A 144,179-nucleotide genomic window follows, 5' to 3' on the forward strand; every position below is an offset into this window, starting at 1 on the left:
GACGGGATTATGGCAACAAGTCGATTGCATCCGTGGTGATATGTGACACAGATATTTAATAAAGGTCATAGACTATTGGAAACTTGTGGTGTAACTTTGGTGTTTTGATGCAATTGTGGCTGATATGACCACACTGAGTGAAATCAAATGGAACTTATTCATAAACATTTTGCGTTAAAAATTTTCAAATTGTCATGCGTTGTCCTCTGTTTTGTTTTTGATTTCTACATACAGTTAATATCTGTCATTTTAGGGCGAGATGACTCGTTTGATAGATACAAGGAAACCCAAGAAAATGATACTGTGAATAAAGGTCCTACTTTGAATGACAGTATATGTTCCCTGCCAACAATATCTTTCCTATTTTTAGTGTCAGTTTTCATGTTGAATTTTCTGTACTACATTGAAACAATTAATAGCAGATTACAGAATGCAGTTTCTTACCAAGGTAAGATATTTTTTCTCTTAAAAGTATGGAATCAAATAAGGAAAGACGTTAGAAACAGTAAAGGCTGACACGCACTTGTCTACAAACGAAATAAATATAGTTGTTTTAACCTTAAATCTCATTAAAGAATATTTTGAATATGTTATAAATCAAATTGTTAAATGACTGAAGGCTAAAATCAAAGTGATCGAAATCACTGGTGGAAATTTTGTGTGCATAATTTCAAACTATATTTTATATATATGCATACCGGTGCCAAATGTGGAACAGGGTTTGCCTACCCTTCTGGTGCACTTGAAATCACCCCCCGGTTTTGGCGGGGTTCGACTTGCTCAGGCTTTAGTTTTCTACGTTGTGTTTTGTATACTGTTGTTTGTCTTTTTGTTGGTTTTTTTTCGCTTTTTTGCAATGACGTTGTCACTTCATTTCAACTTATGAGTTTGAATGTCCATTTGGTTCTTTTGCCTCTTTTTTAGAATTTCATAGAGGTATTGGGGGAACAAAACAAATCATATAGCTGTATTGCAAACAGTTTTATTTCTCATTTATCGTTTGTTAAAATAAGGTGAATGTGAGTCATTTCAGCAGGTCAATTAATTCTCACAACAATTTCTTTTAAATTGTTTGTTATTTGTTTACGATGTATTTATATAGTTCATTTGTGCATGTTTAAATAGACTGAGAAGTATTAAGAACTAAATTTGAGTGTACATAAATTTGATGACGAATCTGTCTACATCCTAGTTTATTTGAGGAGATAGCATATGAAAGAATTGGAACAAGTTCTAATCTTTAAAAACATAATTGAAAGAAATTAGTAAATACGGTTATTTTTTTGATTAAAATCATAGAATTCGATCATGTTATTAGTCAATAAAAACTGCAGATTAAGATACCATTATGGGATTCTATTAACATATATAAACGAATAGTCAAATGAATATCTACAAAAGAGGCAAAGTTTATGTTTGTTACAGATGTCATTTCCGAAAATAGAGTCAGTAAGAATGTTGGTGAACTTGTGATTTTCTTTTCAGAACCTCAATATAAAATTTACGTCAAAAAATAATGATATTATTGGCAGCCTTATCAGCCGGGACAAAAATAAATTCCTTGGAGTGTTCTTTTAGCTTATGTTTGATACGAGAAAAAGGGCTACATGTATATCATAATACGGTCGCCATTTTGCATATTTAAAAAATCAATAAAATATGTGACGATCAAATCAACATTTTTTTAAAGTGTTGCTCTTGAACTTTTTTTCTTTATTTCAGTAAATTATTTCACCAATGTTTTATCCTATATTATGTTCAGTGGTTTAGTGACAGCATTCCTGTCAGGAAGTATGGCAGAATGGCAATGGAAGTTATTCAAAATTATATGTCGTATATGCGTATCAAAAATACTAGTAATGTAATACAGATACACATCATATCCCTGCTATTGCATATTTTACCAACCACTGAATCAAAGATCTTAATATTTCATTGGTTAACTGGTAGATATGATGTATTCTACTCTGAAGCAATTAGAAAGTAAAGCTGAATATATTTGTCTTTTCTTTGTATATTGCTATATTTGTGAATAAATTATTCCTTGATTTAATGTAGATTTATTGAGTAATTAAGTAAGCTTCCATTAGTCTGCAGTTATTAGTAAATTTATAAATATGTTAGTAACTTCATCTCTTGCTCTTCATTAACTAATTACGCAATTGTGTTTCTGTACTAATGTATTGACGAAATAAATACATTGAGATAATTATATTTATATTTTAGATAGAAAAGTTATAAAACAACGAAATCTGTTTCCAAACATTCTGCCATTAACTAAAGTCAGTATATTGGGAACTGTGCTTCAGATTTTATCATTCTTCCCATCTAAATCGACGCTGTTCATGGAATTTGTTGTATTTACAGTATTTCGTTCATTTCTGTTCAGCACTGCCATGTTATATGTTGTTTCGGCGTATGTATATATGTTATACTCTTATATATACAAAACTACGGCGATGAGGTATGATTCCCGATGCAACAACCATCAACCTTAGACCAAATGACGTGGATGTAAGCAAGTGGAATTATGTTCGGCTTTTAATCACTAATCACTCTAACCCAAATCCTTTTCAATGTCTGTGTTATTTTTGTTCGGTTTTCGAATATCAATATTCTCTCTCTACTGTCCTAAGAGTTTTAAAACTTTATTATTATGTCATAGTGGCTTTTGTACTATAATAACAGTTATATTTTTCTATCGTTTCGCTTGATAATTATGCTTCCAAAACCTCGATCACTTTGATAGAATGATGATGGATAGCTGGATGGATGAAGTGTTGTTTCACGTCCAGTGGCAAATTTTATGTGCATATCAGGACAATTTCATAAGATGATACGAATCCTGCTTTTTACTAATTCGGCATGTTGAGCCGGGTTTTAACGTGCTAATGTATAAGGTAACATCCCGCTGGAAAACATGTCAAGCTACCTTGGCACATTTTACTGACTCCGAGTCCAACAAGTCTTTGTTGTTATTCATAAATTCCTAAGTCAAAGTGCTTAACAGAGAAGCAGTAATATTCAAACTAATTAAAAGCGTGCTGTTCGGTGTGAGCCAAGGCTCCGTTTTGAAGGCCGTACTTCGACCTATAATTGTTAGCTTTTTATACATTGTGACTTGGATGGAGAGTTGTCTCATTATCACTCATACCACATCTTCTTATTTATATGGGTTATTAGTATTACTTTGAAAATATATTCATCTACAGTGGATACATAGCATACATAATGGGTAAAGTGGAAGGAACTGCATGCATGGTTTTCAAATGATATAAAGGAACATTCCGAGTATAACATGTATAATATAATATACAATACAATTGAATGTTACAAACAGGTTTGCCAAGCTAAATGAATTCAACTTGTGATATATTATGGAAAACTTGTCAATCTGTTTATAACTATTTGAATACTCGAGGAATTAAAAAAAAAGAAACTTTTTTTAATTTTCAATGATATATTTGAGAAATATACTACATTAAATTAAAGGCTTAATGGATCAAAGAATCTGTTACTTTGCCAAGGAAGATTATTTTTGCACATATTTTTAATTCAGGGAAGATACTTAAAGTTAATATAACTTAATATCAACAAAGTTATACACTATTCTGTTTCATTTCTAGAAGCAGTTGATCCCAACAATGCCCCCTCTCCCGCCCAATAAAAAAGCTATCCATTTTTAGATATCGATGCATTGTTCTTTCTTTTGTCCACATTTAATTATGTTTCAAAATAATTTAAGGAAACACTTCTACAGTTTATCCAATATTCAAAGATACGTTTTTCATTTTAGATATCCGCTAAAACATACCAATGTTATATTTCCATTGGGTTTGTGTATTGGTGGAATTTTGTCCTTGTCACAGTACGCAAATATTCTGTGGTACAACCAATCTACTAATGCACAATATCAGGTAAGCTGACAATTATAAAATTAGCAATAAAGGAATTTTTTTGACCATATTCAGGTAAAAAAGACAAAATAGAACATACTTATGTGAGCAGAGGTAAGTTACAAGGATCCATAAATTGACTAAATAATCTTCAACCACACAAAGGGACGTGTGATCCTGACTCGATGGTGACAGTTTAAACGTGAACCAGAGAGTAAGTCATGATTCAAGGCTAGTGAAGTGTACTGCTACATATATTTGTTTTTGATATAAATGTTTTCGTTGAATTTTAAATTTAGCCGAGAAATGAGAGTAAACGCACAAACCTTTTTACGAGCAGGTTTGATATGGTTAATACTTATAAAAATGACATATTTCAAAATATATCTATATTATTATTATTATTATACCAATGCAATTAACTTTTTATTGCAGGTTAAAATATTTATGATATTGTTATTACTTGCCTCACTTGTAAATCCGCTTATATTGTTCATGACTGCAAAAGGTGCATGTTGGAAAAAAGATACCAAAAGCAGAGCATTCGTTACACCCAGAGAGAAGACCACGAACTTATAACAAGATTGAAGTACTCCAAATCAGAAAAAAATAAAAAACAGTCTATAAAAATGAATAGTAAACCTTCTTGTTATTCTTTATGTAAGTGACTCTTTTACTCCTTGTATTTTCAAACTATAAAATACAATAAACAGAAACAGCGGAACTGGTATTGGCCATTCAAAAGGTGTTAATGTTCAACTTAAAATGTTCAAACTAGCAGCTCCCATGAGCGTAAATCGCTCACTTTGATGAGATTGCCTTCAATGACTATACATATAAATGCAATAACAATCATAACAAGCCAAGTGTTTTGGCTGTCTGGAAGAAGCATGTTAAACAATTCAAACTCTCAATCGCCCTTGTGGTTTTTCTGGTATTAATATGTCCTTTATGTCTGCTAATTTACGAACAAAGCTGATGTTACTAAATAAAATACCTCTAATAAAAAGGAAGATAAAAAATCAGAAGTCCAATAAAGACAGGGTTCAGCACCATTGCCAAAGAGAAAATCATCGAACAGACACATAAGAATAACAAAACTCCATACGGAAGACTAACGATTGAGGAGCACTAAGCCCATCAAAAAAAGGGACGAACTCCTGTGCTATGGTAAGGTAGAAGTTCCTGCTCTACTAGGTGCAACCGTCGTGTTAGCCATTGCAAGTACAAATACGAAGATGAATCACCTACGTAATTTTGCTATCAAACAAAAATTAAAACAACTTTCTAAATTTCATTCGTCCGAAGCGCTTTTCTGGGTATACTTTCAAGAACGCATAAAGACGAATATTTCAAAGCCTAGAATGTATAATAACCGAAAGATTTAGAGAGCTACAACCTAAGATATTAAATTTTCTATAATATTGCTACCTACCATATACTTCAGTTCAAACAGGCTTATGAAAGATTAGAAACTATTGTGATCTCGAAATGGTCTGATGAGGATAGCTTCAGCTGCTTGCTTTTGAAACCAATTCCAGTATACCTCTGCAATCAGGTAATAATTCGGTAAACGGGAAAAAAGTCACAGAAAAAATAGTCATAACTTTGGTAAGAAAAAAGGTCAAAGGATAAAAGTCACAAGAAAAAAAATAAATGGCAAATAAATCTGATTGGAAATTTTTGTACAAATGTTTAATAGTTCTAGTATTTCATTGCTTTTCTCTTCTTTTAATATTATAATGAAATTTTAATGGTAAATAAATGACATATTAATAAAAAAAAAATAGAGCCTCTAAAGAGTGTCGTTCAACTGCATCTTCAACAATGGCCACTGTTTAGTAAAAAATCATCATTAAAAGGAATAAACTCTATGCCAAAAAATGTTAAAAATTATCATCAAATGGCAATAACTCCAATACCGAGTCGACTGAAGATTCTGGCCATTAAGGTTTATTTGTGGATCTTGTCTTGGTAATCATAAGTGCTTTATAAAGTTTCTATCTATTACAGTTGCCAGGATGATAGGAAAAAATGGGAAAAATCGTCATCAAAGGGCAATAACTTCAATAAGGAGTTGACTAACAATTTCGGTCATGTTTGACTTATTTGAAGATCTTGTCTTGCTGATCATTTTTGCCATTTAAGGTTTCTATCTGTCTAATTTAGTTTTTAAGATATGAGGCAAAAACGCAAAAAAATGGTAAAAATCGTCATTAAACGGTAATAACTCTAATAAGGAGTCGACTGATGATTTTGACCATGGTAACCTATTGGTAGATCTTGTCTTGTTTGACATTTTTTGTATATAAAGATTCTCCCTATCTATTATAGTTTTTCAGATATTAGGCAAACATGAAACAAAATCGGTAAAATTTGTCAATTAAGGCAATAATTCATATAAAAAATCGTCTGACAGTTTTGAAGTGAAAAGACAATATGTAGATCTCATCATTTTGAACATTTGTGTCATGTCAGATTTTCTCTGTTCATAGCGGTTTACAAGATGATAGACAGAACTTGCATTACACATATGTTCTATTTTTAGCTATGTCGGTCATGTTGGTTGGCAGGCGGGGTCATCGGACAATTTTTTTTAAATTAGATACCCTAATGATGAGTGTGGTTAAGCTTGGTTGAATTTGGCCCAGTAGTTTCAGAGGAGAAGATTTTTGTAAAAGTTAACGCCGACGAACGATGGACGACAACGGACGACGGACGCCAAACTCTGAGCTAAAAATGAGAATATTATAAAGCGTATGTTTATTTTATAACACATGATTTTCTGAAGATTGTATATACCTGCAAATTGATATCTTTTAATGGTTGAATGTAATGGTAAACAAAGTTATCTTAATGCATCAGTTAACACATGTCGGAAATAAAAAACATGTCGGAAATTTAAAGTATATCACAACAAATAACTGATATACATATGTTTTCTAAACAATCCGCAAGTACAAAATGGTAAAATGTAACTGCCTATTACTGCTTTTTATATGTGTCGCAATACTTGAATCATTGCTGTTTGCAGTTCTATATGCTGGATGGAGTTCGTATGTTTATATTTTAATTGATTATGGATTTTACATCGATTTGTGCGAAACAACCAAACTTTCGTCAAACTTAGCAGGAAATAATTCCGTTACTTTGATGTTGAGTAGATTGCCAAAAGTTCCGCATAATAATACTGAAAGTTTATATACTGCGATAAGTGAACAAAACTTATCAACAGATTCTTTAGAAAATACAACGATACACAGAAATGCATGCAAAGAACAACAAGAACAGTTGCACCTTCTGTATTCCATATCCATGGTACCCATCTTTTTATTGTCTGTATGGTGGGGTCCTTTGATATACAAATTTGGAGTAACAGGTCCAAAAATCCTATCGATGTAAGTATGCAAATATTCAAGTTTCATTTTGAAAAAAGGGAAACGTAAGTACTATATACAAAGTTATATTTATGAATTGCATTAAAGTGAGAAAGACGATTAGACACTATAATGATTTTAATAAACATGTCGTGTTCATTTTCCTGTGTCAAAGGTCCTGGTTGCTTATTTGTGTAACAACGTGGAATCTATATGTACCTATTCTTAGTGTAGTTTACACAACCAAAAATACAGGTACACATCATGTAAAAATGTATATAACTAGGAAGGATATTGATTTTTGATTATATATAGGTGTAGAACACAAAGTACATACATAAATGTGTACATGTGTGAAACAGTTAAAGGCTAACGAAAGCACAAAGTATAATCTGATTGTAATGTTTGGTCATTACATTAACATCAACGGATGAAAATGAAAAGTTTCAGTCTACCTGATATGTCGGAATTCACCTTGATTTTTAACCAAATGTTACGTCTTAAAGTTTCCTAGCCGGTTTCCGAATACTATCATATCCGACAATTGGACAATTTACACTAATATTCTACATTACAAACTGAAAAACAAATTTAAGGAATTGGTCTTTGCTTCGTTTCATAAAAAAGAATGGCCAACGTACAAACAAGTATATTGTCTTAAGGAGAGATAAATCTTACTTTGTAAAAATCGCTCTGATTCAAACCAAAAATTCTCTAAAACTGACATAATCAAGATGCTTGATTTTTGTATTGACAACATATTTTTTTACGTTTGGAGGACGTGTCAAACTGTGCTTCTCTTCTTGTCGACTTATTCCTTTGTTCGTATGAGGCTGACATCAAACAGGTGATTCTTAGGAAGAATTAAAAGAAGCTAGCATTATCCTTTAACTTCACTTTCCGCTAAAAAAAGGATGTCCTCTAACTAAAACATTCAAAGTTTGGTGACTATGTTGAACACATCTATCCCATCGAACTTGAAATAAAGGATGCAACAGATATAGTTAAGTCTGTCTCATATCTTGACTTTCATCTAGAAATTGACAATGCGGGTGGGTTGATAACAAAACATTACGACAAAAGAGATGATTTCGGCTTTCCAATTGTGCACTTTCGATTTCTGTGTGGCAACATTCCAGCAGCGCCTGCACATGGAGCATAGATCTCCCAGTTGATACGATATTCTAGAGCTTACATTTCCTTATAGAGGGTTCTTGTTTACAAGGAAGGTATTAAACCAAGAGTTCCAAGTGGTGAAGTTAAATTCATCCACTTCAAAATTTTACGAACGTTATCACGAGTTGGTTGACCGTTATGGAAAATCTGATTCACAGATGACGACGGTTATGTTCCAATTGTTGTTACCACATTCCAGCCCTTTTTTCCGAGAATGTGACCTACCAAATTAGACTTATCACCGATTTTGTACTAACATGAGCAACAAGACAGATGCCACATGTAGATCAGGATCTTCTTATCTTTCGGGAGCACCTAAGATAACTTCCGGTTTTCATAGGGGTTTGTTTTGCTGAGTTTTTAATTTTCTATGTTGTGTTTTGTTGCCTATTTCTTTTCGTCTCTCAGTTTTTCGTTTTTTTTTTTTTTGTTTCGCTTTCCAGTTTGGCTTCGACTTATGAGTTTGAATTTGCCATCTCTGTCTTCAGCCTCTCTTGTACAAACTATATTTCCGTGTATTTGTGTCTTATTACTAATGATAGCATGTATTACTGTTTGCATGTTCCGAATAGAATATCACTCTTTTTATCAATGCTGGATACAATTTTTTTCAGAGTTTTAATATGCTGTGGTTGCTTATTTCTTGGTTTTGTAAATCAAGGTGAGTAGATATACTACTGGTACTTGACTGTAAGTTGTTCCCTCTACCCATTGCAGATCCAAACAAAATATTACAAAGAGTAATCAGTTTAATAAAACCAAACTGTTCAACTGGTCAGATGTTTTCACCAAACTGTTCGAGGAAAGCCAAAATAGAGACATCAATTGAATCATAATTAAGACATATATTTAGCTTATGGTATCTCTTTACCGAATCATTATGATTAAAGCTTGGACAGATTTTTTTTTGGTAAAAGGAATAAAAATAACAATGACCTGAAATTAATTTGATACACGATATGGACATTCGGGAAATTTATTTCATGTCAGTTGGGTTTGCATCAGAACCTCAGACTGGAACTCTGAGAGTATTATACATTGGAAAGCAAAAAAACATTAAAAGGTCCCACCCCCTAAATCAAAAAGTGAAATGAAATTTAATTAAAAATCCATCACAAGTTAGGAACACCTGTGCAGTGGGAGGATAATAAAACACATTAAATATAGTCGAAGATACATCAGTGGCACTCCAAACAAAACAGTTGGAAAGACAAATTACCTACGACGTTGAAAACTCAACTTTCCAAAAGTTTTCGCAAATTTGGCTAAAGACTTTATAATCTAGTAATTTTACTTTGTTTTTTTAAACTGAAAAATATTCAGTAATATTGATATATTCGAATACAAAACCATTGACGCTCGGAAAAATGACTTTCAGTCCAACTGTTGTTGGATGAAGTCAGTGGTATTGCATGCAATTGTTATTTCAAATTACCGAAATTGATATCATCCACATATTCTTACTTCAAAAATACATTCTCTTCCATGATGCTTGAAACCAAACATGGGATGTTGAAATGCACCAAAAGTTGAAAAGCTATACTCAGAGCTATATGTAGCGATTATCCATGAACATCAATGCACCGCTTAAATCGGCGCTAAGTTCGATAGAAGATATATATTTTTTCATCGTTGAAGACATTATGTAAGGATGAAGAACAACAACCCAAAAGCTGTGTTTCTAAAAACTCAATCTTGGTTTCGGTCTTTAGTCTCGGTATTAGTAAATAAGAATCGATCTCTCTGTCATGGTCTCACAACTAAAATAGTTCAGATATAATTAAATCTAGAAACAAAAATATGATCAGCATTTGAATGTCTATGAAGAATAATGCAAAGTAAGTATTTTAATCATGCATAAAATGAAGGAAAGACAATAGATTTTTTTATAAAACAACAATCACCATATTATATATTAAAAAATGAAAACAACACGTTATAAATTTCCTAAGCGCTTTTCCGGATTTACCTTAATCAGGAACGCTAAAAGCCGATTTTTTGAAAGCCAAGGATGTATGTATACCGAAACAGTTGAAGAGCTATTATGACCAAAAAGGACACAAACATAGGTCTGTGTAAATGACAGTTAAGATAGTAATGTTGATATAAAGTAGTACTGTGTGCTTTAATGAATAAACTGGTAATTACAGACATCCCACTTCTGATTATACCGGGCATGGTATGTGTTGGAGTTGGTGGAATATGCTTGTTGGTAATAAATCTACAGGTAGGAATTTTTTTTATAATACTTTTATCAAACTTGTATACAAAAGTTTTGTTAAAAAACATTAATTTCAATAGAAAAGTCTTACATTGTTCCTATTTTTAAATCAATAATTTCACATATATGTATTATCATGAGACCTTTAGCTATTGCATGATATATTAAGCCTAGTATCTATGATGAGTTTATTTACAACCACTGTGTATCACCAGCCCAGTAGTCAGCACTTCGAATTCTGTGTTGACACGAATGATCATTGATATGGTTATATTTATGAATTAGCTGTTTTCAAAACTTTGAATAGTTCGAAAACTAAGGATTTCTCCCCCAGAAATAGATTACCGAAGCTGTATTTAGCAAAACCATTAGGAAATTTGGGTACTCAATGTTCTTCGTAATTTGTCTGACCTTTTCACTTTCTTTATTCGAGCACCATTGTGGTTCTTCTTTACACGAAACGTTTGCTTGCCTGGCGTACAAAATTATAAGCCTGGTATCTTTGAAGAGTTTATTAACAACCACTGGGTCGATGTCACTGTTGGTTGAGGTTTCCTCTCCGATGGTATCATCAGCCTAGTAGGCAGCACTTCTGTGTTGATATGAATTATCATCGGTATGGTCGTATTATATGTTAATTGTGTACAAAACTTTGAATTTTTCAAAATACTAAGGACTTTCAACCCCAGGTTTAAATTAACTCACCCGTAGTTGGCAAAACCTATTATGAATTTTGAGTCCTTAATGCTCTTCAACTTCATAATTTATTTTGACTTTTTCACTTTTTTCATTCGAACGTAAATGATGAGTTTTCTCTAGACGAAACTAGCGTCTGTCATACAAAATTATAAGCCTGTGCTGAGTTTATTAAGGCTTGGTCTGTATAAATAATAATTATTCTTTTTATGTTTTTATTTTACCTTCAACGGGATTTTTCCTTGAACCATGTTTTCGAACTCACGCAACCAATCATTTTCCCTTAACCGTATGCCGCCTTGTTTAGCTTGTAACTAACGTAAGATGTGAGTTTTCGCTTCTAGTCTGTTTTACCTAATATACATGAATCTTATGTACATTCATTCCATATATTTAATTTTTTATTTTTAAAACAATTTGTGAAATCAAACATAATAAGAGTTTAAAGAATATATGATTTTCTTAAGGATTTATCTCTAATTTTATTGACTTTCTGTAAATCAGAGGCCAAGGTTAAGCTCCGGCAAAACTAAAAACAAAGAGATTGTGATAAAAATTTGTTGTTTACTTCAAAATCTTATCTCTTTTATACTGATACACTGTTGAAGTTAAGTTATTTCATATTTGAAAATCTGCAAGTGACAGTTAAAATTATGAAATGAATTAAAACCTTACGTTAGAACGATAGCAGGTAAACAGCGACGATGATAAGGTTTAGGAATTAAGATAATTCAAAGTACCTTTTATAACAATGATAATCAAGGTCGTTTATTGAGGTCAGTTTCAGCTTGGTTTATTCTTAAAATGAATAATATTTTTAAAGCATTTCAGATTATCTAGTATTGGGCGTTTATAATCTATAAATCTAACTTATTGGATTTGTCTTTACAGATAAGTTCCCTTTTAACCATTGGGTCTGGATTATATGTTGCTGTTCTTAGTGGTGCTTGTGATTCCTCGGTTATTACATTTCGGATAGTAAAAGTAAGTGGTTATCATTAGAAACAATGGTTTATATCATGGTGTTTAGATGATACATGACGCGTTTTTTGTTCATTACTGGAGAGACCGTCGGTTTATTTACATCAAAATGTCAATCACTAGGGAAACAATTTTGGTCTTGAATTGTCAATTTATCTGAATATCATCTGAAATTCAAAAATGATCATATAAAGTCTTGTCTAAGCTATTGTTCATTACCAAATTATTAAAAACTAAGGTTCTAATTTTTTTTAATGCTCATTTTGGCCATTTAGCTTGTTAAAAATAATAAATCCTTTCAAATTTTTTTTTATATGGGTGTTCCTAATGGAGATAAATCAAGGAAATCTCGACTGGCGCTCGAAATTTATAAAGTGTTAGTGTAAACTTTCAGTCATTATCCTTATGTTTTCGGTAGTTTTTAGATACATGTATTTCGCTTGCAGTCAGTTCCGTACTGTTCGGTCATTTCAGATAATTCGCGATTTTTTGTTCTGTGCAAACCAACAAACAACAGTTCCTTCAAACACTAAGATAATACAATGAACAGATCTTAATTGTGAATAAATATACATACTAGGCATTGGAATTATTAATAAGTTATAGGAAATTATGGTAGTTCTTTAATCAGGCAGTAACCTAACGACAAATTAACCAAAGACAACCCGAAGTCAATATAGTTACGGTCTTCAACAATAGACAGGTGTCTAAACAATATGCATGGCAAGCTTTAATTAATAAGACCAAAATGTCAGGTTCAGCTTAAAATCTACTAGTGATCGGAAGTCAAATGAATATAGGCAATATAAATAGATAATAAAGTCATCAAATATCTGTCATCAAAATACCTCCACCAATACCTGTTATAATCACAATTGCAAGTGCATTTTTTTTTTTTTTTTTTTTTTTATTTCTTTTATTTAATTTTCAAACATATAAAGGTTTTAATAAAAGGTTTTTTGAATTTACAAAGTCCAAAACTAGTATTCTTAGGGATGACAACTATTATTTTGTGCACATACTGTTATTATAAATACGGTGTATTGATCTAGACACTTTTCAAATGACTATACGTATAAGCAAAGCAAGAGTATGGATATTCTTATTGTCTTGTTTTGACTTAAGGAAAAAAGTAAAAAAGAAACAATTTACAATGCATGGGCTCTCTGTAATGTATTAGCACTTAGTACGTTTTTTAGACCAGACGCCATCTAGATATCCATCGAGATGACATAACCCGATAAATACAAGAATATAAATATATAGCGAGCATATGTAATCAAAGTTTTCCTGTTCTGTTTGATTTCATGTTATATGTTTAAAATATATGTAAAGTATCGTTTTACCTGTACAAGAATGAATTTTTGAGCCGGACCAGTAAAAAATGGTTATTCTTTGATGCTCCCTTGTTTCACTTTCCAATTTTGTCATTTTGTCTTTACATGTGCACAATCTCAACTAAAGGTCACATGAAAGGTTGCATGAATATGGATTCAAATGAGTTTAATTATTGACTTGCAAGGATTAATACATCAGCGATGTTTTTTATCTTATTTTAACGAAATTGATCCAAATTGACTACTAATAGCAAAACATTATATCCATATTTCACTTTTATGAATGTTTCAACAAACAAAAATCATATTCTATTTTTTGTCAAATTCGTAGCTCGTGCCCCTTTAATATTTGTATGATTTATTTATATAACCATGTAGTTACATTTAAAAATTCTTTCGATGAAGTCTGAGTTTACCTTAGTTTATGTCAGGAAATACATATGAAGTGTCAAACAAATCACATTGTTATTTGACCTTATCTTTTATGGAAATTATTTTTATAAGAAAATGATAATATAGAGTAGATGAATACGAAATAACAATTCAATGAAATACTAGAAATTACTTAAATGTTAAAGGGAGTGACAGGATATGTTCAGCTCATATCTAACAACCAAGATCAAAATAGCCTCCTTGAAATTAAACGATTCTCTTCGTCGACAATTGATACAAAAACATGTCTTTGAAGGAAAATACACGGTATTATTCAATAAGTTGTACATGAGATTGGAGAAGTCTTCTTTAAGTAATTATCTAAAAGCCTTCTGAAAACTACTGTTCTAATATGCGTGTCTATTTTAAATATTTCATTTATTTGTATCCTTATCTATCTTGACACTGCTATCTCTAGAGAGGAGGACGTTAATTTATCAGATCTAGTCTGTACCTGTAACTTGCAACTACTGTGTTTGTTCAAAGTCTCTTCATAATCATCGATGGCTATCTCTGTGCATATAGACAACGATTGTGAATAAAAGGAGATGCTGATTTACCTATTAAAATGGGGTTTTTATCATCAGTTGATATTTCTTCAGGTTTTCCATGACTATGGTGTTCCATATAGATATCCGTTTATTGGGTTTGTCATATTACATATTATTGTCGCTGGTAGTAGTCTTATGTTGCATAGAAAATTTGACACAAAACCACTAGATGATCAGAAACCAGAAATAGCTGAAGAAATAAATTCCAATAATGCAGACACTTTGTTGGAAAAAGAAAAAGGTAAGACAACAGATTATTTCATAAAAAAACAACCATTTTATTATAGTCTTGAAAAATTAAAAACAACACTATAATTTTCATGCGTCCGAAGCGCTTTACTGGATTTATCCTCATCGGGACAGCTAAAAGCCGAATATTTGAAAGCCAAGGATGTATAACAAACTAAACAGTCGAAGAGCTAAATGACAAAAAATATACCTAAAAATAATAGTCAAATACATCTATGATCAACTTTGCCAGAGGGAGTTTAAATCTTAAGGTGCACAAATATGATAGCGTAAGGATTGATGATACCTCCAAATTAGCTTTACTATTGCAAAATTCTTCCTACAAATCGCTCAACCATATGAAGCTTTTATGATATAAAGATTGCATGTGTGGTACCTACAAATTACTTTACCGATGGCTTTGATAAGACTGCCTATATGGGTAAAATTGTGCAACTTTGTTTGTGTCTATGGAGAACAATCTTCAAAATAATCATTAAAATGGTTTGAGAAATTACAAATCGGAAAATCAAAAAAAACCTGAAGCTGAATAGAAAACACGCAACACAATGACCGAAAAAAAATTTGAAAAGACAAACACTACACAGAAAACTAAAGATAGAGAAACAGAAATTCACTTACCCTAAAATTTGACAAAAATGTGAAATGAAAAAATAACACCTTATAAATTTGGTGCTCCAAAGCACTTTTCTGTATTTATTTTCAGAAGGAACGGTCAAAACCAATACTTTGAAAGGTGTATGAATACTTGAAAATTTGAGGAGCTTTATAACCAAATGAGCTCTTAAAATAGCCAAATCAACCACAGCTAGACTTTGCCCAAGGGAGTTGCAACCTAAGTTTCGTAATAATTTCTTAATTTATCGAAAGAGAGTTTAAGAACAGCATGTTGTGAATCGTGTTAGTATAAAGCACTGACTACTGAGCTGACGATACACTCTATTTGAAATAACACTTTATACGTTTGGTGTATTCTTTCAAAGAATAGACAAGACACAGAAATTGAAAAATAGAATAGCAAAAAAAACAACACTGAAAACTGAAGCAAAAGCTTCCCCTTTACTTCTAGGGGTGAACTCTGGTGCTACGGAAGAGTAAGTAGTACCTGCACTCCACTAGTGACATGCGTCGTGTTGCTCACGGCAAGTAAATCAATCCGGTGATAAGTTTCATTAATTGATGTCGCAACCGAGGAAAAGAGGACGGGATTGTGGCTACGACAAGTGGATCGCATCCGTGGTGACACAGATATTCAATAACGGTTTTAGACTATTGGAAACTAAATATAGCAGAATGTTTTGTTATGTGGTGTTACTTTGGTGTTTTGATGAAATTATGGGTGATATGATCACACGTGGCTGACCTAGGTCTTGATAAAAAAAAGAGCTGTGTGAAATCTATGAAACTTATTTATAATATTATCGCGTTTGAATTTCTCAAATTATCATGCATTGTCCTCTTGTTTTTATTTCATACAGTTAATATCTGTCATTTTAGGGCTAGATGACTCGTTTGAAAGATACAATGCAAACCAAGAAAATGATACTGTGAACAAAGGTCCTACTTTGAAAGACAGTATATGTTCCCTGCCAACAATTTCTTTCCTATTCTTAATGTCAGTTTTCATGTTGAATTTCCTGTACTACATTGGAACAATTAATAGCAGATTACAGAATGCAGTTCCTGATCAAGGTATTTTTTTTTCTTTCTCAAAAGCATGGTAACATAATAAGGAAAGCCGCTAGATACAACAAAGGCTAAACATGTACTTGTCTACAACATGTATACAAACGAAACTAATATAGTTGTATTTAACCTTAAAACTCATTTCATATCATTTTGAATATATATATTCACGGGTGTCAAATGTGGAACAGGGTCTGGAGCACCTGAAATCACCTCAAGTTTTTAGTGCGGTTGCTCAGTCTTAAGTTTTCTAAGTCGTGTTTTGTATTCTGATGTCTTTTGTCTTTTTTTCGTTTTTTGCCAGTTTATTTTCGACTTATGAGTTTGTATGTCCCTTTGGTATCTTTCGCCTCTCTTTTAAAATTCCATTGATGTATTGGGGAACAAAATAAATCATATAGCCGTTTTGCAAACAGTTTCTGCCATTTTTCGGTTGCTAAAAAAAGGTGAATTAAGCAGGTCAGTTAATTCTCATTTAAATCGAAATTTGGTATTTGTTTACAGCGTCTTTAAAGTTCATTTGTGAATGTTTACATAGACTGGGAAGTATTAAAAGAACTTAATTTGAGTGTATATGAATTAAGTGGTGAATCTGGCTACATCTTTTTTTATTTAAGGTGATTTCATATGAAAGAATTAGAACATGTACTAATCTTTAAAAATATAATTGAAACAATTTAGTAAATACGTTTTTTTTTTATCACAATCGTAGAATTCAATGATATTTTTAGTCTACATTTGTCGCAGCCAACGCACGCTTCTATTTATTCCAATAAAGATCTACAAAAGAGGCAAATTAAGTTTTGCAATTATTGGAGCGCGCTCTGGCACTCAATTGCAGGTCCGGATATATCCTTTTGATAACGAATTAAAGCGACTTGGTGTACTAGTATGCGTCATGGAATATACAACAAGAAAATAGACTATAGAGGGCTTCGATTGTATGCATTGATACTACAACCTTAATATTTTAATGTGCACAAAAGTAACAGAGAAAATACTTTTAAGTTTATCAATGATAACAGTAAAATGATAAATGATACGTTACTTAACATGTTATCAGATAGTTCAAAGAAAAACACCCCAAAATTTTCAGCTATTTCCGTTCAGATATAGACCGACGCGCTAATGAGCACAGGCAAACTTAAAAATTGACTCTAAAAAAATAAACTGAGAATAATTTTATCCAATTGCATTGTTTGTAAAATTTTTATGTTTTTCCGCATAATTCGAACACCAATGTATCAGTAGTATATCAAGACTTTACCACATAACAAATATTTTGACTTGTTTAACTTAAATGTATACCATTTTACGGACGCCATATTGCATATTTATAAAATGATTAAAAAATGTGACAATCAATTAAATCAACTCTTTTTTGTAGGATGTGGCTCTTAAACTTTTATTTCTTTATTGCAGTAAGTTATTTCACCAACGTTTTATCCTACATTATGTTTAGTGGTTTAGTGACAGCATTCCTGCCGGGAAGTATGGCAGAATGGCAGAGGAAGCTATTTAAAGGTATGTGTGATATATCCGTTTACTAATGAAATTTGTAATCAACAATACTAGTAATGTAACACATATACATATTATTTATCGAAACTGTTATTGCATGTTTTAACAACCTCTGAATTAAATTCTTTCCTGTTTCATGGGTCAACTTGTAAGCGATGTTGTTTCTATTCAGAAGCAATTTAAAAAAAAATTCGTAAGGGTTCCGCGGAACCCAGTGTCTCGCCTACTTTTGGTGTTAATCGCAGGCTCAACAAAAATGAGGAAAAAATTAATAAAAATATTCCCCTCTATACTATCTTTTGATTGAAAGTAGCTTCTGTCCAAGTTTGGTAAAAATCCAGGATAATTTATGAATCTAATAAATGTTTTAAAAACTTAAACTGCAGATTGTATGTAATGTTGACTGGAAGAAAAACTAAGTCCATCTATAAGTAAAATATGGAAAAAATGGAACAAAATCTCATCAAAATTTACTTCTAGATACTAGCTTTTGATCATAAACACGCTTCTGTCCAAGTGTGGTACAAATCCAGGATAGTTTAAGAAAGTTGTTAAAATTTTAAAAACTTTAACCACAGAGTGAATGTAATGTTAACTGGCAGAAAAACTAAGTCCATTTATAAGTAAAATACGGAAAAATGGAATTTTTTTTTACAAAATTTACTTTTGAATATAATTTTATGATCATAAACAAGCTTCTGTCCAAGTTTGGTAGAAATCCAGGATAGTTTAAGAAAGTTATTAAAATTTCAAAAACTTTAACCACAGAGTGAATATTTGTGGACGCCGCCGGCGACGACGACGACGACGACGACGCCGACGGAATGTAGGATCGCTATGTCTCGCTTTTTCGACAAAAGTCGAAGGCTCGACAAAAAGCAAAATAGATTTGTCTTTATCTGTATCTGTAAATAGTGTGTTTCTTGATTCAGTGTAGATTTATTGACTAGTCATGTAAGCATCAATTATTCAACAGATTTTGTAGTTAACAGGACATTATGCTAGAAACTTTTTGCATTTTATTAACAAATTAATCAATTCTGTGTCAGTCCTATTGTATTAAATTAATAAATGCATCAAGCAAATGATTTCTATATTCCAGATAGAAAAGTCATGATACAACGAAATCTCCTGCCAAACATTTTGCCATTAACTACAGTCAGTATATTGGGAATTGTGCTTCAGATTTTGTCATTCTTCCCCTCTGAATCGACGCTGTACATCGAATTTGTTGTATTTACAGTATTTCGTTCATTTCTGTTCAGTTCAGCCATGTTATATGTAGTTTCAGCGTATGTATATATGTTAAACTTTTATCTATATGAAATTAATGCGATGTGGTATGATTGCCAATGCGACAACTATCCACCCTAGACCAAATGAATAAGATGTAGTTATAAGCAAGTGGGTTTATGTTCGGCTTTTAAAATAATCACTTACCTTCTCCAACTTCAATCCGTTTCAATGTCTGTGTTATTTTTTTCTGTCTTCGAATATCATTATTCTCCTTCCATTGCCCTTAGAGTTTTAAACTTAATAATAATGTCAGAGTGACTTTTGTACTATAACAGTTAGATGGTTTTTGATCGTTTCGCTTAATTAATTTGCATCCAAAAGCTCCATCACTTTGATAGCATGATGATGGATAGTTGGTTGGATGGATGAATTGATGTTTAACGTCCAGTGGCAAATGGTATGTGCATATCAGGACAAGTTCAGAATGATACGAACCCTGCTTTTAACTGATCCGGGTTCTTAACGTGCTAATGTATCGGGTAACATTCCGCTGGAAGACATGCCACGCTACCCTGGCATATAGTACTGACTCCGAGCCGATCAGTCCTCGTGCCTAACAGAGAAGCAGAAATATATTCAAACTAATTAAAATTAGGAGATTATCAGTATTTCCTTGAAAATATATCTATCTACAGTGGATACATAGCATAAATAATGGGTAAAGTGGAAGAAACTGCATGCATGGTTTTAAAATGATTTAACGGCAAATTCCGAGTGTAATGTATTATATACAATACAATTGAATGTTATAAACAGGTTTGCCAAGCTAAATGAATTCAACTTGTGATTTGTTGTAGAAAACTTGTCAATCCATTTATAACTATTTCAAATACACCAGAAATTAAAAAAAAATACTTTTTAATTTTCAAGGATATATTTGAAAAATTCCCTAACGACATTAAAGGCTTAATTGATCAAAGAATCTGTAATTTTACCAAGGAAGATTATTTTTACACATATCTTAAATTCAGGGGAGATACTTAGGATGATCTCAACAATGCTCCCTCTCCCGCCCAATAAAACATTATCCATTTCTAGATATCGATACATTTTTCTTTCTTTGAAAAGAATGATGTTTTATTATGAACTCCATTGTTCATGAAAATAAATACGGTGACTTAAATTATGTAAAGTGACTTTTGAATATGTCCACATTTAATTCTGTTTCACAACAATTTTAGAAAACACTTCTTTACAGTTTATCCAATATTTAAAGATACTTTTTTTCATTTTAGATATCCGCTAAGACATACCAATGTTATATTTCCATTGGGTTTGTGTACTGGTGGAACTTTTTCCTTGTCACAGTACGCAATTTTTCTGTGGTACAACCAATCTACTAATGCACAATATCAGGTAAGCTGGCAATTATAAAATTTGCAATAAAGGAATTATTTTTTAACCATATTCAGGTAAAACAGACAAAAGAAAGAAATAATAGAAACATACTTATTACGAAATGGTGTAATCAAATTGAAACTATTGATATTTACTGTGAGCAGAGGTAAGTTACAAGGATCCAGAAATTGACTTTTGATGTGAGCAACACCTAAACTATCTGATGCACATGTACATGCATCTAACATTTTCTAATTATCCAATCAACCATATACACATCACAAGACCTTATATATTATATTAAATAATCCAAGGCTTCATTAGCTGCACAAAATACAAAATGTAGTGTCATTTTCTGTAAATCAAAATTGAGCATTTAAAAAAAAATGAAATATGTTCATTAAACCACACAAGGGGACCTGGGTTCCTGACTCGAATCACTCGATTGTGACAGTTTCAAACGTGATCCCGAGATTAAGCCATGATCCAAGGCTATTGAAGTGTACTGCTACATATTTTAGTTTTTGCTATAAATGTTTTTGTTGAATTTTTAATTTAGCTGAGAAATGAAAGTAAAACGTGCAAACCTTTTCACGAGCAGGTTTAATACTTATAAAAGTTAATACTTATAAAAATGAAATATCTCAAAATGTCTCTTTATTATTATTATTATTATTATTATTATTATTATTATTATTATACAATTAACTTTTTTTATTTTAGGTTAAAATATTTATAATATTGTTATTAGTGACCTCACTTGTACATCCGCTTATATTGTTCATGACTGCAAAAGGTGCATGCACGAAAAAAGATACCAAAAGGAAAACATTCGTTGGATCCAGAGAGAAGACCACGAACATATAACAAGATTGAAGTACTCCAAATCAGAAAAAAAACAACTTAAAAATAGTCAATAAAGATGAATTGTAAACCTTCTTGTTACGCTTTATTTAAGTGCCTCGTTTACTCCTTGCAATTTTCAAACTATGAAATCAAACAATAAAACAAGGACATCGGAACCGATAGTGGCTATTCAAAAGGTGTAAATGTTCAACACAAATTGTTCAAAATAGAAGCTCCCATGCGCGTGGGTCGCTCACTTTGATTAAATTGACTATGACTTGTAGATGTCTTAACAATCATAACCAAAGTTTTGTGGATATCCTGGACAGCATCACTTCAACTGAGGTCTTAAAGAGGGTCAAACATTCAGTACAACTTCTATACAGTTTTTATCCTCACATGTTTTTGCTTGAAATTTGTATTTGCTGCTTCTCTCACGTTCAACAGACAATCGGCTTTCCTGTAGGAATCAGCTGTGACCATCATTTTGCTTAACGACTTTTTCTTTTATTTTTACGAGGCACAGACTTCATATAGACGCGTCTAAAGATAAAGGGAAAAAGCTGGCATTTATCGTTTACCTCGCGTTCCACTATATAAATGATGTCCAATCACTAAATTATTCAAAGGTTGGCCAGTGACCGTGTTGACAAATCTATCCTAAGTTTGGCAATGGTGTTGTACCCTGTTTTCAGGATTGGACTTCTGATTTTTGAATGACCAATAGGTATCTTCTTTCTTTATGTTAGAGGTATTGTTTTTAGTAACAGCAGATTTGTTCGTAAATAAGCAGGCATAACGAACAAATTTATACCATAAAAACCACAAGAGTGATTGTCACTTTGAATTGTTTAAGGTAGATCATCAGTATATATTTCCTCAGATAGAATTTTCTTATACTTTTCCAAAATTGAAGATTTTACTTTGCTTTTTTCAAAAATATAAAAAAAGTATGGGTCACCGTGCTATTTTTCAAGCTACAAGTCGTGCAAAATTGCCCAAATTTACAAAGATTGTTCATAAAAAAAACTATTTTTGTGAATTAAAAGAAATCTATGAGATAGAATTTTGAAATAGAATATGAGAAGATAGGTGTTATAACATGCTTTAAAAAAACAACAACAAAAAATGTTGCCACCGAACTTGTTTTTTTGCTACAAGTAAAAAAAGAAAATTTCACTATCATTCCAGTATAAAATTTTTGCTATAAGAGTTATCTCCCCTTAAATGTATAAGTTGAAAAACTAATTCTAAAAAAACACAAATATATTGGAATATTTAAACATTTGGATAATGCAATAAATCACTTGTTTTTCTTTATACAATGAATAGTCTTACACATAAATGGCAAATCTGTCTCAAAATTTGCAGATATAGGCAGAACTAGAGCCAATGTGTACTGCTATTGTACAATCCAAGATGGTGGTATACAGACAATCAACCTTAACATGCTTCTGAATAAAGTCGTAATTTTGTTTTCAATCAATAAATGAAAACAACTTTCTAAATTTTATTTGTCCGAAGCACTTTTCTGAATATACTTTCAAGAACGCCTAAAGCCGAATATTTGAAAGCCTAGGATGTATAAGAACCGAAAGAGTTGGAGAGCTACAACTGAATCGAATTTTCTATAATATTGCTACCTACCATGTACTGCAGTTCAAATAGGCTTATTTAACTGTGTTAAAAGTAATTACAAATGGCTGATATTTTTGTTCAAGCATATTGTTTTTCTTAAATTGTTTAACTTTTCACAGCGGTATAACATGTTACTTTAATTACTCTTCCCTTAGTTTATTTTTTTTTTTGTATTGACATTGTATCATAGATCAAATTTGTTCAGAATATGTTCACTGGTGTTAATATGTCTTTTGATTGAGTTAAGCCATTTCAATTGATATTCTATAGTGTGTCTTTCTATGTTGTGATGTTACACTTAGTCTATTGTTTCAGATAAGGGTGAAGGTTTAGTACCATTAAAACGTTTAAACCCGCTGCAAATGTTTGCACCTGTCCTAAGTCAGGAATCTGATGTTCAGTAGTTGTCGTTTGTTGATGTGGTTCAAAAGTGTTTCTCATTTCTCGTTTTTTATATAGATTAGACCGTTGGTTTTCCGTTTGAATGGTTTTGCACTAGTAATTTGTGGGGCCCTTTATACCTTGCTGTTCGGTGTGAGCCAAGGCTCCGTGTTGAAGACCGTAGTTTGACCTATAATGGTTTACTTTTATAAATTTTGACTTGGATGGAGAGTTGTCTCATTGGCACTCATACCACATCTTCTTATATCTATTATGAAAGAAGATAGAAATTATAGATCTCGAAATGGTCTGATGAGGATAGCTTCCGCCTGTTTTCGAAACCAAATTCAGTACACCTCTGAAGTCAGGTAATAATACGGTAAACAGGAAAAAAGTCACAGGAAAAAAAGTCACAACTTTAGTAGGAAAAATGGTCAAAGGATAAAAGTCACAAGAAAAAAAGTCACAAATCTGATAGGAAATAATGTCCATTTTTGTACAAATGTTTAACAGTACTAGTATTTTATTGCTTTTTTCTTCTCTTAATCTTATAAGGAAATTTCGATAGTGAATAAATGACATATTAATAAAAAAAAAAAAACTAGACAAAATGATGCCCCCGCACTAAACTCTGAAGTAACTGTATTACAACAAAGTCAATGTAGGACTTTCTTTGAGATATTATTGTGTCTGGGAGACACAAATGATGCCCCTGTAGATGCAAAGTGCTATTTTAAAATACACAAAGTTGAGCATGGGAGCACATAGGTCTATGATTCACTGTAGGAGTAGTTATCCGGAAATGCTATGCACCTCTTATGCAAATATATACTCCAAAAATGACAAAATTCAACTATCTCCCAAATGAGCAAATATTAATAAAAATCAAAACCCTGATCACATGCACACCTTCAATATGTGTACAAACAGCAGGCAAAGTGAACACTTCCTAGCATTGAAAACTGTAGGAGAAGTAATCCGGAAACGCTATGCACCTCTTATGCAAGTAAATACTCCAAAAATGACAAATTTCAACTATCTCCCAAAAGAGCAAATATTAATAAATATCTAAACCCTGACCACCTACAATAAATGTACAAACAGCCAGCAAAGTGAAAACTTCCTAGCATTCAAACTGTTGGAGGAGTTATCCGGAAATGCTATGCACCTCTTATGCAAGTATATACTCCAAAAATGACAAAGTTTAACTATCTCCCAAAAGAGAAAAAATCAATAAAAATCAAAACCCTGAACACATGCACACCTTCAATATATGTAAAAACAGCCAGCAAAGTGAAAACTTCCTAGCATTCAAACTGTAGGAGTTATCTGGAATAACTATATACCCATAATGGGAGAGACGGACTGAAGGACAGATGAAAGAACGGACAGACAGACCGACGGATAGACGGATAGACGGACGGACGGAGAGGGGTAATACAATATGCCCCCCAACATTCAGTTGCGGGGGCATAAAAAGTATGATTTTTAACTTGAAACCTAAGGATAAAAGATCAACAAATACGTATGGTTATATATTACAACAGAGTTGTGTTTCCAAAGAAGCTAACAATAACGTGACATCATTATAATAAACAAGTAGAACTATGATCTATTGTTCACAAATGATACCCCCGCTTTAAAGTATAATTTGGTAAACAGGAAGTTGATGAGCGATGAATCTCAAAATGCATCTTACTGTATAGCATGTTCATATGAAGCCTTATAACAAATTTCAGTCAGGTCTTATTTGAAGTTCCCTTAAAAAATGCAACGAAAATTTCACACATGACCATTATGTGTTAGAAAAAATTAGTATTTCCGTAAACTAGAAGTTGGTATGGGATTGATCTGAATAAGCATTACAAGTTATATTACACTCACATAAAGCCTAATAAAACTAGATGTGTAGGGACGACACTTTTTTAGAAGTGAAAATTTGAGAATGAAAATCTGTATAATTGTTATTTTCAAGAAATTCTCAAAGTCCAAAGCCCTTAATTTTGGCAAAAATCAGCGGAGCAGAACTAAACATAAACTCAGTCTGTAACTCATCATAGTAGACTCACATATCAAAAATCAACTCAATATGTGAAGGTGTTTAGAAAAAAACCCTGTAATATTGGCAATAAAATGCCCTGCTGGGTGCAGCTTGATACGACCGCAGAGGTCGATCCCTGAACAGTTGGGGTAAGTATGGACATAACATTCAAGCTTGATACAGCACTGAATTTGGATTGTGATTAAATATTTGACACAGCATAGGTTTCTGACACAGAATGAATGTGGTCCAAGAACTTAAAAAAATTTAATTTACCTATTCAAACCATATCATTATTATTTGCTTTTATATATAAATCAGAAATAACCAATTTAAAATGGAAAATTTAAAAAAAAAAAAATCGCTCCCCCAAATTTTTTGAACCCCTTTATGATTCATCACCCCCAAACTCAATCCCAGCCTTCCCTTTGTGGTACGGTACCTTGCAGTACAATTTCAGAGAGATCCATACACTTGAACACAAGTTATTGTCTGGCAACTAGAAAAATGCTTGTTTTTAGGTCCCTTTTTGGCCCCAAATTCCTAAACATTTGGGGCAATTACCCCCAAACTCAAACCCAGCTTTCCCTTTGTGATATGAAACCTTGTAGTACAATTTCATAAAGATCCATACACTTACACACAAGTTATTGTCCTGAAACTAGAAAAATGCTTGTTTTTTGCCCCTTTTTGGCCCCTAATTCCTAAAAGTTTGAGGCAATTACTCCCAAAATCAATCCCAGCCTTCCTTTTGTGGTATGATACCTTGCAGTACAATTTCAGAGAGATCCATACACTTGAACACAAGTTATTGTCTGGAAACTAGAAAAATGCTTATTTTTGGCCCCTTATTCCTAAACGTTTTGGGCAATTACCCCCAAACTCAATTCCAGCTTTCCCTTTGTGATATGGAACCTTGTAGTACAATTTCAGAAAGATCCATACACTTACACACACGTTGTTATCATGAAACTAGAAAAATGCTTGTTTTTTGCCCCTTTTTTGGCCCCTACTTCCTAAAATTTTGAGACAATTACCCCTAAAATCAATCCAAGCATTCCCTTTGTGATTTGGAACCTTGTGGTACAATGTCAGAGAGATCCATACACTAACACACAAGTTATGTCTGGAAGTTACAAAAATGCTTATCTTTGGCCCCTTTATGGACCCTAATTCCTTATATATATTGGTACCATAACCCCCAAAATCAATTCCAACCTTCCTTTTGTGGTATTGAACCTTATGGTAAAATTTCATAGAGATCCATTCACTCAAAACTAAAGTTAGAGTGCGAAAACCAATGTGTCTTCGGACGTCAACAACGACGACGACCACGACGCCAACGTCATACCAATATACGACCGCAAAACTTTTTTGCAGTCGTATAAAAATGAGCAGAGCGGAGTGGAACCAAACATAAACTCTATCTGTAACTCATCATACTAGACTCACATTCTCAGAATGATGGAATGAAAGAATGACGGATAAGGGTAAAACTAAATGGGCCGGACAACTTTGTTGTGGGGCCATCAAATCTAGGAAGCTTTGATATGAAGTTACCGAGAAAAATGCAAGACATTTTATTGGACGGATAGACAGACAGGGGTAAAACAGTATGCCCCACTCCTTCATAGCAGGAGTATAATCAAATATAAATCATTGCACCTGAAATAACTGGTAATTACATGATACAATTTACTCACCTGTTTTATGATTTTTTTTTTACCACCTTGCTGAGCATTGCATAAAAGCACAAACCAATCAGAGGAAGATGTATATATTTATATATATATAGTGAAGGGAACCTCCAAATAAAAGATGTGATTGAATAGTTTAATGTTAATATTTTAATATGCTGAATGAACTTCAACATTTTTCATCCCACTTTTTTCCACTACTATCAAACAGAATGATCGGAGGCTGTCGTATTTCGTCAGCAGCTTTGCAGTGATGAGTTGTTAAGTATGAGCCCTTTTCTGATAAAGTCCATACTTCCTTTTTTCTGATACTTATGTTTAGCATGAAAACTCTTGCATTCACAAAAATACTTTTTTTAAGGAATGATATTACTATAAATAATCACAAATTATTCATACAGACTATTTAAAATTTGTGTCACTTGAATTAAATATAAATAAAGGTGTAGACTGTACTAAGAACTTCTGTACTTTTTCAGAATTCATAGGCATATAAAGTAAAGAATTTAGTATAGTTTCCTTTAGCCCTACATTTGAATAAACACGACTCAGTCCTGCTTCTTTTGAGATATTCTCCATCATTTTTGCAAGTTGTCTTTCCCCTTAGGGACGTGATGTGTACCAATTGTCATCAGTCATAGATTTTTGACACCTAGGTTGTTGGAAGAAGTCTTCTGAAGCTTTGTTACGCTTTGTTAAATATTTCATCAATGAGGCAACTGGACAATATATGTTTCTTGTTGCAACCATTTTTGGACTGACTTCACCAGGTTGTCTATTAGGATCCTTTATTTCTACATATTCCATACCCTCATCATCAGTCTTAAAAACAAACATATGAGTTCTGTAATCACGTTGTTTTAGACAATTTTTGTACGTAAAATTAAGAGTCAAATCAAGCCACACTTTGTTTTGCAATCCTTTTGGAGTATTAATAGTTAAAACTGGTGATCTTGTTAACTTTTTCATGTCTTCTCCTGAAATTGGTGGTGGTTGTTCTTTCTTCACAACTTCCATTTTTATTTTCCGCATCATAGCCTTGAAAACCTTGTTTGATTTATGAAAGGCTGGATCAGTGAATAGGGATAACGACTTATTATAAGGGTCAGTAGTCAGATGTCGATTAATGGAAGCTCTAATGCCTCTGAATGAGTTTGTTGCATATAATTTTCCATCAGCTGTTCTTAATTCAGCATAAAATTTTTCAAGTCTCTCATCAAGAACTTTTATGGATAAATTTTCAAAGTTTGGATCAAACTCCCTTTGTTTCAACCATTCTGGAAGGAAAAAAAGCAAGATTATCAATGTGTCAAATAAAATGAAAACAGTAACAGTCCTTAAAATTGATTATATAAAGCTGTTTTCTATGTATACCAACTTGATAATTTACCCATATACATTTCAAAATCATATCAAATTTCTATATATAAATTATGCTAAGGCCAAAACAAGGTATAGTTCAGTTTCCTACCTCTCTACTTACCCGACAGGAAACAAGTATTTATATACTTTGTCTGGTAAAATGTAAATTAAACAACAGATGTATGTGGTAATCTCTTAAGTTAAGCTAAAAAGAAATACTTATCTGTTGTAGACCTGATATTCTAACACAAATGGACCTCTTACTATTATAAATAGAAACTAAATGTAAATCTTGATGTATTGATATGATAAAAGAGAAAATAAGTCTCTTAAAATATAATTTACTACTTATTCTAGAAGCATCTTATTATACCATGCAGGTTTCTGATTGAAATGTAAAATTTGCTATGCACAACTCAGCTTGGGATTTTTTATTGTAACAGGAAGTTGAAAAAATTAAATGTTTTGAAGTTCTATAGATAACTGACATGCAACTTTCTGGTAGAAGAAAGCTAATAAGTTCTTTACAAAAGCAATATATCTAAAAATATATGTTTGGGCAATGTAAATTATGAAAATAAATTACTGGTAGGAGATTATTATCAAACAAGAAAACACAATAAAAACAGGAATATAAATCTTCTTCTTGGTGAATTTTTTTTTCAAATATGTACTTCAATAAGTACCTCTCTTCCCTCAGTCAAAAGGCACTAAAAAAAATTAAAAATATACAGTATATCCATTATACAAAATAAAAAATATTGTGCTCAAGGCGTTTTTCTTGGGAATGCTCAGAAATAAATGTTTAGAAAACCAAAGATGTATAAATACATGGGATACTACATAACCAAATAAGACAAAAAGGACAAAACCATCTGATTTTTGCGTTGCCTCCAGGTTGCAACCTTTATATTCATTCCAAAATTTATCAGCATATCTATATAAAACAGGCAGTCAGTGACCTACTATGGTATAAACATGGTCACTAAATTCTATATGGGGCAAGAGCGTATACGTAGCTGTGTATTAAATATTTTGGTCAAGATGTGACGTCTATAGAAGGTACAATATAGTAAACTACAATGAACTATGTCCTTTTTCTGAAAAACTGACAACTGCTTTATCCTGTAATGACTAAAAGTCCACAAGAAGTGTGTTGACGCAATGGTAACATGATGGTAATAAAAAAAATTTTAACATACCAAATTTTCTTTTTATGACAAATATATAATTTACTATCTTATTATTAATTGTTTGTAGGTTGGCTTTTGGTTTAAAAATTTAGAGTCTTAATCTGGAAAAGAACAACTTTAAGCATACATCAATTGAAAAGCCCTAAATAGAAAAAAATGGGATTTTCAATGTTTGTTGTAAAATGAGTCTATATAGGGTTAGAAGAAAATTTCCTCATAAAAACAACCTAAACAAATTGCTGTTGAAAGCTTGGACTCTTGATAATTAGAGAGATGGTATTCTCCTAGCACATTACATCAGATATATATCCTCAGTCATATGTTAGATGTTGAGTAACTACATGAACAATAGTTTACTATACAAAAAACTACATAGTAATCTTTTATCACAATAATAAAATACAAGTTGACATAATACAAACTAACCCTTAAATGTACTAACTCCCCATCTTGTTTGTCTCTTTGTTCCTCTTGTTGTTTCAATATCAATCAAAGCATCTATTTCCCCATCATTCATTACAGGAAATCTAATACCAGAGGATTCCTGTCCACTTCTACTCGTCTCTGAATCCTCTTCTTCAGAATCAGAGTAGTTGTCCTCTAACATACTTGTAGAAACTTTAAATAAAAGTAGCAAAATGAATAGTTACACTTACTTACTTTCACAAGACTTATCAGTACATATACAAAAAGTAAGCATAACTCTGGTGAACCCACATGTAATCAATTTCTTCAAAACTTTTAAGAGGTTTAAATCATAGCAGGTTTTGTGGTAATTCTAAGGTACATCATACATTTTGCAATGTTATTTTGAATTGCTGAATGCTGTTGGCATGTAGAAAAAATTATATACTCCAGAGTCAAAAGTCAGTAATATGAAATTAGTCTATTACTGGACTGAACATGACTGTATATTGACCACTTAATCTTTTTTTTTCGGTAGTTTGCTGTCTCATTGAAGTATACTACACATGTCATGTCTTTTTATTCCTATCAACTTATTTCATTAAATCCATTTGTACTCATGTATGTACTCAATTGTTCTCAAAACAACATTTGTAATGTGATTTATTTTATACGGCAGTACCTGGTTTGTACAATAGTTTATTCAATGAATTAAATCATGCAATATCTAAGATAATTACAGTATGAACAAATCGGACCAAAAACTGACAACATTGCTTATTTTAATCTGTCTCTAAGTATTGTAGTACTTAAAATTAGAAGTTGAATTGTTTTATTTATTGTTAAAATTACTATATTTTAGATTTTTTTTTTGTTACTGTTGACGAACAAATTCTGGATTGTCATGCTTGATCAGCACTTGATGATTAATCACTTGTTTTTACTATGGACATAGAATTGTGACAAGAATTACATATAACAAGAGGCTCATGAGAGCCTGATATTGCTCACCTGCAATTTTAGTTTCGGGCATTTGTAGATCTTACTTTGCTGAACAATTTTGTCATTTACACTTTCTCTCTTTCTATAATAATATTAAAGATAATACATATCCCAAAACTGTAAAAGTTCATAAAAAATAACTATTTCTGGACAGTGACCCAACAATAAGTTGTCCTATTGGTCTGAAGATTACTTGACAGGTAGATCTAAACCTGTTTAACACTTTCACCTGTGTCAGTTTTGCTCTTACTGCTTTAGTTTTTGAGATGAAAGCCAAAAACTTCATTTGACCCCTATGTTCTTTTTTTAGAAACTGCCACCTTGTTTTTTAATGGATCAAATCTCCGAATACAATCTATAAACTAGATATCCTAAGGTACATTCAATTAAAGTTTTTAATTATTTAGCCAAGTAGTTTCAGAGAAGATTTTTGATAAAGTAATTAGACTTTCACAAAAAATGTAAAAAAAAAAAATTTTAAGGGCAATAACTCCTTAAGGTTGCACTTTGTAAATACAGCTGTTTCTCAAACCACGCCTCTTTTGGGGAGATATATAATATTCATAGATATGTTAATTTGTTAAGGTACTGGTTCCCATTTATGATCTCTGTGTTTCATCTCATAGAGACATCACTTGGGAATGTAACCAGTATAGAAAAACATGGTAGCGCCTAAATTTTAATTCTTAGGAGGTTCAAAAATGGAGGTAAGGGTAGTATAGAATTTGAGTATAAGTTTAAACTCTTAGAAGTTCAGGGCATATAAATGTTGAAAATATGCCGCACAGCCCTATATTTTGACCTTTGAATAAAATAGTAGTGCATATAAACTTTCCGTTTTAGGATATTATTTTTCACGAAACTTCATAGTAAAAGTGTCACAGTTTTAGCCGCAAAGGGGATTCCTATGGGAAATTGCATTGTCTATATTTACAGAATTGCAACCTATATAGGGTTAAAAATTAGAACATACAGAATTTCACAAAATCTTGTTTATCTCAGAGATTTTGAAGAATTTAACTCAAATATGAAGTTTTATAAATATTTCATGAAGATTGAGAAAATCCTGGGCCTTAACTATGATGAGTCAGCATAAATTCACAGTTTACAGTATGCATTGTTTACTTAAAGCCCTGAATTAAAAATAAATTCATAATATATGCCTATTTGTAATTTAAATTGTTTAGAAGTGCTTATATTTACTCTTCGCAGTAATCATGGTAATTGCAACTCAAATATTTTTGGTGGGGTGTTTTTGTCCTGTCGATAACCCAAAAGTAAGCCGTAACACCTAAATGTGCTTTTTTGTGACCGCGGCATAAAAAGTACAAGCTAGAATTACAAAAAGACCTCAATAAAACTTACAATAGTGTGTTCTATCCTAAATATGTACCAAAGAATCCTCATTGCTAGAAACAGGGAAAAAATTTAGGAAATGTGAGGCCCCAGGGGCAAAAAAACAGAGAAAAATGCCTCCCCTGGGTCATAAAACAGATAATTTAACTTCTAAATGCTATGATTTTATTATTTTAAAGGTCTTTTGTAAAGAAAACAATAACTGTGCTAGGAAGTTATGCAAAAATCAGATGTAAGCAGTCATTTCTATCAAACTTTTAGTGAATTTATGCACCAGACTGATATCTTCATAAATACAACTTTTGCAAATATGGCTTTGTTTAAACACTTCTAGTTCATATATTAACTAACTTATGTTAGATATACGGTTAGGGATGATACTGTTGTAACATGAATTCTAAACTGATCATTTGAGGCAGAAATTGTGAACTTTCATTGGCAAATAGGCATACAGTAAGATGTGGACTGGAGACACAGGCAGGATTAAATACTTTGATAATCTTGAATGTTGGAATGATTAACTACTAAACATTACATTTATAGTATTTTAAAATGCTTTCAATTTATTATCAGAATAGTTTAAAACAGGTTTTAGACAGTTCATGTCAGAAAACATGCACATAGGGTAAGCTGGCAATAATTAAAGTCTTGTTTTCAAATTCTTTAAAAAATTGAAACAGGGGTAGGGGTATAAAATGTACTGTAAAAGGAAACTTAGAGTATATGCAGTGATTTCTTTAACGCTATAATTTTGATAAATAAGTATTGTTGTGAGAAAAAGTGTTTTTAGAGAGTTTTCTATTTGAATAAATGTTTGTATAGGTTGCACTTTGTAAATACAGCTGTTTCTCAAACCACGCCTCTTTTGGGGAGATATATAATATTCATAGATATGTTAATTTGTTAACGTACTGGTTCCCATTTATAATCTCTGTGTTTCATCTCATAGAGACATCACTTGGGAATGTAACCAGTATAGAAAAACATTTTAGCGCCTAAATTTTAATTCTTAGGAGGTCCAAAAATGGAGGTAAGAGTAGTATAGAATTTGAGTATAAGTTTAAACTCTTAGAAGTTCAGGGCATATAAATGTTGAAAATATGCCGCACAGCCCTATATTTTGACCTTTGAATAAAATAGTAGTGCATATAAACTTTCCGTTTTAGGATATTATTTTTCACGAAACTACATAGTAAAAGTGTCACAGTTTTAGCCGCAAAGGGAGTTCCTATGGGAAATTGCATTGTCTATATTTACAGAATTGCAACCTTAAGGGGTCAATTGTCTATTTTGATCATGTTGACTTATTTGTAGATCTTACTTAGCTGAACATTTATTGCCATTTATACTTTCTCTCTATCTATCATAATATTAAAGAAAATAACCAAAAACAGTAAAATTTAATAAAAATAAACTATTTCGGACAGTAACCCTTCAATGGGTGGTCCAATTGGTCTGAAAATTTCATAGCAGATAGATTTTGACTTATTCATCACTTTAAAATGTTAAACTACTGTTTCGTAACAGTCACTTTTGCTCTAACTGCTATATTTTTTGAGAAAAAATCCAAAAACGGCATTTGACCCCTCTGTTCTATTTTTAGCCATGACAGTCATGTTTGTTAATGGATAAAAACTACAGATACAATTTATAAACCAGTTACCCTAAAGAACATTCAGTTGAAGTTTAGAAGTATTAGGCCCAGTAGTTTCAGAGAAGAAGATTTTTAAATGTTAGCAAACATAATGAACAAATTGTGTAAAATTGTCTTTAAAGGGCAATAACTCCTTAAAGGATCAATAAACAATTTTAGTTATATTAACTTTTTTGTAGATCTTACTTTGCTGAACATTTTTGCTGTTACAGTTCATCTTTATCTTCCATTATATTCAAGATAATAACCAAAAACTGCAAAATTTCCTTAAAATTACCAATTTAGTGGCAGCAACCCAACAATGGGTTGTTCAGTTCGTCTGAAAATTACAGGGCTGATAAATCTTGACCTATTGAAAATTTTAAACCCCATGTCAGATTTGCTCTAAGTGCTTTAGTTTTTGAGATATAAGCTTAAAACTCCATTTGACCCCTATATTCTTTTTTAAGCCATGGTGGCCATGTTTGTTGATGTATCAAATTTTCGGATACAATTTATAAACTAAATACCCTGAGGAACATTCAGTTAAAGTTTGAAGGTATTTGGCCCAGTAGTTTCAGAGGAGATGAAATAGTTTACGAAGACAACGGACAACGACGATGGACGACAGACAACGACGGGCGCCAAATGATTGCATAAGCTCACAATGAAAAGAAGAATATTTTTAAAAGGTTAAATGGTAATGTATAAGTTTGTATCATCATGTTATGCTTTGATGTTCAAAATCGTCTTTGAGTTAGCTAGCATTTATCTGAAACATTAAAACAAAATCTTCTGTTTTGAACAAACACAGTAACAAACTTTAACATAGCTTAAATGGTAAAAAAAAATGTAACAAAAACATACATTTTATTATTTTTATTTTCTCTTTGTGCATTCCCATGTAACATTTTTTTTTATAATTTGTTCTATGAAACCTATGCTTCTCATATGAAATGGATATGAAGAGTTGCCTCCCATACACCCCAAATTGTATTATTTTAGCATGTTCAATACATAATATTCACTTATAAAATATTTGAGTTTTCTCCCCTTTAAGATAGTTCAAGTTGTGATCCAAAATATTTGTAAGCTAATTTTTCATGGGATAACAATTAAAAAAAGGACAACCAAGTAAAATCAATCCATATTACGGACATATAAAACCTTTTACGACTGAAATAAGAATAGATAATAAGGCTGAACTCCTGGTCCAATAGTATATTAAAAGTTTGTTCTCTAAATCGAAGTACTATGAATGTTAATAATAAAATATGCTACTGTGTTTAACCAGACTTTTGACAGAATCATAGAAGTACCCTGTCCCACAGTGATTTTACCTTTTTCTATTGAGTAGGAACTGTTGTCTGTAACCAGATCTGTTTGTAAAGGAACCTGAAATCATATCTCAATACATGTATATAAATTATACTTTTAATATTAACATTACACCTTACAGGATATGATATGCAATATGTAAAGAGAAGGTACAATTTTGATTGTGTGACCCTGTTCAGTAAATAAAACAGCTTACATACAAAGGCATTTTGTAATAAGACAATTTTCATGAAAATTGTTTGCAGTAACATATTGCCAAACTATTTATCAAACCAAACTGCTTAACGATATAAAAACAAATGTGTAAAAAAAAATTTCCAGTACATGTATTATACATAATTTAAAGTATGTTAATTAACAAATAACTCATGATCTGCAATATTTTTGTCCAGTTTGATTACAATTCGTCTTCAACTACCAGACACCACTGACATGAGGGCAAATGAATCAGGCTGTCAGTTTATTCTTTTGAATTGTTTCATATTTTATCATCCTTGGGGCTTTTAAAGATACTTTACGGTTTGCTCATTGTTGAAGGCTGTATGATGACTGTAGTTATTTACATCATTGTCATTTAGTCTGCTGTTGTCTGCTCTTTGGTCGGGTTGTTGTCTCTTTGACATATTCCCCATTTCCATTCTCAATTTTATCGATTGGTAGTTGTCTCATTGGCATTGAATCAAAATACATCTTTTTAATTTCATATTTAAATAAATACAACGATAAGAAAATTTAAAAGAAATTCTGTGTACTTTAAAAAGAAATGTACATGTAAGTATCACAACTAAACATGCCAAATGCACCTTTTCTTTGCCGATCATAATAAAATAAAAGTTACTAGTTCATCATATATAAAATAATGATCATATCTATGCCCAATGGATATGTAATTTAAAATATAATCTATTTACCAAATCAAAATTTTTTGGTTTAGTTCAGAAGTTTTTCGCAGTTTAGATTTTTATAAAAATGTAATTATATAGTACAGGACAACATGTAGAGATAATCTGAGTTCAGGCAATCTAGGTTTCTGGCATGCATTCTCTCACTCCTTTGTTGCACATCTATTCAAAATAAAAGACAAGGTCAAAAGATAAAACGTTGCACTGTTTTCTTACTGGAACTCATATTTTACACCGGTAACATAAGAGGTACAGATTTTGATATTTTTTTAGATTGAGTTGTTTCCCTTTGTACAGTTATTGGAATTAAGTTTGGAAATTTTTACTCTTTATAAAAATTACTATTTGGTGAATTTAGATATTCATAATATATCTAAAAAGAAAGCAAAGACATAAAGAAATAGTTTTTTATCTCATTGTAAAAAGAGATTTTTGAAGCTCTTACAGGTTAGAGATAACTGTGAGTGTGCAGATAAAAGTGTGGACAGTTTGAAGTGAAGGTTGGCAGTCATTTTTGCTACTAACAATTTTTTTGGTGAAATGTCATTTTGAAAACTTGTTTGTGAGGATTCAAATATTGTAGCCTAAGGTTAATGTAATCAGCTATAAATGTCAGACAGATTTATAAAGATTGGTATATAATTGCAATGAGATGTCTAGAATCTCACCTTAATTAAGACTTTGCCTAAAATTTCTATGAGATTGAAGAGGAAGAAAATATTTTTTAATCTTTAATGTGAAATTTTTATAAAAGAATTTAGAAGAAAATTTAAGTGATACAGAAATACAACTGTGATAATATGTATTGATGATTTAGTCACAATAAATTATGGTGATATATACATATTGATTTATAAAGCCTGTGCCGTTAGTATACACACCTGTCACAAACTTTATATGGCTGATCATGAATAATTAAAATTCTGGTCCTTTTCTGACCTCTGAAAAAACTAGTCGGTTTTTCAGTGTTCAAGTTTTGGTACAACAATGTCCAAACTTTCAAGGAAGAATTCATTGTCTGTAATTCAGTGGTTGTCGTTTGTTGCTGTATATAATATTTATTTTTTATTTATTGTTTTGTACATAAATCAGGTTGTTAGTTTTCTCTTTTGAATTTTGTTTTACATTTGTCATTTCAGGGCCTTTTATAGCTTACTATGCAGTATAGGTTTTGTTCATTGTTGAAGGTTGTATGGTGAAGTATATTGGTTAACTTCTATAGCTATGTCCTTTGGTCTTTGGTGGAGAGTTGTCTCATTGGCAATCATACCACATCTTCTTATTTTTATATTCAAACAGATTTACTATCTTATCATTATATACTGTATACATGCAATATCTTACACTAACAGGGTTCAATGAAATACATTTCTTGTTTGACCGAAGGTCATCTTCTGTTGACTTTCTTTTCTGGCCAACTTTAGATTCTTTGCTGCTTGATGTATGTTTGATTTCAAGGCCGCCAAACTGTTTCAAATTGGGAAATCTTACAATCAGCGCAGAATTCACATTTTGTATATCTTTACCAGATGCACTTGTCTGACCTGTATCATAAACTGTATCAACTGGTTCTTCTTTCACTTTAATTGTACCTTCACTTTCAAAAATTTGACATGTATTTGAGTGGTAACTGTTATTTTCCTCCACCAGCTGGTTCTCTGTTTTAACTGGTACCTGTATAACTTTCAGTGACTCTTCTTCGTTACACATTATCATTACTGGTATTGGTTGAATAGTGGTATCAATTGTGTCAGTTTGGTTTTTGTGTCCTATTGTTGGTGGGTAATTCTGTGTCATATCTGAAAAGAGTGACACCAGTTATTAAGGATTTTCAAGCGCTCATAAATATGTTTAACCCCGCAACATTCTTTATGTGCCTGTCCAAAGTCAGGAGCCTGTAGTTCAGTGGTTGTCGTTGGTTCATGTCTGTCATACTTGTTTTTAGTAATTTGTTTTGTTATAAATTAGGCTGTTAGTTTTCTCAATTGAATTGTTTCATATTTTTCATGTCGGGTCTTTTATAGCTGACTATACAGTATGTGTTTTTCTCGTTTTTGAAGGCTGTACAGTTGCCTATAATTGCTTTCATCCAATTCATTTGAAATTTGGTGGATCATTGGCAATCATATTACATCTCCTTATTTTTATATTTCTAGTTCTGATTGACTATAAGATTCTGATGAAGCCAATAGGGAACTTGAACTTGGAAATTGTTCTTTATATACAAAAAGATAAAAGTAAGTACTAACAAAGTCAAATGAGTGATACTCAAGTACTCCCTTATGGAAAAAAGTCAATGTATAGAAATTTTAAAGGGCCACTAGCTGTCGAATTCATGTTCACCGATTTGACTCAAATTCTCATATTTGATTTATAACAATGTAAAACATTTATCCAAACTATTAAAAGTCTAAAATTAACAATTTACAGGACATGGGCTCGATAATATGTAGCTTCGTTTCGTGTGTATTTTAGTCTAGACGCCATCTTATTAACTATCGAGTTTACCTCCGAAGTCGTCCGATGACCATATAAGCAATGTAAACATAAATATAGATATAAATAGATTAAGAGAACTCGTGCAATGAGATTTTTCTATGTCTTTTTAATTTTGTATTATAGATTAAAAATATATGTTTATTATCGTTTTTACCTGTATAAGAATGATTTTTGTGGATCGAATCAGTCAATCAAATGATTTACTTTTGTTTCACTTTCAATGTTGACATTCTTTTCCTTTAAATAACATAACACGAACAATTCATGCGTTATCCATCTCTAGCTAAGGGGTTAAATTGAAGTTCACATGTACAATGTATACAGATTCAATGAGGTCGTATTATATATTCACTTGCAAATGTGTCTTAGCTTATTTTGACAAAATTGAAACATACTGGTTGCTAAAAGCGAAGAATTATTTCACTATTTCACTTTCATTAATGATTGAACAAAAAAAAATCCTATTTTAGATTTTTTATATATCTCGTAGCTAGTGCCCCTGTAATAGTTTGAAAAAAATGATTGCAGTAAAAAAATTATAATTTCTACACTAACTAATAGTGTTAACTTAATCATAGTAAAGAAAAACAATATATATTTAGTTTTTTTTATTTCTGTGAGTTAAAATAAATTCACTATAAATTATCAGTTGTTCTGAAAACGCCCAGAACATTCAAGTTAAGCAGATATTGAAACTATTTAGCCCTCAACGAATTCTTTGTGAAAATAATAACCAGCAAATTAATACATTTGTACCTTGTCAATTAAACATAACAAAGTCATGTAGCTACAAAATTCAGTATGAAACTGAACTGGAAGGCTTTAAAAATCTGACTACTTACTGTACAAACATGTGTAGTGTAAATTCATGATCCTAAAAACAAATATGTCTACGCTATATAGTGTTTATCAGCAATTTGTATATTTTCCCCTTGATGTTACTGCCTAATATTTTTCTTGCTATGGACAGGACCTGTTACAATATTAGGCAATGATGCCATGTAAAAGTGCAGGAGCAAAGTCACATGTTCATGTCCATCTGCGTCAATTCAACAATGAAATGCATGTGATTTCATTCAACCAACCAAACAACTAGCACAACGTTTTCTAAGCGTAAAAATAGATTTACCTACTATTTCATTTTATTTCATATTCTCAAACAAAAAACATTTCGTAAAGACAAAATTGCCAATAAAAGGAATAACGGGATTTTATTTTTTGATACTGACTTCATCATCGTCATCAGCTCGAATATCAAAAATGACAAGTTAGTTCTAAATTCGATAATCATCCAATTTTACTTCCAATGATGCAATTTTTTTTTATGAATTGATATAGCTGTGACTACCCCTGGTATATATAATATTTACCTGTACTTTCTTTCACTATTGTTTCTTTAAAACAAGGAGGATTCTCTTTCACCGTACTACTAGAATTTTCAATAGAAAAGTAACTACTTGATACTGTGTCTTTCTGAGGAGATTTTGACTTAGTGCTCGATGCAGCTTTAGTTTTCTCTTTATTTATATTTTTAACACTATCTGAATAGGGTTTTTCTTGAGGTAAATTTTCTTTTCTTCGCCATTTTGGTATTTTGGTGCGTTTGAATTTAATAGTTTTATTTTGCTGTGGACAACTAACCAACCATTCTCCACTTGAAGATCGACCAATCAAAAGCTTCCCAGGAGGTAGGGTATAACAATTTAATCCACTAAAGTCATTTCCTTCCTTCATTAAATTGTCAACAGCATCTTGATTCTGAAATATTATATCCTGTTTAATACTGTCAGGGGCAAATAGTAGCAAGCACTCTTTCTCCGCCATTTCATGTAAATTTTCAACTTTTTCCTTAATGATAAGATCATTCTGATTACAATGTTGTCTTATTTTAAGCTGAAAGTCCTCACTAGGAAGGCTATGTTTCAACTCCTCTAGTAAAATTTCATTTGCTGGACTAATTATAACATCTATTTCGGACAATGGTTCTTTATATCTTAATTGCTGACCTTCTAAAAGGCCATGTTCATCTATAACAGTATGAGTAGTACTCCTTGTTGAGTTGGTGAAAGTGTGTAGTAAAGGCAGTCTTATTTCCATGAATTCAAATGCAGGATGAGTCATAACTAATGAAATTGGTAAGGGAGGTAATTCAGATGTGGTCAGATTACAAATTCCTGATACAGCTTTTGATTGCTTTTTTATTTTATTGTATAAAAGTTTTGATAAACTAGAAAACTGATTTTTAGTTTTATAACTGTTTTTAAAATGATTCACTTCTGGACTGTTTAACATTTTTGTAGATAAAAAATCTGCAGACCTAGTTTGTTGTATACGAGAATTAAACACACAACCAGTGTCAGAGTTATCTAAACTTTCTGGTGTCTCAGCATTACATGATGTAATATACATATCAAATCTATCATCATCGTCTGTTTCACTGTTGTCCTGATTCACTGAATTAATGCCAATGTTCTCGCATGACGAATCTAGTCCATTGGTTTCCATATTCTCATTAAAGGTATCCTTCAGCTTCTTTCTGTATACTGTATAGTGTAACTTTATCTCACTGAAAGAAAATGTATAAAAGTAAGTTACATATGCCTTAAAATCACCAATTATTGTAATTTCATGTCATGATTTTTTATAGCTTAAGTATTTTTAGACTGCTGAAACTTGATGAATAATAAATCAGTCTTAGTAATAAAATACTAAGATATGTTTAGATTAAATTGTTGTTTTTTTTAGAATTGAGAATTGAAAAGGGGAACATGTCAAAGAGACTACAACCCGACCGAACAGCAGAAAACAGCCCAAGGCCAACAATGGGTCTTCAACGCAGCAAGAAAATCACACACCTTAAGGCAGGCTTCAGCTAGCCCCTAAACAATAATGTATATTAGTTCAGCAAAATGGATGCCACACTTAACTCAGAAACATATTTATAAATGAACCAAAATTTTAAATAAACACAAGACTAACAAAGGCTAGAGGTTTCTGACTTGGGACTTTGGCTATCTTGCAGTACTAACTCCTATATCATTCAACAAGTTCTATGAGACTTTCTCCAAATACAAATATAATATCAAACTAGAGGCTCCAAGGAGCCTGTGTCGCTCACCTGATATTTTTTGTTTACAATTGATGCATGAAATAATGCAACCATTATACTTCTACTTTAGTTTCAGAGATATAGGCTAAAAACTGCATTTTACCCCTATGTTCTATTTTTAGCCATGTCGGCCATGTTGGTTGGTAGGCCAGATCATCAGACACATTTTTTAAACTAGATACCCTAATGATGATTGTGGCCAAGTTTGGTTAAACTTGTCTCAGTAGTTTCAGGAGAAGATTTTTGTAAAAGATTGAGTGCAGCCTGATATGATAGCAGTGGTAAAACCCTGAACAGTTGGGTCAAATTTGGACACAATATTCAAGCTTGATACTATCTGCATTTAGATTGTGATCAAAATTTTGACATAATATAGGTTTCTGACACAAAATAAATGTGGTCAAAGATCTTACAAATTTAATGCGCAATACTGTTTTGAAATTTGGAAAATATGGAAAAAAAAATTGGAAACCCCCCCCCCCCCTTTCCCCCTCAACTTTTTGAATCCCCCTTTTAGCATTAACCATAAAACTCAATTGCAATCTTTCCTTTGTAGTATGGAACCTTGTAGTACAATTTTAGAGAGATCCATACACTTAATCACAAGTTACTGTCTGGAAACTAGAAAAATGCTTTTTTCTAACCATAAAAGCCCATTTAAATACATCATAAAAGTATTAAAATAGAAAATGACATCATAGTCATGGCTAAAACCAAAAAACCTTCATCAGCAACTTTTAATAGTAATATCTAAAAATAAAATTCCTTCATCAGCATTTAAAAGTAACTTCTAAAAATAAATTGACAGCTAGGACTTTGCAACCATAAAAACTCATTTAAATACATCATAAAAGTATATAAATAGAAAAATGACATCATAATCATGCCTAAAATTAAAACACTTTCATCACCAACATTAAATAGTAATATCTAAAAATAAAATTCCTTCACATACATAATCATGGCTAAATTTAAATAATTTGTAAAATAGAAAATGACATCATAATCATGCCTAAAATTAAAAAGCCTCCATCAGCAACATAAAATAGTAATATCTAAAAATAAAATTCCTTCACATACATAATCATGGCTATAATTAAATTACCTTTATTAAACATTTTTAAAATAGTAACTTCTAATAAAATGCTCCGCAGGGTGCAGCTTGATATGACCGCAGAGGTTGAACCCTGAACAGTTGGGGCAAGTATGGACACAACATTCAAGCTTGATACAGCTCTGAATTTGGATTGTGATTAAATATTTGACACAGCATAGGTTTCTGACACAGAATGAATGTGGTCTAAGAACTTAAAAATTTTAAATTGGACATTCACCTATTATGGTCCAATATCCAAAATCTAAATACATGGTTAGATTCAGCATATCAAAGAACCCCAAGAATTCAATTTTTGATGAAATCAAACAAAGTTTAATTTTGGACCCTTTTGACCTCAATGTGGACAAAGTTGATAACGGGGCCCAAAAATCAAAAATCTAAATACATGGTTAGATTCAGCATATCAAAGAACCCCATATATTCAATTTTTGTTGAAATCAAACAAAGTTTAATTTTGGACCCCGATTTGGACCAACTTGAAAACTGGGCCCATAATCAAAAATCTAAATACATGTTTAGATTCAGCATATCAAAGAACCCTAAAAATTCAATTTTTGTTAAAATCAAACTAAGTTTAATTTTGGACCCTTTGGACCTTAATGTAGACCAATTTGAAAACGGAACCAAAAATTAAGAATCTAAATACATGGTTAGATTCGGCATATCAAAGAACCCCAATAATTAAATTTTTGATGAAATCAAACAAAGTTTAATTTTGGACCCTTTGGACCTCAATGTGGACCAATATAAAAACAGGGCCCAAAATCCAAAAACTTAATACACGGTTAGATTCAGCATATTAAAGAACCCCAAGAATTCAAGAATAAAACCCCATTGAAATTGATCAAGAAATAAGCAATTTATACGAAGTATCTTCTTTTGCACAATACTGTGCAATTGAATATTTCTTGCTATTATGCAATACTGTACAATTGACAATTTCTTGCTATTGCGCAATATTGTGCTATTGGATATTTCTTGCTATTGCGCAATACTGTGCAATTGAAGATTTCTTGCTATTGCGCAATACTGTGCAATTGAAGATTTCTTGCTATTGTGCAATACTGTGCAATTGAAAATTTCTTGCTATTGCACAATACTTATTATATAATAATTTACACATCCTGTTTGGTGTGTATCTCCTACCATATCATTATTATTTGCTTTTAAATATTAATCAGAAATAACCAACTTAAAATGGAAAATTTTAAAAGAGAAAAAAAAGGAAAAAAAGAAAAAAAAAGAAAAAAAAAAAATTCCCCCCCCCCAAATTTGTTTAACCCCCTTATGATTCATCACCCCCAAACTCAATCCCAGCCTTCCCTTTGTGGTATGGTACCTTGCAGTACAATTTCAGAGAGATCCATACACTTGAACACAAGTTATTGTCTGGAAACTAGAAAAATGCTTATTTTTGGCCCCTTTTTGGCCCCCAATTCCTAAATGTTTCGGGCAATTACCCCCAAACTCAATTCCAGCTTTCCCTTTGTGATATGGAACCTTGTAGTACAATTTCAGAAATATCCAAACACTTACACACAAGTTATTGTCATGAAACTAGAAAAATGCTTGTTTTTTGCCCCTTTTTTGGCCCCTAATTCCTAAAATTTTGAGGCAATTACCCCCAAAATCAATTACAGCCTTCCCTTTGTGATATGGAACCTTGTGGTACAATGTCAGAGAGATCCATATACTTACACACAAGTTATTGTCTGGAAGTTACAAAAATGCTTATTTTTGGCCCCTTTTTGGCCCCTAATTCCTTAACTGTTGGTACCATAACCCCCAAAATCAATCCCAACCTTCCTTTCGTGGTATTGAACCTTATGGTAAAATTTCATGGAGATCCATTCACTTAAACTAAAGTTAGAGTGCGAAAACCATTGTGTATTCGGACGACGACGCCGGACAACGACGACGACGACGCCAACGTCATACCAATATACGACCTCAAAATTTTTTTGCGGTCGTATAATTACACTAGTTCTAATATTTCAGGTGAATATATGGTGACAGTGTAATGTAATAGCTCATTTTTATTTATGTCAGCTTGTACTTAATTTAGAACTTTAAGTCAGAAAAGTAAAATATCATTTATTCTCCCTATAATAAATATTGACTTTTCAATTTATATCATATAAAGAAGATGTAAGGATAATCCCTCAGAGATTATCATAGGTTTATACATTTTCATTCTCCTTTAAAATGTGTGGTAGAAAGATATTTAAATACTTTTATAATGTACTTTATTTTAAATATTGACTTTAAGATAAAGTAGATTGCAATTTATGAGGTTCAAGATTAAAGATAGTTATCCTGATAATGATTTATACATAAATATATATATACAGCCTTCACATTTCAATGAAGCAAATGTCAACAACTTATAATATATTTATCAAATATTATTTTTTTTAAATCTTTTTAATTACAATTTAGACCAAAGCAAAACAGGTTTCAACACTCTTATTTATCAATTAATTTGAACTTCAGAAATAGCATTGATTTGAATCAGTTTAATTTTAACTCCTTTGATTTAAATTGAGCATGTTAAAGATATCTTAATTTATTTAATATGGTAATAAACTTAAATTATTGAGTGATAAACTGCTTCCCTAAGCGCAGCTGGATACGCCTGCCGAGGTCCAACCCTGACCAGTTGGGGCAAAAATGGACACAATATTCAAGCTTGATACAGGTCTGAATTTGGATTGTAATTAAATATTTGACATATTAAAAGTTTCTGGATAAACTTAGTCAAAGAACTTGAAATTGGTTATATGAATTGAATTTATATTCAATTAAAGATTTCTTGCTGTTGTGCAATACACTGTGCTGTTGCCCAATACTAAGTTAATCTGTTGTCAGACTATAAACAAATAAAGTTCAATTTCTTCTCAATGTCATATTTGAAATTTATGAAAATCAATAGGGAGATTACATCAATAGCTATAAATAATTTACCAAAGTTTCATGAGAACTGATGAAAGCATTTTTGAGTTATTGTCGAAAAACTGGAAAATCCCCCCCTTTTTTAATGAATAAAACCCTATAACTCAGAAATGTAAAATCTAAAATTTAAAAAATTCTAAAGGGAGCTTACATCAACAGATATAAACAATTCACCAAAGTTTCATGAGAACTGCTGAAAGCATTTTTTAGTTATTGTCAGAAAACTGGAAAATCCCCCTTTTTTATGAATAAAACCCTTTAACTCGGAAACGGTAAATCTGAAATTTATAAAAAACGAAAGGGAGCTCACGTCAATAGATATAAACAATTCAATAAAGTTTCATGCATATTGGTTAAAGCGTTTTTGAGTTAATGTACGACATGTTGACGATGGACGGACGGACAGACGGAAGGTCAAAGGTATACCATAATACGTCCCGTAAACGGGTGTATAAAAAAAACCTGAAATATAATGATAGATTGATTGATAAGTGTTAAACGTCACTTTTATGCACTATTGGCTTTTACGTGGCAGTCAAGTTTTTTTTTATGGAGGATAAGCCGGAGTCATGGGTGAGAATCACGAACATTTGGCAGAATAACTGATAATCCTAGTCAATTAAGATTGGAGTCACACACACCTGGTTCAAACTCATAACTTCGGTGTTGACAGGCTAGTGTCACAGTATTTGAACTACTTAAACCACTTTGCAACCGAGGCCCCTAAAACATATGCCTGAAAATTGAAAAAGAATGAGCACTTTGTATTATGTTATGCCATGTTTATAAGAGAGATTCCAATTTTCTTCAAGTTCAATCTAACTTTTCAGTGTATTAACAAATGCTGTTCTTCGAATACCACAATTTTATAGTAACAAGTTACTTTCTTTAATACAATTGAATGCTTGTTTGTCAATTTTTTTAAGTCAGTCAAGCAGCCCCAAAGAATCTTTTCTATATATATTTGCACTTTTAACTGATAGTTCTCAGTGACCTGATCTCACCAACAGGGATTCAATAAACAAATATCCAATCATAATTTAAAGAAAAAAATCTACATCCTCATGATCATAAGCAGCAGTTTGCACTATCAAAGGATTTTGAAGAAATATATTTTCAAAAAGATTGACATTTATTTTCAAAGTTTCCATGCATCTGATTTATAAATGAGACAGGGATGTTCAAAAGTGATAATATTAGAAAAGTTATGTGAACTGGACAGTGAACAGTCATACAGTACTGCAAATACAGTTGAACATTTTGTATTTTAAATATATGTCAATAATAAAATGCTCCGCAGAGCGCAGCTTGATACGACCGCAGAGGTCGAACCCTGAACAGTTGGGGGAAGTATGGACACAACATTCAAGCTTGATACAGCTTTGGATTTGGATTGTGATTAAATATATATTTGACACAGCATAGGTTTCTAACACAGATTGAATGTGGTCTAAGAACTTAAAAATTTTAAATTGGACATTCACCTATTATGGTCCAATATCCAAAATCTAAATACATGGTTAGATTCAGCATATCAAAGAACCCCAAGAATTCAATTTTTGATGAAATCAAACAAAGTTTAATTTTGGACCCTTTTGACCTCAATGTGGACAAAGTTGATAACGGGGCCCAAAAATCAAAAATCTAAATACATGGTTAGATTCAGCATATCAAAGAACCCCATATATTCAATTTTTGTTGAAATCAAACAAAGTTTAATTTTGGACCCCGATTTGGACCAACTTGAAAACTGGGCCCATAATCAAAAATCTAAATACATGTTTAGATTCAGCATATCAAAGAACCCTAAGAATTCAATTTTTGTTAAAATCAAACTAAGTTTAATTTTGGACCCTTTGGACCTTAATGTAGACCAATTTGAAAACGGAACCAAAAATTAAGAATCTAAATACACGGTTAGATTCGGCATATCAAAGAACCCCAATAATTCAATTTTTGATGAAATCAAACAAAGTTTAATTTTGGACCCTTTTGACCTTAATGTGGACAAAGTTGATAACGGGGCCCAAAAATCAAAAATCTAAATACATGGTTAGATTCAGCATATCAAAGAACCCCATATATTCAATTTTTGTTGAAATCAAACAAAGTTTAATTTTGGACCCCAATTTGGACCAACTTGAAAACTGGGCCCATAATCAAAAATCTAAATACATGTTTAGATTCAGCATATCAAAGAACCCTAAGAATTCAATTTTTGTTAAAATCAAACTAAGTTTAATTTTGGACCCTTTGGACCTTAATGTAGACCAATTTGAAAACGGAACCAAAATTTAAGAATCTAAATACACAGTTAGATTCGGCATATCAAAGAACCCCAATAATTCAATTTTTGATGAAATCAAACAAAGTTTAATTTTGGACCCTTTGGACCTCAATGTGGACCAATTTAAAAACGGGGCCCAAAATCCAAAAACTAAATACACGGTTAGATTCAGCATATTAAAGAACCCCATGAAATCAGTAATAAAACCCCATTGAAATTGGTCAAGAAATAAGCAATTTATAGGAAGTATCTTCTTTTGCACAATCCTGTGCTATTAAATATTTCTTGCTATTGCGCAATACTGTACAATTGACAATTTCTTGCTATTGCGCAATATTGTGCTATTGGATATTTCTTGCTATTGCGCAATACTGTGCAATTGAAGATTTCTTGCTATTGCGCAATACTGTGCAATTGAAGATTTCTTGCTATTGTGCAATACTGTGCAATTGAAAATTTCTTGCTATTGCACAATACTTATTATATAATAATTTACACATCCTGTTTGGTGTGTATCTCCTACCATATCATTATTATTTGATTTTAAATATAAATCAGAAATAACCAACTTAAAATGGAAAATTTTAAAAGAAACAAAAAAGGAAAAAAAGAAAAAAAAGGAAAAAAAAATAAATCCCCCCCAAAATTTTTTGAACCCCCATTATGATTCATCACCCCCAAACTCAATCCCAGCCTTCCCTTTGTGGTATGGTACCTTGCAGTACAATTTCAGAGAGATCCATACACTTGAACACAAGTTATTGTCTGGAAACTAGAAAAAAATGTGTTTTTTGGCCCCTTTTTGGCCCCCAATTCCTAAACGTTTCGGGCAATTACCCCCCAAACTCAATTCCAGCTTTCCCTTTGTGATATAAAACCTTGTAGTACAATTTCAGAAATATCCAAACACTTACACACAAGTTATTGTCATGAAACTAGAAAAATGCTTGTTTTTTGCCCCTTTTTGGCCCCTAATTCCTAAAATTTTGAGGCAATTACCCCCAAAATCAATTACAGCCTTCCCTTTGTGATATGGAACCTTGTGGTACAATGTCAGAGAGATCCATACACTTACACACAAGTTATTGTCTGGAAGTTACAAAAATGCTTATTTTTGGCCCCTTTTTGGCCCCTAATTCCTTAACTGTTGGTACCATAACCCCCAAAATCAATCCCAACCTTCCTTTCGTGGTATTGAACCTTATGGTAAAATTTCATGGAGATCCATTCACTTAAACTAAAGTAAGAGTGCGAAAACCAATGTGTCTTCGGACGACGCCGGACGACGCCAGACGACGACGACGACGACGACGACGCCGACGACGCCAACGTCATACCAATATACGACCAAAAAATTTTCAATTTTTGCGGTCGTATAAAAAGCACGGAAACAACAAGGACTGTGCTTCATAGAGGCCTCATGGTAGGGACATAATATTTGCAATCGATGGAAATCAATCATTTTGAATTGAGTTTTCCGCTTTGAAATTTCCACACCAAATGCTATCCCATTAAATTTGCTCTACAAGAGCATTAAATGACAGTGGACATTACTCAAATTTTGGTTTATTCTTTTAAATGAAAATTTTCATGTTGAAATTTCCAAAGAAACTATTTATTAAACAATATTAAAAGCAATATCTTTCATATTGGTGGATTAATCAGACATTCAAGTGTGTTTAATACCTATAAAAATACGCAAAACCCATTTGTTTTGTGGATTTTTCAATTGTAAAGATGGGTTGTTTTTCTTTGAAATATAACGATTTTTTATATACATGTCCATGTAATTGAGCCTTCATTCAAGCACATGGTACAATCTTTTTTGAAACATTTTGACAACAGCGTCAGCACTGGCAATTGTTAATAAAAAGCCTCAGACTGGTGTATTTACTGGGAGGCATCGTAGTTCAAAATAAATTGACAAATTTAAATTGGTCTTTTATATTCCAACAGTACAGTGTACTTCATTTCTATGGCAATAATAAAAATAGTTATTTCCCTTTTGCATAATTAGGGCCACTATATCGTTACAGGAGGTACTTGCATAGTGTTTCCTACAAGCACTTTTGCCCTGCGGGGGAATTCTTCTGGCCCTGTCCTTTTTGTAAAAAATTTGGTGGGACTGCCTTTTCCTGTCATATTTTATAAGGCCCTGCTGTAATTTTTTATCGATAACGCGGTTCATCTTTAAGTCTAGTCTAGTTATAATTATTTACCTTTGGATGCAATCAAAACTAAATAGCTGCCATTTTGTAGAATTTCATAATCATACTGCTACAAATACGTTTGGATTGAAGTGACCGAGGTACTCAGTGTGTAGATGATTAAATGGAATTAAAGAGAATAACAACTTTGTAACTCCTCCAATTTTAAAATGTATACAATCTCAATGGGAACCAGGAGATAATTGTTACGATGCATTGGATGTTGCCGAATCACTCAGCTGATTATTTATATTTTCATTCAGTAGGACCAAAATTACTATTCAGTAGGTTAAGTGGTGGGATTAGGTGGGGATTTACAACAGCTTTCTTTCTGTTGTTATCTAAATTTGAATAAATTAAAAGTAAAGAGAACAGCTCACATAGTTTTGATTGCAACTACAAACCAAGATCAGCTATAAGAATTGTCATTGTCTGAATAATTGCTCAATATGGGGGACTATAAAAAAAAACTTTCCTGAAATACAATTAGCTACTTACACATGTTACAGATTAACCAAAAACAAATGTAGTTTCAATCAAACAGAAAAAAAACCCACAGAATTAACTTAAAAAATGTTTTAATAAGTTATGAGCAAAGGTAGCTTTGATTGGTATACACAAGACAAAAACGGTATATGGCACTGATTCTGTTGTGCAGCTATAAAGCAATGCCTATGCTCTTGGCCATGCAAGTCATGACACTTTTACAAAACATGTGCATACATGTACATCCAGGGAGCCAACTACATATTAAAGTTGATTGGAGTCATTAAATAATAATATCAAGATTCTATGAGCTAAGTTTATTACAAAAAGAAATGAAATTGATAAGCTTACAGTAAGTCTTATACACGTCATTTACACCAATTGACATCTGTCAACCGGTGTAACTCATTACAAAAAGAAAACTTGAAATTTGTCTATATTCTGATTAAATCCATATCCATAAATGTGGCTTTACATTTCCTTATTTACAGATTAAGGGTGCCCTATAAGTGTTGTTCTCAAAAATGAGGCTGTCCTAAAAGTGTTGCAATTTGAGCTGAGAGTTACAGCCCTTGAGCTCTGAGAAAAAAGTTACCCTGCCTTTTTTCCAAAGCTGCAAAAATTACCAATTCATGTAACAAAATTTGTTGTTTTAAAATTTAAAATTGAAATTGGTATAGACAATACATATTCCCATGTAAAAATAATCATAGCCATAGCATTCAAACTAATTCTACTGGTCAAGGACCAGTTACCGTCAGTTACAAGTTACAGTGACATGGTATTTCATGCAATAACTGATGTGTTTCGTATATAAGGCATACTGCTATTATCTGCACACTATACAAAACGTAACTTTCATTTAATTTTTAGAAAATTTGTTTTGTTCGATCAGATTAAAGAAAATGCTGTTTTTTCACTTTTTTTAAACGTTTTGGGAAGATATCTGTGCAGGGACATGACCTCATCACTTAATGATGTCCTCAATTTTAGAAAACATACTGTTTTCAGACAAAGTAATATCAAAGCTAAGCTTTAGAACAAAAATTTCGTTCATAATAATTAAAAAAGGTTTATTAATTTGAAAATTAACTTCTTATAGAATACAACGTAAGTTGTTGAGTTCAAGTGACATAAATTCTTAATCAGTTCAGATTAAGATAGAGGAAGAAAAGCCTCGGAATTTTGGACAGACAGACGATACGTTTGGTTTATTTGACATCCAACCTTCTAATCTTTCCATAGAATATCAAATATGAAACTATAGTTCAGATTAAGCGAAAATTTCTATTATTTGTAGCTAGATTTTGAAGTGATGGTAACTGATCCTTGTACTCGAAAAATTTTCATACAAGTATCGCCATAATAGAACCCCGCTTTACAGGGGCTCAAATTAGTGATGGCCCGAGGTCTGAACCTGTCTTTTCTAGGAGAGGACTTGTCATTTTTAAATTACAATAGTCAAAGACCTACTATTCTTTATACTGATGTTTGATACACTACCACTGATTTCTTATGGAGGACCCTTCACTTAAAATTTCAAATGGTCCTGGACCTTTCATTATTTAAAGCAAATTTGAACCCCTGGCTTTAAATTTGTTATATTAAAGAGGATTTGAAGTCTGAGTCTATGGTGTTAGTTCTAACCGACTTTTCGTAACAAGTTATAGGTTAAAAAAATTAATGCAAACGGAAACAAACTAGGTACTGGCTACGATTACCCGCAAAAACTAACAAATAAGAAATAATGGTATCCGGTCGTTCCGGCCCGAAACCGATCCGGCCCCAAGTCAATCCGGCCCAAAGTCGATCCGGCCCAAGTCAATCCGGCCCACGTCGATCCGGCTCCACGTCGATCAGGCCCCATAATAAATGATAAGGAATAAACTATATAGACATTTAATCAGTATAAATGGAATTTGTAAAAAGTATCAATGATGGATGACAACAGGTCAGTAAAGTATGAATATATTGGAGTCTTTTTTATTGTTATCTGCAAAATATATTCAGACAGGCTCTGATCGAGAGCAATCTGCGAAAAAAATTTAAACAATTACATGAATTAAATTATGATGTAAAAACATTAACATTATAGCCAAACTTTCAGATGCATTGACAAATACGAATACGAAATTCTTTATTAAATCAATTATCATCTAATAAAGGGCATGTTACATAAAAAAATGATTACAAATAGACATAAGTAAAGAAACAATAATGATAATGCTGATGATAATATGGGTTTAACTATAGCAGTTGTTTTCTTATAAAACATTTATAACCAAGCCAAGCCACAGTATGTGTTGCATATATCTTCTTGTTAACAAGAAAGAAGCCAAATAAATACGTTTTCTGTATTTAGATTTTTGAAATTATTACATTTTTTAGAATTTAATATAACTAGCCAAAATGACGTTGATTTTTGCAAAAGGGGGTCAAGTAAAACAACTGTCTATAGTTGACTTTCGAATTCATGCACTGTTCTGTAAATGAAACAATGCATATGCTATTACATCATAGTAAGAACAGATTGTTCAATGACTTTGATTACACTTAATTCACTTACATTATTAAAAACAACTCGAAACTGGTGTATTCAGAATGGAAATGTTTAGTGTGTGGAATAGACGTGCAAAGATATGGATCTATAGTTAACAACGGGTGTCTAGAGTGGTACCACCGTAAATGTGTTGGCATCAAAATGCCACCTATGGATACATACTGGATATGCAGGAAGTGCCACCAGGCGTTTTGCATTTGTGCCACCAAAATAAATAGCTAAAAGAATTCTAAATATGTATAAATGTGCTTTCCATTTATTATTGCTATGTTCAATAAAATAAAGTTAGAGAGCGGAAACGAAAAATTCAGCAATTTTTGTGTTTATAAAGGGACATAACTCAAGAATGGTAAAAGTGTAGAATGGTAAAAGTGTCGCCACCAAATTTCGTACTCAATCTGTATTATGTAGTAATAAGCATTTTGTATAAGTTTCATAACATTTGGTTGAGGCAAACTAAAGTTAGAAAAAGGAAACAAAAAATTTGTACTTGATCTTAGTTTTGTGGTAATGACTATTGTGTATAGGTTTCATAATGTTTGGTTAGGGCAAACTTAATTACAGAATGGAAACTAAAAATTTTGCAATCTTTCGATTTATAAAGGGGCATAACTCAATAATGATTAAAGTGACACTACCCAAATTCAACTTGATCTGTGTTTTATCAGTGGAAGTCAAAATTAAACATTGCATTGTATAAAGCATTGATTGTAGTTGATTCAACTATAATCATGGACAAAGGAAGATAACTCCAATTTAAAAATTACTTAATATTTAGAAGAAAATAAAAATTTTGCAATTTTTCAATTTATAAAGGGGCATAACTCTAGAACAGTTAAAGTGACACCACCAAAATTCAAACTTGATCTGTGTTTTGTGGTAATAAGCACTGTGTATAAGTTTCATAACATTTGGTTAAGGCAAACTAAAATTAGAGAATGGAAACGAAAAATTCAGCAATTTTTCCATTTGTAAAGGGGCATAACTCTAGAACGGTAAAAGTGACGCCACCAAAAATTCGAACATGATCTGAGTTTTGTGATAATAAGCATTGTGTATAAGTTTCATAACATTTGGTTGGGGCAAACTAAATTTAGAGAACGGAAACGAAAATTCAGCAATTTTTCCATTTGTAAAGGGGCATCACTCTAGAACAGTATAAGTGACGCAACCAAAATTCAAACTTGATCTGGGTTTTGTGGTAATAAGCATTGTGTATAAGTTTCATAACATTTGGTTGAGGCAAACTAAAGTTAGAGAGCGGAAACGATAAATTCAGCAATGTTTCCATTTGTAAAGGGGCATAACTCTAGAACAATAAAAGTGACGACACCAAAATTCAAACTTGATCTGAGTTTTGTGGTAATAAGCATTGTGTATAAGTTTCATAACATTTGGTTGAGGCAAACTAAAGTTAGAGAACGGAAACGAAAATTCAGCAATTTTTCCATTTGTAAAGGGGCATAACTCTAGAACAGTATAAGTGACGCCACCAAAATTCAAACTTGATCTGTGTTTTGTGGTAATAAGCGTTGTGTATAAGTTTCATAACATTTGGTTGAGGCAAACTAAAGAAAGAGAACGGAAACGATAATTTCAGCAATTTTTCCATTTGTAAAGGGGCATAACTCTAGAACAGTAAAAGTGACGCCACCAAAATTCAAAGTTGATCTGTGTTTTGTGGTAATAAACATTGTGTATAAGTTTCGTAACATTTGGTTGAGACAAACTAAAGTTAGAGAACGGAAACCAATTTTGGTATGTACGTACGTACATACGTACAGATGGACAAGGGTAAAACTTAATGCCCCCTCCGCTACGGCGGGGGCATAAAAAAATGCATATAAATTTGATCAAATATGTGACTGGGCACGACTTAGAGGCATATGGAGATACCTTGGCTCAAATGGATTTTTTGCATATTTATTAAGTTTAGACTAATAAATATCACCCTGTCAAGTTATTTTGACATATTCTTTAAAATAAAGTACAATACAGGTCTTTAAGTATATCACCGACAATGGAATTTAATTATTTAATTTTATTCATGAAGTAATCTATTGGTTTCTTATTGATTTCCCACTTTAAAAAAAAAGCTCATTCCAAAAGAATATGGTCATGATGGTAATTGCACTTTGAATTAAGTTTCCATGGTAACCACTCAGTTTGCATTATCATGATTATTTACTATTTATTTTGCAGTTCTTTATTCTTTTTCATTAAATCCAATGTATACTAGATTAGATATGACTTTTGGTTTTTCTGTGTTGTTGGGGTGCTGTCTCATCGAAACATACTTCACATTTCTTTATCTATATTCTCTTAATTTTGATAAATGGTCTATCTTATTTTTCTCCACAAGAATTCTAAAAGAGTGACATTATTAGAATAAAAATGATATTTCATAAGTAATGATAGAAATAAAATACCATAAATTTAGAACTAAGCAATGGTCAACTCTCTTTATTTCAAAGTTTGACTTAATTTGGTAGATATAACCATTGTCAAGTTCTTTATTGTTTTTATTTAACCCACGTTAACAAGTTATTTTCATTTGGATCCCAAAGCATATTATCTTGCATGATCATTCCACTTGTTTCAATGGCGGTAGAACATAAAAACATTTTGAACAGTGAAAAAATTTCAACTAAAATAAGAACATGTGTACCAATTTACTCAAGTACAGAGCATTTCAAATGAAGGGGAATTAAGATAGACGTATGAGACCTTGCAGCTTTTTTTCAATTGAAAGCAACAAAAATGGTACTAAGATATATATGTATGGTTAAACCTTCTTTCGCAAATACTGCAATATGGCTTATATCAATTACAAATAGAAATCTTAAAGAAAACAAACGAAATACCCAGAAACCTTTTTTTTTTTGTCATGAATAAAAGGAGATGTTAGGTAAACGTCAATGAGACAGCAAGCCAACAACACAAATAATCAAAAGACATCTAGAGTTCTTCAACTTTACAATTGACAAGTTTCCACAAAATATGTCAAGCTCTAAAACCGGAATCCATAAATGTTTATATAATTTCAACAGCCTACAACCAAAAAATTAAAATAAATTTACAAATAATATGCAAATATTTATATACACACTCTTGTGTCTTTTATTGTTTCTGCTTTGGTATTTATATCTGGATATATATGGGATTTGCTGTATCAAATGTGTATCTTTTTCAATGAATCCCCTTGTCCTAATAAATCATATACAATTAAAGACAAAAGCATCGTCTGTTTTGTTAATTCAGTGGTCCTAACAAAAACTTGCATTTTCATCCCAATAAAATATATAGAGTTCCTGATATGTTTATATGTATTCAAAAGAATTGACTTTTATTTATTAGAAACCAATGTCATATCAAGGATGAGAAATCAATGTTAATACAGTGGTTAATATATAAATTATCATAAAGAATTATAGCAAACCATGTCTTTGGTTTGGTAAGCTCACCTTGAGAGCAGAAATTTTTTTTAATAAGCTTTTCACATTTTTGAGACAAAGATGTAAAGAAGTTAAATATGCAGAATGTTCCAACTTCATGTTGCCTAATAAGATTAATTTTATGTTTTCGCAAAAGACTATATATTATATTTCATATTTATTGCTACAAAAAATACCCAGATGCTAAATTTGGTATAAAAACAAACTCCAATAAAGACAATACATTATTTGACATTAGGTTCATTGTTAAAGACGTTTATATCGAAGAAATGACGTTGCACCTCCATAAGCCTAGAAATGTCAAGGCAGGTCAAATATGTAAAACAACCTATTAGAAGGCAGTACAAAAAAGCCTGATGATACACACAAAAATAAGACATAATTTGCTTATGTAAAATTTTGCAGGTACATGTAACAATAATAAATGACCTGCAATTTCCCTGTATGAAAACGGGTCCCTTTCCGGAGACATATTTTTCGGCAATTACTGAATAAATCTCTGAAGTAACAATATTTTTTTTTTATTGTTACTCTTTGCAGGTAATCATAGCTAATGCCTAAAAAAAAAATTGAGAAAAACTGTTAATTTCTAATGGTAAGTGGTACTGGACCAGTATAAATTTAGATAAAATTAAATTGTATTTGTCATGTTTGTATTCGGTTCACCATGCATGCAACCAACTGCCTTAAGGTTCATCATAACAAATGGACAAATATGGCGTATTTACACCTCAAAAACTACTCTGAGTACAGACTTACCTGTCCAGTTGGTAAAGTTTTAAAGCCCGGCATCCACTAGATATATAAAAGTTGAATGCATTTTGCATTTCAGAATGATTAAATCTTTTTTGGATCTTAATGGACATTTTTTTTCGTTCCTGCAGAAGGTGTAAAAATAAACTAAGTTGGGTTACAACTTTGAGATGCTCCCTCTCAGGTAACAACTGTTTTGTATTGCATTGATTGTCCTTGATTGGCATGGACAATAGATATCTACACAACTACAGGTGAGTTAAAGAGTGTAACTGAGTGGACATAATCAAATGCAATTCAGGAGTTTGTTTATTTTTACACCTTCTGCAGGAACGAAAAAAAATGCTCCTCGAAATCCAGAAATTATTTCATCTTTCTGACATGTCTGAAACACAAAATGCATTTACATCTTATATATCTAGTGGATGCCAGACATTAAAACTTTCCAAACTGCACAGTTAGGTCTCTACACAGAGTAGTTTTTGAGGTGTAAATAGCCATATTTGTCCATCTGTTATGATGAACCTTAATCATGTTAATATGTACATGTAAATTGGCTCTTTACAATATCCTAACTTCCTAGGAGATCAACCCAAAAACGGTTAGGTATCAAGCGATTTTTAATGTATTTCTTATAAAATGATAAATTTTCATAACTAAAAATAGTAAAATTATCTTTTATACCTGTGACTGTTTGTCTCACTGTCTGTCTTGTTTACTGGTTTTATGGGCCCGTTTTGGGGGCTGTCTTTACAGTTTAAAAAAGGGGGTATACAAAGATTTAAATTAAGCTGTTGTAGCTTTGGACAGAAGTTATTTTAAGCCGAAGGAACACATACTTCGTTCAGCTTATTCTTCTGGTTCGGTCGTCTGTCTCATTAAATATTTATTTGACCTTTTCTACCTTCACCATAAAAAATGTCTAAAAGGTTCCCCCGAAAACCAATATTACTTTTCACAAAAGATAATAGAAGACGACGTCCATTATTTCGTCTGTTTATATTTCATAGAAGATTGCAAGAGAGATGTGTCATGTGAACATATGTATAAAAACAACGAACTTGGATGGAAAAATACAAACTAGAAGTAACATAATAAAATAAGTAGAATGAAATAATTGTCATAGTAAACCTGGGAGACATAACATATTGACCAAGAGTCAACCAAATGCTAAAGAAAAGTTCTGTATCAAGACTTACATTTTTAGATACGAGAAATCGACGGTATATGAATTGCATCAGGGACTTTCTATACTATAGAAAGTCCCTGATTGCATTATAAACCTGGGAGACATAACATATTGACCAAGAGTCAACCAAATGCTACAGAAAAGTTCTGTATCAAGACTTACATTTTTAGATAAGAGAAATCGATGGTATATGAATTGCATCACTCAGTGACTTTCTATACTATAGAAAGTACCTGATTGCATTATTAAGTTTATGTTTAGTATTCGCAGCAGTGGGTAAAAAAACATTTTTTTTTTATAAAAATCCAATTATAAATTATTAAAAACTGTTGACACAGAGATATGTCTCGCCTCTTAGTAATTTGATAGTAAAATGTTGAAATCAGAATACCAATTTATGAACATGTAAAATATATTTAATATTCTAGGTCAATGAACCATGAATGAATGTACATTTCCTTGGAAATAAGATATGCTAATGCTAATGCAACTAAATACCAAATATCATTGACTTGTCATAAGCAATATTCCTCATATTTTTTTTACACAGTAAGTTTTCATAAAGAAACAAATTTGTAAGGGGTTCCGCGGAACGGTGTGTCTCGCCTACAATTGCTGAATATTCTGATCCCCAATTTGATGAAAAAAATATTGTGGTCAAGCAGATGACAAAAAAAAATATTCTGAATCCAGATTTTCCCCATACCTTATAGTGTTAAATTTTGAAAAAAAAATCATTTGATTGATAGCGTCTAAAACCTAATAAAAACATTTGCGCTCTGCGCGAGAAAAAAATTTCTGACTCAGACAAAAAACCCGATAACCCCCCCCCCCCCCCCCCCCCCCTTTTTGAAGTTAAATGGTTGCTCCCTTATCAGTAAAATACAGTGTTAAAAAAGATTTAAACTTTCTCTTTAGATGCTATTTCTTGGTCTTGAAGATTAGCTTCGGTTCAAGTTTCATAACAATCCATGAAGGATAACAAACTTATCATGTCAAAAAAAATTATTCCCAGACTGTCAGTAAATGTTAATTGTAAAAAAAGTTTATCAGAAAAATACTGAAAATGAAAATATATTTTCTAAAGTGTGCTCAGACATTATATATATATATATCTCTTAATCATGAAAAAGTTTCATAAAATTCTATGAAGTTTTGACAAAGTATTTGATGTGTAACAAACTTTAACCTCAGAATGTATCTATTTGTTAAATGTAAAGAAAACTAAGTCCATTTATCAGTAAAATACCGAAAAATGAAAATAAATATTTTCAAGATTTTGCTCTGGATACTGTATGTTGGTCATAAACAAGCTTCTGTCCAAATTTCATCAAATTCGAATTCCATGTAGGTTTGACAAAGTAATTGATGTCAAATAAACTTTAACCATAGACTGAACCTAAATGTTGACGACGCTGACGATGACGAATGAATCTAGGATCGCTATGTCTCGCTTTCGCGAAATAAATTTCGCAGGCTCAACAAAAATCATTCTAAAATGTCTCTAGTGGATTATATATCACATACAATAATGCTTCCTGGAAAATATTTTACTTCTACACGTCAATTATATGGTGTCTTGTCTAAAAATTCAAATTTATGGAATAATTTCAGTTTATTTGTCGTAACATGGGACCAGAATGTACTAAAATCAAGATGTTTTTGTCATTCTGTGCAAACAATACCTCTAATGAGCTGCAAACTTCTTTATAGTGAACATACTGCCAAACATTTTCCTACACAATTTTTAGTCTTGTAATTGACAGCTTTATTAGCTAGCCTAAATGCAAAACTGCTCATCTTTAAAACAAAATCAAAGACAATGCTAAACAGAAAAAATTACCATGCACAAATAATGTATGCTGTAGTGTTATTACATGCTGCTTATTAGATGTTTTCACTTTTAAACGAAAGCACGTCTTTCAGTAAACACGACATTCTTCCACTCTCCATGTAATATGACTAAAAAACAAACGATTTCCCCCAATTCAGATTCAATTCAACGTTCGTCTTGAACATGCATGAAATATTTGCCACTGGACCTAGGCAAACATCAACCAATCTATTCAGCATGAAGCAAATTATTGCAGGAAATAATCAAGAAAAAATTGACTTTCTTTTTATTTCCCTCAATAAATACAAAACTAGTCGATAAGTTTGTTGGTACTTAACAGCACTTTCAGTAATCCTGGCTATATATGACAGTCAGTTTATATTTGGTGGAGGAAGATGGAGTACCCAAGGAGAACCACCAATCTTTAGCAGGAAATATCGCCCAATCCTTGTTGATCAAGATCTGAGTTGAACCCTTGCCGTGACCAGGTTTCAGACTCACATTAAGTTGAAAGGCTAGTGACAAGACTGGTTCCATCAGATGTAAATTGGGATAGAACATTATTCAACAGCTTTTATATGAACAAAGCAAAATGTCGAAAATGCAAGTTCAGCAGTTGAATTTCAAATGACTCACAAAACTGACCTTATAACTGAGTGATAGGATTCTGATCCTGTGACAAACATTGACATGATCAAACCTTTACATTTTAGTGTCAATTTTGACCATAACTGTGCGAGTCCAGGCTTAATCTTTACAGAAATCATGTGTAGATGCTAAAGCATATTACTGTTACTCATCTTCAGTTTGAGTTGGTCCTGATAATTTTACCCATCAAGAAACATGTAAACTAGGGAAAAATGCCTTTCAATGGACCACGAACAAAGAAAAGAGGATGAATGGTTAAACACCAAATAATTTTAAATAAAATTGTGACAAATGTTTGTTGGACAAACTGGCAGACAGAGGGACCGACAAGGTGAATGCCATATAGCCCTAACTCTTAGAGTAGGGATATAATAGGAAAACAAGCCATCATTGCTAATTTTCAATATAAATATTTATTAATGAATATTATTATTTCAATAATCATGCACACAAAAAGCCTTCATTTATTTCATATCAACATAGCAGCTAGACTGCATTTTTTAAAGTAAATTTTATAACTGGTAATATATATATAACGAATGGTAATCAGAATGAATGGTTTGATTGCAACTCTGTAATACAAAAAGAGTACATTATTTTTAAAAACATACGTCTTGGCATACAAAGACAAAAAAAAACAAAGCAGTATATTATCCATGTGTAAACAAAAAATTATTAAGAAAAGAACATGAGTTAAAGTGTTGAAAAATTGTTATGAGTAAAAAATGCCGTGAAGAGTACAATTACTGCAAATTCAGAAATTTAGTAAAACATTTTTGTTTTCTTATACATGTGTTCTTTTATTATAAAAAGTGATCTTGATAAAGGGAGATAATAGCTGTTTTTCATTCCATTGAAAATATTTGTCAAAATTGTAATATTTTAAAATTATTAGCAAATAAGTTTGAATTTAAAAAAAAAACACTTAAATGTTTTTTAAAATTAAATATCATGTTCTCCACATTCTGGCATCTAACAACTTATTTTGAAAAATGTCTATAATAAAACAAAATTAATCTAATCCAAATGATGAAAATTAAGGAACAATGTGTAATTATTTTAGTACTTTCAATAAAATTAAAAATACTTTACCCTCTTTCTAGATTTATTCAATCTTAATCTACTGACAGGTTTTGGTATCTATATTGAAAATTGCTTATAAGAGATGACTACAGTAAGATGAAAGAGCCACCTGCTGTTAAGATTAAAACAGAATAAACCTTAACAAAGTCGTGTTCTCTCTCTCTATCACATATGCAAATCAGATGAATTTAAAGTACAATAAAAATAATTTTATATCCAAAAAAAATCATTAAATTTCAAACTAACCCATACTGCTATTTCCTAGAACTTAGTTTACAGTTTTTTCATATTTTTTTTTTGGGGGGGGGGGGGGGAATTTTTTTTTTACATTTTTTTTTTACTTTTTTTTTCTTTACTAAGCTCTACAAAATGGCAACTTTTTATTACATCTGATGTGCTCCTATTAACGTCTAATTAATTACCTTTCACCAAAGGAAGCGACCAGAATAAGGAGGTAAATAGGTGTATTCCTTCCCCTTTCCTTACACCCCAGTTCTATTGTTATACTTCATAGTTTCTATTTCTGAAACAAGTGTAAATTGAATAGATCTATTGTTACGAAAAACAATGGATTTTGACCACTGGGTGTGACGAGCGGGGTTTCTGGAAACCCCTGCTTCTACATCCCGCAAACAAAGTCCATTGTTATTCGTAACAATAGAAATTGATTATGAACATAAGAAATTACTAATAGTGTTCACTTCAAATTGTTTCATGATATTAAAAAAACACATTTTAGGAAATTCCAATAAGTATATGTAAGAGAATGATAATCCCTTTCTTCATGAATAAGTACAAGCGTTAGCGAGTACTTATCATGAAGCATGGAAGTATTATATTGACCAATATAATTATAATACTTCCATGCATTTAGAATATAGCAAAGTACTCTCGACCAATGAAATTGTAGGATTGGATGCCTCTTAATTGTGAAGAATGAATGTAAATCATGTTCTTAGTAAGGGATTATCCCATTATTTGGGTCTATTTACCGTTCAAAACAAAGAGTTTCTATAAATGAGATACAACTGCCCCGAAGCACATTTATCAGATTGAAAGGATTTATCACACAGTGATTGAAACTGACTAAAAGTTGAGTTGTGAAACAAACAAAAATCTCAAAATAAGTTGAAGTTTACTGGTGCAGTAAAATTTGTATTCCGATAAAAAAAAACCAGGAATTTAATTTAATTTGAACATATTAAAAACTTTTAAGGGCGTTATTTTTGAACATTTCCCTGACATAATGAAACAGTATTTGATGTAAAAAGCCGGACCAAATTATTGGCTGTGAAATAAAATTTAGTTGTAACTCAAATGTATTAATTGATTTAAACTGTAAATAAAAAAAGGATAATTCCTCACTAAAATATTACATGATTTACATTCATACTCACAATCAGGAAACATACAATTCCTATCTTTTCTTTCTACTGTTGTGTCACCTAATATCTATTATAACGCATTTTAAAAAAAAAATATTTCCCAAATGATAAGAAAGTCCTCACATCACTAAAACTAATTCATAAACGACATGCCGAAAAAGGAAGTCATGCATCAATTATAAACATTGCACTGACAATGAAACTAATTCTTGAATAGATCATTTGAGCCTTGAGCACTTTACAATATTCTAAGTTTGTAAGAGAATGATAATCCCTTACTTCATAAGTACTCGCTAACGCTCGTACTTATTCATGAAGAAAGGGATTATCATTCTCTTACATATACGAAGTCAGGGATTATCATTCTCTTACAAACTTAGAATATTGTAAAGTGCTCAAGGCTCAAATGATCTATCAATTAGTTTCATTGTCAGTGCAATGTTTATAATTGATGCATGACTTCCCTTTTCGGCATGTCATTTATGGATTAGTTTTAGTGATGTTCTATTCTATTCTACCATATAGTGACCGCCTTCAACAAATTGAAGATTATGTCACAGGAGGAAACTTACAACAAGACATAGATTAAAATATATACAATCTTTAAAAAATACGAAAAAATTAAAAAAAATGCTTTGTATAATTAAGTATGATGTAATAGTTGAGTTAATATTGATGTTTTGAAATTGAAGATTTGAAAGAGTCTACTGAAGTGCAATTTACAATGTTGTCTGGTAGTTTGTTCCAGTCGGTAATAGTTCTTGGAAAGTAGGATTCTTTTCTGTAATGTGTTTTGCAGGATGGAACTTGGAAGCTGTTCGAATTTGAATGTCTTGTTTGTCTTTTTTGTGGGATTAATTTAATATTTTTAGGTATTGCAACCTTTTCGTGTTCAATTTTATAAAGCATTACCAATCTTGAGTCTTTTCTTCTGTCAGAGAGGCTGCGCCATTCAAGATGTTGTAAGATGTTACCAACGCTTGAGGTGTTTCTGTATTTGTTGGTAACAAGACGCGCAGCCCTCCTTTGAACTTTTTCAATGCTATCTATGTCTTGTTGTAAGTATGGATCCCAAACAGAGCAAGCATACTCTAGTGATGGTCTTAATAGGGACTTATATGCTTGCTCTTTAATTGATGTTGAGCTTATGTTCAGGTTCCTCCTTAGAAAGCCTAGGGTGCTATTAGCTTTCTTGCATATGTTGTTTATGTGCACATCCCATTTAAGGTTGGAACTGATGGTAACCCCCAGATATTTTGCTGTTGTTACATGTTCTAATGAGTGATTGTGTAATGTGTAGTTAAATTTGATTGGGTTTTTATTTCTGGTGACTGAAATTACATTACACTTATCTGGGTGGAATGCCATTTTCCACATTATTTCCCACGATGCCAGTTTGTCAAGATCTTTTTGTAATGTGGATGCTTCGGAATTTGATTTTATTGCCAAATACACTATTGTGTCGTCTGCAAATAAACGTACTGTAGATGTAAGACCAGTTGGAATGTCGTTAATATAATACAGGAAGAGACTTGGTCCAAGAACTGACCCCTGTGGAACCCCTGACTCAACTGCAACATACTCAGATTTTTCCCCATCTAGAACTACTGCCTGTTTACGATTGCTTAGAAAATTTTGTATCCAGTAATTTAATTCCCCTGTATCCCGTAATGGTGAAGCTTATTAGTTAGAAGAGAATGTGAAACTTTATCGAATGCTTTAGAAAAATCCATGACCAAAATGTCTGTTTGTTTACCGTTTTCCATGTTAAGTGAGACATCATCTATAAATTCAAGTAGTTGTGTTTCGCAGGATCGACCTCTGCGAAATCCATGCTGTAGGGGATATAAAATGTTGTGATTATCTGCATGTGTCATGATGTGTTTAACTACTATGTGTTCTAAAAGTGTGCAACAAATACATGTGAGAGATATAGGGCGGTAGTTTTCAGGGTTATATTTTTGGCCTTTTTTGTATACAGGAGAGACATGGGCAGTTTTCCAGTCATCTGGAACAACACCTGTTTTAACTGGCTTCTCAAAGATAATGGTGAGTATTGGTGCAATTTCATGTGAAAGTTCTTTTAAAAATCTTGGTTTAATTTCGTCTGGTCCTGCTGCTTTGTTAGGATTAAAGTTATGTAAAAGTTTGTGTATACCTTCTGTTTTTATGATTAATTTTGTTATGGGTGGAAAAAGAATATTCTGTGGCATGTTACACTGTTTGACAAATTCTTTATGGGAGATATTTGATGCTGGTGTGAATACAGACTGGAATTGTGCGTTAAGTGCCCCAGCTTTTTGTAGTGGATCAGTTAAGAGTTTGCCATCTTGTTTAATTTCAGTAATACCACTATAATCAGTTTTTTATGTTTAATATAGGTCCAAAATTTTTTCATAGTGCCAAAATTTGTTCCATCTTGTGGTGGTAATATGATGCTTTCAATGTATTCCCAGTATGATTTTCGTATACATTTCTGTACCTGGTGTTTAACCTCTTTGTATTTTTTAGTAAGAGATGCATTCCCGGATTTTTTTGATTTTTTATAAAGTCTATCTCTTTTTCTAATGAGCCGTTTTGTTTCCATTGTGATCCATGGGTGACCGTCCTTTGTTTTTGTTGTTTTATGTGGGATGTGATCTTTTACTGCTTTTATTATTGTTGCTTTAAACAGTTCCACATTTCATTTACACAAAGATGTTGCTGGTTTTCAAAGAGATGTTTATATGAAGTGTTTATTTCTTGTTTAATTGTGCTCCAATTTGCTTTTTTATATAATGGAATTATTCTAGGCTTTTGTTTAAGTTTTGATGAAGCTATTGCAAATTCGGCAAACACAATATCATGATCAGATAGGCCGGGAATGTGAGGACTTTCTTATCATTTGGGAAATATTTTAAAAAAAAAATGCGTTATAGATATTAGGTGACATAACAGTAGAAAGAAAAGATAGGAATTGTATGTTTCATGATTGTGAGTATGAATGTAAATCATGTAATATTTTAGTGAGGAATTATCCTTTTTTTTATTTACAGTTTCAATCAATTTATACATTTGAGTTACAACTAAGTTTTATTTCACAGCCAATAATTTGGTCCGGCTTTTTACATCAAATACTGTTTCATTATGTCAGGGAAATGTTCAAAAATAATGCACTTTAAAGTTTTTAATATGTTCAAAACTAAATTCCTGGTTTTTTTTTATCGGAATACATGTATTGGAAATAACTATTCTCCACAACCGATGATCAATTAATCAAAGTTTTGGAAACCTAAAAATTTAGGTTATTTTTTATCTGAAAGTTTTTTTTCCTTTTTTTTGCATTGCTTTGGTATTGTTTAATAGTAATTTGAAGTTATTAATATTTTCATTATAACATTCACGGTACCAATTTTACTGCACTAGTAAACTTCAACTTATTTTGAGATTTTTGTTTGTTTCACAATTCAACTTTTAGTCAGTTTCAATCACTTTGTGATAAATCCTTTCAATCTGATAAATGTGCTTCGGGGCAGTTGTAACTCATTTATAGAAACTCTTTGTTTTGAACTGTAAATAGACCCAAATAATAGGATAATCCCTTACTAAGAACATGATTTACATTCATTCTTCACAATTAAGAGGCATCCAATCCTACAATTTCATTGGTCGAGAGTACTTTGCTATATTCTAAGCATCTATATGGAGTACAAAAATAATCCTTTAAATACTTTTTTGGTTGAAGGTAAATTTTTTTTATCCCAGTCATATGGTCTCTATTCTAAAGCATTGATCTTTAAAAAAAGAATTGGGATTCTAGCTTCCGGACCCCCCTCCCCTTGTTACCCAGTGGACGATCCGGGGTTGGGGGTTCCGCGGGTTGGACCCGACTTTTATTTAAAAGATCAATGCATTTGAATGGTTGGGCCCCAGGAGCATGATGTAATTTTTTGTTTGTAATAAGAATACACGAAACAGTCAACCTTGACCTGCTGATCCATATTAGCACATGGATTTAACGGGAATATGCAAAACAACTTTGACATTTTTAAAATATACTCACTTGTCAAAGTTTGAACGAAGATAACCAAAGAAAGGTTACTAGTGGGGTTTCATGTAATAAAAAAATATTCTTATAAATCATGGTTTGATATTATCAATAAATATGCTATCGTTTTTTTTTTTTTTTTCATTTAATAATCAATGTTAACAAATATAGGGTTTAGAATGGGGTGTAAGTTAGTTATACACCTCGGGATACGGTGTGTCTGGATAAGAAACCCCTCCGGCTACGGGCGACGAGGTTTCTTAACCAGACACACCTATCCCTCGGTGTATAACTATTACATAAACTTCCCCCTATCATCACACCTGGATTTTGCTTTCTGTGTTGAAAGGTTTAACAAATGACATAATACACATAGAATAGAACATTAAAAAATGAGAGCTGATTTATTAAATTTTGGTCCATGTCATATTCAAGTGTATATTCTTTGTTCATAGATACAAGCCAAAAAAAAATCAAAGAAAAAGTAGCATCTCAAAATACTATTTTCCACTTCTAGATTTATCTTATCTAAACCAACTGGCAGGTTTTGGCAACTTATTTGAGACCAGTCTACTAAAAGTTGTAAGAAGCACCTGCTGTTTGGCTGAAAGAGAATAAACTTTCACAAAATATCTTTCTCTACCACGCATACACACACACCAGATGTATTTAAGTTGTAAGAATACCTTTGGATCCAATACAACTTATACATTTCAGAACAACCCATACTGCCATTTCCTAGATCTTAAGTTTAAAGTGTTTTCTTCTTTTTTTTTTTAGAGTTTTTGTTTCTTTTATCTTTTGTTTTGTTTTGTTTTTTTTTTCTTTTTTGTTTTGTTTTTCTTTTTTACATTTTTTCTTTACTAAGCTCTACAAAATGGCCAATTTTGATAACATCTGATGAACACTTAAAAAAATGCACATAATTACTAAGTATACGAAATTAACTTTCATCAAAGGAAGCAACCAGTATTAGGAAGTAAATAGGTGTATTCCCTCCCCTCAAGTGCCATAACTTCAACCTATAAGCTCCTCATTCATTATACTTGGATTACACTTCCCGTGTTGAATTCATAAAAAAAAATGATACTTAAAGGGGCACTAGCTACGAGATATATAAAAATTGAAAATATGATTTTTCTGTTCAATCATTAAATGAAAGTGAAATAGTGAAATAATTATTCGCTTTTAGCAGCCAGTATGGTTCAATTTTGTCGAAATAAGCTAAGAAACATTGATGATGAACTATTCACTTGCAAGTGGATAATTCGACCTCATTGAATCCGTATTCATGTGAACTTCAATTTAACCCCTTAGCTAGAGATGGATAACGCATGCATTATGCGTGTTAAGTTATTTAAAGGAAAAGAACGTCAACATTAAAAGTGAAACAAAGGTAAATCATTTGATTGACTGATTCGATCCACAAAAAATCATTCTTATACAGGTAAAAACGATGATAAACATATATTTTTAATCTATAATATGAAATTAAACAGAACTAGAAAAATCCAAAAGCACGAGTTCGCTTAATCTATTTATATCTATATTTATGGCAACGCTTATATGGTCATCGGAGGACGTCGGAGGTCAACTCGATAGTTAATTAGATGGCGTCTAGACTAAAATACACACGAAACGAAGCTACATATTATCGAGGCCATGCCTTGTAAATTGTTTATTTTAGACTTTTAAAAGTTTAGATAAATGTTTTACATGGTTATAAATCAAATATGAGAATTTGAGTAAAATCGGTGAACATGAATTTGACAGCTAGTGCTCCTTTAATATATAGCATGATTAATTTAGATATAAAATGAATATTTATTATCTAAATTTTTAATATGCAATATTTTGAGTATGTCTAAAATGCATTTTTAAAATATAAGTTTTCAATACTCATCCAAGATTTATCCAATTTAAACAAATTGGCAGGTGTTTGATTATTTCATAACAAAAAGTTGTAAAGAAGAACCTGCTGTTTTGCTGAAAAGGGATAGACCTTTATTACATAGTCCCTCTTTCTCTCTTTCATACGCTGCATTTTTCCTTCCTCTTAGATTAATCTTGTTTAAATCATAAATACAAACAAAAAAATAGCAGTGACAGTCTTATAATTGTCAAACTGCTCATTAAAAAAATGGTAATAATATTATGAGCTTTATGGTTGAAACAGGATAAATCTTTACAAATGAAAATTCTAACGCTCTCACATTTTAACATGACCTTCAAAATCTTAATTTTGAAGAAAAAAACATATTTTTTAATCAAACATTGAAGATAAGCAGTATTGTTTTAAAATGAACAAATGTTATCTTTACAAAATCTAGCTGACTCTCTCTATATCCCTTTTACACATTTCATTTTTGAAAATTATATTTGACTTTCTCTCCTCAATTTTATAACTTATAAATAAAAAAGTTCATACTTAAAAGTTTTTATTTAATCATTGATTATATTCTCTTGTTTTGTTGTTAAATAAAAGTTTCTTGTCGTGCAAATCATATTCCTGAGTCTATTTTTTGGTTTTGTTTTTCAAGTCTCTAAATGTTTTGTACAATATATTCCAGAGTCCATTCTTGTTTTTTTTAAATCTCTGGTTTTGCACAACATATTCATGTGTCTGTTGTTTTGTTTAAATCTCTTCCCTTGCACAGCTTGTTTATGAGTCCATTAGTGTTTTTAGTCCATATTCTATGAAAACAGCAAATTAATTCTGCAGTTATATTTTGTAACTGAGTCTCCCTCTTAAAAATTATGTTCTGTGTATGTGTTGCTGTCCTTCCTTCCTTTTTACTTTTTTCCAATATGTCTTAGGGATTGAAAGCATCAAACATTATCTGCAAATCAAATGACAAATTCTTATTACACAAGGTTCTTAAATATAATCAAAGTACTGCAGTACTGAACATCGGCTGACTACAAGTTCTTGTGGATGGTCACAAGCACTTGTCTCAGAAAAAAAATCACATCTCTATACCTGAAAGTGAGGTTAATATACAGATATAATTTTTTTTCTTAGACAAGTTCGTGCGTGGATGATAAATAAATGACAGGGAATTCAACCTCACCGTAATAAATATGATATTGAAGTGACACAAATCAGTATACTCTGGTTTGTTGTTATATATTATATTAATATTTGTATATTACAGTTACATGTATATATAATTTTCATCCATTTGTAAATCATTCTATTCTACCTTATTGATAATAGTGCAGTACAAGTGCATGGTGGACACTCTTCTTTAATAATTCGATTTTTCTAATAAATTGGATTTGAGTAGGCATTCATATTTTCCCGCCAAACTTTCAATCTCCCATGCAGAGTTGTCGGTCCTTGAGAGAGAGCGAGGACCGATAACTCTGCATGGGAGATTGCAAACGTTCTTGAGATATTCTTCCGCATGCGTTAACACACATTATTAAAGATTTTTTACTTATATATGTATTTCTAACGACAAAACATTTTCATATTATTAATGTTTGTTCTAAAAAAATATTTTTAGGAGTATCCATTGAAAAAATGAATCTATAACAACAGAGACATATAATACATATTGTATTGTATGTCTCTGATAACAAGCGATAAGGAATGTTATTTTGCACTCGATAATGTCCACGTATTTATCAAGTTTATAGATCGGTTACAATCCCAACACGAAAGTTTCGTAATGGAAATCTAAGCGACAGCTATACACAACCAGAGACATATATACACAGAGATTGGCAAATCCGTGAAATCCCGTTAAAAAACGCGGCCCGGAATGAGATTCTCGTCGATAATTATTCTACAACATGTAGACAAGTCAGGGATGAATAACCTCGATAGCTAATCAAGAAAAGTAATAGGAAAACTTATTTCAGATCAAATAAATTCTTTTTCTAAAAAACTACTTGAAATAGTTGTATTTTTTTTAATGTATTTGATTGAGAAAATATTTTTTTCTTTTTTTCGGCATTTCTTTTAATCTAAAAAGTAAAATCTGGTAATGATCATGATATTACAAGAAACATTTCTTTGCTAAAGTTTGCTTCTAAATTACACAGTGAAATTATGTGTGTCCGATTTTCCGGTCATTATTTCCTTAGAGTTGTGACTGTGGATTCACAGGTGTGCGATTACGCAATTTATTGCCCTCCGATCACCTGAATTTTGCCGGAGGTGAAGTTCTAAGTGGATTATTACTTGGTAATTGTTTTTACAACTAAACAAATTCTGACATTATTTTAACCATGACCAGAACTTTATTTCAACAGAAACACTGGGCTATACTATGAATAGGGTAAACGGACAGAAAGTCACAGTACAAAAAGTCACAGGACATAAAGTCACAAATTGGATAGGACAAAAAGTCACAAATAATTTATTGACAATTGTTTGAATATATAAGAGAAAGTTCTTCAAATAATATCTTTTTTTAAATTTATTCATTTTTAAGTTCAGGAAATTGTTCATAAGCCTTGATAAATGAAAAATTATTATATAATAAATTTTAATCATGCAAATAATATATTTCTTGGCACCATGAAGCCATTTAAGTGCCAAACCACTTTGACATTTTGTTATCATAACAATTATTTGATCATCATTGATATTTATTGAATAAATTTTAATTACAAAGTTGCTTCATATATTATAGTTCAATAAAAAATCAAAAAAATATTTTTAAAATTAGTGTTTTCTTGTTCAGAGAAAAATAATCTCAAAACTGAATTGTGACTTTTCGTCCGTGACTTTTTGTCCATGACTTTTTGTCCTGTGACTTACTGTCCTACATTCTACTGACTATAGTATTCAATCAGGAACAAAAATAGTCATTTAAGATGCCAAAAAAAGAAATCAGAAAGCAACTTTTTTATATAAAAAAAAATATGTAGCCAGTAGAATTTTGTCTCGTGGAAAACGGATTTAAATGATTAATTTTTGATTGACCTACAATTACATTATTTGTGGAACCTTTGCATGAATTTCCTAAATGAACGTACATTATGTACAGTGTTGTCGAAATCACTATTTTTGCTGTCATGAAATATTGAATATGAATCTGTCATTATTTGTAGTTTTTTATAGACTTAATATCACAGACCCTGATTAAAAACAACGTGTATCATAAGTACAGTAAAATGCTCTGCTGAACTGTAGAATTTTAATGTTCTGTTTCATAGACCACAGAAGTACTGCAACATCCTTATCTTTACTCTTTCCTATCGGGTAGTGAAACTCGAGTTTGAAATTAGAAAGATTTAAAATTGAAGACAAGTTTTATCTATATTATGTGTATATATGTTTCTGACACAACTAAAACGACGACACAAACGGACACATGCCCTATATCTATTAATATAAAGATATGAAGTAGATGATAACAGTAATAAACTAAATCTTTTCAGAGAAATATTTTAATCTATCTGATTCTTGATGCTTTTCTTCGATCATTAATTGAAATTGTAAAATCTAATTAAATACTTCCATTATTTAACATAAGTAAGAATGGATGAAATGAGTTCCTGCAGAAAAATATCCATTCGTTCTTACATTGAAGGTTGTGTGGGTAAAGATCAACATTTTAACTGTTCGTGGCATTTTATAAATAAAAATCCATAAATAAAACAATACCACATAATTTTTATATAAATATTTGACGTAATTATATAGCGTTGGCATCAGTCTTTGTCCAAAGCATCCAGTGAATGTCTGTTGTGTTGGGGCGTTTAAGACAATTATTGAGTTAATGTCAATCGTATGTTCCCTCACTTGATATGGTGGCTTTTGTATGGTTGTCATTAAATCAGGGTTTATTGCACATGTCTCAAAACAGTATCGGAAATTGTTTGTGCAAGTTTTATAGCAAAGTTCGTCTTCGTCAGCATCAGTTGTTTTCTCTTTTGATTCACAGCGTCCGATTTTACAAGAATAATATTCATCACCACATGAATTCCTACAGGATGATATTGCAGCTGGAGTCGCTCACATTCTAACCTGTTCATTATAGCAGTTTCCCTGTGTTTGAGCTTTTGATTTTGCCATTTGATAAGGGACTTTCCGATTTGAATTTTTCTTGGGAGTTCAGTATTTTTAATATTTTACTTTTTAGTGGTAAGAAGAGAAGTTAAACTGCCTGACATTTTTTATAAGAATGATGCAGATTATGTACCGATTCTGGAAAAAAGTTACAAATTGAAAGGTTTTTTTATGGTAGAATAATGAAGGTTATGTTATTCCATCATTTTCCCAGAACCTAAATGTTGTCGATTGGTGGTATGCATGTGTAAAATATCCATACGCGGGGAACTTACAAATGAGCTCTAATATTGGAGCCGTTCACATGCTGTATACACTTCTCTTCTTACCACTAAAGCATTTTTCCATTCCGTTTTTGCTAAAGGATTCCAATATAATATGTCAGAATTCTGGGCCATTTATAGCTTCCAACATGCTTTTGACGTTTGAATGTAGCAAGAACTAGGATCTGTAACAAACGTAATGTTGTAGATCGTTGTAAGCTTTCCTGGTGTCAACTTATTGACTAGTAACATACTTTCTGCCCCAGCTTATGATTTTTATGTTTCTCACTTCATACATGCTAGAGCTTGTATTCATTTTGGATTATAAAAATTTAACAAAAGTGGTGTACTGTTAACTCATAAACTACTCCAGCAAGGTGACAAGGAAGATCAACTATGATTGGTTTTAATAATTTTCAACATGTACTTGTCTTTATAAGTAAAATACCTATATACATTACGTAGTTGCCTGTAAAGTTCGTCATACATTTGTGGGGCCTCGGTGGCCGTTTGTTCTAAGTAGTCGAACTGCTGTTACAGTATCAATAGCCTCCCGCACGTGGCAGGTGCGCTCGACTCCAATCTTATAATTGACTAGGATTGTCAGTTTTCTACCGAAGGTCGGTGGCTCTCTCCGGGCACTCCAACTTCCTCTACTAATAAAAACTGACCGCAACGGAAAATCACAATAGTGCTGAAAATGACGTTAAACACCAATTAATCAATCAATCAATCATACATTTGTTGGTCGTTCATTTCAATTCGATGACATTTTAACTCTGTCATAAATCTCAAACGTCCTCTATTGCAATCTGGAAATTTTACCAAATTAGTTTTGTTTTTGTAGGACTGAACTAATAAGGTGATGAATACTTTTCCTGCAATGTCGGATGCTCTGAGAGAACAAATAATGCTGATGAAAACTAACTGTGCAGCTGCTATACATTTGCACAAACAATATTCGATTCTGCTTTTTTAATTCTTACTGTAATAATTTTAAAGATGCCATTGTTGGTGGACGTTTCGCCCTCGAATGTTCACCAGCCCAGTAGTCAGCACTTCTGTTTTGACATGAAATATCAATAAAAACAACACACAAGTTATGTCTGGAAGTTACAAAAATGCTTATCTTTGGCCCCTTTTTGGCCCCTAATTCCTTAACTGTTGGTACCATAACCCCCAAAATTAATCCCCACCTTCCTTTTGTGGTATTAAACCTTATGGTAAAATTTCATAGGGATCCATTCACTCAAACTAAAGTTAGAGTGCGAAAACCAATGTGTCTTCGGACGACGACGACGCCAACGTCATACCAATATACGACCGCAATATAAAAAAAATTCGTAAGGGTTCCGCGGAACCCAGTGTCTCGCCTACTTTTTCTGTTAATCGCAGGCTCAACAAAAATGAGGAAGTAAATCAATAAAAATAATCCTCTTGATACTATCTTTTGATTGTAAGAAGCTTCTGTCCAAGTTTGGTAAAAATCCAGGATAGTTTATGAATCTAATAAATGTTTAAAATCTTTTACTGCAGACTGAATGTAATGTTAACTGGAAGAAAACAAAATTTCCTTCTAGATACTAGCATTTGATTATAAACAAGCTTCTGTCCAAGTTTGGTACAAATCCAAAATAGTATAAGAAAGTTATTAAAATTTTAAAAACTTTAACCACAGAGTGAATGTGTTGTTTCCTGGCAGAAAATCTAAGTCCATTTAAAAGTAAAATACGGAAAAAATGGATTTATTTTTTTACAAAATTTCCTTCTAGATACTAGCTTTTGATTATAAACAAGCTTCTGTCCAAGATTGGTACAAATCCAAAATAGTATAAGAAAGTTATTAAAATCTTAAACACTTTAACCACAGAGTGAATGTGTTGTTTCCTGACAGAAAATCTAAGTCCATTTAAAAGTAAAATAAGGAAAAAATGGATTTTTTTTTTTACAAAATTTACTTCTGGATACTATCTTATGATCATAAACAAGCTTCTGTCCAAGTTTGGTAGAAACCTAGGATAGTTTAAGAAAGTTATTAAAATTTTAAAAACTTTAACCACAGAGTGAATGTAATATTTCCCGGCAGAAAAACTAAGTCCATTTATAAGTAAAATACGGAAAAAATGGAATTTTATTTTTACAAAATTTACTTCTGGATACTATCTTATGATCATAAACAAGCTTCTGTCCAAGTTTGGTAGAAATTCAGGATAGTTTAAGAAAGTTATTAAAATTTCAAAAACTTTAACCACAGAGTGAATATTTGTGGACGCCGCCGACGACAACGACGACGACGACGACGACGCCGACGGAATGTAGGATCGCTATGTCTCGCTTTTTCGACTAAAGTCGAAGGCTCGACAATGAGCAGAGTGGAGTGGAACCAAACGTAAACTCTTTCTGTAACTCATCATACTAGACTCACATTCTCAGAATGATGGAATGAAAGAATGACGGATAAGGGTATAACTATATGGCCCTGACAACTTTGTTGTGGGGCCATCAAATCTAGGAAGCTTTGATATGAAGTTCCCGAGAAAAATGCAAGAGACATTTTATTGGACGGATGGACAGACAGGGGTAAAACAGTATGCCCTTCTCCTTCATAGCAAGAGTATAATCAAATATAATTCATAACACCTGAAATAACTGGTAATTACATGATACAATTTACTCACGTTTTATAAATTTTTTTTAGCATCTGGCTGAGCATTTCATAAAAGCACAAACCAATCAGAGGAAGATGTATATATTTATATATATATAATGAAGGCAACCTCCAAATAAAAGATGTGATTGAATAGTTTAATGTTAATATTTTAATATGTTGAATGAACTTATTGTTGTCGTATTTCGTCAGCAGCTTTGCAGTGATGAGTTGTTAAGTATGAGCCCTTTTCTGATAAAGTCCATACTTCCTTTTTTCTGATACTTATGTTTAGCATGAAAACTCTTGCATTCACAAAAATGCTTTTTTTAAGGAATGACATTACTATAAATAATCACAAATTATTCATACAGACTATTTAAAATTGGTGTCACTTGAATTAAATATTAATAAAGGTGTAGACTGTACTAAGAACTTCTGTACTTTTTCAGAATTCATAGGCATATAAAGTAAAGAATTTAGTATAGTTTCCTTTAGCCCTACATTTGAATAAACACGACTCAGTCCTGCTTCTTTTGAGATATTCTCCATCATTTTTGCAAGTTGTCTTTCCCCTAAGGGACGTGATGTGTACCAATTGTCATCAGTCATAGATTTTTGACACCTAGGTTGTTGGAAGAAGTCTTCTGAAGCTTTGTTACGCTTTGTTAAATATTTCATCAATGAGGCAACTGGACAATATATGTCTCTTGTTGCAACCATTTTTGGACTGACTTCACCAGATTTTATAAGGATCCTTTATTTTTACATATTCCATACCATGTTCATCAGTCTTAAAAACAAACATGAGTTATATAATCACGTTGTTTTAAGACAATTTGTGTACGTAAAATTAAGAGTCAAACTACGAGTCAAGCCACACTTTGTTTTGCAATCCTTTTTAGAAGGGGTGCCCAATGTCCAAAAAGTCCTCTAGTCAACGAGTTTAAGTTAACGGATAACACACGGCTGAATTTTTGGCACATTATAGGAAAATCATTATATTTTACAATCATGATTGTCGTCGTAAGTTCCCGTGGTCACGATTTTCTAAATTTCGTGTTTTTACAGGGTACCACCAGATACCGTATTGTACGGGGAATCTTTAACATGAAAAATAAAATTATTACGTTCTTTGTTGGTAGTTAAAACAGTACCTATAATATAGTTTATATATTTAATATATCATATAACGAAATCGGAAAGTATTTAAGTGATTTTGATATAAGTATTTCAGCATTTTAGTAAGAGTAAAATTTTACCCGAAATTTACCCTATTTTCATCGAAAGCAAAATTATTACGTGTATCATCACAATATTTTTTACTCTGATTTAAGCAATAAGACACAGTGCATGTGTGTGCCAAATTGCATGCGTGAAATAAAAATCGTTTTGAAAAAATTAGCAATTAAAAACACAAATTAAGTCAACATTTTGGTATTGATTAAACACGGATTATCTCGTGACATTATTCATTTTGTTGCTTACACTAAATTAGGTCATTAACAAGGACAGAGGTCACTCAAACATTTCTCTTTTTTGCTTGTTGTGTGGTTGATTTATTTGTTGTGAATATCCAACTAACTTTGTAGATTGTCACTTTGTTCGGAGAAATCTGTTTTGTGTCTGTTTTTCAAAACTTTAAACTTTTTATTGAATAAATATCTTGTTATAATTGTAGTATAAGAATCAAATCGGTCGGTTTTGTTTCACACCCGGAATATGGCACATCAAAAGTCTTGTATGATGTTTTCGACCTAAATCCCTCTCGATCGGAACGACAACAAAAATATACCACCGTTCGTGCAACAAAAAAAAACCAAATACAACAGACAGCAACCAACGACAACCACTTAATTGCAGGCTCCTGATTTTGGACAGACATATACAGAATTTGGAGGGGTTAAACATGTTTGTGATCCTTCAACCCTCCCCTGACCTGGACAATGGTATAACAACACAGCATAAGAAAAATCTGCTGAAAAACAGTTTGAAATGGCTTGACTTATGAAATCGGCATGAAGCACAAAAACAACTAACATGAAGACAAAAAACACAAAGTACCGATATAATTGTACTCGCCGTTAGGGTAGAACATTTTATATTCTGAAGAAAGGGATGGGGCTGGAGGCGCGAAAATTTATTTTCACTTTTGTACAAATTGATTTCCTCAACTATCCTGCATTTCATGTTGAAGAGTGTCCATTCTCATCCTGTCTTGTGCAAAGTCAATTATTTCAGTTCATACCAGGCCAAGTAATTCATTTTCAAAATCCTCATTCCCTCCCTGTTTTCGAAATCAAATGGGTGTTCCCTTACTGAAAACTAATGAAAGGACGTCATCAATAGTCTGAGAAAAGTATGATCATAAACATCATTACCGTAAAAACTAGCATTTGTTAGTTTTTTTTTTCATATGAATTCTTTCATTTTTTTAATAACTGGCTTTTTTATAGCCGACCATACGGTATGAGTTTTTCACATTGTCAAAGGCCGTACGGTTGCCTATAATTGCTTGCTTCCACATCTCCTAATTTTTATATTATACAACAAGTATTACATAGAATTAACACTATCAATGTTCCATGTAAATGAGGTATGGTCAGATGAACCACAAAATCATGTACACCTTGTTACCATTCCATACACCAAATATATTTAACCCACTACTATCTGAGACTGTACGGACTTTACCACTGAAACTTAACACTGATCCGTGAAATTAGGTCGAGGTCAGGTGAATCATGTCTGACAGTCATGTAGACCTTGCAAGGATACCATATATTAGTAACCAAATATAGTTTTTTAGTAGTCACTTAACCATGAATATGAGGTCAAGGAAAATGATTATATGACGGAAACTTTGTAACACAATGGCTCTATATAAAAAGTATGAATCATCCAGTTCCTCTGCCCTCTGAAATATAAAGCTATACAAATAGTTTACGGTGTTGCAGCCACCACCATCAGATTGTATTCTGTATGCCTCGCATTCTGCTACTTGCGTCGAATGCGATTTAAAAAATAACAACTGAAATGAGCTCTCTTACCTAAACCTAGTCGGTGGGGCTTTCAACTTAACAGTAGACAATGAAATTACAACGTAATAGCTACTACTAGCTTCGGCAATTTTTCTATGTTGTTTCGCTCTTATTAAAATTCTGATCTTTATTAACTCACGCGTCTTATATATAAGCTCAAATGAGGATAACGAAATCAGAGATCTATGTTTTAATTAAATTGATGTTGTTTACAAGTGTTTGTAAAATACATCAATGTGTACTTTTTGTAGATAATCTTTAACTTCATGTCAATTGTAGGCCATTTTATGTTCGATATGTCATGTACATTACACTTGATATAAGTGTGTAAGATGGAGTGATTAGCCTGCTATTTCTTATGCTCATTTTATTTTCATAACTTGTAACAGAAACCCTCCCCCTTTTCACCGTTTGCAGTTTGTTTTTTTATTTCTGTAAAGCAAATATATACTCAGACCTGCTTTTATTCAATCAATTCTGCGTTAATATTCATCAGTTTTGGAACTAAGTACTATTTGATGTGCTTCCACATTCACCAAAAGAAAATTGAATATTTACCCAGAAAATCATGACGAACATCTATCAAAAGACGGAAAAAATAATATTTTGGGAGGGCAACTTATATACCAAACCAATTGCAACTAAAATTTTCAATTACAAACACGTTTTGCAGGATCTCAACATTGACGACTTCAAGTCTAAACCTCCTGATTGCACCTGTGCTAGTTCCCAATTCACATATAATCCGGCTGGCCACGTTATTACCGGAGACCTCAACATTGTCGATAACACTTCCCTGCGAAATTTGTTATCCAAAGGTCCGAAATATCGTGAGCCTAAATCCATCAATTGGAAATACAACTTCAAAATACTGATGGATTCAGTCGAGGATTATGCCAGGCAATGGGCTAAACGCGAGAAAGAAGACGTAGATACTCTTTCCGAATGGATTAAGGCTGTGAGGTCGTTGATACAAATCCGAATTAAGAAACTAAATGGGCATATCAGAGACATATAATATGTCTCTGGGCATATCAATACCCACGCTACATCAATTTTTAAAGACCCAAATGTTGCAAAACACTTGTCCTACCTCCATGACAAATATGTTGTCCCCGCAGATAAAGCCCCAAACAACATCGTTTTTGTGTGTAAATATCATTACATGAACTGCTTGATAAATGAATTAGGTATTGACAATTCACTTGGAAACTCAACATATACCCTCACGACACTTACCAAAGAGGAAATCTTAGATAATCATAGGTCTGTTCTATGTTCCTTTGGAATTTCAACCAAAGACGAAGAACTGGATCTTCCATCACTGTATTGGATACCTAAACTACATAAGTGTCCTTACAAACAACGGTATATTGCTGGGTCTTCCAAGTGCTTCACGAAACCTCTTTCTAAATTATTAACATCTATTTTATCAGCAATCAAAGCCAGGCTCCAAAGTTATTGTGAAACTGCCTATTCTAGAGGTGGCGTGAATCAGATATGGATACTAAAAAATTCCAAAGATCTTTTAGAGTACATACAATCTAAGACTCTCTCATCTTGCAATAGTATTAAAACATTTGACTTTTCGACACTTTACACAAGTATTCCCCATTCCAAACTAAAAGACAAATTGAAAGAGTTGGTATTACTTTGTTTCATTAAAAAGAATGGCGAACGTAGATACAAGTATCTTGTCTTGGGGAGGGATAAATCCTACTTTGTAAAGAATCACTCTGATTCAAACAAAAAATTCTCTGAAACTGACATTATCAAGATGCTTGATTTCTTGATTGACAACATATTTGTTACGTTTGGAGGACGTGTTTTTCAACAGACTGTCGGAATTCCAATGGGAACCAATTGTGCCCCTCTTCTTGCCGACTTGTTTCTTTATTATTATGAGGCTGACTTCATACAGGAGCTTCTTAGGAAGAGAGATAAGAAGTTAGCAATATCCTTTAACTCTACGTTCCGCTATATAGATGATGTTCTCTCACTAAATAATACAAAATTTGGTGACTATGTTGAACGAATCTATCCCATCGAACTAGAGATAAAGGATACTACAGATACAGTTAAGTCTGCCTCATATCTTGACTTACATCTAGAAATTGACAATGAGGGTCGGTTGAAAACAAAACTTTACGACAAAAGAGATGATTTCAGCTTCCCAATTGTGAACTTTCCATTTCTATGTAGCAACATTCCAGCAGCGCCTGCATACGGAGTATATATCTCCCAATTGATACGATATTCCCGGGCTTGTGTTTCCTATCATGATTTCCTTGATAGAGGATTGCTGCTCACAAGGAAGCTATTAAACCAAGAGTTCCAAATGGTGAAGTTGAAGTCATCCCTTCGTAAATTTTACGGACGCCATCACAAGTTGGTTGACCGTTATGGAATAACCGTTTCACAGATGATATCGGATATGTTCCTTATGTCGTAACTACAATACCTTTCCCTTTTCACGAATGTGACTTACCGAATTATACTATTTACCGGATTTTTAATAACATAAGCAACTCGACGGGTGCCACATGTGGAGCAGGATCTGCTTACCCTTCCGGAGCACCTGAGATCACCCCCAGTTTTTGGTGGGGTTCGTGTTGCTTAGTCTTTAGTTTTCTATGTTGTGTCATCTGTACTATTATTTGTCTGTTTGTCTTTTTATTTTTGGCCATGACGTTGTCAGTTTGTTTTCGATCTATGAGTTTGACTGTCCCTCTGGTATCTTTTGTCCCTCTTTTATAAATGTTAATATCTAAAAAACATCTCTAAAAATCACTTGTATCGAATCTTATGTAAAAATTCCGATTTTGGAACTTTTAAAAGGTCAAGGTCACTGTTATTTAACAGCTGAATGAAAATTGTAAATGTGCACCCTATAAGTACAACTGTCAATCTCAAACCATATTTGGCAATAAAATTATCAAATTAGTCCTAAATATTGAAACTATAGTTATAATCCTCTGAATTATTCGAATTTATTTTGCTATAAACGCAAATATGTAGGGGTGGCCAGCTGTCTAAACGTGACTCTACGTTTTCCTTGAAATTTTAGATTTGACCTTTGACCCAAATTTAAGAAAATCGTGACCACTGTAGACAACGACGACATCGTTATTTCGACGAGGCTTGTTCTCCTCTTTCCAATGATAAAAAATATAGCTGTGTGTTATTCCATTAACCCAAATCGATCAAATTTGTTGACTGGGCACCCTACTATTTGTGTAAATAGTTAAAACTGGTGATCCTGTTAACTTTTTCATGTCCTCTCCTGAAATTGGTGGTGGTTGTTCTTTCTTCACAACTTCCATTTTTATCTTAGCATGATAGCCTTGAAAACTTTGTTTGATTTATGAAAGGCTGGATCAGTGAATAGGGATAACGACCTATTATAAGGGTCAGTAGTCAGATGACGGTTAATGGAAGCTCTAATGCCTCCGAATGAGTTTGTTGCATATAATTTTCCATCAGCTGTTCTTAATTCAGCATAAAATTTTTCAAGTCTCTCATCAAGAACTTTTATGGATAAATCTTCAAAGTTTGGATCAAACTCCCATTTTTTCAACCATTCTGGAAGGAAAAAAGCAAGATTATCAATGTGTCACATAAAATGAAAACAGTAACAGCACTTAAAATTTATTATATAAAGCTGTTTTCTACCAACTTAATAATTTACTGATATTCCTTGTGCTTGAATTCATGTCAAATTTCTATATATAAATCCAACTAACCTAAGGCCAAAGTAAGGTATAGTTCAGTTTCCTGCCTCTCTACTTACCTTAATTTAATTTCATGTCTACCCTTGCACATTTTATGAACATTTTTGTGTAAGCATAAGTCATTCAAAATTGGTGACATGAAACAAGTATTTATATATTCTGTCTTGTATAATGTAAATTAAACAAAAGATGTATGTGGTAATCTCTTAAATTAAGCTAAAAGAAATACTTATCTGTTGTATAAGCCCAAAATTCTAACACATATATGGACCTCTTACTATTATTAATAGACATTGAATGTTAATCTTGATGTATTGATATGATAAAAGAGAAAATAAATCTCTTAAAATATAATTTACCACTTAGAAGCCACCTTATTCAGTCAGGGGTACTTCTTGTACAAGTAATTTTTATTTACTTGAAGAAGTAAATATTTATATACTTATATAAGTAAATTTGTAGGATACTTATACAAGTGTATTTTATTTACCTGTACAAGTAAAAAAAAATTGGGCTTAGTTATGTCCCTTAGACATTCAGACTTTTTTACTTATACAAGTAAAAAAGTCATCCTATCTTCTCTTCTTGAATTCTTAGGACTTCTTTGCTCTAATAGAATTTTTGATTGTCTGTCCTTTGCAGATGTCTTTACTAATCATTTAAGTGTAATTTCATGGACAATGAAAATCTCATTTGTCTGTTATCTTCAGAACACTGCTCATTTACAAGCCCCCAAGGGGCAATTTTTGAAGGCCTTGCGCAAATACTTAAGATCTTTGCACAATCAGTTTCTTTGTTGAATTAATGAGATGAAACATTGAACTCTAATAAAAAATTACGAGCCAGCCTGAGAAAAATTGTTAAAGGCATGTTTTTACATCTCAAAACTTGTTATTCTACCATGCAGGTTTCTGATTGAAATGTAAAACTTAAATGTTTTGAAGTTCTATAGATAACTGACATGCAACTTTCTGGTACAATGCAGAAAAAAGCTAAATAAGATCTTTACAAAAGCAATATATTTCAAAATGTAAGTTTAGGCAATGTAAATAATTAAAATAAATTTCTAGTAGGAGAATATTATCAAACAATAAAACACAATAAAAACAGGAATATAAATCTTAGAAACAATTCTTCTTGGTGATTTTTTTTTCAAATATGTACTTCAATAAGTACCTCTTTTCCCTCAGTCAAAAGGAACTTATAAAGATAATATATACAGTATATCCAGTATACAAAATAAAAAATATTGTATTCAAGGCGTTTTTCTTGGGAATGCTCAGAAATAAATGTTAGAAAGCCAAAGATGTATAAATACTTGGGATACTACATAACCAAATAAGACAAGTAGGACCAAAACCATCTGATTTTTGCGTTGCCTCAGGGAGTTGCAACCTTTACATTCATTCCAAAATTTATCAGCATATCTATTTAACACAGGCCGTCAGTGACCTAATATGGTAAATAAATGGTCACTTAATTTCATATGGGACAAGAGAAAAGCTGTGTATTAAATATTTTGGTCAAGATGTGACATCGCACAAACAATTGAATATTCTGAAATCTATAGAAGGTAGGATATAATAAACTACAAAGAACTATGTCCTTTTTCTGAAAAACTGACCACTGCTTTATTCTGTAAGGACTATAGTCCACACGAAGTGTGTTGACACAATGGTCACATGATGGTAATCAGTCAGTGGCGTTACTTAAACAATTTATTTTATTTAGTTACTTATATAGGTAATTTTTGTTTTTAAAAATTATTAAATTACTCAATAGAGTTATTTTGAATTTCAATAGAAGCATGAACTAAATATAGTTTTTATGAAATTTTACATCATTTTATCACATAAAATTAAGAATTTGTTAAATCTGAGAGGAGTATAGAGACACGAGTTTACTTTAAAAATAATGACAAAAATATTACTTGTTTAAGTTATATTATTCATCTTTGAAAGAATTAGTAATTACAATTATTTAAGGAACATATGTAATTGTTTTGGGTTACAAATTATAAATAACTTCAAGTCTTAATTAAATCACAAATTTCTGTCTATTTATATCTATCTACCTCAAGATTTTCAAGGAAAATGATATTTTAATAGTCCCAATAGACCAATCTTTGACCAAGAAACGTCGATATGAAAGATAAGTGAGACAGAAAGCCAAATAGTGTTTCAGGAGGATCAGTTTTTGTATTTAATGGGAAAAATAAGCAGATGTCTGTGAAAATTTTTTAAAGCTAGTAAAATCTGTTTGAATGGACACCTATAAAAATAATATTTACAAAAGTTACTTATATAAGTAATATATAAAATAGCCTTGTTTTCAACAAAACTTGTATAGGTTATTTTAAAAGTTACTTGTTTAAGTAATGCCCCTGACTGGTAATAAACAAATTTTTACCATACCAAATGTTCTTGTTATGACAAATATATAATTTACTAACTTATTATTAATTGTTTATAGGTTGGCTTTTGGTTTAAAAAATTTAGAGTCTAAATCTGGAAAAAAACAACTTTAAGCAATACATCAATTGAAAAGCTCTCAATAGAAAAAAAATGGGATTTCCAATATCTGTTGTAAAATGAGTCTAGTTGAGTTAGTTTTCTCGTTTGAATTGTTTTACATTGTCATTTCGGGGCCTTTTATAGCTGACTGTGCGGTATGGGCTTTGCTCATTGTTGAAGGCCGTACGGCGACCTATAGTTGTTAATTTCTGTGTCATTTGGTCTCTTGTGGAGAGTTGTCTCATTGGCAATCATACCACATCTTCTTTTTTATACTATATAGGTTCAGAAGAAAATTTCCTCATAAAAACAACCTAAACAAATTGCTGTCAAAAGCTTGGCCTCTTGGTATTAAGAAAGATAGTATTCTCTTAGCAAATAACATCAGATATATGTCCTCAGTCATATGTTAGATGTTGAGTAACTACATGAACAATAGTTTACTATAAAAAAAAAACTACATAGTAATCATTTACCACTATAATACAATACAAGTTGACATGCTACAAACTAACCCTTGAATTTTCTAACTCCCCATCTTGTTTGTCTCTTTGTACCTCTTGTTGTTTCAATATCCATCAAAGCATCTATTTCCCCATCATTCATTACAGGAAATCTAATACCAGAGGATTCCTGTCCACTTCTACTCGTCTCTGAATCCTCTTCTTCAGAATCAGAGTAATTGTCTTCTAACAGACTTGTTGAAGCTATAAATAAAAGTAGCAAAATGAATAGTTACAGTGTTAAACTTATTTTCTTTTACAAGACCTATCAGTACATATACAAAAGTAAGCATATCTCTGGTGAACCCACATGTAATAAATTTCTTCAAAACTTTTGAGAGGTTCAAATCATAGCAGGTTTTGTGGTAATTCTAAGGTACATCATACATTCTGCAATGTTATTTTGTATTGCTGAATGCTGTTTGCATGAATTAATTCATGGGAGATTGTCAACCTAAGGTCTCCATCTGTTGAAGATAACTTCTTAAATCTTTGTGAAAAAGACACTTGTCAATTGGTGTACTGAACATGACTGTATATTGACCTTTAAATCTTTGCTGTAATGTTTTGTTAGATTGCTGTCTCATTGAAGTATACTGCACATGTCCTGTCTTTTTATTCCTATCAACTAATTTCAATAAATCCATTATCATTACTTACATTACATGTTTTAAAAACAATTTCATTAACGTTCTGATTTATGTACTCAATGGTTCTAAACAACGTTTGTAATGAGATTTATTTTATAATGCAGTACCTGGTTTGAACAATAGTTTATTCAATGAATTAAATCATGCAATATACGAGATAAATACAGAATAAACAAATAGGACCAAGAAACAAGCTTATTTTAATCTGTTTCTTAGTACTTGAAATTGAATTGTTTTATTTATTGTATATCTTACTATATTTTAGAATTTTTTTTGTTACTGTGGACAGACAAATTCTGGAATATCATGCTTTATCAACACTAGTTAATTAATTATGGACATAGATTTGTGACAAGAATTACATATAAAAATGAAAAGAGTAATATTTTTAAAAAGTTAATTGGTAATGTATAAGTTTGTATCATCATGTAATGCTTTGTCATTCAAAATCGTCTTTAAGTTAGCAAGCATTTATCTGAAACATTAAAACAAAATCTTATGTTTTGTACAAACACAGTAAATTACTTAAACATAAAAAAATGTAACAAAAACATACATTTTATGATTTTTATTTTCTCTTTGTGCATTCCCATGTAACATTTTTTTATAATTTGTTCTATGAAACCTATGCTTCTCATATGAAATGGATATCAAGAGTTGCCTCCCATACACCACAAATTGTATTATTTTAGCATGTTCAATACACAATATTCACTTGTAAAATATTTGAGTTTTCTTCCCTTTAAGACAGTTCAAGTTGTGATCCAAAATATTTGTAAGCTAATTTTTCATGGGATAACAACTAAAATAAACTGCTTCGCTGAGCGCAGCTGGATACGCCCGCAGAGGTCCAACCCTGAACAGTTGGGGCAAAAATGGACACAATATTCAAGCTTGATACAGGTCTGAATTTGGTTGTAATTAAATATTTGATATATTATAGGTTTCTGAATAAATGTAGTCAAAGAACTTGAAATTGGTTATATGAAAGATTTCTTGCTGTTGTGCAATACATAGTGCTGTTGCGCAATACTTAGTAAATCTGTTGTCAGAATATAAACAAATAAAATCTTATAACTCGGAAACGTAAAAGGGAAAAATTTATAAAAATCAAAAGGGAGCTTACAAAAATAGATATAAACAATTTACCAAAGTTTCATAAAAAATGCTGAAAGCTTTTTTGAGTTATTGTCTGAAAACTGGAAAATCTCCCTTTTTTGTAATGAATAAAACCCCATAAATCGGAAACGTAGTCTGAAATTTATAAAAATCAAAAGGGAGCTCATGTCGATAGAAATAAACAATTCACCAAAGTTTCTTGCAAATTCATGAAATTGTTTTTGAGTTATTGTCTGAAAACTGGAAAATCCCCCCTTTTTTGATGAATAAAACCCCAAAACTCGGAAACGGTAAATTCGAAATTTATAAAAAACGAAAGGGAGCTCACGTCAATAGATATGAACAATTCACAAAAGTTTCATGCAAATTGGTGAAATTTTTTTTGAGTTATTGTCCGAAAACTGGAAAATCCCCCCTTTTTTAATGAATAAAACCCCAAAACTTGGAAAACGGTAAATCCGAAATTTATAAAAATGAAAGGGAGCTCACGTCAATAGATATAAACAATTCACCAAAGTTTCATGCATATTTGTTAAAGCATTTTTGAATTAATGTCCGACAGACGGACGGACAGGTGGTCAATGGTATACCATAATACGTCCCGTAAACGGGCGTATAAAAAGGATAACCAATTAAAATCAATCCATATTACGGACATATATAAAACCTTTTATCCCATTACTTTGACTGAAATAAAAATAAAATAAAAATAGGTAATAAGGCTATACTCCTGGTCCAATAGTATAATAAAAGTTTGTTCTCTAAATCCAAGTTCTATGAATGTTAATAATAAAATATGCTACTGTGTTTAACCAGACTTTTAACAGAATCATAGAAGTACCCTGTCCCAGTATTTTTACCTTTTTCTTCTGAGTAGGAACTGTTGTCTGTAACCAGATCTGTTTTTAAAGGAACCTGAAATCATATCTCGATATATAAATTATACTTTTAATATTAACATTACACCTTAATAGGATATGATATGCAATATTTAAGGAGAAAGTACAATTTTGATTGTGTGACCCTGTTCAGTAAATAAAACAGCTTACATACAAAGGCATTTTGTAATAAGACAATTTTCATAAAAATTGGGTGCAGTAACATATTGCCGAACTATTTATCAAACCAAACTGCTTAAAGATAAAAAAAAAAATGTGTAAAAATTCTTTTCCAGTACATGTATTATACATAATTTGAAGTATGTTTATTGACCAATAACTAATGATCTGCAATATTTTTGTCCAGATTGATTACAATTCATCTTCAACTACCAGACATCATTGACATGAGGGCAAATAAATCAGGCTGTTGGTTTTCTCTTTTCAATTGTTTCACATGTTGTCATCCATGGGGCTTTTAAAGATACTTTACAGTATTGGTTTTACACAATGTTGAAGGCTGTATGATCCCCTGTAGTTATTCACATTTTTATCATTTAGTCTTGATGGATAGTTGTCTCATTGAATTGGCAATCAAACTACATCTCTTTATTTTTATATCTAAATAAATACAAATGATAAGAAAATTAAAAAGAAATTCCTTGTAATTTTGAATTTACAAAGTTGAAGGGATATACAGACATGTACAAATTGTACATGCAAGTATCACAACTAAAATTGCCTGATGCACCTTTTCTTTGCCGATCATTATAAAATAAAAGTTGATAGTCCATCATATATAAAATAATGATCTTATTTATGCCCAATGGATATGTTATTCAATATGTAATCTCTATACACATGATACAAAATCAAAACTTTCTGGTATTGTTAAGAAGTTTTTTTGTAGTTTAGATTTTTATAAAAATGTAATTATACAGTATAGGACGACATGAAAATCAAAATAGAGATACTCTGAGTTCAGGCAATCTAGGTTTCTGGCATACAATCACTCACTCCTACATTGCACACCTATTTAAAATAAAAGACAAGGTCAAAAGAAAATGCATTACAGTGTTTTCTTACTGGAACTCATATTTTACACCTGTAAAAGAGGGACAAAAGATACCAGAGGGACAGTCAAACTCATAGATCGAAAACAAACTGACAACACCATGGCCAAAAATAAAAAGACAAACAGACAAATAATAGTACAGATGACACAACATAGAAAACTAAAGACTAAGCAACATGAACCCCACCAAAAACTGGGAGTGATCTCAGGTGCTCCAGAAGGGTAAGCAGATCCTGCTCCACATGTGGCACCCGTCGTGTTGCTTATGTTATTACAAATCCGGTAAATAGTCTAATTCGGTAGGTCACATTCGTGAAAAGGAAAGGGTATTGTAGTTACAACATAAGGAACATATCCAATATCATCTGTGAAACGGTTATTTCATAACGGTCAACCAACTCATGATGGCGTCTGTAAAATTTACAAAGGGATGATTTCAACTTCACCATTTGGAACTCTTGGTTTAATAGCTTCCTTATGAGCAGCAATCCTCTATCAAGGAAATCATGATAGGAAATACAAGCCCGAGAATATCGTATCAATTGGGAGATATATACTCCGTATGCAGGCGTTGCTACATAGAAATGGAAAGTTCACAATTGGGAAGCTGAAATCATCTCTTTTGTCGTAAAGTTTTGTTTTCAACCGACCCTCATTGTCAATTTCTAAATGTAAGTCAAGATATGAGGCAGACTTATTTGTATCTGTAGTATCCTTTATCTCTAGTTCGATGGGATAGATTCGTTCAACATAGTCACCAAATTTTGTATTATTTAGTGAGAGAACATCATCTATATAGCAGAACGTAAAGTTAAAGGATATTGCTAACTCCTAAGAAGTTCCTGTATGAAGTCGGCCTCATAATAATAAAGAAACAAGTCGGCAAGAAGAGGGGCACAATTGGTTCCCATTGGAATTCCGACAGTCTGTTGAAAAACACCTCCTCCAAACGTAACAAATATGTTGTCAATCAAGAAATCAAGCATCTTGATAATGTCAGTTTCAGAGAATTTTTTGTTTGAATCAGAGTAATTCTTTACAAAGTAGGATTTATCCCTCCCCAAGACAAGATACTTGTATCTACGTTCGCCATTCTTTTTAATGAAACAAAGTAATACCAACTCTTTCAATTTGGCTTTTAGTTTGGAATGGGGAATACTTGTTGTCTTTTAGTTTGGAATGGGGAATACTTGTGTAAAGTGTAGAAAAGTCAAATGTTTTAATACTATTGCAAGATGAGAGAGTCTTAGATTGTATGTACTCTAAAAGATCTTTGGAATTTTTTAGTATCCACATCTGATTCACGCCACCTCTAGAATATGCAGTTTCACAATAACTTTGGAGCCTGGCTTTGATTGCTGATAAAATAGATGTTAATAATTTAGAAAGAGGTTTCGTGGAGCACTTGCAATTGGAGGACCCAGCAATATACCGTTGTTTGTAAGGACACTTATGTAGTTTAGGTATCCAATACAGTGATGGAAGATCCAGTTCTTCATCTTTGGTTGAAATTCCAAAGGAACATAGAACAGACCTATGATTATCCAGGATTTTCTCTTTGGTAAGTGTCATGAGGGTATATGTTGAGTTTCCAATTGAATTGTCAATACCCAATTCATTTATCAAGCAGTTTATGTAATGATATTTACACACAAAAACGATGTTGTTTGGGGCTTTATCTGCGGGGACAACAACATATTTGTCATGGAGGTAGGACAAGTGTTTTGCAACATTTGGGTCTTTTAAAATTGACGTAGCGTGGGTATTGATAAACCCATTTAGTTTCTTAATTCGGATTTGTATCAACAACCTCACAGCCTTAATCCATTCGGAAAGAGTATCTACGTCTTCTTTCTCGCATTTAGCCCATTGACTGGCATAATCCTCCACTGAATCCATCAGTATTTTGAAGTTGTATTTCCAATTGAAGGATTTAGGCTCACGATATTTTGGACCTTTGGATAACAAATTTCGCAGGGAAGTGTTATTGACAATGTTGAGGTCTCCGGTAATAACGTCGCCAGCTGGATTATATGTAAATCGGGTACTAGCACAGGTGCAAGCAGGAGGTTTAGACTTGAAGTCGTCAATGTTGAGATCCTGCAAAACGTGTTTGTAATTGTAACATGAGAGGTACAGATTTTGATATTTTTTTTTAGATTGAGTTGTTTCCCTTTGTACAGTTATTGAAATTAAGTTTGGAAATTATTTTTACTCTTAAAAATTACTATTTGGTGAATTTAGACGTTCAAAATATATCTTAAAAAGAAAGGAAAGACATAGAGAAATAGTTTTTGATTTTATTGTAAAAAGAGCTTTTTGAAGCTCTTATAGGTTAGAGATTATGGTGATTGCGCAGATAATAACGTGGATAGTTTGAAGTGAAGGTTGGCAGTCATTTTTGTTAATACTAACAAATGTTTTTGTAACATGTGAAATGTTAGGTTATTTTAATCAGCTATGACTGTCATACAGATTTATAAAGATTGGTATATATTCGCAATGAGATGTCTAGAATCTCACCAAACATAAGACTTTGCGTAAAATTTCTATGAGATTGAAGAAGAAGAAAATATATTTAAATTTTTAATGTGAAATTTGCATAAAAGAATTTATAAAAAAATTTATGTGATACAGAAATACAACTGTGATAATATGTATTGATGATTAAGTCACAATAAACTATGGTGATATATACATATTGATTTATAAAGCCTGTGCCGTTACACACCTGTCACAAACTTATGGCTGATCATGAAAAATTAAAATTCTGGCCCTTTTCAATCCTCTGATAAACCTAGTCTGTTTTTCAGTGTTCAAGTTTTGGTACAACAATGTCCAAACTTTCAAGGAAGAATTCATCTTTCAGTTTGTACAACAATGTCCAAACTTTCAAGGAAGAATTCATTTTTCAGTTTGTAAGTTGTATTTGTTAAGAGATTTTCACTGAGCACTTTGATTTTCTTTATCAACAGATGTAAAAAGTGTTGTTTAAAATTTTAACAAATACATGTATATAGCCAGACTCACAAGTATTCCTTATCTTTTTCTATAAGACGGCAGCTCTTTTCACAAACAATTTTACAAGTAAAATTACTCATAAGTCTTGAACATTTCAGTATAACTTACTATCAATTTTACTTGTAAGATTTTTTGTGTAAAGAGTCGCAGAATTTCTGTCAGGAACCTGTAATTCAGTGGTCGTCATTTGTTGCTGTATATTATATTTATTTTTCATTTATTGTTTTGTACATCAATCAGGACGTTAGTTTTCTCTTTTGAATTGTTTTACATTTGTCATTTTGGGGCCTTTAATGCTTATTATGCAGTATGGGTTTTTTCTCATTGTTGAAGGCCGTATGGTGAAGTATATTGGTTAACTTCTATGTCCTTTGGTCTCTGGTGAAAAAGTTGTCTCATTGGCAATCATACCACATCTTCTTACTTTTATATTCAAACAGATTTACTATCTTCTATCAATATCTAACACTTACATGGTTCAATGAAATACATTTCTTGTTTGCCCAAGGGTCATCTTCTGTTGACTTTCTTTTCTGGCCAACTTTAGATTCTGTGCTGCTTGATGTATGTTTAATTTCTTTGCTGCCAAACTGTTTCAAATTGGAAAATCTTACTATCAGTGGAGAATTTTCATCTTGTATATCTTTACCAGATGCACTTGTCTGACCTGTATCATAACCTGTATCAACTGGTTCTTCTTTCACTTTAATTGTACCTTCACTTTCAATATTTTGACATGTGTTTGAGTGGTAACTGTTATTTTCCTCCACCAGCTGGTTCTCTGTTTTAAAGGGGACGTGTATAACTTTCAGTGACTCTCCTTCATTACACATCATCATTACTGGTATTGGTTGAATAATAGTATCAATTGTGTCAATTTGGTTTTCATGTCCTATTGTTGGTGGGTAATTCTGTGTCTTATCTGAAAAGAGTGACATCAGTTATTGTGGACTTTCTAGTTTTTATTGACTATAAGATTCTGAAGAAGCCAATAAGGAACTATAGAACTTTAACTTCATCTTGGAAATTGTTCTATATATAAAAAAATAAAAGTTCGCACCCATGTACTAACAAAGTCAAATGAGTGATACTCAAGTACTCCCTTATGGAAAAAAGTCAATGTATGGAAACTTTAATAGTTTGAAAAAATGATTGCAGTAAAAAAAAATATTATTTATGCATTATATAATAGTGTTAACTGAATTATAGTAAAAAAAACAATATTTTTTTTTTCTTTGACATGTTTGGAGTTAAAATAAAATTCACTTAAAATCATCAGTTGTTCTGAAAACGCCTAGAACGTTAATCAGATATTGAAACTGTGATTACTATTTAGTCCCCCATCCTTTGCGGAAATGATAACCAGTGATAACTTGTGAAAATAAAATCATCCCTCTATTAAACATAACAAAGTCATGTAGCTGCAAAATTCAGTATGAAACTGAACAGGAAGAGCTTGAAAAATCTGACTACTTACTGTACAAACATGTGTAGTGTAAATTCATCAGTGTTCTCCCCAGGGCCTTAAAGCACCATGGTACCCTGGTGCTATATGTTCTACCATGGTGCTATCTTGGATGATTTTATCATAGAATGTATAGGGGCCATGGTGCTATATTTTTGGGAAAAACAGTGCTATATGTTAATTTCCATGGTGTTATTTGAAAATTCTGGGGAGAACACTGTTCATGATCCTAAAAATAAATATGTCTACACTACTGTTTATCAGCCATTTGTATATTTTTCCTTTGATGTTACTGCCTAATATTTTTCTATATCATGGACAGGACCTGATACAATATTAGGCAATGACGCCACATAAGAGTGAGCAATGTCACATATTCATGTCCATCCGCATCAATTTAACAATGAAATGCACACGACATCATTCATACAACCAAAAAACTAGCACAATGTTTTCTATGCGTATCAAAAATGCCATTATTCTATATATATATATATATATATATATATCTATGGTTGCTAAGTTAACAAGTTAGTTCTAAATTAGATAATCATCTAATTTTACTTTCAATGATGCATTTTTCTTTAATGAATTGATATAGCTGTGAGGTATATAATCTTTACCTGTACCTTCTTTCACTATTGTTTCTTTAATACGAGTCGGATTCCCTTTCGCCCTACTACTACAATTTTCAATACAAATGAAACTACTTGATGATGTGTCTTTCTGAGGAGAGTTTGACTTAATGCTCGATGCAGCTTTAGCCTTCTCTTTTTCCATATTTTTTACACTATCTAAATAGGGTTTTTCTTGAGGTAAATTTTCCTTTCGTGGCCATTTTTGGATTCTGGTGCCTTTGAATTTAACAGTTTTATTTGGTTGTGGACGACTAATCAACCATTCTCCACTTGAAGATCGACCAATCAAAAGCTTCCCAGGAGGTAGGGTACAACAATTTACCCCACTAAAGTCATTCCTTTTGTTCATTAAATTGTCAACAGCATCTTGAGTCTGAAATATTATATCCTGTTTAATACTATCAGGGGCAAATAGTAGCGAGCACTCTTTCTCCGCCATTTCATGTAAATTTTCAACCTTTTCCTTAATGATATGATCAGTCTGATTACAATGTTGTCTCATTTTAAGCTGAAAGTCTTCGCAAGAAAGGCTATGTTTCAACTCCTCAAGTAAAATTTCATTTGCTGGACGAATTATAACATCTATTTTGGACAATGGTTGTTTATATTTTAATTGCTGACCTTCTAAAAGGCCATGTTCATCTATAACAGTATGAGTAGTACTCGTTGTTGAGTCAGTGAAAGTGTGTAATAAAGGTAGTCTTATTTCCATGAATTCAAATGCAGGATGAGTCATAACTAGTGAAATTGGTAAGGGAGGTAATTCAGATGTGGTCAGATTACAAATCCCTGATACAGCTTTTGATTGCTTTCTTATTTTATTGTATAAAAGTTTCGATAAACTAGAAAACTGATTTTTAGTTTTATAACTGTTTTTAAAATTATTCACTTTTGGACTGTTTGTCATATTTGTAGATAAAAAATCTGCAGACCTAGTTTGTGGTATATGAGATTTAAACACACAACCAGTGTCAGAGTTATCTAAACTTTCTGGTGTCTCAGCATTACATGATGTCATATACATTTCAAATCTATTATCATAGTCCATTTCACTGTTGTTGTCCTGATTCACTGAATTAGTGCCAATGTTCTCACATGACATATCTAGTTCACTGGTTTCCATATTTCTTATTACAGGTATCCTTCAGCTACTTTCTGTATATTGTATAGTGTAACTTTATCTCACTGAAAGAAAATGTATAAAAGTAAGTTATATAAGACTTAAAATCACCAATTATTGTAAGTGTTCCTGATATTTTAATTTTTTTTTTTCATGTCATGATTTTTTATAGCTAAAATATTTTTTAGACTGCTGAAACTTGATGAATAATCAAAGAGAAAACAACCTGACTAAAGAGCAGAAAACAGCCCAAGGCCAACAATGGGTCTTGAACACAGAGAGAAAATCCCTAACCCAGAGGCAGGCTTCAGCTAGCCCCTAAACAATAATGTATACTAGTTCAGCGAAATGGACTCCACACTTAACTATGAACCAATATTTAAAATAAACACAAGACTAACAAAAGCTAGAGGTTCCTGACTTGGGACTTTGGCTATCTTGCAGTACTAACTCCCATATCATCCAAAAAGTTCAATGAGACTTTCTTCAAAAACAAATATGATATCAAATTTAAAATATAAACAGCACTGTTTTGTTTGAAATATTTCAGGGTTTAAAATGCAAAACATGATACAATCAGTTTGTACAGTTCATAATATGTAAAAACATGACCATTGTGGAAGTAACTACTAAAAAAGCTTGAAATTCTGGAAGGAAGAACCGAAAAATTAATACTATCAGAGCTGGTTGTCATCTTAATCTGCCATAATTTTTATCTAATCAGAGGTTCAAAGTTATACTTTGAAGCCAGAAGTTGACAAGTTACTAAAACAAAATTAATATGACAATGGAAATTACACTAATTTTAATATTTCAGGTGAATATATGGTGATAGTGTAAAGTATTAGCTCATTTTTATTTATGTTAGCTTGTACTTAATTTAGAACTTTAAGTCAGAAAAGTAAAATATTATTTATTCTCCCTATAATAAATATTGACTTTTCAATTTATATCATTATAATGAAGATGTAAGGATAATCCCTCAGAAATTATCATATAGGTTTATACATTTTTATTCTCCTTTAAAATGTGTGGTAGAAAGATATTAATATACTTTTATAATGTACTTTATTTTAAATATTGACTTTAAAATAAAGTAGATTGCAATTTATGAGGGTCAAGATTAAAGATAGTTATCCTGATTTATAGATAAATATCTATACAGCCTTTATATTTCAAAGAAGCAAATGTCAACAACTTATAATATATTTACCAAATATTATTTTTTTCAAATCTTTCTAATTACAATTTAGACCAAAGAAAAACAGGCTTCAACACTCTTATTTATCAATTGATTTGAACTTCACAAACAGAATTTGATTTGAATCAGTTTAATTTTAACTCACTTTATTTAAATTGAGCATGTAAAAGATATCTTAATCTATATAATATGGTAATAAACATAAATTATCGAGTGAAAAAAAAAACCTAAAATATAATGATTGATTGATTGATAAGTGTTAAACGTCACTTTTAGCACTATTGGCTATTACGTGGCAGTCAGTTTTTATTGATGGAGGAAGCCGGAGTGCTGGGAGAGAATCACAAACATTTGGCAGGATAACTGATAATCCTATTCAATTAAGATTGGAGTCAAACATCTGCCAAGTGCAGGTTCAAACTCACAACTTTGGTGTTGACAGGCTAGTGATACATTATTTGAACTACTTAGACCACTCTGCCACCAAGGCCCCTAAGATATATGCCTGAAGTGAAAAAGAATGAGCACTTTCCATAATGATAAGCCATGTTTACAAGAGAGATTCCAATTTTCTTCAAGTTCAATCTAACTTTTCAGTGTATTAACAATTGTTGTTCTTCTGATACCACAGTTTATGGTAACAAGTTACTTTCTTTAATACAACTGAATGCTTGTTTGTCAATTTTTTTTTTTTAAGTTAGTCCAGCAGCCCCAAAGAATCATTTCTTTAAAATGTGAGCCTTTACTACAGCGTATTAAAATTTCAACTAATTCATATAATTATGGCACTTCAGAAAAAACTGCACACCTCAGGTCAATGGACTCACTAAAATTAAGCACACTGATTTATTTAATTCTCAAATTTTTAAATTTGGCATTCTTCTTTAAAAATTTTATGAGCATTTATTTTACAACGTTAACTCAATGAAAATCGTTTTCATTCAAGCTAATGACAGCAGTAGTCAACTAGTTCAAACCTAATAAAAGGGAGATAATTTGATGTTCCTACCTTTCCCACCACAAATATGTAATTTTCAATATATTAAAATTTATGCTGGTCTTCTTTTCTTGATGTGATTATTTTCTTTACTTCCAAAGATGACCAGCTACCACTGTCACTCTGTTACTAGCAAGGGATTTTTTTTTTTCTTAACTTTATTTTTTATGCCAGAAATGGTTTTTTTTTTATTTTAGGGATGCATGCTCTCACCCAGAACACATATAAAAATTACATCCAAATGGATTGAAGAACAAATCTCCATTTACATGTACCATGTAGAAAAGCAATTTCCAATTCCTTACACAAAAATTTCTCAGAACTAATGAATACTGCATACATCATTGTACATATCTATTTGCACTTTTAACTGATAGTTCTCAGTGACCTGATCTCACCAACAGGGATTCAATAAACAAATATTCAATCATGATTTGAAGAAAAAAATCTACATCCTCAAGATCATTAGCAGCAGTTTGCATTATTAAAGAATTGTGAGGAAAAATATTTTTAAAAAGATTGACATTTATTTTCAAAGTTTCCATGCATCTGATTTATAAATGAGACAGGGATGTTCAAAAGAGATAATATTAAAAAAGGTATATGAACTGGACAGTGAACAGTATTGCTAATACAGTTGAACATTTTGTATTTTAAATATATGTCAATACAAGAGGCTGTCAGAGTGACAGCAATCCGGATTTTCCTGCAGAGTTTAAACCCTGAACAGTTGAGCAAGTATGGACACTACATTTCAGCTTAAAACAGCTCTGAATTTGGATTGTGATTGAATATTTGACACAGCATAGGTTTGTGACACAAAATGAATGTGGTTTAAGAACTGAAATACTTGAAATTGGACATTTAAATACCTATTATGGTCCAATATCAAAAATCTAAGTACATATTAGAATCAGCATATCAAAGAACCCCAAGAATTCAATTTTTGATGAAATCAGACAAAAGTTTAATTTAAGACCCTTTGGACCTCAATGTGGACCAATTTGATAAAGGAACCCACAATCCAAAATCTCTCAATACATGGTTAGATTCAGCATTTCAAAGAACCCCATCAATTATTTTTTTGTTGAATCAAACAAAGTTTAATTTTGGACCCTGATTTGGACCAACTTGAAAACTGGGCCCAAAAATCTAATATTTAAATACAGGTTTAGATTCAGCATTTGAAAGAACCCTATATATATTTAATTTATGTTGAAATGAAACACAGGTTAATTTTATCCATAATATTTTCTGTGCAAAGGGAAATAACTCAAACTGGATATGATGCAATTTTTCAAATTAAAATCAATAATATAATAACAACAACAACCAGTGATGACCAAGTTCTCTAAAATTAGATATGATTTAACACTCAAACATTGTTAGAATCAGCATATCAAAGAACCAAAGAATTCAATTTTTGATGAAATTAATCAAAAGTGTAATTTAGGACCCTTTGGACCTCAATGTGGTATTATCTTATTAATACTGAAAAGAAATACAGGTTTAGATTAAGCATTTCAAAGAACCCTATATATATTCAATTTATGTTGAAATCAAACACAGTTTAATTTTGGACCCCAATTTGGACCAACTTGAAAAGTGGGTCCAAAATCAGAAATCTAAATATATGTTTATTAATAGACAATATAAGCTTAGTTTTTAAAGGAGTTTACTTCATCAAAAAAAAAATATATAGCATTCAGAAAATTAGTTTTTACAGAATAACAAACAAACTTGCCACAAAATTCTACAAACAATTTACCAAAGAAAAGAAGAAAAAAATCCAAAATTTTATTTATCATTAATACAATTTCATTTCAAAATCTATAAAACTTATCAGTAACAAGAAATAATTGTAACAGAATGCTGTTACGAAGTCTCCCAAAACAAAGCTCCGATAATTCGTCATTCCCATTGTCGCTTGACATTGGGCAATGTCCAGTACAAATTGGTTTATGATATGCATTAGTGACGACTACGGATATACCCTGTATGTCATTCAAATCTTCTTGAAAATACGAACAGGAATTTATATGGTTAAGGGGTGGAGATCTCGACCGTTTACAAGTTCTCAAAAGGGGGGGGGTGATCCCCAGGGGACTCTCCCTTCATTTCATATGATTTGTTTTTTTGTCCCGTACAAGAATATATATGGTTAAGGGGTGGGGATCTCGACCATTTACAAGTTCTTAAACAGGAGGGGGTGGGGGTGACCCCAGGGGACTCACCTTATATTTCATTTGATTTGTTTTATGGTCCCATACAAGAATATATATGGTTTCGGCGTGGGGATCTTGACCATTTACAAGTTTTCAAAAAGAAGGGGGTGGGGGTTACCCCAGGGGATTTCCCCTTAATTTCATTTGATTTGTTTTATTATCCCATACAAGAATATATATGGTTTAGGGGTGGGGATCTTGACCGTTTACAAGTTTTCAATAAGAAAGGGGGTGGGGGTGACTCCCATGGACTTCCCCTGTATTTCATTTGATTTGTGTTATTGTCCCATACAAGAATATATATGGTTTAGGGGTGGGGATCTCGACTGCTTACAAGTTCTTAAACAGGAGGGGGTGGGGGTGACCCCAGGGGACTCACCTTATATTTCATTTGATTTGTTTTATTGTCCCGTACAAGAATATATATGGTTTTGGGGTGGGGATCTTGACCGTTTACAAGTTTTCAAAAAAAAGGGGGGTGGGGGTGACCCCAGGGGACTTCCCCTCAATTTCATTTGATTTGTTTTATTGTCCCATTCAAGAATATATATGGTTTAGTGGTGGGAATCTCGACTGTTTACAAGTTATCAAAAAGAAGAGGGGGTGGGGTGACCCCAGGGGACTCGCCTTTTATTTCTTTTGATTTGTTTTGTTGTCCCATACAACAATATATATGGTTTTGGGGTGGGGATCTTGACCGTTTACAAGTTTTCAAAAAGTAGAGGGTGGGGGTGAACCCGGGGACTACCCAAATATTTCATTTGATTTGTTTTATTGTCCCATACAAGAATATATATGGTTTAGGGGTGGGGATCTCAACCGTTTGCAAGATAAAAGCATTGAAAATTGAAAGGGGGTGGGGATAAGAATATATATGGTTTAGGGAGACTTAATTATCTAACAAAATGTCTAATATATACAGTCCTACAGATCTTATCAGAAAACAGAAAATTTTCAAATAAATCTGTCACTCCAATGATATTATATGCTAAGATATAACCCAGATCTAATTAATAATTAATAATGTAATTAACTTCAAAATGTCTTATAATATAGCTTATAATCATTACCACTTAGAAATAGATAATTTTCAAATAAATCTGTCACTCCAATATTTTGTTGTGAGATAAGACATTATGCTTAGTCATAAAAAAGATAACAAGAGTAAAATATTTAAAAATTCCACTTTTGGATATTAAAAATGGCGATAACTCACAAAGGAGATCGATATACTAATATCTTGAAAATTGAACTAGACCTTCATTAAGTCCCAGGAAACAACATATTTAAATTTGAAAAAAAATTGTTAAAGCGTTTTCATGTTATTCTGCTGACAAGCTGTTTGGCAGCCGCCAGTCCGCCCAGCCGCCCGCCGTATGTCACCATTTTTATAACCGATATTTCCTTTGAAAATCCGGTTAAAAAAGCATGGAAACAACAAGGATTGTGCTTCATTGAGGCCTTATGGACATGATGGAAGGGACATAATATTTGCACTCGATGGAAATCAATCATTTTGAATTGAGTTTTCTACTTCGAAATTTTCACCAAATGCTATCACATTAAATTTGCTCTGAAATGACAGTGGATATTACTCAAATTTTACCTAGGATTCCACTTTGGTTTATTTTTTTAAATGAAAGTTTTCATGTTGAAATTTCCAAAGAAACTGTTTATTAAACAATGTTAAAAGCAATATCTTTCATATTGGTTGATTAACCAGACATGTGTGTTTAATACCTATAAAAACATGCTAAACCCATTTGTTTTGTGGATTTTTCAATTATAAAGACAGGTTTTTTTTTCATTGAAATATTATGATTTTTATATACATGTTCATGTAATTGAGCCTTCAATCAAGCACATGGTACAATCTTTTTTGAAACTTTTTGACAACAGCATCAGCACTGGGAATTGTTAGTAAAAAGCCTCAGACAGGTGTATTTACTGGGATGGCATGCATCGTAGTTCAAAATAAATTGACAAATTTAAATTGGTCTTTTATATTCCAACAGTACAGCGTACTTCATTTCTATGGCAATAATAAAGATAGAGTTATTTCCCTTTCGCATTATTAGGGCCACTATATCGTTACAGGAGGTACTTGCATAGTGTTTCCTACAATCAGTTTTGCCCTGCAGGGAATTCTTCTGGTCCTGTCCTTTTTGTAAAACATTTGGTGGGACTGCCTCTTTCTGTCATATTTTATAAGGCCCTGCTGTAATTTTTTTTTGATACTGCGATTCATCTTTAAGTCTAGTCTAGTTATAATTATTTACCTTTGGATGCAATCAAAACTTAATAGCTGCCATTTTATAGAATTTCATAATCCTACTGCTACAAATATGTTTGGATTGTAGTGACCAAGGTACTCAGAGTTAAGTGGTGGGATTGGGCATGTTAGATGGGGATTTACAACAGCTTTCTTTCTGTTGTTATCTAAATTTGAATAAATTAAAAGATAAGAGAACAGCTCACATAGTTTTGATTGCAACTAAAATGCAAGATCAGCTATAAGAAATTTTCATTGTCTGAATAATTGCTAATATGAGGGACTATAAAAAAAACTTTCCTTAAATACAATTAGCCACTTACAGGTTAACCAAAAACAAATGTAGTTTCAATCAAAAAGAAAAAAAGCACAGAATTAACTTAAAAATATGTTAAAATAAGTTATGAGCAAAGGTAGCTTTGATTGGTATACACAAGACAAAAAAAGTATTTGGCACTGTCTGATTCTGTTGTGCAGCTATAAAGCAATGCCTATGCTCTTGCGCTGCCATGCAAGTCATGACACTTTCACAAAAGATCACAACATTACATGTACATACAGGGAGTCAACTACATATTAAAGTTGATTGGAGTCATTAAATAATACTATCAAGATTCTATGAGATAAGTTTATTACAAAAAGAAATGAAATTGATATTTGTACATGTCTTATACACGTCATTTAAGCCAATTGACATCTGTCAACCAGTGTGACTCATTACAAAAAGAAAACTTGAAATTTGTCTATACATGTATTTTGATTAAATCCATATCCATAAATGTGCTTTTATATATCACTGTTTATCTTTATTAATAGATTAAGGGTGCCCTAAAAGTGTAGTTCTCCAAAATGAGGATGTCCTAAAAGTATTGCAATTTGAGCTAAGAGTTACAGCCCTCTAGCTCTGAGAAAAAAGTTACCCTGCCTTTTTCCAAAGCTGCATTCATGTAACAAAATTTTGTTGTTTTAAAATTTAAAATTGAAAAGGGTATAAACAATACATATTCCCATGTAAAAATAATCATAGCCATAGCATTCAAAATAATTCTACTGGTTGAGGACCAGTTACCGTCAGTTACAAGTTACCGTCACCTGGCATTGTATGCAATAACGGACGTGTTTCTTAGATAAGGTATACTGCTATTATCTGGATACTATACAAAATGTAACTTTCATTTAATTTTTAGAAACTTTGTTCTGTTCGATCAGATTTAAGAAAATGCGGAGTTTTCACTTTTTTTAACACGTTGTGGGAAGATATCTGTGCAGGGACATGACCTCATCATCACTTAATGATGTCCTCGATTTTAGAAAACTTACTGTTTTCAGACAAAGTAATATAAAAGCTAAGCTTAAGAACAAAAATTTCTTTCATAAGAATTAAAAAAGGTTTATTAATTTGAAAATTAACTTCTTTGCTCTTATTGAATACAGCGTAAGTTGTTGATTTGAACAAGTAACATAAACTCTTAATCATTTCAGATTAAGCGAGAGGAAGAAACGATTAGGAACTTTGGACGGACGGACTATACGCTTGGTTTATTTGACATCCAACTTTCTAATCTTACCATAGAATATCAAATATGAAACTATAGTTCAGATTTAGCATAAATTTCTATTATTTGTAGATATTCTGAAGTGACAGTAACTGATCCTTGTACTAGAAAAATTTCTTACAAGTATCGCCACAAAAGAACCCTGTTTTAAATTTGTTATAAGAGGATTTGAAGTCTGAGTCTATGGAGTTAGAACCAACTTTTGGTAACAAGTTATATGTTAAAAAAATGAACGCAAACGGAATTCCTGTTAAAAAATAGGCACTGGCTTCGATTACCTGCAGAACTAACAAATAAGAAATAAATATTGTTACTTCTAAGACTAATTGTCGAAACGTATTTCCGAACAGGGACCAGACTTCATACGGAAATTGCAGGTAACAATAATATATCTTTATTATTGTTATCTGCAGTCATTGTTATATATCCGCAAATTATATTCAGACAGGCTCTGATCTAAAAAGTGTTTGATTTGAGAGCAATCTGCGAAATAAAATTAAACAATTAAATTATGATGTAAAAACACTAACATAGCCAAACTTTCAGATGCATTGATTAATACAAATATGAATACTTTATTAAACCAATTATCGTCTAATAAAGGGCATGTTATATAAAACTAGAGGCTCTAAAGAGCCAGTGTCGCTCACCTAGGTCTATGTGCATAATCAACAATGGACTCTCCAACATTGTAGACAAGAATAGAACTCATGACTTCTTTTTTGTTGATCTTGTATTGCTAATCATTTTGTCTGTTTAGTTTCTCTCTACATGTATCTTCTTTAGTTTTTGATCAAAGCAGAAGCGAGGGCAAAAAATTCCTCATTTAAGGGCAATCACTCCTATGAAGAGTTACAGTGTACTAACTATATCGGCAAAATTTTTTTGTGGATCTTGCCTTGCTGATCATTTTTGTTATTTAAAGTTTCTATTTGTCTATTATAATTTTTATCATATAAGGCAAAACGCAAAAAAATTGGTAAAAATTGTCATTAAAGGGCAATAACTCCTATAAGGAGTTGTTGGAAAATTTCTTCCATATTGTCTGAAATATAGATCTTGTCTTGCTGATCATTTTTGCTTATATAAGTTTCTATCTATCTTTTATAATTTTTAAGATATAATGCAAAAACGCAAAAAATTAGTAAAAATCGTCTACAAAGGGCAATAACTCTATTAGAAGTCGACTGACGTTTTCAACCCGGCATACTTATTTGTGATTTGTCTTGCTGATCATTTTTGCAGCTTAAAGTTTCTCTTATAAGTTATCTATAATAGTTTTCAAGATAAAAGGCAACAGGAGTGCATACGCTGAAATGTCTCGCCTTCTTTACTGATCATTGAATTTATGTTGATAGTCCTCTATAATAATATAAAGCTTTACTACAAGTATCACACAAACTTAACATTATCCAAGAAAATGAGGTCAAGGTCAGATAAACCAAATGGGAAATACATGTACACCTTACAATGTACAATCATTCAATACACCAAATATAGTTGACCAATTGCTTATAGTTTCTAAGAAACAGACTTAACCAGGAAAACTAAACATTTGACCGTTGAACCATGAAAATGAGGTGGATGTCATATGAACCATGCCAGACAGACATGTACACCTTACAATCAATCTATGCATTACATATAGTTGACCTATTCCTTATAGTATCTAAGAATCAAACTTAACCATGAAAACTTAACATTGACCAATGAACCATGAAAATGAGGTCAAGGTCAGATGATACCTGCCAGACAGACATATACACCTTACAATCATTCCATACAACACAAATAGTTGACCTATTGCTTATAGTTTAAGAAATACAGACCAAAACACAAAAACTTTACACTGAGCAATGAACCGTGAAAATGAGGTCAAGGTCAAATAAAACCTGTGAGACTGACATGTACATCATAAAATATTTCCATACACCAAATATAGACCTATTGCATATAGTATTAGAAAAAAGACCAAAAAACAAAAACTTAACTTTTACCACTGAACCATGAAAATGAGGTCAAGGTCAGATGATACCTGCTAGTTGGACATGTACACCTTACAATCATTTCATACACCAAATATAGTAGACCTATTGCTTATAGTATCTGATATATGGACTTGACAATGAAAACTTAACCTTGTTCACTGATCCATGATATGAGGTCGAGGTCAGATGAAAACTGTCTGACGGGCATGAGGACCTTGCAAGGTACGCACATACTAAATATTGTTATCCTATTACTCATAATAAGAAAGAAATTAACAGTACAAAAAATCTTAACTTTTTTTTCAAGTAGTCACTGAACCATGAAAATGAGGTCAAGGACAATGGACATATGACAAAAGGAAACTTCATAACATAAGGCATTTATATACAAAGTATGAAGTATCCAGGTCTTCCACCTTCTAAAATATAAAGCTTTTAGGAAGTTAGCTAACGCCGCCGCCACCGGATCACTATCCCTATGTCGAGCTTTCTGCGACAGAAGTCGCAGGCTCGACAAAAATGATAAAAAAATTGGCAAAATTTGTCATTTAAGGGCAATAACTCCTAGAAGAAGTCGCCTGACAGTTTTGACGTCAATGAACAAAGAGTAGCTCTTAATGTTCTGAACATTTTTGCCCTGTCAGATTTTCTCTATTTATAACTATTTTCAAAATAATAGACAAAACTTGCATTTTACCCCCTATGTTCTATTTTTAGCCATGTCTGCCATCTTGGTTAGAGGGTGGGGTCATCGGACACATTTTTCAGAACACTGCTCATTTACAAGCCCCCAAGGGGCAATTTTTGAAGGCCTTGCGCAAATAATTAAGATCTTTGCGCATTTAGTTTCTTTGTTGAATTAATGAGATGAAACATTGAACTCTAATTAAAAATTATGAGCTAACCTGAGAAAAATTGTTAAAGGCTTGTTTTTCACATCTGAAAACTTGAGAATTTTAGGGATTGTAAAAAAAATTTACTTATACAAGTAAATTTTTGAGAAAATTAAGGGGAGATTATTCAAACATTATAAGAAAAAATAAACATAACAAAATTTACTTATATAAGTATATTATTATTTACTTCTTCAAGTAAATAAAGATTACTTGTACAAGTAGTACCCCTGACTGACAGTACGTGATGCATATATCTTCTTGTTAACAAGAAAGAAGCCAAATAAATATGTGTTTTCTGTATTTAGATTTTTGAAATTATTACATTTTTTTCAAGCAGAATTCAACATAACTAGCAAAAATTACGTTTCAAATGAAGGGGAATCAAGATAGACGTATGAGATCTTGCGGCTTTTTTTCAATTGAAAGCAGTAAAAATGGTAATAAGATATATATGTGCGATTAAACCTTCTATCGCAAATACTGCAATATGGCTTATATCAATTACAAATACTAAAATAGAAATCTTAAAGAAAACAAACGAAATACCTGGAAACTTTGTTTTCTTCGTCATGAATAAAAGGAGATGTTAGGTAAACGTCAATGTGACAGCAAGCCAACAACACAAATAATCAAAAGACATCTAGAGTTCTTCAATGTTACAATTGACAAGTTTCCACAAAATATGTCGAGCTCTTAAACCTGAATCCATAAATGTTTATATAATTTCAACAGCCTACAACCAGAAAATTAAAACAAATTTACAAACAAGTGAAACTGTGAGCTACTGCTCACTGATGATACCCCTAGCCCAAATACTTGACGGTAAACAGGAAGTTGTTGAGTGATGAATCTGAAAACGCATCACATGGTGTAGCTGACTTATATAAACCCTGAAACCAAATTTCAGAAATCCTTGTAATGTAGTTCCTGAGAAAGATGCGACGAAAAATATTCATGGGACAGATGGATGGACTGACGGATGGATGGACGGACAGACAGAGATAAAACAGTATACCCCCCACTTTTTTAAAGCGGGGGTATAATAATATGCAAATATTTTTATACACACTCTTGTGTCTTTTATTGATTCTGCTTTGGTATTTATATCTGGATATATCTGGAATTTGGTGTATTAAATGTGTATCTTTTTTAATGAACCCCCTTGTCCAGACTCCTAATAAATTATATATAATTAAAGACAAAGGCGTCGTCTCAGTGTTTGGTTATTTCAATGGCCCTAAAAAAAACTTGCATTTTCATCCCCATAAAATATGTAGAGTTCCTGGATATATAAATATTTATATGTATTCAAAAGAATTGACATTTTATTTATTAGAAACCAATGTCATATCAAGGATGAGAAATCACTGCAGTGATTAATTAATAAATTATCATAAAGAACTATAGCAAACCATGTCTTTGGTTTCGTAAGCTCGCCTTGAGTGTGGGAGGTTGGGGTATTCAAACTGGATAAAAATAGTAATGAAAATGTAACTTGAAGAAGGGCTACCCCTTTTAATTGCTGACAAATTTTCACCTCATAAGAATAAAGACAAAATAATTATGTAAAAAAGTAATAGTTCATTTTAATTCACTAAATTTATACAATTGCATGAGAAATTGCTCTGACAGATTTAAACAAAGACATACATGTAGGTAAAATATTTTAACAATTTTCTCAAGTAATCTATGAAATGTAATCTTAATTTAATAAATTTCTAACATATCTTCAAAAATTTACAGTACAGTCCCTGACTTTTCAATTCTGAAATTTGTTCAAGTAGCGAACATACCAAAATAAAGTTAAACTCTTATAAAACTGCAGGATTCAATATACAGCTGAATTGCAATTGATTTAATGTATGTAATTTAATCATTGTCCATCTACAAGTGCCAGTGACAAATATCACATGAATGGTGAAACATTAAATTGCTGAACTAATCAGTAAAAACAGATTTGGGAATAGTCTAGTATTATGACATTATTGGTTTTTATTAAAAAAAAATACCAATAATAAAATGTGATATGCACAATGCATATATATATAGAACACGGCAGAATTTTTTTTTAATAAGCTTTTTTCATTTTTGAGACAAAGATGTAAAGAAGTTAAATATGCAGAATGTTCCAACTTCATGTTGCCTAATAAGATTAATTTAATGTTTTAGCAAAAGACTTTATATTAAATTTCATATTTATTGCTACAAAAAATAAACAAAAGCTAAATTTGGTATAAAAAAAAACTCCAATAAAGCCAAAACATTATTTGACATTACATATGTAAGTTCATTGTTAAAGACGTTTTTATCGAAATGACGTTACACCTCCATAAGTCTAGAAATGTCATAGCGGGTCACATATGTAAAACAACGTACATGTATTAGAAGGCAGAAGAAAAAAGCCTGCTGCTACCACAAAAATAAGACATAATTCTTGCTAATGTAAAATTTTGCAGGTAACAATACAACATGATATTATTGTTACCTGCAATTTCCATGTATGAAATCGAGTCCCTGTCTGGAGACACATTTCAGCAATTAGTCTGAGACTCTGAAGTAACAATAATTTTTTTCTTATTGTTACTCTTTGCAGGTAATCGTAGCCAATGCCTAAAAAATATTTGAGAAAAACTGTTAATTTCTAATGGTAAGTGGTACTGGAACAGTATAAATTTAGATAAAATTAAATTGTACATGTATTTGTCATGTATCCCGCAATGGTGGTAAGTCGTGCACTTAAGGCCATTTTTTATTTTATTTTTCTGTAGACTTAGCTTTGACTTTTTATTACTGTGTATTGTCAAGCTTGGTTACTCATTATTGTTTCTCAGTCACTGAATGTACAGATGTTGTTCCATACTGCAGCAGCTGAACCGGTTTGTTTTCATTCAAATTCTAATGGCTTCAAAACCACGTGACACATTGAATCGTTATATCCAATCAAATTGCTCTACTGTCAATTAGGTGATTTTTCAGTACAAGGCAATTATATTATTTGTTTGTATGATATTGCTTTGAAATAGTTTGCAATAAATTGGGGGTTTATTCAATAGGAAACCTCATTATTAGCCATGAAATTTGATATAAATGGAATTTTATATGAATATTTACTTATGGTCAGAATATCGATCTCTTTATATTGAACCAATTTTTTTAATGAAAAATATATGTATATTGTTTTTTATTAACCTACTCTATATTCATGAACAAAAATATGGCATGATTATCATGATTATCGTTTGTTTCCCAAAGTTTTTCTTTCATTTTTGATGGGTTTTTTCGCGGGAAAATCGATTAAGACGTAAGGTGCTTGCCATTTTGAAATTCTTAAAAATACGATTTGCTTGGCCTTTTTGGTCTGCCTTTAAGATTGATGACGCTTAATGGAATGTAAACAAAGCAATGGAGGCCGGAAGAGGGGATTTCTGAAGTTCTGGAATGTGATTAGGCATTCGGAAGTCAGGTTTGAAACTGCCATTAGAAAATTGGCATCTTTGTACAATTCTTTAGAATAACAATGAAAACATATCTTTAGAAATGTTTGTTTATTTAGAAGAGTAGAAAAAATGTATTCTGCACTAATTTTGTACGCTGGTATTAGCGTAGTGACGTCAATGCCGAGTTTTCACGTGTGATCAGTACAATAACAAAATCCGAACGAACCAACATTATGAACGATTCGGTAGGATATGTATTCGGTTCACCATGCATACAACTGCCTTAATATGACTATGTTAATTGGTTCTTTTCAATATCCTAACTTCCAAAGAGACCAACACAAAAAACGGTTAGATATCAAGCGATTTTTAATGTATTTCGTATAAAATGATAAAATTTTCACAACTAAATCTTTTATACCTGTGGGTCTGTCTTGTTTACTGGTTTTATGGACCCGTTTTGGGGGCTGTCTTTGCAGTTTACAAAAAGGGAGTATACTAAGATTTCAATAAAGCTGTTCTAGCCTTGGACAGAAGATATTTTTAGCCGAAGGAACATACAATTCGTTCGGCTTATTCTTCTGATTCGATGGTCTGTCTCAATAAATATTTATTTGACCTTTTCTACCTTCACAATAAAGAATGTCTAACAGTTCCCCCGAAAACCAATATAATTACTTTTCACAAAAGATAAAAGAAGACGACGTCCACTATTTCGTCTGTTTATATTTCATAGAAGATTGCAAAAGAGATGTGTCATGTGTACATGTATAAAAGCAACGAACCTGGATGGAAAAAACAAACTACAAGTAACATAATAGAATAAGTAGAATGAAAAAAAATGTCATAGCCAACCTCGTCGACAAAACATATTGACCCAGAGTCAACCTGCAAATGCTACAGAAAAGTCCTGTATCAAGACTTACATTTTTTAGATACGAGAAATCGACGGTATATGAATTGCAGTTTATTTTTCAGCATTCGCATTTTCAGATTTTGGCAGTGGGTAAGAAAACATATTTGATAAAAATCCAATTATAATTATTAAAAACTGTTGACGTAACTGCTATATGTCTAGGACATTCAACAAGAGCCTACAATACCGATAGGATATTCAAAAAGTACCTGCTATAGATATAGGAAATTCATCGAGTACCTGCTATATCTATAGGAAATCATATCCAACTAAGTTAGACATCACGTGACTTTTGTGACGTATACTAGCCGCCATTTTGTATTATATTGCCCCATATAAAATGCATAGGTGCTTCAATAAAGTTTAGTTTTCTCATGAACCTGACCCGTTTTCTAACTTTTGCAAATCAATCCTTGATATTCAAACATATTTCTATCAAACAATGTTGGTCCTAACAGTTTAATTTTTGATTAAATTCTGTCACTGGAGAATCGTAAAAACATGTACTTTTTCTCGTTATTTCTCCGTTGACTCAATGCTAAATGTACCGATACCCATGTCTACTTGTATAACAAATAAAGAAATTCCGTTAATAAAAATAAAACTTTGCAAATCGATTAAGTATATTCAAACATATATCTGGCGAAAAATACTATTTAAAACAGTTTAATTTCTGGGCAATTTCGGTCAAAAATCGATTTAAAAAAGTAAATATTTCGGGATTTTTCAAAATGGCGGATAATGTATATGGAAATGTTGCATCAAATCGAGGATTTGTCTAGTAAGACTTTCCTTGATTTAATTTAATTTTCATGTAGAATCTCTGATGTTTCTGTTATTTTCTTTGGTGATATTTCGATATGATTGATTTCAAAATTTATTGATTAAAAAAATATTATTTTAAGTGTGACACGGGAACATTTTATTTTGACAGATATCCAGGATATACTGTTACCAGAAAATAGTTAACAATAAAATTTATAATAAAATTTTTTCTCATCTTTTTTTAAAAGTTTTTTTTCCTGTTTTCTGTATAATTTATCTTTCTTTAGAAATATATTTATACATTCCTTTTACAACAAAAATATATTTACGTCCCAAGAGAGAAAAAATCCCAACAATTATTATAGATAAATATTCCATACCTTCAAAATCCCATCACTTGACGAACAGGTGAACTCTGACTTTGGATGTAATGTTACATAACAAAATATTGTCAGGTAGACGTGCAAACCAAAAGCAACCAGGTGACATTAAACATCCTGTGTATACATGTATTACCAGAGTTTAAATTTTGTGATATACAAAAGTTTTCATAACTGTACAAATAAATATCTTCTCTTCCCCGTGTCAAACCAGAAGAAGTATGTATCATAATAAACTTTAAGAAAATATGAATATTATAAAAAAAAATCTTTAAAAAAATAATTTTTGCTTTTAAAGATAATCAAACTAATATTTATGTTTCTAAAATTATTTTAAAGAAATATTTTGATTCAAATTTTAATTTAAATGGATTTTGTATTATTTCGTTAAAAATTAAACGAGATTTCATTGAATATGATTTTATTATTTATTTTTTTTAATTCAATATTTTAAGCAAAATCCAGGCATTCAATAAATCGATATAAAGTTAAACTTGTGTAAAAAAAATTGTTATTGTATACATTTCAACAGAGACATATAATACAATTGCTCTGATTTCAACAACATTGTATACCCGACAATATTTATCGACAGAGTTATCGGTCCTGAATAGGACTGTTATAGTTGGGTATGTCAACAAGTACCTGCTATAGCTATATTATAATCAACAGGTACCTGCTATACGTTAAGAACATTCATCAACTACCTAGTAATTATATTGGAAATTCATCAACTACCTGCTAGAACTATGATATTCAACAAATTCCTACTGTAACAAAAGGAAATTCAACACGTACCTGCTATATATATAGGACATTCAATGAGTACCTACTTTACCGATAGGATATTCAACAGGTACCTGCTAAAGCTATAGGATATTCAACAAGCACCTGCTATAGCAATAGGACATTCAACGAGTACCTGTTATGACTATAGGACATTCAACAAGTACCTTCTACAACTATAGGACATTCAACAAGAACCTTCTATACCAATAGGATATTCATCAATTACCTATTATAGCTATAGAACATTCAACAAGTACCTGCTTTATCTGTAGGACATTCAACAAGAACCTACAATACCAATAGGATATTCAACAAATACCTGTTATTACTATAGGATATTCAACAAATACCTGATATAACTATAGGACATTCAACAACTACCAACTATATCTGTAGGACATTCAATAAGAACCTAGTATACCGATAGAATATTCAACAAGTACCTGCTATAGCTATAAGACATTCAACAAGTACCTGCTTTAACTATAGGACATTCAACAAGTACCTGCTATAACTATAGGACATTCAACAAGTACCTGCTATGACTATAAGACAAGACATTAAACAAGTACCTGCTATATCTATAAGATATTCAACACGTAACTCCTAAGTCTATAGGCCATTCAACAAGAACCTACTATACCAATATGATTTTCAACAAGAACTTGCTATAAATATAGGACATTCAACAAGTACCTTTTATAACTAAATGACATTAAACAAGTTCATACTATAAAAAAGCAAATTCAACACGTAACTGCTATATGTCTAGGACATTCAACAAGAGCCTACTATACCGATAGGATATTCAAAAAGTACCTGCTATACATAAAGGAAATTCATCGAGTACCTGCTATAACTTTAGAACATTCAACAAGTGACTGCTATAACTATAGGACATTCAACAAGTACCTGCTATAACTATAGGACATTCAAAAAGTACCTGCTATCGACTTTAAGACATTCAACAAGTACCTGCTATATATATAGGATATTCAACACGTAACTCCTGAATCTATAGGCCATTCAACAATAACCTACTACACCAATAGGATTTTCGACAAGTACTTGATTTAAATATAGGACATTCAACAAGTACCTTTTATAACTAAATGACATTAAACAAGTTCATACTATAAAAAAGAAAATTTAACACGTAACTGCTATATGTCTAGGACATTCAACAAGAGCCTACTATACCGATAGGATATTCAAAAAGTACCTGCTATACATAAAGGAAATTCATCGAGTACCTGCTATAACTTTAGAACATTCAACAAGTGACTGCTATAACTATAGGACATTCAACAAGTACCTGCTATAACTATAGGACATTCACCAAGGACCTGCTACAAATATTGGACAATTATCGAATACCTCCTTTTAATTGAGGACATTTAACAAGTACCTCATTTGACTATAAGACATTTAACAAGTACCTAGACTTTATATACACTGGTATAGGTAGTTATAATAGACCCCGCCATGAAAAATGAAACAACGTTACTTAGAAAACTAACGGCTTTTTACGAAATAAAATATCATGACAGACAGGAACCAACGACAACCACTGAACTACGGCTCGTGACTTAGACAATGTACCGGAGTAAAACATTAAACATGTATGTGAGAATCCATTAACCCATTAACCTTTGACAGTGGTATAACGGCACAACATAAGAACAAACTATATAAACTCTTGTTTAATCAATCATTATTATGTTGTTTATGATGATAACGCTGTGTATCACACACTATAATCAGCATCCACTTCACAAGGTTTTTTTTCTGGGTATGAATTAAGTTTTATGATAAACTTGATGAAATTTGGATACTACGGAATCATATTTGGGACAAACTAGAATTAAAATTGGCATTGAACTTTTGTTTCAAATTCGAAATTTTGACAAATCAAATCTTATTGAAACATCGAATTTTCAACTTTTCAAATCTCGAAATTTTGACTTTAATTGGAAATTTTAGCTATTAGAAATTTTGAAATTTCGGCTTTTAGAAAGTTGAAAGTTTTGATCCTTTGAAAAGTCGAAATTTCAGCTTTATAAAGTCAAAATTTAGACTTTAAACTCAAAATTTCAAGTTTTAGAATCTGGAAATTTCAACTTCTCAGTATTTATATGTTTATATGTTCTAAAACTAGAAAACTGAGGAGCTCATGAGTCGTCCTGAATATGCATGGCATATTTTGCCACTTGATTTACCATTGTTTCAACAAGGCAAAGTTGTTGACCTGCTTTTGGGATACCGAACAGGACTTTTAACCCAATCATAAAACATAGGATGCAAAATGTCCTTAGATGTGACGACCCTATGACAGAGTCGTGGACACTAAAACATGGAATATGGGAAAATAACCTCTTTTTTTTCTGTCAACACGCATGCTCCTTCCGATTTAAACTCTTCAATCTTAAATGTTAATCCATATCATTATTAAAGAGAACAAAACTATTTCTGAATATAAATTGACAAAATGTTTGGATGACGCTTTATTTATTTATTTGCGTCCATGTCATCTCCTTCTAAAATTGTAATAGCTGTGTTTGAATACTTATATTTAAGTTGTAATACTTTTTAAAAAAGTCGATATTTCAAGATTTCAAAAGTCAAAATTTCAGATTACAGTCAAAATTTAGAGATTTGAAAAGTCAAAAATTTGAGTTAAAGTAGAAATTTTTAGGTTTAATATTAAGTTCGACTTCGAAACAAATGTGCCCATTTTATTTTTTACTATGTCCCTATATTTTTCTTATTGTTGATGGACGAACAGTTGTCTATAATTGCTTACACCCAATTCATTTGAACTTTGGTGGAATAGTTGTCTTATTGGCAATCATATATTACCACATAACACCTCCTTATTCTTTATATTGCTATAAAGAAATATCGTGTCACTGTACTACTATCTTAACCTAAACACGTTTCAAATTTTTGCCAGAAGAAACAAGGTAACTGTATGCATGGGACTAATAGTTTGTATGTTTGCTTAGTCCAGACTCAAGGTTACGGAAATCGTATTACAGATATTTGAAATGTAAAAAATGGAAGGGTTGAAATTCCGTGTCCTATTTGACTAACAAAAAAATACCTACAAATCGCTTATGTTGGCCCAAGTAAATAAATCGATCGAGAATTCAGTCAGTGGTAAACATGAATGTGACACTATGTTTTGATTTTTTCATGAACTTAAATATTGATATGAATAGATCTTTTCAAAGCTCTGATAGGGACAATGCAGAATATTTAACCACGTGGCTATCACCAGAAGAGTAAAAAATTTACATTCAGAGTGGTACACTGAATAAATTCCACAACGGCTTGCCATACGAAAGAGTTGCTTAGTCTATATGTTTGCCAAATATTGGTCAATGCTAATTTGTTTTGTTCCTAATACGCTTCCGTAGGATTGAGTCCATTCACATGGATCAAATTATAATTTGAAATTATTTTGGCAAATTTAATGCACGATTTTAAAAGAAAATTTAATTCAAAATTCAATATTTAATGGTTTATAATCATTAAATAGTTCGAACTTTCCTTAATTACTTGTCTGGGTCGATATAAGATGGTCCGAGTTGACTTAACATAGTCGGTCCAAAATTTCTCCGGACCGACTTGTCCAATAATCATCATTAAAGCGTTTGACAGATAAATGATTGGTTTGCCTTATATTAAACGCTAAGGTAACATTGATGTTGATTTTTTAATATTAAAAAATCAGCGTATTATTTAATATTAAAAATTCATTTATTAATATTAAAATATCAGACTGAATATTTAATATTAAAAAATGATTTTTTAATATTAATAAATGATTTTTTAATATTAATAAATGATTTTTTAATATTAAATATTCATTTATTAATATTAAAAAATGACAGTATTTTTTAATATTAAAAAATCGATTTATTAATATTAAAAAATGATTTTGTAATATTAAAAAATCATTTTTTAATATTAATAAATGATTTATTAATATTAATAAATGATTTATTAATATTAATAAATAGGGAATAAATTCCACAACGGCTTGCCATAGACACAGAGATCATATGTCTCGCCTCTTCGTAATTTGATACCAAAATGTTGAAATCAGAATAGCAGTTTATGAATATGTAAAATATACAAAATATTCAAAGTCAATGAACCATGAATGAATGTACATATGCAAATAATTCCTTGGAAATACGATATGATATGCTAATTATGCAACTACATACCAATTTAAATATCATTGACTTATCATATAAGCAATATTCCTCATATTTTTTTACACAATAAGTTTTCATCAAGAAAAAAAAATCATTTTTAAATGTCACCATTGGATTCAAAATCACATACAATATTATGCATCCAGGAAAATATTTTACTTCTGCATATCTTTTATATGGTGTCTTAATGTTGTCTAAAAATTCATATTTATGAAATAATTTGAGTTTATTTGTCCTAACATAGGACCAGAATGTACTAAAATCAAGATGTTTATGTCATTTTGTGCAAAATTATACCTCTAATGAGCTGCAAACTTCTTTACAGTGAACATACTGCAAAAAATTTTCCTACCCAATTTTCAGCCTTGTAATTGACAGCTTCATTAATTAGCTAGCCTAAATGCAAAACTGCTCATCTTTAAAACAAAATCAAAGACAATGCTAAACAGAAAAAATTATCATGCACACATAATGTATGTTGTAGTGTTATACTGTGATTCAATAGCATGAAAGTGCCACAAGCAACAACGATTATATGCATTTGCTTTTTAGATGTTTTCTCTTTTAAAAGGCAGCACTAGCTACTTTCAGTAAACATGACATTCTTCCACTATGTAATATGACTAAAAAACAACTGTTTTTCCCCCATTCAGATTCAATTCAGCATTCGTCCTGAACATGCATGAAATATTTGCCACTGGACCTAGGCCGATATCAATCAATCAATTCAGCATGAAAAAAAATATTGCAGGAAATAATCAGAAAAAAAGGACTTTTTTTATTTCCATCAATAAAAACAAAACTAGCCGATAAGTTTGTTGGTACTTAAACAGCACTTTCAGTAATCTAGCTTGGCTATATATGACAGTCATATTATAATTGGTGAAGGAAGACTGAGTACCTGGAGAGAACCAACAATCTTTAGCAGGATCTCTGGCAATCCTTGTTGATCAAGACCCGAGTCAAACCCTTGCCGTGACAAGGTTTCAGTCTCACATTAAAGTTGAAAGGTTAGTGACAAGACTGGTTCCATCAGATGTTAATTGGGATAGAACAAAACATCAATCAATAGCTTGTATATGAACAAAGCAAATTGTCTAAAATGCAAGGTCAACAGTTGAATTTGATTCATAAAACTGACTTTATAACTGAGCGATATAATGATTCTGATCCTTATACATGAGGGTAGGAATGCCCTTTACCGTCAGGCGTCAAACTGTCATTTTCGGCTACCATTAGCGTCAAATTGGTTAAAATTTTACCGTGATTCGTCACAGGTCTCAAATAATTATCGTTACTGGAAAAAAATTAACGTAATTCGTCAAAATCAATTGATTTTTTTTATCGCCTAAAAGAAAGTGTACATTTTATCGTCATGCACCAAAAATTACCGTTGTCATTTGGCAAGAATTTTTACCGTTATTCATCATGAAGGTAACCCCATTACGACCCTCATACATTAACTATGTTGACATAATCAAACCTTTACATTTTAGTGTCAATTGACCATAACTGTGAGAGTCCAGGCTTAATCTTCATAGAAATCACTTGTAGATGCTAAAGCATAATACTGTTACTCATCTTCAGTTGGAGTTGTTCCTGATAATTTTACCCATCAAGAAACAAGTAAACTAGGAAAAAATGCGTTTCAATGGACCATGAATAAAGAAAAGAGGATAAGTGGTTGAACACCAAATAATTTTCAATAAAATTGTGACAGAAATATTTGTTGGACAATTTTACTGGCAGACAGAGAGACAGGCAAGGTGAATGCAATAGGGATATAATAGGAAAACAAGCCATCATTGCTAATTTTCAATATAAATTTTTATTAATGAATATTATTATTTCAATAACCATACACAAAAAGCCTTCATTTATATAAATTTTTATTAATGAATATTATTATTTCAATAACCATACACAAAAAGCCTTCATTTATTCCATATCAACATAATTTAGCAGGCTAGACTGCATTTTTTAAGTAAATATTATTACTGGTAATATATATATATATAACAAATGGTAGTCAGAGTGAACGGTTTGATTGCAACTTTGTAATACAAAAAGAGTACATTATTTTTAAAAACACATCTTGGCATACAAAGACAGAAAAAAAAAAAAAATTAAGCAGTATATTTTCCATGTGTAAACAAAAAATAATTAAGCAAAGAACATGAGTTACAGTGTGAAAAAATACCGCGAAGAGTACAATTAATTCAAATTCAGAAATTAATAAAACATTTTTGTTTTCTTATACATGTGTACTTTTATTGTAAAAAGTGGGTCTTGATAAAGGGAGATAATAGCTGTTTTTCATTCCACTGTAAATATTTGTCAAAATTGTAATATTTTAAAGTTATTAGCAAATAAGTTTTAATTTAAAAAAAACACTTAAATGTTTTAATTAAATATCACGTTCTCCACCTTCATGTAACAACTAATTATGAAAAATGCCTATAATAAAACAAAACTAATCTAATCCAAATAATGAAAATGAAGAAACAATGTGCATAATTATTTAAATACTTTCAATTAAATTAAAAATACTTTACCCTCTTCCTAGATTTATTCAATCTTAATCTACTGGCAGGTTTTTGGTAATTTTATTGAAAATTGCTTATAAGAGATGACTACAGTATTAAGATGAAAGAAGCACCTGCTGTTAGATTAAAACAGAATAATTAAACCTCAACAAAGTCGTGTTCTCTCTCTCTATCAAATATGCAAATCAGATGAATTTAAAATGCAATAAAATAATTTTATATCCAAAAAAAAATCATAAAATTTCAAACTAACCCATACTGCTATTTCCTATAACTAGTTTACAGTTTTCTCATATTTTTTTTTTTTTTTTTTTTACATTTTTTTTAATTTTTTTTTTTTAATTTTTTTTTAATTTTTTTTTTACTAAGCTCTACAAAATGGCAACTTTTGATTACATCTGATGTGCTCCTGTTAACGTCTAATTAATTACTTTTCACAAAAGGAAGCGACCAGAATAAGGAGGTAAATAGGTGTATTCCCTCCCCTTGCCATAAACTTCACCCTATTAGCTCCTCATTCATCACACCTGGATTTTGCTTTCTGTGTTGAAAGGTTTAACAAATGACATAATACACATAGAATAGAACATGACTGTGATGTTTAAAAAATGAGAGCTGATTTATTAAATTTTGATCCATGTCATATTCAAGTGTATATTCTTTGTTCATAGATACAACCCCAAAAAAAAAAATCAAAGAAAAAGTAGCATCTCAAAATACTATTTTCCACTTCTAGATTTATCTTATCTAAACCAACTGGCAGGTTTTGGCAACTTATTAGAGACCAGCCTACTAAAAGTTGTAAGAAGCACCTGCTGTTTGACTGAAAGAGAATAAACCTTCACAAAATATCTTTCTCTACTACGCATACACACACATCAGATGTATTTAAGTTGTAAGAATACCTTTGGATCCAATACAACTTATACATTTCAGAACAACCCATACTGCCATTTCCTAGAACTTAAGTTTACAGTTTTTTCTTTTTTTTTAAGAGTTTTTGTTTCTTTTATCTTTTGTTTTGTTTTGTTTTTTTGTTTTTTGTTTTTTGTTTTTTGTTTTTTGTTTTGTTTTTGTTTTTTACATTTTTTCTTTACTAAGCTCTACAAAATGGCAAATTTTGATAACATCTGATGAACCCTTTAAAAATGCACATAATTACTTAGTATACGAAATTAACTTTCATCAAAGGAAGCAACCAGTATTAGGAAGTAAATAGGTGTATTCCCTCCCCTTAAGTGCCATAACTTCAACCTATAAGCTCCTCATTCATTATACTTGGATTACACTTCCCGTGTTGAATTCATAAAAACAATTATACTTAAAGGGGCACTAGCTACGAGATATATAAAAAATCTAAAGTATGATTTTTTTTGTTCAATCATTTAATGAAAATGAAATAGTGAAATAATTATTCGCTTTTAGCAGCCAGTATGGTTCAATTTTGTCGAAATAAGCTAAGAAACATTGATGATGAATTATTCACTTGCAAGTGAATAATTCGACCTCATTGAATCCGTATTCATGTGAACTTCAATTTAACCCCTTAGCTAGAGATGGATAACGCATGCATTGTGCGTGTAAAGTTATTTAAAGGAAAAGAATGTCAACATTGAAAGTGAAACAAAGGTAAATCATTTGATTGACTGATTCGATCCACAAAAAATCATTCTTATACAAGTAAAAACGATGATAAACATATATTTTTAATCTATAATATGAAATTGAATAGACCTAGAAAAATCCAAAAGCACGAGTTCGCTTAATCTATTTATATCTATATCTATGTTTACAACGCTTATATGGTCATCGGAGGACTTCGGAGGTCACTCGATAGTTAATTATATGGCGTCTAGACTAAAATACACACGAAACAAAGCTACATATTATCGAGCCCATGCCTTGTAAATTGTTTATTTTAGACTTTTAATAGTTTAGATAAATGTTTTGCATGGTTATAAATCAAATATGAGAATTTGAGTCAAATCGGTGAACATGAATTTGACTGCTAGTGCCCCTTTAATATATAGCAGGATTAATTTAGATATAAAATGAATATTTATTATCTAAATTTTTAATATGCAATATTTTGAGTATGTCTAAAATGCATTTTTAAAATATAAGTTTTCAATACTCATCCAAGATTTATCCAATTTAAACAAATTGGCAGGTGTTTGATTATTTCATAACAAAAAGTTGTAAAGAAGAACCTGCTGTTTTGCTGAAAAAGAATAGACCTTTACATAGTCCCTCTTACTCTCTTTCATACGCTGCATTTTCCTTCCTCTTAGATTAATCTTGTTTAAATCATAAATACAAACAAAAGAATAGCAATGACAGTCTTATAATTGTCAAACTGTTCATTAAAAAAAATGGTAATAATATTATGAGCTTTATGGTTGAAACAGGATAAATCTTTACAAATGAAAATTCTTACCCTCTCACATTTTAACATGACCTTCAAAATCTAAATTTTGAAGAAAAAAACACATTTTTGATCAAACATTGAAGATAAGCAGTATTGTTTTAAAATGAACAAATGTTATCATCACAAAATCTAGCTGACTCTCTCTATATCCCTTTTACACATTTCATTTTTGAAAATTATATTTGACTTTCTCTCCTCAATTTTATAACTTATAAATAAAAAAGTTCATACTTAAAAGTTTTTATTTAATCATTGATTATATTCTATTGTTTTGCTGTTAAACAAAAGTTTCTTGTCGTGCAAATCATATTCCTGAGTCTATTTTTTGGTTTTGTTTTTCAGTCTCTAAATGTTTTGCACAATATATTCCAGTCTGAGAGTCTATTCTTGTTTTTTTTAAAAATCTCTGGTTTTGCACAACATATTCATGTGTCTGTTGTTTTGTTTAAATCTCTTCCCTTGCACAGCTTGTTCCTGAGTCCATGAGTGTTTCTAGTCCATATTCTATGAAAACAGCAAATTAATTCTGCAGTTATATTTTGTAACTGAGTCTCTCTCTTTTAAAAATTATGTTCTGTGTATGTGTTGCTGTCCTTCCTTCCTTTTTACTTTTAAATTTTTCAATATGTCTTAGGGATTGAAAGCATCAAACATTATCTGCAAATCGAATGTCCAATTCTTATACAAGGTTCTTAAATATAATCAAAGTACTGAAGTACTGAACATCGGATGACTACAAGTTCTTGTGGATGGTCACAAGCACTTGTCTCAGAAAAAAAAATCACATCTCTATACCTGAAAGTGAGGTTAATGTACAGATATAATTTTTTTTTCTTAAACAAGTTCGTGCGTGGATGATAAATAAATGACAGGGAATTCAACCTCACCGTAATAAATATGAAATTGAAGTGATACAAATCAGTATACTCTGGTTTGTTGTTATATATTATATTAATATTTGTATATTACAGTTACATGTATATATAATTTTCATCCATTTGTATTTCATTCTATTCTAATATATTAATAATAGTGCAGTGCAAGTGCATGGTGGACACTCTCCTGTAATAATTCGATTTTTCTCATAGATTGGATTTGAGTAGTCATTCATATTTTCCCGCCAAACTTTCAATCTCCCATGCAGAGTTGTCGGTCCTTGAGAGAGAGTGAGGACCGATAACTCTGTCTTGGAGATTGCAAACGTTCTTGAGATATTCTTCCGCATGCATTAACACACATTATTAAAAATTTTTTACTTATATATATATTTCTAACGACAAAACATTTTCATATTATTAAATTTATGTTCTAGAAAAATATTTTTAGGAGTATCCATTGAAAAAATGAATTTATAACAAGCGATAAGGAATGTTATTTTGCACTCGATAATGTCCGCGTATTTATCCATCTTCGCTAGCCAAGGGTTACGATCCACTTCCCTTCTCTCCACCCTTTGCAGATTGAGATAGAATTTCGGAGACACAAGGTAATGATTTTCATTGGTTTCAGTCAAGACTCGCAGCATCCAATCAAAAAGCGCATTTACATGATCACGTGTAAATGTAGAAAGTGTATGTAAACAATTGCCACGTGCTTATTGTGCAACAAGTCTTTACATCCCTAAACATACGACTATATTTAGAGACAATTTGAATGTTTTTAATCAACTAATAGAAGTTCCTGTGTATGTTTCATGCACAAATGCATGAATGTCAACGTATGTTTTCGTTTCCTGCTTTACCAAGTGTGTAGAATCTAGACGCTACCGTGTTTTTACCTCCAAATTGAAGAGTTCAAGTGCTACCATTGGTCAAGAATAATGTATTCGGAATAGACGTGACTTTAATCTACCGATAGATGGCGCAACACATGTTGGCTTAATCTGCCAAGGGTGGAGAGAAAGGAAGTGGATCGTAACCCTTGGCTAGCGAAGATGCGTATTTATCATGTTTATAGATCGGTTACAATCCCAACACGAAAGTTCCGTAATGGAAATCTAGGCGACAGCTATACACCGGAATGCCCTCACGGTCATCCGATGTAAAAAGGAGAAGCAGTTTTTCTGCTTCACAATATTTGCTCTTCATAATCGACATCTCTTTATCTTTATATACAAAGTCTGTCAGTTTTTGTTAAGCGTTGCTCAATAGTGAAAGTTGAAATTTATCGACCTGGAAGACTGTCATTGAAGGAATGATTAAGAAATAACTAACTAAAACGACGACACAAACGGACACATGCCCTATATCTATTAATATAAAGATATGAAGTAGATGATAACAATAATAAACTAAAACTTTTCAGAGAAATATTTTAATCTAGTATCTGATTCTTGATGTTTTTCTTCGATCATTAATTGAAATTGTAAAATCTAATTAAATACTTTCATTATTTAACATAAGTAAGAATAGATGAAATGAGTTCCTGCAAAAAAATACCCATTCGTTCTTACATTGAGGGTTATGTGGGTAAAGATCAACATTTTAACTGTTCGTGGCGTTTTATAAATAAAAATCCATAAATAAAACAATACCACATAATTTTTATATAAATATTTGACGTAATCATATAGCGTTGACATCAGGTCTTTGTCCAAAGTATCCAGTGAATGTTGAGTTAATGTCAATGGTATGTTTCCTCACTTGATATGGTGGCTTTTGTGTGGTTGTCATTAAATCAGGGTTTACTGCACATGTCTCAAAACAGTATCGGAAATTGTTTGTGCAAGTTTTATAGCAAAGTTAGTCTTCGTCAGCATCAGTTGTTTTCTCTTTTGATTCACAGCTTCCGATTTTACAAGAATAGTATTAATCACCACATGAATTCCTACAGGATGATATTGCAGCGGACACAATAAGGCTTATTGTTCTTTCATATCACTGTAAAGTTTGTTGTTGTGAGTATGATGTGTTGATGCTTATGACTATCAGACAGAACCAGAGTATTGTTCGTACCATTTTTTAAAAATAAAAAATTCAATATTTGTATTTAAGTAGATATCATGGTATGTGTAAGTTATACTGCAAAGCTTAGACAACATTACTTGACCCAAATCTAGCTGTGTAGTATAAATATTTAATGTATGTATAGGATTATGAGCATAAAAACAAGCGTCACAATTAAGTACAATACCTAAACTATGGTAATACCAAATTCACTATTCAGTGGTTGCTGTCTTTCTGTTATATTTTTTTTTACGTTTAATCTGTTTGACTTCAATCTGATTTTAATTATCTGTTTTAAATATTTCAGACTCTGAAACATGGCGTTTTCATTCTGACTCTGACAGCAGGTAAGGACCCTTTCCTCATTGTTGAAGATAGTAGACCTGGAGTCGCTCACTATTTAATCTGTTGATTAATAGCTGTTTCCCTGTTATTATTAACCAAGTCTCCCCAATTTTCATGTTAAAATCAAGAAAAAAATCCGAAAAATATTTCAAATAAAAAAGAGGAGACAACTCTTCAACAGAGCCCAAATGGCGTAAATGTTTACAATTATAGGTCATCGTAGGGCCTTTAATTACATGCCGGGCTTTCTAAACACATTTACCGAATCTACTTTTTCAATAGGCTACAGAGAACGTCGGTCTAGTTGATAATGAAAATCGTAGACAAGTGTTCTCATTATCTACGTGAGCAAATAGTTACGAGAGCATATACAAACGAATGACTGATAAAAACCCTGTTTTCAAGACTAGATCGTTTCCACAGATGTATATCTACAATAGCCTAAAAAGCGTTCTGCCTACCCTTACAAACGCGGAAAACATTTTTTTGTATCAAACACACACTCATAAAGTTTAGCTTAATTGTTTCTTGTTTTTATACATACGAAGCTTTTTTCCCGACCATTATCCAATCTTGACATGTTACTAAATTATTAAAGAGAAATGCCCAGATGTAGATTAATGTTTCTTACATGTAAATTGCGACAGTCTTATCTCACAAGTAGTCAAATAGGTCACCCTGCAGATATGATAACTTGTCTATGGAAAGAAAAAGCAGGTTAAAACAATTTGTAAATTGTTTGGAGGATAAAGAAATATATTTGGGACATCCGAATGATTTACTTGAAAGTGGTTTTGCTTTATCTCATACATATATTTTATTTACTTTAGCTTTATCTCATACATATATTTTATTTACTTTAGCTTTATCTCATACCATTTTTTTTTTTTTTTTTTTTTTTGGTAATTGTTTTTTACGTACCTTTTCTATTCGTTTGATGTGTTTGCGCTTTTGATTTTGCCATTTGATAAGGGACTTTCCGATTTGAATTTTTCTTGGAGTTCGGTATTTTTAATATTTTACTTTTTAGTGGTAAGAAGAGAAGTTAAACTGCCTGACATTTTTTATTAGAATGATGCAGATTATGTACCGATTTTGGAAAAAAGTTACAAATTGAAAGGTTTTTTTATGTTAGAATAATGAAGGTTATGTTATTCCATCATTTTCCCTGAACCTAAATGTTGTCGATTGGTGGTATGCATGTGTAAAATATCCATACGCGGGGAACTTACAAATGAGCTCTTATATTGGAGCCGTTAACATGCTGTATACACTTCTTTTCTTACCACTAAAGCATTTTTCCATTCCGTCTTTGCTAAAGGATTCCAATATAATATGTCAGAATTCTGGGCCATTTATAGCTCCCAACATGCTTTTGTCGCTTGCATGTAGCAAGAACTAGGATCTGTAACAAATGTAATGTTGTAAGCTTTCCTGGTGTCAACTTATTGACTAGTAACATACCATCTACCCAAGCTTATGATTTTTATGTTTCTCACTTCATACATGCTAGAGCTTGTATTCATTTTGGATTATAAAAATTTAACAAAAGAGGTGTACTGTTAACTTATAAACTACTCCAGCAAAGTGACAAGGAAGATTAATTATCATTGGTTTTAAAAATTTTCAACATGTACTTGTCTCTGTAAGTAAAATACCTATGTACATTACGTAGTTGCCTGTAAAGTTCATCATACATGTGTGGGGCCTCGGTGGCCGTTTGTTCTAAGTAGTCGAACTGCTGTATCAATAGCCTCCCGCACGTGGCAGGTGCGCTCGACTCCAATATTTATTGAATAGGATTGTCAGTTTTCTACCGAAGGTCGGTGGTTCTCTCCTGGCACTCCAACTTCCTCCACTAATAAAAACTGACCGCAACGGAAAATCACAATAGTGCTAAAAATGACGTTAAACACCAATTAACCAATCAATCAGTCAATCAATCATACATTTGTTGGTCGTTAATTTCAATTCGATGACATTTTAACTCTGTCATAAATCTCAAACGTCCTCTATTGCAATCTGGAAATTTTACCAAATTAGTTTTGTTTCTGTAGAACTGAACTAATAAGGTGATGAATACTTTTCCTGTAATGTCGGATGCTGTGAGAGAACAAATAATGCTGATGAAAACTAACTGTTTGTGTACAGCTGCTATACATTTGCACAAACAATTTTCGATTCTGCTTTTTTAATTCTTAATGTAAAAATTTTAAAGATGCCATTGTTGGTGGACGTTTTGCCCTCGAATGTTCACCAGCCCAGTAGTCAGCACTTCTGTTTTGACATGAAATATCAATAAAAACATCACGATTCACTATATATGACTCAAAACTTGTTCTCTGCTATTCCACAAAATCTAGTAATGTTTAAGCCCGTTTTAAAATCTTTTAGACATTGATGACAGTTCAGATAACAAAAATACTTCTGAATATAAATATAAAAAAAGATAAAGAAAAAAAAAGAACAAGCAAATAATGAAAAAAATATTTTTGATTAATTTCTAAAACAAAAATGCTGGAAACCAAATTAATTTTTAATTGCTTGACTTTAAGTATCTCAATACCGAGAGAAGGCCACAGGGTCGGGAATCCGCGGGAGTCCCCCTTGTGACAAAGAGCGGTACTCTGGAATTCTGTAGAGACTGCATTGAACCAGAAGGGGTTGGGGATATAAATTGTATCTGTTCAGAGTAATTCACAGCATCGGGGACTTTCCCTTACTCTTAGTAATACTAATTACATGTAATATCAATGCATATTCTAGAACATTGTTAAAAAGAATAATTTATGTTAAATATTTGGCTACTAAATGTACACTAAGGATGGCCACATATTAAACCATTAAACAATATTGAATGCAACTATGTAAGAAATATGATAAATATATAACTACAAACCAACCATCTGGTCAATAAATGAAATATTCCTACAGTATCTTTTAAAACCGTACATGTAGTTTTGTCATAGGTGCTTTTGATATAGAACCATCTCTTATAATTTTGAAACTCTGATTTCTGTTTCATTTACATGGAATATGATGTAATACCTCTACAGTGACTTTTCTTATATGAGAAGGAAAATGTCAATTTAGTTCATAGTCTTTGAAAAATCTCATCAATTTCAATATGTTACATTACCGTATATTGTTCATCGTTACTTTTTGTTTTAATAATATAGATATACAGAACATGCTTTATACAATACAGATCTCACCGCAACATATAGAAACCCTCTATCTTGTGTGATTGATTGTTGTTCGCTTAACGTCCAGTGACAAATATTCCATGCATATTAAGTACGAGAACAAATTTACAATTAATACAATAGGTAGGTTCTACAGGGTAGGTCAACAGAGATGAAAGGTATACAATAACAACTGCTACTGAAAAAAGGGTAAGATAGAAAGGAACAGAAATTTGTCGTGCAACAGGACACCTACAGACCCCTTAAAGAGTTGTTGCAATGGATTGTTGACGTCAAGAGGGCGTGACTTTCTCCTCACATGATACATCGGGTTTAATGTCCTCATTCTGACCGCCCGTGACGTGACTACGTATGTATACATCCAGCACAGCTAAATGGACGCCACCGGACTGGCGGATGGAAGAAGTCCAGTTGACCATATTACCATAGCCAGATAACCCTTGAGATATATTTATTTTATGACATATGGAAGTAATAGTTAAAAAATAAAGAAAAAAATCAAGATAAGCAAAAAGTCAACCAACCAAACGCAAAAGCAAAAACAAAAATATAAATGAACTTTTTGGAGAAAAAAATTCTAATTATTAGTGTATTCTTATTCTATACAGAGTACAAAAAGTTTTCACTTTTAATTAAATCAGAAACTTAAATATCTTGCACAAATATTTAATAACCGTTAGCACACGATATTAACTTTTAATACGGTAATTATTCGAACTTTTGGTGAAATGATAACTAAAATCATATTTAATTCTCATTTTAATCCCGTAACGAGTGATTTCTATGTAATGTTAAATATTTTACTTCTGGTTAATATAATGCCGTTTTAATTCCTTTAACAATATTTTTATTTTATTTCTGCAGAACTCAAACGAAGATATTAACCTTATGGAAAAACGATCCTACCAACGTATATCTTTAACTAAACTAAATATCAAACCCAAAGGACAAAGATGTCTTATGCGGTAAGTTTTTGGTACCTTCAACATATGAGAAAAAAAATTAATAAAGAAATTACATTGAAACTCAACGAGACAAAAACACCGGAAAGACATTTTGTTTTTGTGTAAGCCGTTTTCGCCTATACTGGAAAAACAAAATATACAGAGAACGCACTTAAAATCGGTTCAGGAAAAGTCCTATATGTCTTTCTGATTTTATTTTGTTTTTTAATTGCTTCAACATTGACGTATACTCGCATCTCATTTTATTCATATTAAAAAAAATACATCAAAGTTAAAGAATTAAGATATCATTTTAAAATACTTAGTTTTTAATCTAGACATATTTAGTACCCCGAGCTTGCCTTTTGAAACTTACAATACGATGCACATAAAACATCCACCGATTGTCTGATTGCTGTTTCTCTTCGTTTTGAAATTGAAAATTCGTCATAATACTGTTTCAAATGTGTATTAAAAAATATGGGATATGATTTGACAAATCTTAAAGTTAACTTCTTACAAAGAACAATAATTGTCTAATTCGCAGTGGCAAATAGAAAACAACGTACTGTGCATCAGAGAAAACAAAATCTGGACATTGTAGAAATATACACCGGACCCGTTACTATATAGAAAGATGTGTAGGGCTTATTTCCACGTGATAAATTCCTCTGAATACATCTAAAAAGAAGTATTTAAATCTTTATTAAAATTTACCGAAATATTGCTTCATATGTGTATGTTGAGGTTCTACCACGTGTACATGTATGTCTTTTAACATGTGATCTAAATGTATAGGTGGCCCGACACTGTAATTTTGATAGATTTCTGAAAATCTTTAATATCAATCCAAAAATGAATAAGAAGAACATTCTATAAAATCAAAACCAAACTTTATATTACTCTATATTCATTGTCTTTCAGATACAAATATATTTCTTCATTAGATTTTCTAATAAAATTGCATAAATTGTCTTTAAGTAATGTGTACTGGTTAATACAATTTGGGTATAAGAGATATATGAAAAACTATTGAAAAAAACTTTAAAGTACATTATTTCGCCTCTTTCATATTCAATATCAGTAGTTTTCAATAAATTGCCGATGTTTACCCTTTGAGTGAAGCATATACATGTACAAGGAAAATTTGAAAAACCTCTTTAATGAATTGCATCATGCAGATAGCTCATCCTTTACAGGTGCATAAAGAGAGAATTACGAAAGTGTATCGGACTTGTTATTATAAATACTATAAAAACTTGCAGGAATTAAGGACCGAGAAAGGGATAACTATGAAACTTTCAAAACTAGACATAACAGTAGGGTATTCAAATCCGTTAAAAGAAGTATGCAGTCTTGTATATTATCATTTGGGTATATCTTATTCAACAAATTTATGTACACTCGTATATATTAAACCAAATTTTTTTAATTTTTCCCATTTTGAATTAAACATTACACTTTATAGGTTTTGTGCGCCTGAAGCGCTTTTCTGGATTTACCATTATCAGGAACGCTTAATCCCTAGAACATTTAAAAGCCATGGGTTTATATATATATATACATAGAAGCGTTAGGAGCTATATGACCAACATTACAGAATAGCCAAATTCATGTAAGGCTAACTTTCCCTGAGATTTCGACTCTGCCTCGGGTAAAGTTGCCCTAACCCGGTAATTGCTATATATGTCGTGGATAGATTTATAATAAAAAAAAAGAAAGGATATGGAATATCCATCCATGACAAAAAAATCATTACATGCTCATCAAAAATCACAAAAAGCAAAGGAACAGCGCTTTTATTGCTGTTCTTCGTCTGCTTTGAACTGATGCTGTTTCAGAATTGTTCTTCAATATTTATTTCAGTATGATTTAGTATTTAGTTTATATTTTAACAGTGAGTGGGTTTTGATTTTTTTTTTAATGAATTGCACCTTTTCATTGTTTTAGACAGTTGGTATTTTTAGTTGCATAACATTGAACTGAAATCTAATGTTTGTCACAAATCGACATGACTTCAAACGTTAGTCTCTCTTGTCAACAAAACAACTACCGGCAAAATATTTACACTCTGCAAATGTGTATGACAGTTCAAAATTTGTATGAAAAATACTATCCAATTAAATTAATGGATACACGTACACAAAACCAGGATAACATTTCGTTTACATTTATATACTAATATAATATTTATCAAGAGACATTCAATGTATAAGTAGAAAATCATAGAGATAAAGGTAAATGGATTTTTTTTTAACTATGCTGAATTCTTAGATAGTTAATACTAATATAATAATTTATTCATTATTTAATAGTTTAAATGGCTCATCACATTATTTTTGAAATATTGGGATAATATTCATTGCATAAGTTATCCATTAATACTTTAGAAGTATGTCATTTTTATATGAAACAAATGTTCACATTTGGGGACAATTTTAATTGCAAAACTAATTAGTATTTCTCTAATTGACAATACCCATTATCAAAACTTTAATCTTATCAGTATAGATTTGACACATTTAATCTGATCAAGACGATGTATTAGATATTCTGAAATTATATACATTTTAACATTAATCCGTTGCAATGTATATGTTTAAATAGAATGTGAAATACAGTACGTGGTAAATATACAACCGAAATTGTTAATATCAGGACTTGGTTAAATTGAAAAGTATTTCCAATTTCGTCAAGACAGCTGCTTAAGACTTATTGTATCTCTGATACTTTATTAATAAAGAAAAAAATCATTTATATTAGCAATTATCTGTAAAAGTTGTAATAAACCAAAATCGAACAAAAAAACACCCGAAAAACTGAGACGTATGCAAGGTTTCATGTTTCTATTTTATTGTTTTTTTTAGTGCAATCGAGAAACTAACATTAATTTTAATTATTTCAGTTTCAAATCTATTCAGGTATTTTCTTGTTTCAATACTACAGTTATTATTTTTGTATTTCGTTTATTATCTTTTATCATAATATATAAAGCTGTTCTATAAGCCTATTCCTGTGCGAATTAGATGTTATTTTAAAATCACTAAGCTTAAAAGTAATATTTTTAAAAATCTATGCTAACTTGTTCCTAAATCCAAATGACTTTTTTCAATTTGATATTAAAGAATACATCACCTTTGTATTTATATATATTTAAATAACATAACGGTAAAAGACTAGATTAAGATAACTGTAATACCATTTAATCCAGACCTTGATCATCTACTGTTCAAATTTGATGGTCAGTACAGTTGAAACGTTATGGTGCATCAATGTATCGACACAGGAAATATCAAAAATATGAACCGGTAAGATTCTCCATTTTAAATCTGAAGAAATAATTTAACTCTATAGTATAGAATTTAAAAAAATCAAATATACACTACCCATCTTTTTCAAACACATGTTTATTTTCTAGAAACGTTTTTATATAGTGTTCATACATAAAAATCCAAGCAATGCTGATCCAATATTATAACTTTAAGCTCAGCGAGATTTACTTTTTTTTGTGTATTAGATAACCTATGGGAATGCATTTGCATTCTATAATGTTAGAAAAAAAACTAGTGCCGATGGTTTATATATTTTTATCATGCGCATAATGTTACCGAAATTAAAAATAATTCTAAAAATGTTGCTAATTTAAATGCAAAATATACAGATACATTCCACTTATTCAATAGCATATACTGGGGGAGAGGGGCGAATAGGCTAAGACCCCCTTTTTGTCGATTATCTGTCAGTGGTTTATTTTTGTAGTATATTTTTCTGAGTTTTGACTGCCGTCCCTTTTTAAACCTTTTTCCAGTGGACTTTTCAGCCACCTTTTTGACTACTCCTGATCCCTCATTGATAGAACTAAATAGAATTATGTTAGTACGTGCTAATTTTTCACATTCTTGATGCAGAATGCAGTATAAACAAACTGTTAGTCATGCTTGGGAACAAACTTCCACTGAACGCAAAAAATCCAGTGTCAAAATATTTTTGTTTAACTTTTTATTGTTTTTCGAGGTGAGCATGATTGAATAATTAGATTAACAGGATGGCATTAATACCCTAACATAACACATGCAAAGTAATGATCCTTTGTAATAAACATTGAAAATGTCATAAACCTTTATTTTGTTTTAGGGAATGTCTTGGGTAACATTTGGAAGTCCTCTTTGGAGAAAGGACACAGTACCAACAACCATCAAATCACTTCCATCAATCGATGAAATGCGGCGAATGGAAAAAAGCTTTGTCAATGATGCAGTAAAAACACAGATACACCACAGTTCAAGACGGACAAATATTATTCCACATTATGACGCAATGGAAGATAGATTCGCCATGTCATACTTCAAGTCACCATTAACGCAAGCCATCATCGACAGAACATTAGCTATTAAGGTAAACGAAAGGAACGTGAAACTTTCTACAAAAGCCCCTATACACTGTACACGATGCTATTCATAAAACCCTTTACACACTACATGATGCTACGCACACACTCTACGATTCTATTCACACAACCCTATATATACCCTACGATACCATTTATATTGTTGTTTCCATCACATTTTAAAACAAATTGAACTGGATTTTTTTCTCAAAAATATAGATGTTTATTACATTCTTACACATTTAATAAGAGAAATTGTGTTCATGCTGTTAAACAGATATTTAAGGGTCAAATGGAATGCAGTCCAATATTTATGTTGAAATACATTTCCGTCTAAAGTAATCTAAAATACATGTCCGTCATAAGTAATCTAGAATATTTTCATGATAAGTGAGAAGTCAAGATTTTCGAAATTTAAGGTTAAAAGAAGAACTCCTGGTGATAATCTTTTAGGATAATCGAGGATTATCAACAGGGGTTAGAACGAGTTTGATCTGAAATTGATCTTCAGGTATTTATAAAATATATCCTTTATCAATTCAAAATAAACAAGTGGATTTTGGTAGAAGCTTGAAAGTGTTAGAGGTGTAAATAAATCAATTGAAAAGTCAGCTGGTGTTTATATAAGAATATAAACATGTAAACATGGAATCAAATGCGATATATTTTAAATAACTTGTAGGTAAACACGATATCTGACTCTACGATTTTTTTTGTATTCAAGATGATATGTGTAATGTTTTCGTTTGTCGAAGTAACCAATCTACAATCTGACGAACGCTTTTAAAATTGGGATTTGCAAACTTGCCAAAATCAGAAAAAGGATAAGGGATCGTGCACAAATACGCGATGATACATATACCGATTATTAGATTGTCCTTCTGGTGAGAATGGTATCTTTAATTTGATAATGGTTTATCAAGGAAGTACACAATTGTTGAAACATACATTTATTGGGTGTATTTTTCTGGTTAAAAATATCTTTCCTTTTAATAGCACATGTGTAAGAGAGAGGGATCATGATATAAAATCAAAGCCAAACTTGATAACTAACTAACTATCTGAATACTTCAGTTATAACATGCATAGTTTCCTAGATCATACGATGTATAAACAAAGATTGGTTGAATTGTTATGTGAAATAATGAAAATTGATAATACCTAAACAGAAAACTAAGTAAAACACTGTTATTTCCTATTAGTCTTTTAATGGAAGTCTCTTGATATCTTTCAACGATTACTTTTGCTGTTTGATTTTGTTGTTCATTTACCCCTTCCAATTTTCATGCGTTCTTACATTTTGCTTTGTTTTTTTCTCAAATGTTAGGTCTCGAGCGTACCCGATGAAGTTTGTTTCCGAAAAAATCTGCCATGCGCATAAGGTCGTAAATTATGTGTAGGCATGTAGACAGGGTAGTCTGGGTATGCATTAATATATAAACATAATGTATTGAACACGTTCGTCCCCATCGTATCTCATATCTCTTTTTATTTTGTCTTGTCAATGATGACGGAATGCGCTAAGTATATGTGTAGCAGACATTTCGACATACTATTATTCACGAGACATGCGAGAACATCAGCATATCTACTTATACTACTGTATACCAAGAAAAGGAAACACCAACATTGAACTTAATTACGCGAAGGAATGAAAATCAACATGTATAGCAATATAAACAGTCGTACTTTTACGTTATAACTGAATAAATAAATAAAATAAGTTAATAGATAATAATACCCGGTAAATAAATGTTAATAAAAAGAAACACAGAAGCTTTAATTCAAACCATTTGATTTTCAAGGAGATTTGCAATAAGAAATATTACTTTTATTTAAGAGATGTTGGAGGTACTAGTGTTTACATATACATCATTGGCAAGATATTTATAGTTTTAATATGAAATCAAAAACATTTACAGATTTTTCAATGTCAACTCGCTTAGAGTTACACGTAAAAGGTTTCAAACTTTCACTCTTAAGTTTAATTCACCAATTTGCAGTGTAAAATACAGAATGTTTACATTTAAAGTGTTTCGAACTTATATGAGACACAAACTAGCCATTCAATTTTGACGGTTCGTGTGACATTCAATTATCGATATGAAGTAAAGGGTTTTTATATTTTTTTTGCGCAGTCATTCAGTTTTAGTTATGAACATTTTCATCATAGAATGTATGCAGAATATCATGACTTACATTCAGAAATTGACAGTGAGGGTCGATTGAGACAACAGAGATGATTTCAATTTTCCCATATGCGATGATTCATTTTTAATCGACAGCACCTGCATATGGAGTATATTTCTCACAATTGATATGAAATTTCAAGGATAACTTTTCCTATCATGATAAAAAGTTGCCTTTTCCCTTGTCTAACTCAGTACCAGGCACATAAACAATCGGTATATGTAAATTCTTTAAACCTAATTCTCGAACAATAGTGGTTTTTAAACTTTGGTGTGGATGTTTTCGCTGGCTAAATGATATAAATGCCAATTCCAGACTGAGAAGGTGTGGACAAATCTACAATGAATTTTTTTAAAGACCCAATAGAAAACCAATAGAAAACAATGTTATCATAAAAGACTTTCTACTCTGCCATAAAAACGTACAGTATGTTATTTTAGTAGGCGTAACTCGTGTTTCTGGAATGACTTTGATCAGATAAACCAAAAGTTGGGAAGCAAAATTTCACAAACGTTTGAGTGTGTCAAAACCAAATCAGACGAAATACAGCAAGAAACATCCGCTAAAAAGTCAAATAAATATTTGAGATATGAATCCAGTCAAAACTTCAGTTATAACAGTGTTACGATGGACTTTAATATAATATATTTAAAAGACTTAAGAGTAACCTATACTTCTGATAGATAACGATATATACTTTGATTACGATCTTTAACAATAGTGCCAGTCCGATTTAAATCTTGTTACATTTTAACTATTCAAAGCAAAATAATGGAGAACAAGAATGTCCTATGTTTGTGGTTTATTAATTAATAATATATTTTTAATGTCCTATTAAATGCAAAATGTAAGGCAAATATGCAAAACGCAATCATCGATTTCTATTACAAGACATTATTAAGTTAAGTTTTCACAAACAAGTTTTGCTTGTTTTAAAATTAACAGAATAAACGACTGAAAAAGCACTGCCATTAATGTATATGGATTTACAAACACTGCAAGTTTGTACTACAACTTGCCGGGTCAGTATTTTTGTTGGTGGACTGTTATTCGTCGCGTTTATTATTCTCTGTAGACAATGTAGACAATGTTTCTGCATTGATTATATTGCTAGGATTCTTTGATGGTAACATTTGTAATTTGTACAAAACTAAAGCTGCTGCTCCTTTAGTCAGAGTTCTCCTTAGTCGGTTTTAATCGGTTATTGTCCCCTTTGACTGTAAATGTCCCCAAGGATTTTTATCTTTGGCATCCCAAACTTTTTAATTTGGAGCGTTCCTCTTGATGGTTAAACTTACGAAAGAAGAACCAAAAGTAATGGTACGTTTTACTTTTACCCGACAACGTACATGTACTTTAACTCTGCAGAGATCTTATAGATATGATATTTTATCAATTGCATACACTGAAGTAAATTGTTCTTTGTGACAGTTACATGTTGATAATGTACAAAAAGTTAATCTGCATTAAAATCATATAACTTATTTCATACAAATGTCAAGAACTTTGAATACTAAGGTCGTGTATGTTTTAAAGTACTAGCAACTGTAAATAAATAGGAAATTTATGTAAAACAAAAGAGGCGTGCCACTCTAGTGTTAAGAGGGAAAATTCAAAGCAATTTATTAATTTTATTTGATCATATTTGATAGAGTATTTGATTAAGTACTCAGAGAAGACGGTTATTTTGACGCAGACTATTGGTATGAATAGAAGGAGATATGGGTGTACCTCAATAAAACAGAACGGTACATTTCTGTGTCAAAATTCTATTGCTAGGTAGCCGTATTGTAATTTAACGATGACTTGAAAATATGACTAAATCCCTGATTTAATTATGATCTTAATAAACAAAAGTGGCAGCCTCATAAAAGCGTAGTAAAATTGAACAAATAGGACTGACATTTTGCTATGTCCTCTTTATCATCGCTGGTGTCAATGCAAATGTTGACATTATAATTTTTTAAAGACTTTTGCCTTTATAGTAATTAGTTGAATTAAAAAGGTTCATTTATACAATCACTATGACTTTGAATGTTTGGAAAACGTTTCATCATAATAAACCTTGCACGCAGGAATACTATATTGAACAAATAACTGAAATATATGGACTATCTCTAACGGGACACGTCCAGGAGGCTATCATTAAGTTTGTATCAGGTAAGTGTGAACTGATTTTAATTGACGTTTGATTTTTTTCGTTTTTATTTTTCAAAAATGTTCATTATGGTTACTCTGAAAATTAATTACTAAATGATGTTTTTATTATGCTGCCTTTATCTCTGACTATATTGGATATTACTGGAAACTTTTATAACGGGATGCATGTATACATATAACAGGAGACCTTTACGACGCACCTAGCCATATACTCCGTTTCAAGTTCTAGCGATTAGATTAGCGGTTTTCTCATCAATGTCTGGATGAATTAAGTTATTATTGGTACTTTTCTATTTCACTTTTTTTTAACTATCGTTCTTGAATGGTTTAATATATATATATATATATATATATATATATATATATATATATATAAACAAGTCTAAATTGAAAACAACGTTCAAACCTATGATTGCGTTGGATAAAAACCGCAATTTTTATACGTGTGCATGCAAAACAAATTTCTTGGTAGAGGGGTCTAAATACAGCACAAACAACATTTTCCAAAAGACCAAAAAGTGAAAAAGTATATTTTAACAAAACGCATTTGACTTGCAGGTCGAACAACGGATGTTGTTTAAGAACATCCGTTGTTCGACCTGCAAGTCAAATGCGTTTTGTTAAAATATACTTTTTGGCTTTTTTGGTCTTTTGGAAAATGTTGTTTGTGCTGTATATATATATATATATATATATATATTGAGGATCAAATTTGGTGTAGGGGGTAGCACTTTCGACTTTACATGCTAGGCTCATGGACGTCGAAAGATGTAAAAAAAATGTTTACATAGGTTTAAGTTTATTTACTTCAGTGTTTTAATTAAAAGACATTTTAACTAAAATTATTTACAAAATATGCGTTTTCGGCAACATCGCTGGACATAATTTTTTCATTTAATGAAAACTTGAGGTAAAATTTCTTTTAAGTTGAGGTGAGACTGAAGTAAAATAATAAAGTGTGGACATTTGTAAGTTAGATATAGAAGAGAAAGGATACCAATTGAAAACTTAACGCACAGCCGTATAATTTTTAGTCAAACTGTATATGTTTATTTAAGCCTTAGATAGAAAAAAAAAGGAACATACGGTGACTGTAATTAACAGCAGACATCAGTCATATACAATTCACGGAAGCAACCGTTCAAACAAGTACACGTTCTTTATTTCTATACTTGTATTTTGTTTTTCAGGAAATCAAAAACAAGAATGACATAGATATCAGGAAAAATATTAACAAGCTGAGTTTCCGGCAACGATGCAAAGCAACACCAACAGTGGAGGAAATACGACAGCGCGAGAAAAAATACGTCAATGACGCCATAATTACAGAAAAGAAACGTACAAAATATAAAGACATTATACCTGTATACGACGCCTCTAATGACGATCATTGTAAAGCATATTTTAATCGACCTGATGTAAAACGTCTTGTAACTAAAACATGTTCACCTAGAAAACCTTTATACAGAATATAGAATATATTGAATACGTGTAACTAGTCAATTAGTACATATCCATATAAAGCTATGAAGAATAACTGTCACAAAGTCTAAATATTTCAGTATTGGGATATTTAGAACCGGTATATTTAGATATGGAAGAATTGTCAAATTATTAGAAAACCCTGCTTTACATGGGTGTCTATTTCTTACTTTCGAAACGTTTCGTTTTATGTGAATAAAAAAAAGAGTTATCTCTCTTGCATTTGTTAGAAATAGACATCAGTATACTTTGTTTCTTTCGTAAACCAAGTTAATGCATTAGTGTCTTGTAGTTTTTAACAGATTCATATACACAATAGACATGTTTATTCAGATATTAGAAATAAGGATAGTAATCTTCATGTCGCAGAAGTTTGTACAACTGTAGAAACCACTAAAATTCTAAAAATTGTTCCGCAGAATTCCGCGTTGTCTGTTTTTGGAATTAACAATCATATAAAGTTTGATCATATGAAAGTTGAAATTATTTAGTTTTCGTGGCTAATCAAAAGTGTATAATGATATTAAATCCAAAGTAAATATGGCAGAAGTAGGGCAGTCATATTCCAATATATAGTTCCTTAACATTTTATCATCCTTCTAACAATTATACAAACTAGCAGTGATTACCACATATAGTAGTCTTGAAACACTTTTTTCGCATTGTAACATATTTTTTCATGAAAGTGCTGATTTTTATTTTCACTTTATATCTGTATTATAAGAATTCTTTCAATTAATACATTGTATCTGTATGTTCATAATTATGTTATATCAATAGATATTCATACGTTTCATTTTTTTTTATCTCGTTTACAAAAATGAGTTACATTTATTGTTCGTGACTATAGTAATCGTTATATATAGTGCATTTTATAACTTTTAGAGTTTGCAATATAATGTTTAGATGACAAAACCGAACTATCACTTAAAACTATCATATTATATGAAATAAGGAGGTGTGGTATAACTGACAATGATAAAACTAACCAACAGAGTCCAAATGACGTGGATTTAAATAAGTATAGGTCACTAATGTCCTTCAACAATAGGCAAAACCCATACCGTATAGTAAGGACATTTTTGACAGTTCAAAATATTATATCCAATTCTGAGCAATAACGACAGGATGAACATCTCGAGCTCTGAATAGTTGTTTCTTGCGTGTATATTTTCAAAAAGCCGCTTTATCAAAAATCGTATTTAAGATGTTGTGTTTTCGACGATTATAGCTATTTTTGCATATTTTAAATCGTCCTGAATGTGCATGAAATATTTACCACTGGACGTTTAGCAAACAATAATCAAGAAAACCATATTATTAAAATTAGCGTCAATTTCGTTATCAAATATTGTATAACCATTTGAAAACAATCCTACATGCAAGACATCATTGATTAAGTATTGAAAATAAAGGAATTGAGGGGAATATGATACTGTACATGAGACAAAGATCATCACATATTCATTGTAAAATATAATTACTTGAAGGTCTTCAACAGTAAGCTTATTACATCACACTTTTACAGCAACGTTTATATAGCACCGACTTAACTATAGTTCTAACCAAAGTAAGCTCTGAAATGAAAAAGAGGAAAAAAGAAAAAAAAATATTGATTAATAATGATTATAGTCATGTACACACACACATATATATATATATAACGATTGTACAGCTGTTGGTGGTTATTGTTAGTGTATGCGGTGTTCGAACGCACATTTAGAAAACCGTGAACATTTCGGACTTCTTTAACAAAAATAAATCGATGGTTCTAAGGCAGGTTTTTGTCGTACCATATGTTCCAGTATAATTAATTGTATACCATGTGTTTTACGACATTATACACTTCAAATGAGAGTCCATCAATGTCCTGCACTCTTACGGAGTAGGGAAGGTTTTAAACTTAAGTTTAACCCCGTAACATATCCATGTGCCTGCCCCAGGTCAGGAACCTTCTCAGTAGTTGTTTTTGTCATTTGGTTAATTGTTGTAGATGACACATCTTTGATAGTCTTCATTTTGTGTTCACTTTTATAGACTCGGAGCTAATTAGAACTTGACACATTTTACACACACCTTTCTATTGTCAAATACCCTAAAAAAAACTATGTTGACCACTAGAAATCGTTTTGTTTTGTACCGTTGGGTTTCTATCTCAGTAACGTACACTCCACATCTATCATTTATAAGTTTTCACAAACATCGGTTGTTATACGGACATATTGTATTTTAATGGCGGACAAGTGAGATCTCATATACATTTAACACGTCTCTAGTGAGTTTAAAAACTAAGAAACTGATAGTTTTAAGTGTTGTTTTTTGTGCTTTTTAATTTTTCAATGTCTGTATTGTTCATACCGATAACAGTCTTGTTTATGCTTTGTCAGAAAACATATTTCAATTTCAAAATGTCACATTCGGTGAAGTTTTAGGGTTAGAAAATTTACAAGACCGATGGTTTAAGTCTTTGGGTTAGATAAGAGTAATTACCAATCCGCTATTGCGTGCTGTCTAAGCAATTAATTAGGTCACTTAACGTTTTTATAGGAGTAACATGGCGGGTCCTATGTCGTGTTTTGTAGACTGTTGTTTGTATTCTTTTTGTTTTTTTGACATGGCATTGTCAGTTCGTTTTCGAGTGACTACATGTATGTATCCCTTTGGTATCTTCCGCCTCTCTTTTGTTCGGAATTGGTTCAGTCTTTTTTCTACATAATATCTCTGGGGCAGATTTCAGTATACATGTGTTGGGGAATAGCCATAATGATAACTTGCTCTGGTATATCGTATACAATGAGATATTTAAAAGCCATATGTTGGTCTAGATAGTCTATTATAACTATTCATAATGGGAAAGTGACAATCATTTTGTCATAGATCTTAGTTTTGTTGTCAACCAGGATGAAATGCAATAAGGTAGAGGTATAGTTCTCGTCTCTGTGGTATCCATGGTTTCAAGTTTGCTATGGTGTTTGGCTGTTCTGTTTAAGTTCTTTTGGTTCTTATGCTCGACAGCAATATTAGTATCAAATGCACATCACACAATATAATTCTACAACAGTTTAAG

At 31.6% G+C, this 144,179-nt stretch overlaps 4 protein-coding genes across 7 annotated transcripts; 2 read left to right on the plus strand and 2 right to left on the minus strand.

Moving 5' to 3' along the window:
• Positions 1-6,542: 6,542 nt before the first annotated feature.
• On the plus strand, positions 6,543-21,691 carry LOC127730164 (equilibrative nucleobase transporter 1-like). Its single transcript, XM_052238419.1, has 10 exons — positions 6,543-7,294; positions 9,064-9,110; positions 10,600-10,676; positions 12,258-12,350; positions 14,719-14,908; positions 16,414-16,608; positions 18,025-18,126; positions 19,226-19,415; positions 20,655-20,775; positions 21,481-21,691. Exons 1-10 carry the CDS (start codon positions 6,861-6,863, stop codon positions 21,622-21,624), a joined length of 1,593 nt encoding a protein of 530 aa, XP_052094379.1. The 5' UTR covers positions 6,543-6,860; the 3' UTR covers positions 21,625-21,691.
• Positions 21,692-27,427: 5,736 nt separating this feature from the next.
• Positions 27,428-58,893, minus strand: LOC127730165 (uncharacterized). The gene is made up of 6 exons (XM_052238420.1): positions 58,816-58,893; positions 40,421-41,616; positions 37,896-38,350; positions 35,652-35,706; positions 30,342-30,533; positions 27,428-28,637 (listed from the first exon to the last, which is right to left on the minus strand). Exons 2-6 carry the CDS (start codon positions 41,553-41,555, stop codon positions 27,964-27,966), a joined length of 2,511 nt encoding a protein of 836 aa, XP_052094380.1. The 5' UTR covers positions 41,556-41,616; positions 58,816-58,893; the 3' UTR covers positions 27,428-27,963.
• A 24,196-nt stretch (positions 58,894-83,089) lies between these two features.
• Positions 83,090-112,023, minus strand: LOC127730166 (uncharacterized). Of its 3 annotated transcripts, none has more exons than XM_052238422.1 (6): positions 111,965-112,023; positions 95,697-96,896; positions 94,082-94,530; positions 89,495-89,549; positions 86,878-87,069; positions 83,090-83,700 (listed from the first exon to the last, which is right to left on the minus strand). In XM_052238422.1, exons 2-6 carry the CDS (start codon positions 96,832-96,834, stop codon positions 83,444-83,446), a joined length of 2,091 nt encoding a protein of 696 aa, XP_052094382.1. In that variant the 5' UTR covers positions 96,835-96,896; positions 111,965-112,023; the 3' UTR covers positions 83,090-83,443. The 3 variants fall into 3 exon arrangements, with proteins under 3 accessions (XP_052094382.1, XP_052094383.1, XP_052094381.1); XM_052238423.1 differs by having other exon boundaries at positions 95,703-96,896; positions 111,825-112,020; XM_052238421.1 differs by having other exon boundaries at positions 111,825-112,019.
• A 21,067-nt stretch (positions 112,024-133,090) lies between these two features.
• On the plus strand, positions 133,091-141,906 carry LOC127730169 (uncharacterized). 2 transcript variants are annotated; one of them, XM_052238429.1, is made up of 3 exons: positions 133,091-133,130; positions 135,028-135,288; positions 140,821-141,906. In XM_052238429.1, exons 2-3 carry the CDS (start codon positions 135,031-135,033, stop codon positions 141,103-141,105), a joined length of 543 nt encoding a protein of 180 aa, XP_052094389.1. In that variant the 5' UTR covers positions 133,091-133,130; positions 135,028-135,030; the 3' UTR covers positions 141,106-141,906. The 2 variants fall into 2 exon arrangements, with proteins under 2 accessions (XP_052094389.1, XP_052094388.1); XM_052238428.1 differs by lacking the exon at positions 133,091-133,130 and adding an exon at positions 134,069-134,201.
• Positions 141,907-144,179: the final 2,273 nt, after the last annotated feature.

The sequence above is a fragment of the Mytilus californianus genome, unplaced genomic scaffold (genome assembly GCF_021869535.1).
Source record: "Mytilus californianus isolate M0D057914Y unplaced genomic scaffold, xbMytCali1.0.p SCAF_2, whole genome shotgun sequence".
Taxonomy (NCBI): domain Eukaryota; kingdom Metazoa; phylum Mollusca; class Bivalvia; order Mytilida; family Mytilidae; genus Mytilus; species Mytilus californianus.

Excerpts from the sequence above, each read along its gene's own strand:
- LOC127730166 (XM_052238422.1), bottom strand. The coding sequence starts at position 96,834 with ATGGAAACCAGTGAACTAGATATGTCATGTGAGAACATTGGCACTAAT. Across the intron at positions 89,550-94,081 it reads AATGTATTTCATTGAACCAT|GTTCCTTTAAAAACAGATCT; the intron begins GTAAGTGTTAGA and ends ATATGATTTCAG. Across the intron at positions 83,701-86,877 it reads GGGAGTTAGAAAATTCAAGG|AATGGTTGAAAAAATGGGAG; the intron begins GTTAGTTTGTAG and ends TTTTCCTTCCAG.
- LOC127730169 (XM_052238428.1), top strand. The coding sequence starts at position 134,166 with ATGTATCGACACAGGAAATATCAAAAATATGAACCG. Across the intron at positions 134,202-135,027 it reads AATATCAAAAATATGAACCG|GGAATGTCTTGGGTAACATT; the intron begins GTAAGATTCTCC and ends ATTTTGTTTTAG. Across the intron at positions 135,289-140,820 it reads ACAGAACATTAGCTATTAAG|GAAATCAAAAACAAGAATGA; the intron begins GTAAACGAAAGG and ends TTTGTTTTTCAG.
- LOC127730164 (XM_052238419.1), top strand. The coding sequence starts at position 6,861 with ATGGTAAAATGTAACTGCCTATTACTGCTTTTTATATGTGTCGCAATA. Across the intron at positions 14,909-16,413 it reads TTTGTTGGAAAAAGAAAAAG|GGCTAGATGACTCGTTTGAA; the intron begins GTAAGACAACAG and ends CTGTCATTTTAG. Across the intron at positions 20,776-21,480 it reads CTACTAATGCACAATATCAG|GTTAAAATATTTATAATATT; the intron begins GTAAGCTGGCAA and ends TTTTTATTTTAG.
- LOC127730165 (XM_052238420.1), bottom strand. The coding sequence starts at position 41,555 with ATGGAAACCAATGGACTAGATTCGTCATGCGAGAACATTGGCATTAAT. Across the intron at positions 30,534-35,651 it reads TTCCTACTCAATAGAAAAAG|TTTCTACAAGTATGTTAGAG; the intron begins GTAAAATCACTG and ends TTTTATTTAAAG. Across the intron at positions 28,638-30,341 it reads GGGAGTTAGTACATTTAAGG|AATGGTTGAAACAAAGGGAG; the intron begins GTTAGTTTGTAT and ends TTTTCCTTCCAG.